This window comes from Sorex fumeus, unplaced genomic scaffold (genome assembly GCF_029834395.1).
Source record: "Sorex fumeus unplaced genomic scaffold, SorFum_2.1 ptg000037l, whole genome shotgun sequence".
Lineage (NCBI taxonomy): Eukaryota > Metazoa > Chordata > Mammalia > Eulipotyphla > Soricidae > Sorex > Sorex fumeus.
In genome coordinates this window covers 39,729,384-39,873,562 of record NW_026606094.1, presented here as the reverse complement: position 1 = coordinate 39,873,562, position 144,179 = coordinate 39,729,384, and the positions used below count along the sequence as shown (strand labels likewise).

At 38.3% G+C, this 144,179-nt stretch overlaps 1 protein-coding gene and 1 pseudogene across 1 annotated transcript; both read right to left on the bottom strand.

The window, feature by feature from the left end:
• Positions 1 to 36,681: 36,681 nt before the first annotated feature.
• On the bottom strand, positions 36,682 to 105,245 carry LOC130027673 (26S proteasome regulatory subunit 7-like; annotated as a pseudogene).
• Positions 105,246 to 114,049: 8,804 nt separating this feature from the next.
• LOC130027670 (tropomyosin alpha-3 chain-like) lies at positions 114,050 to 123,627 on the bottom strand. Its single transcript, XM_056118518.1, has 3 exons — positions 123,573 to 123,627; positions 117,290 to 118,043; positions 114,050 to 114,226 (listed from the first exon to the last, which is right to left on the bottom strand). The coding sequence occupies exons 1-3, from the start codon at positions 123,625 to 123,627 to the stop codon at positions 114,223 to 114,225; spliced, it is 813 nt and encodes a 270-aa protein (XP_055974493.1). The 3' UTR covers positions 114,050 to 114,222.
• Positions 123,628 to 144,179: the final 20,552 nt, after the last annotated feature.

Below are 144,179 nucleotides of genomic sequence, written 5' to 3'. Positions count from 1 at the left end.
AACAATAAGCCCCCAAGAATAGCTAAAGCAATTCTTGGGAAAAAGAAAATGGGAGGAATCAACCTCCCTAACTCAAATCTACTACAAAGCAGTAATCATTAAAACACCATGGTACTGGAACTAAGGCAGAGCTGCAGACCATTGGAATAGGATTGAAAATACCAACACCTCCCCACAAGCATATGATCATCTATTCTTTGATAAGGGGGCAAGAAATGTGAAGTGGAGCAAGGAAAGCCTCTTTAACAAATTGTGCTGACAAAAATGGATGGCTACATGTAGTGGGCTCAGATATCTGCCTAAAACCATGTACAAAAGTAAGATCAAAACGAATTAAAGACCTCAACATCAGACTGGAGTACAAAAGGTGCATTGAAGACAAAGTTGGCAAAGCCCTCCACGACGTTTAAGCTAATGGTATCTTCAAGGATGTCTCGCCACTGGCCACGCAAGTGAAAACAGAGATAGACAAATGTGACTACCTTAAACTACGAAGCTTCTGCACCTCAAAAGGAACAGTGAAAAAAATTCAAAGACAGTCTACAGAATGGTAAAGGATATTTGCCAAATACACATCCAACAAGGGGTTGATATCAAGGATATACAAAGTACTGCTTGAACTCCACAAAAAGAAAACATCCAGCCCCATCAAAAACTGGGGCAACAAAATGAACAGAAACTTTCTCAAAGAAGAAATCAAATGGCTAAAAGGCACATGACAAAATGCTCTACAACATTAATCATCAGGGAGATGCAGATCAAAACAACAATGAGATATCATTTCACACCACAGAGACTGGCCCACATCCAAAAGTACAAAAGGTACCAGTGTTCACATGGATGTGGCGAGAAAGGGACCCTCCTACACTGCTGTTGGAATGCCGACTTTTTCAGCCCTTTTGGAAAACAGTATGGATGATTCTCAAAAAATTAGAAATTGAGCTCCCATTTGACCCAGCAGTACCACTCCTGGGAATATATCCCAGAGAGGCAAAAAAGTATAGTCGAAGTGACTTCTGCACTTGTTTGTTCATTGCAGCACTGCTTACAACAGCTAGAATCTGGAAAAAACCTGAGTGTCTGAGAACAGATGACTGGTTAAAAAAAACTTTGGTAAATCTACACAATGGAGTACTATATAGCTGTTAGATAGAATGAAGTCATGAAATTTACATACAAGTGGTACTATATGGAAAGTATCATGCTAAGCGAAATGAGTCAGAAAAAGAGGGACAGGCATAGAAAGATTGCATTCATCTGGGGAACATAAAGTAACAAAATTGGAGACTAACACCCAAGAATGACCGAGTTAAGGACCAGGAGGTTTACTTCATGGTTTGGATGCCAGTCGCACACTCTAGGGGTAAAGGCAGCTCAGATACAGAAAAGTAAAGTAAAAGTAAAGGCCCTCCCGTTGATCATCGATTTGCTCGAGCGGGCCCAGTAACGTTTCCATTGGAGACTTTGTTGTTACTGTGTCTGGCATATCGAATACGTCACGGGGAGCTTGCCAGGCTCTGCCGTGCGGGCGAGATACTCTCGGTAGCTTGCCGGGCTCTCCGAGAGGGGCGGAGGAATTGAACTCGGGTTGGCCATGTTGGCTGCGTGCAAGGCAAACGGAGCAAATAAAGGGTGTTGCGAAGATGTACCCAGAATGGGAGATGCATGCTGAAAGTAGATAGACTGAACATGAGTGCCACTCAATGCCTCTTTTGCAAACTACAGCACCCAAAAGGAGATAGAGAACAAAAGTGAATGCCCTGCCACAGAGGCAGGGTGGGATGGGGTGATGGGGGGTGGGAGGGATACTGGGATTAGTGGTGGTGGAGAATGGGCACTGGTGGAGGAATGAGTACTCTATCATTGTATAACTGAAACCCAAGCACAAAAGTCTGTAAGTCTACAACTGTACCTCATGGTGTTTCACTAATAAAAATTTAAAAAAATAAAGAAATATATTTTTTTCTAATTAATAATCCCCATCTCCACAATAGCCAAAATTTTTCAGAAAATATTATTATAGAGTCCATATTTTTCTATGTATTCTTTTTATCCAATCTCTACCCCCTTGCACTAGTACTCCTGTTTCTAATATCTTACCAGTATCATACATTTGTTACAATTTGTAATACATTACCATTAACTATTTGCCATAGCTTATATCAGCTTTAAAATAGACTTTTATATAACTCTGGGTTTTGACAAATGCATAATGTCAGTTTCTGCTATTGGAGTATCATATAAAACTGTATGACTGCCTGAAAATCACTTATGCTCCATGTGTTCATTGTCCTTCTTTCCTACCACATTCCTGGCAATCACTGATGATTTCTGCCTTTTTCATAAAGTCAGATATTTAGCTAGAATTTTTCATAAAGTCAGATATTTAGCTAGAATTCTGCAGTATTTTTCTGCAGTAGAATTTTCAGGTTGCTAACTGTACTTGATAATGTGCATTTAATGCCCCTCCTGTATTATATTTACTTTTGTTTCTTTTCTTTTCTTTTCTCTCTCTCTTTTTTTTTTGTTTTTTGGGCTATACTTGGCTGTGTTCAGGGGGCACTGTGCTCAGGGATTACTCCTGGCAGTGCTCAGAGAACCAAATATAATGCCAGCGATCAAACTTAGGTTGGGCATATGCAAGGCAAAAAGTCTTGACCACTGTACTACCTCTGACCCTCTGTTCTTGACTTGATACCAATTCATTTTATCATTGGTTTATAAAGACTTGCTTTGATATGTCAGTTAATATTTCTGTTTATCTAAGAATATATCTTAATTGTTTCCAAGTTTGAGTAATTACAGTTTCAATACTGCTTCTTTAACTGTGGAAAAACATACAGAGTCATTGCCCTATTTTCACTGTTATCTGATAAAATAAAATTTTGTCACGTATATAATCTAAACTTGATGCCCTATTGCTGTCTGGCTCTGTTGTACAATGGATAGCACATTGGACTTCTATACCCTTTTGCCAGGATAAAGTTTCTAACTGACTTTATGAATTACATCCCATTGTCAGTTTTATTATAGTATTTAATGTCTTCAATCCACACATATGAACCAAATTTCTAGCCAGTATCTTAGCGTTCCATCACCACATATTCCAATCAAGTGAAATTATATTATACACTGTTCTCACGGTTCTCATTTTAAAAATAGACACCATGTATTTACTCATGCTATTTACTTTACACAGCACACTTTAGTTAACTCCTGATTCCAAAATAGCTCATTCATCCATAAAATTCAGAGACACTTCTCTCCTGAAGATTTTGTAGACATTACTTAAAATAGTTATTTACTCCATATTTCCATGTATTTCCTATATTGTATAAAGGTTAATATTTGACTGTCAGTGTGCCTTCTACATGCATAATTTTCCCTTTTTATTTTTTATCATTTTTTAAAAATTTTATTCAATCACTGTGAGATAGTTACAAGCTTTCATGTTTGGGTTACAATCACATAATGATCAAACACCCATCTCTCCACCAGTGCACATTCCCCACCACCAATATCCCCAGTATACCCCCACATCCCACCCTCCCCCGCCTTCATGGCAGACAAAATTCTCCATAATCTCTCTCTACTTTGGGGCATTATGGTTTACAACGCAAATACTGAGAGGTTATCATGTTTGGTCCATTATCTACTTTCAGCACACATCTCCCATCCTGACTGATTCCTCCAGCCATCATTTTCTTAGTGATTTTCATCATTTTCCCTTCTCTATTGCAGCTGCCTTCTCCCCTTTGTTCACAAGACAGGCTTCCAACTATGGAGCAATCTTCCTGTCCCATGTATCTACTCTCCTTATGTGTCAGCGTCATGTTATGATGTTTTATACTCCACAAATGAGTGCAGTCCTTTTATGTCTTTCCCTCTATTTCTGACTCATTTAACTTAGCATGATACTTTCCATGTCTACCCATTTATAAGCAAAGTTTGTGACTTCATCTCTCCTATCAGCTGCATAGTATTCTGTTGTGTAGATATACCAAAGTTTCTTTAACCAGTCATCTGTTCTAGGACACTTGGGTTGTTTCCAGATTTTGGCTGTTGTGAACAGTGCTGCAATGAACATATAGGTACAGATGTCACTTCTACTGATGAAATTTCTTGATATCAGGTATTGAATAATTGATTTCTACCCCAATGCTTATCATACTGTTCGGCACATAGCTGAAATTTGACATGTCTTACTTAACACATGGGACCAGAGAAATAGTACAGTAGTTAAGGTGCTTTCCTGGTATGTATCTGTCTTTGGTTCTATCCTCAACATGCCGTATGGTTCCCCAACACCGCCAGAAATGATCCCTGAGCACAGAGTTAGGAGTAAGCCTGAGCACTACTAGAGATGGGGGGTGGGGAAAGAGAGGAAGGGGACAAAAAGGAGGAAAGGAGGAGAAAGAGGAGAAGAAAGGGGTAAAGGAAGAGGAAAAGGAATAGGAGAAAGAGAGGGAGGAGGAATAGGAAGAGGAAAAAAATCCAGCAATGCCCATAGAATGCAGATTTAAGATATTTTAAAAGCTGTCAAAAACATTTCAGCAAGTTAGGGGTGAATTATTCTTAGTTTAATAATAAAAAAGAACTTAAAAAGTGTCTAATATTATGTGATGGTATTTCATCCAAACATTTCATTCTAACAAGTTAGGAAAAAACTATTTAGTTTAACAATAAAGAACAATAAAAAACTTAAAATATATGGACTATAAGTTATGAAACATATTCACTTGGGAACAGTGGATCTTCTCCCAACAAGTTCATATATGATACAAAAATTAGGAACAGCAAAGGGTTTGAATACTTCTTGCCATTGATAGTCACCTCAATTCTGAGGCAGTTTTATTCTATATAAGGTTAACACCTCCAAAATCAAACACATCCCACCCAAACAATTTAGTTCAGTTAAATAAAATTTACTGCTTATAGTTAGTACTTGTACTTCTTTTTTATATTAAAAATTTTCTTAAAAAATCGTTTTCGCTATCTGCATAATCTAGAACAAGAATCTTTGTATACCTGCATTATTCCTTGGAATTTCAAATTACAGACTGCTTATTTCCAAATCAATTAATTCAGGGAGTAAAATATTAATTTTATGTCAATGTAACTTCTGCTAGAAGTTATTTTGAAATCTTCATTGAAGTCTATCTTTAGTTCATTTATTGTTAGACAAAATACAAAATAGCAATAGATAAATATTGAGAACATCATTCAATCATTTTTTAAGCAGCTGTCAAATGTTCTCTTTAGAAAGTTTCTCCAGGGAAATGAGTATGTCTAGAGTAAATGGCACAACGTATTATAAAAAATATGCCAAATGATTTTTGCTGTCAAAAATGTCTCCTCAAGAAAATGCACAATTTCTACTCTAAAATGAGAGGAAAGGAGCAAAGGACAGAAGAAATTAAGAAAAAAATGGAAATAAAGGTAAGGAACAAAAGACAATTATTTCTTTACAATCTTTGAATGAGAATTTCTCATGCAACACCATACTATAGAGAAACAAAGTATACGCTTACCACATATTTTGCAGTTCATATATTTTACTAGAAAGGCAATGTATCTATAGAGTTGACAGAATGTCACAGTTTTACAACATTTAAACAATATTCAACAAAACTTTAAAAAGCATTAAGAGAAATATATTAGAAACTTAACTGTTTTCTGACATAATTTTTTAAAACAATAATTATTATAAATTATTGAATGGCAATTTTGTGCTCAGTACCATCACTGTATCACTCTATCACTGTCATCCCATTCTTCATTGATTTGCTCAAGTGGACGCCAGTAACGTTTCCATTCGTCCTAGCCCTAAGATTTTAGGAGCCTCTCCTTTCTCGTCCTTCCCAATGGTGCAGTATTAGAGGCTCTTTCAGGGTCAGGGGAATGAGACCCGTTATTGTTACTGTTTTGGGCACATCATACATGCCACGGGGAGCTTGCCAGGCTCTGCCATGATTTAGTACCATAAAAATGATAATTTTCAAAGTTCTAGAATTTTATATTGCATATAATAGATGATAATTTGACTGTATATGAATTTGGGAAAATAGAGAATTACAAAAATCCTTTTGCTTCTTAGAACAAAGAAATGCAAGGCATAATTATTCTTTTACAAAATTAGGAATTCAAATGAAGTCTAAAATGGTGTGTTATATGAGTTTATTATATGGTACAAAAATCTACCAATGAAAATGATTGTCTTGAAAGACTTAGGATATAATTATGGTCCATTTTTTTCTCAGATTGATACAATAAATATTATGACAACACTTGCAGAGGAAAAATACATCTGACTCTATGATTTAAAATATTGAATGAGTCTCATATCAGTAAGTTGCAGTAACTTGAAGTTATTTTCCTTTTTCAATCAATATTGTCATAAGAAATTGAGAAAAAAGTACCATTTTAAAAGTATGTACTAACTGCTATTTATAATTTATGTTATGTAAGTTATAAATCTAGTAGCATTGATAAAATTGCTTCTAAGGGGAATTTTCTTAAGAAGAAACAATAGGTTATTCAGCATGTGGAAATGGGAGAATAAAAAACCAAGACAGAATTTTTTAAACATACTGTACACAAGAATTTGATACTGTTTTTTATGTAAATATTCTGTGCAAACCATCCATAATTGTATTCACTAATTTGCATTCAGTAATTTACTCCCAGATGAAACACTTATGGCCATACTTATAGAATAATGGGCTTAATTCCTAAATAACAATTCAAACGTAAAGTATGGAAATGTTAACAATTAAAACATTTGAATTAAACAAATAATTTGAAAAAAACATAGAAAACTGTCTTAATGGTAAGAATGAGTTTATGTTTGGATGCACAAAAATATAGAGAACTCTAAGTAATAAAATGCAGTTTCAAATATCTTAATATATTATGCCGGTTGAAAAATCAAGAACACAATCTACTAGGAGGGGCATTCAAGGGAGGAAATGTCATCAGTCTAATACTGGTTTATTTATTTGAATAGCATCTTTTTAATAAAGTGCATATTTACTCAAAATCCTTCAGAATCAATCTTATAACTAAAAAAATGAAAAAATTAAAAAGAAATAAAACCCACACTTTGGATTAGTTAGAAATAGAAACTTAAAGTAATAACATTTGGCAAAAATTTACATAAGTACTGTGGACCATAATTATATGGAGGTACCTCCCCTACCCAGCCGCTACCATGCTCCAGGACGCTTTCCGGACCCTCGGGCTGAGACTCACAAGCAAGTGGAGCCCTGCAGAACCAGGCAAGCGGTACTCGGACACCTTGGACTCCAGACTCAATGAACCCGGGAACAGAGATCCTCTGCCTGCTCCCACCAACCTTAGGTGACCAAGGGATTAAATTCAGGAGCCCCACCCTACCGTGTCCTGTCTGCTTCCACCAACCATCAGAGAGACCCAGGGATTCCACACAGAAGACCCACCCTACCAGTACCAGATAAATACCTCAACTGAAGACCTCCACTATCTCCACTGCCCAGATGCCACCACGCTCCAGGACACTTTCTGGACCATGCAGCTTTGCTGTGCAACACATCATAAGACAATACCCATCTTGCAGGTTTGCAGCACCGTATTTGATAGGGAAATATGATCCACTGGTTCAGCACCTCCACAATTGTGTGAAGAATGCCAAGAGAGAGATAACCACAAAAAGACGCCCGTCTTTGAAAACTCTTGAGCTTATTTGTCAACATGGCTTGGCGCAAGCCTCCGGCAACCTCAAGCGAATGTCCAAGCTCGAAAAACAGTGCAGAGAAGCAATAAAGGAAGACCTCAAAGAGAGAAGAGTGGCAGCAGGGGCCAATGCAGCAGAAGCCTGGAAAAGCATTTGCAATGCCCACCTATCCTTCGCCAACTACAAGACCAAGATGACTGCCCTCTGATGTTCTGAAGGATCTATCACATCTTTCCAGAAGGGCAATGGAGAAGATTATTCATGACTTCTACTCAGATCTCTTCAATAGCCACATCCACCTGCCCACATACCAAATTCCGCAGGATGAATATGTCATTCCCAACGTTCTCCCTTCCAAAATCCGACATTCCATTTTGTCAGTACAGATGTGAACAGCACCAGGCCCAGAAAAGGTCAGACCCAAAAACCTAAAGAATCTGCCATTGGTAATCATCAATACACTGGCTCGGTTCTTCACACGCTACCTGTCTGAATGCAAGGTTCCATCCCAGTGGAAAACCAGCAGGACTGCACTATTGTACAAGAAGGAAGACATCTACGACATTGGTAACTATCACCTGATCTGCCTGTTATGTGTTGTCTACAAGCTGTTCACTCGAGTCATCCTGAATAGGATTGGCAGAACACTAGATGAAGGACAACCACGTGAGCAAGCTGGGTTCCGTAAAGGATTCAGCATGATCGACCATATCCACATGATAACCAAGGTCATTGAGGTTTCTCGGGAGTTCAAGATGCCATTCTGTCTAAAATTCATTGATTTAAAGAAGGCTTTTGATTCTGTTGAGATGGAAGCAGTCATCAAAACCCTAGCCAAACAGGGCATTCAAACTCAATACATCAGGATCCTCCATAAGCTGTATTACAGATTCACTACCAGTATCTCACCATTCTACAGGGAAGTGATAATTGACATCAAGAGAGGGGTTTGGCAGGGCAATACCATTTCACGGAAACTCTTCAGTGCCACCCTCAAGAACGTCATGCGATGACTAGAATGGGAAGTAATGGTAGTGAAGATAGATGGTCGGCAACTACACCACCTCAGCTTTGCTGATGACATCATACTAATAAGACCAAATATTAGCCAAGTGGCACAAATGCTGATCGGCTTCAACTGTGAGTGTGAAAAGGTCGGACTACAGCTGAATCTCATGAAGACAATGTTTATGAAAAAGTCTCCTTCCTGATGTTCCATGCACTCTCAACAGAATGAATATCTCTGAATGCAACAGTTATGTGTACGTATGTCGAGAAGTCAACATGAGAAATGACCAGGCACCTGAGCTGCGCAGGAGAAAGAGAGCGGCTTGGAACACCGTCAAGAGAGTCGAAGAAATAGCTTACAGGATGAAGAACCTCAGGCTCTGGGCACATATCTTCGATTCCACTGTTCTTCCTGCATTAACATAAGCCTCAGATACTTGGGTCCTACAAAAACAGGATGAGAATGCTATTCAGATCTCCCAAGAGGAATCTAAATAGCTATGCTTAGAGTAACCGGCTTCACTCAAATGAGAGAAAAAATCTGGAGTTCCAACCTCCGTCAACGATCAAGAATCAGGGACTTTGTCTCATTTACCAAAGTGTCGAAAATCAGATGGGCTGGACACGTAATGAAATTTGGAGATGATCGTTGGACTAGAGCCATTACTGACTGGATTCCAAGGGATGTCAAAAAATCGCATGGCCGCCCACATATGAGATGGTCAGACTTCTTCATCAAAAGCCTGAATAATCAGTTTGAGGCTCTTCATGTTCCTAGACCAAACAGACACCATTGGGCTACACTAGCATGTGACAGGGACAAATGGAGATGTTACTGGCACCAACTCAAGCAAATCGATGAGTAACAGAATGTCAAGTGATCAAGTGATCAGGTTACATAAGTACTACATAAGATTCAGACAAGTAGTGTGTGAAGAGCCGAGCCAGTCTATTGATGAGTACTGGTGGCAGATTTTTTTCAGGTGTTGGGGACTGGACTGGGTGCTGTTCACTTCTTTACTGACAAAATGGCATGTTGGACTTTGGAAGGGAGAACACTGGGAATGACATATACATGTCCATCCTGCTGAATTTGATATGTGGGCAGGTGGACATGGCTATCAGAGAGATCCGATTAGAAGTTGTGCATAATCTTCTCCATTGCCCTTCTGGAAGATGTGATAGTTCTTTCAGGATATTGGAGGGCAGTCATCTTGGTTGGTGAAGAACAGGCAGGAATTGCGAATACTTTTCCCGGCTTCTGCCGTATCTGCCAACACTGCTACTCTTCTCTCTTTAAGGTCTTCCTTTATCACTTCTCTACACAACTTTGCGAGCTCAAACATTAGCTTATGATTACCTGAGGCTTTTGCAAAACCCCGTTGGCAAATGAGCTCGAGAGTTTCTGAAGACATGTGTAGTTCTGTGACTTTCCCACTCTCGGCATGCCTTGCACAGACATGGAGATACTGAGCCAGTGGATCATATTCCTTGTCAATGTTGTCAATGATGGCATCTTCCCATGTTGCCGCAATATTGCCAAAGAGGTCCCCAGTTAGTGTTCATTCTGGGAGTTCTCTTCTTAAACTTTGTAACCCTTTCTCCCCGCTTCATGAAGTACAATTTTGCACAAAGGAGATGGAGATCTGATCCTGTTTGGCATTTTGGGACTACAGCGACATTGGTTAGACAAAACCATCAATTGAATATGATGTGTTCATTTCATTGTGGAACTTGTCAAACCAGGGACTCCCATGTCCAACTTTTAGATTTGGCCTTCTAGAACTGTGAGTTACTATGGATGGTCTTGGTCGACATGATGAACTCAGACAGTCTCTCACCCTGTTTGTTCCATTCTACGTGATGAGTCCTGATGTGGAGTTCTTTGGCAGACCTTTTCAGTCCCATCTTGGCATTAAAATCACCAACAATGATCTTATAGAAGGTGTGGTCTTCTTTTTAGAACTTCTCCAGCTCCATGTAGAACTTCTCAATTTCTTCTTCATCGTAGTTGGATGTTGGTGGGTAGACAACTAAGATAGAAACTGCCATCAATGAGCCACACCTACCGAAGAGTAAATGTCTGATTCAGGTTGTTAGGCATTCAAAAGAATCAATGCTCATGGCCATGTTTGTGTTCACAAGGACACCGACACTACCGATGCCTCTATTGTCACATATTCTGAGGAATAGTTCTTCTCCAATGTCAAAAACAGCGTGATGTGATCGATGCCTTCTCGTCTCAGTCAGACCAATGATGTCGTACTTTATCTTCTGTGCTTTCTCCATCAGATCCTCAATGGATGCTTCTGAAGCCAGCATACGTGCATGGAAATTACAGACAGTCATTTTACTCCTTCATTGTGGCAGCCTAATTCGAACCTGATATTTAATCAGCCTCTCCTTGCTCCTTCTTCTTAATGCTGCCACATTGGAGGCTATTTCAGGGTCAGCAGAATGAGGCCCGTTATTGTTACTGGCTTTGGCATATCAAATACACCACAGGTAGACTGCCAGGATCTGCCATGCAGGCAGAATACTCTCAGTCCCAGTGGAAAACCAGAAGGACCGTTCTGTTGTACAAGAAGGGAGATATCCATGACATCAGCAACTATAACCTGATCTGCCTATTGTCCATCATTTACAAGTTGTTCACTTTAGTCATCCTGAATAGAACAGGCAGAACACTAGATGAAGGACAACCATGCAAGCAAGCTGGGTTCTAAAACGGATTCAACACAATGTACTATATCCACATGGTGACCTGTAAAATCTTATCACGCCGAAGGTTGTGTGTTCACGGGCTCACTGGATGGCACTGTCTCACCGCCTGCGTTCGGTGCTCTTGAGCCGCTGTGTGTGGCCTGGATCGGAACGGCTGTTGGCCAAGGGCAGACGGAAGAAGAAACGAGGGCCAGGCTGGTCTATATCAATAGTAGTTTATTCCAATCCTCTTCACTCCTGTCTTTCTCTGCCTCCTTCTCTCCTGGGCCCCAATCTTGGAACCTTTCTCCTGGTTCTGTCTCTGGATCTCTGGAGCCCGAGCTCTCTGCTTCTGACTCTTCCCCTCCAAGCTTACTGTCTTAGTTTGTATAGCAGTCACATAAGGCGGTGACATAAAGGTGGGTTGAATACTAACGAATCAACAAAGAGAGGTAAGACCACTCCTCCAGGAGATTAACTCAAGTATAAAATCTCATCTACAGAGATTACTTCAGATTACTAGGAGATCCACCCAAGGGTGGGATCCCAACAAGGGTGTGTTCTTCCCTCAGTTAGTAATCTACTTAAATAGTTGTAATAAATCTACTTCTAATATTTCTAGCAATGTCATTCTGTATGAGCACAGTAAGAGATATAAATTTAGTTTGGTTCTTCCTGAGAACATCTCACTATACATTTCGCAGTCCTCAGGCCAGGTTAATCATCCTAGCTCCAGCAGGGTCCTAGTCTCATCGTTACTTACTTTTGGATCATGACGGCATTTGTCCATGATCATGCCCTCAACTTATAGTTGAGTATCGTGGCTCTTTGGCCTGGCCCATTTCGATGCCAGGGTAGCTCACTGCTTGCCCTGGGTCCATTCAGTCCCTTGTCGGGACCCTGCTTTTGGGGTGCTAGGAACTAAGGGAAACTGAGTCAAGAAATCAGATCCCCAGGAGTAAATATTATTCGGAGTCAATCAACTCCCAAGTTACAAAGCATAATATTAACTGTCTTCCTGTGTCCACACAGAAAGGACATTGCTTAAAATACAAGTTCAGTGTTCTTAGATGGGTGTGACCTGACAAACCTAAGCTACCTGAGGAAGGACAAAAGAGTGTTATCCTACAGTGACCAAGCTCATTTAGGTTTTGCGAGAACTCAAGATGCTGCTCTGTCTAACGTTCATCGGTATAAAGAAAGCCTTTGATTCTGTTAAGACTGAAGCAGTCATCAAAGCCCTAGCCAAACAGGGCGTTCAAACTCAGTACATCAGGATCCTCCATGAGCTGTATTACGGATACATCACCAGGATCTCCCCATTCTACAAGGAAGTGATCATCGCCGTCAAGAGAGGGGAGGGGTTCGACAGGGTGATACCATTTCACCAAAACTATTCACTGCTACCCTCGAGAATGTCATGCAAAACCTGGAATGGGAAGAAATGGGAATGAAGATAGGCAAGTACACCACCTCTGTGTCACTGATGACATCATTCTAATAACACCAAACATCAGTCAAGTGGCACAAATGCTGGCCAACTTTGACGTGAGTGTGGAAAAATTCGACTGCAGCTGAATCTCATGAAGATAATGTTTATGAAACAGACTAGTTCCTGATGTTCCATTTGCTCTAAACAGTATAAACATCTCCGAATGCAGCAGTTATGTGTACCTAGGTTGACAACTCAACATGATGAATGACCTGGCATCTGAGCTGTACAGGAGGAAGAGAGTGGCATGGAAAGCCTCCAATATCATCAAAGAAGTTGTTAAGAGGATGAAGAAACTTAGGCTCTGGACACATTTTTTCATCTCCACTATTCTTCCTGAACTAACATACCCCTCAGAGGCCTGGCCCTACAAAACCAGGATGAGAACACTATTCAGGTCTCCCAAAGAGGAATCTAAAGACCTATGCTTGTAGTATCACTCTTCACTTAAGTGAGAGAAGGAGTTTGGAGTTCCGACCTCCATCGATGATCGAAGATCAGGGATGCTGCCTCATTTGCCATGGTGTCGAAAATCAGATGGACCTGTCACATAATGCGAATCAGAGATTATCACTGGACTAGAGCCATTACCGACTGTATTACACAGGATGTCAAAAGAACACCTGGACGCCACCCATGAGATGGTCGGACTTCTTCATTAAGACCCTGAATGAATGGTTTTATGCTCTTTGTGTTCTTGAAGCGAGCAGATGCCATTGGGCTATAGTAGCATGCAACAAGGATGAATGGAGACATTACTGATACCCGCTTGAGCAAATCGATGAACAATGGGATGACAAGAGATTACAAGTCATTACTAGATAAGATAGTAGAAGTTAGCACTCTTACTTTCTTTGTGACTTTAGGCAAGTTGCCTAACTTTTAGGAAACTCTTATTAGCTCCTGTAAGAAGGGATTATTTATTTCCTCTGTTTCCCAATTTTACTACATGAAATAAATTAGAAATTAATGAGAAAATATTTTTGAAGCTATCATGATCACGATCATCCTGTTCGTCGATTTCCTTGAGTCGGCACCAGTAACGTCTCCTTCTTCTTAGCCCTGAGATTTTAAAAGAGCCATTTCAATGCTCTTTCAGGATTAGGAGAATGAGACCCATCATTGTTACTGGTATTTGACATATTGAGTACGACACGGGAAGTTTACCAGACCCTGCCGTGCAGACAGGATACTTTTAGTAGCCTGCCAGGTTCTCCAAAGTAAAAACAAGATAATAAGATGTCTTCCGGGAGCTGGGTTTTATAGTCTCTGCTTCTTGGCCATTGATGGGACCAACCTGGAACTGGCGGCAGCTGGTGGGTGTGACACCTACCTACTGGAAGATGGGGGTTCTGGTTGGACAAGGCCCAGTCCCAATCCGAGTAGGCTTGAAGACCTCAACCCTGAGACCTGCATGCCTGGGTTCCTCTGCCAGTTCTTTTATGCATGAGGCCCATCCGAACATGTGGAGAGTGGTCCCAGCATGGCCGTGGTTGGCTCTGGAGGTCCTCAGCTGCTGGGGCTCTGCTCGGGGCGGTGGGGGGAGAGAAACTCGACTCTCCGCCCCCTTCAAGGGGCCCTGGTGAGGACAGCCAGGCGCGGGGGCAGGAGACTCTTTTGAAGCTATAATAAACATTATATCATGGCACATGGTATAAATCAGAGTTTTAAAGTTACTCTTCAAATTCTAAGTCCTTCAAAACCATAAAAATCAATAGCTTCAAGGAGAAATAGGGACACAATCTGCAAACACCTTTCTTATTCATAAACTTCTGCAGAGGAAATAAACTTATCAATAGAAACACACACACACACACCAAAAAAATCCATCTTCTGAAGTGCTTATTTTTATTTACTTAGCATTTATTTGAGGAAAGAAACCATGCTGAGTGGTGCTTATTCACTACACATGGTTCATACAATTCAGAGGTTGATACAAGTGTAGTGCCAGGAATCATAGGCTTCCCACATGCCAAGCATTCATTAGGAAAGTTGCACTATCCCTAAATCCCCTGAAGTAGTTTCACAGTGATTTCTAAAGTACATTTCATGCATATAGTATCATAGCCATTAGTGACTCTGAGAAGAGTAAACATTGAGTTGTGGTGTCTATTCATTTCAAAAATGATCCTAACTGTTTGTCATTATTATGAGGCTATCATCATACTCATTATTTCTTATAACTGAGTCTTCATAATACTTATCGTCTAAATGGTCTTAAAGTTCACAGCCTAGTTAAATATTTAATAAGTTTTATAGTCAATTCTAGGCCCCCAGTCGCCTATTTCTGGAACCATATCCTTTTTTCCTTTTATTAATTTTATTGAATCACCATGAGATAGTTACAAGGTTTCATGTTTGGGTTACAATCACACAATGATCAAACACCCATCCCTCCACCAGTGCACATTCCCCACCACCAATATCCCCTGTATAACCCCCCTTTCCACCCTCCCTCTGCCTCTGCCTCCATGACAGATAAGATTCCCCATAATCTCTCTCTATTTTGGGGCATTATGGTTTGCAATACAGACCCTGAAAGGTTTATCATGTTTGCTCCTTTATCTACTTTCTGCATACATCTCCCATTCCGACTGGTTTCTCCAGTCATCTTTTTCTTAGTGATCCCTTCTCTATTCCAGCTGCCTTCTCCCCTTTGCTCATGAGGCAGGCTTCCAGCTATTGAGCAATCTATCTGTCCTGTGTATCTACTGTCCTTAGGAGTCAGCCTCATGTTATGTTGTTTTATTTTCCACAAATGAGTGTAGTCCTATCGTCTCTTTCTGACTCATTTCACTTAGCATGATACTCTCCATGTTAATCCACTTATAAGCAAAGTTCATGACTTCATCTCTCCTAACCGCTGCATAGTATTCCATTGTGTAGATGTACCAAGGTTTCTTTAACCAGTCATCTGTTCTAGGGCACTTGGGTTGTTTCCAGATTTTGGCTATTGTGAACAGTGCTGCAATGAACATATAGGTACAGATGTCATTTCTACTGTGCTTTTTTGCATCCTTGGGATATATTCCTAGAAGTATTGTTGCGGGGTCATATGGAAGCTCAATTTCTAGTTTTTGAAGGAGTGTCCATATTGTTTTCCAGAAAGGTTGGACTAGTGGGCATTCCCACCAACAGTGAAAAAGTATCCCTTTTCCCCCACATCCAAACCAGCACTGGTTGCTTTTGTTGTGGTGTGAGATGATATATCATTGTTGTTTTGATTTTCATCTCCCTGATGGCTAGTGATGTGGAGAATTTTTTATGTGCCTTTTGGCCATTTGTATTTTTTTTGAGGAAATTTCTGTTCAAGGGATTAATATCCAGGATATACAAGACACTAGTAGAATTGTACAAGAAAAAAACCTCCAACCCCATCAAAAATGGGGAGAAGAAAAGAAACATATACTTTTAAAGCTTGGTATCATAAACATTTGTTCTGGTCCTTTGAAACATAAACATTTTCAAGGCTACACGTCCATTTACAATCCATGACAATCTTTACCCGGGAGCCCTCCATTTCCATATTAAAACATCAGGGCACACAGAACCCCTAAATTCCAGTCTCCATTAGAGGATAGGAGATGAACTTCAGGGATGCTTTACTGCAAGTTGCAAAACCACCTTCTATCACATAGATACTTTTCTCTTGGATAAAGCCAAGGAGCAAATGAAGATGACCTGTGCTCCCACTCTCAGATCAATACTTAAGAATCTTGCACCCTTTTATCAGAAGAATTCACATCAGACTATTCTGGCCTTAGTATCTATTATAAATAAAAATTTAAATAATATTTTATTTTATTGCCATTTTATTTATCTCACTTGCAATATTTACCTGACACACATTAAAGTGTGCTGGACAGAAGAACAGATGTTGCTTTCAATTTGCTAGTACTGTAAAGGCAAACAAGTATTTGAAGAAGTATAATGTAAACACAAATTATCCTTATTAAAGACTAGTTAGTGATAAGTTAGCAAAAAAACCCTGAGAAGCATAAATTTTTTTAAGTTCCAAATATAGGGGCTAGAGTAATAGTACAGTGGATAGGGAGCTTGATTTGTGTGCAGCCAACCTGGGTTCAATCCCCAGCACTCTACATGGTCCCCCAAGTTCTGCAAGGAATGATCCTTGAGTTCCTAGTCAGAAGTAAGCTCTGAGCACCGCTGGGCAAAAAAGCGAAATGTGAAGAAACAAACAAATTCTAAATATAATTGTCTTACATAAGGAAAATTATTGTGTAATACTATAATATGATCCAGTAGAACCAGTGTTTCCTTTTCCCTTATTCAGCACCATTCAACACTCTGCTGAGGTCCAGAATGTTGAGAAATATGAAAGAATGCTAAAGAAAATATTGCCATCTGATAAGCAATAAAGGTATTGGGCTGCAGCCTTTTTCTGATTTCTGAGCCTCTACATAATAAATTGAAGCAAAACGAATGTATCCATATAGAAATTACACATTCACACATTTTACAATAAAATGAAGTTATCTATGAGATTATTATACTCTAAGCTACCACTCTACCATTATTATTTCTAATGCACTATATTTCCATGCAATATATTTAGGAAAAAGTGATGTTGCATATGTAGTAATAGTTTGTGCAAGCAAAGTGAAGTAACTATTTATATATCATTCTGTCTTTTATGCTACTTTCATTTTATACAGTCCTTCAATACTTACTCATTGTATTATACATCTTATGAGTTTTAACTGACCTTATATAAATTTTAAACAATTTAAAAATTTTAGAATAAGCATTTTTTAAAAGATTTTACAATCTCAACTGTATAAAATACAATTGAAAATCTTGATAGTGTGTCACTTGAAATCATTTATTTTTCCTCCTTCTGTCATATTTAGTTGATAGGAAAATATTTTTTCAATTAATTCATAATTGAACTAAGACCAATAATTCTTTTATTTTCAGTAGATATCCCTTAAACCTTCATTTTCAATCTACTAGGTAATTGAGAATATGTTTGTAAATCCCAAGGAATGCTGAATGTTTAAGAGATTCTTCCCACTAGAAACCATTTTTACAATAGCATATTACTGGTCCAGGGACAAAGGAACTTACGGATTCAATGATTCCTTTCAATCACACAGTCAAATATGACATACATATAGGAGATTATTAAGAATTATTTATCTAAATGACAATTATATCACTGGCACCATTACAAAGTAATAAGTTTCAAAAGTGTAACTATTCCCTAGTACATATTTTAGGAATAAGTGGACATTTTGTTAGAGGCCTATGCTCAGTTCATTATTTGTAAATGTATCTGTGTTTTTTTCATTCCTTGCTCTTATACCAATTAGTAGTCATTTGGCTGCTAGAATAAAATAAAATGTTCCTGGAAAGGAAACTGTTAATGGTTCTGGATTCATAAATTCTCCAGGAATAAATAAAATATTTTATCTCATCTTTGTTAGACTTCTTTTGCTAATTTAAAAATGATCACTCTTCAAAACCTTAGCAGAAGATTGTCTTATTTTAAATGTGGTTTACTTAAGAAAGAAATATGGTCACCTTCATGGGAGAATTTTACTTTGTACAGAAAGAGAATTTTACTTTGTACAGAAAAAAAGGCTGGAGTAATATCACAGTGGGTAGGGCGTCTGTCTTGCATGCGGCCAACTTGGATTTGATTCCTCCATCCCTCTCAGAGATCCTGGTAAGCTATCAGAGTATCCTGCCTGCACAGTAGAGCCTAGCAAGGTCCCTGTGGCGTATTCGATATGCCAAAAACAGTAACAAGTCTCACAATGGGACATTACTGGTGGCTGCTCTAGCAAATTGATGAACAACAGGAGGACAGTGCTACAGTGCTACAGAAAGAAAGGAGAAAAACATTCACTGAAGTGCTGAAAGTACACAGATTATTCTAGGTATCTCAAATATAACATTAATTTTAATTCTTATTATCAACATGATAAACGCTTAACTTTTTTTTCTATACTGGTTATTTGGTGATCATAATAATTCTTTTCCAAGAGAAATAAAAGGAGATACAAGGTAATAGAAATATATCCAATGTTTATAATTTTAAAAAATTAACACTGTACAAATTACTCAAAGTGATTTACTGCAAGACAATTCCAACAAAATCTTCAGGAAAATTTTCAAGTATATGGAATAAACATTTCTAAGATTTGTATAGAATCATAAAATAAATACCCAGAATAGTCAAAGAAATCCTTAAAATAATGATGGGAGGCATTTCATTACAAAATTTTAAAATTTACTACAAAGCTCTAGTAACTTAAACTGCATAGTACTTACAAAGAGAGCCCAGAAATAGTCCCTTGTCTATATGATCAGTTTATTTATAACAAAGGGGCTAGCAGCAGAAAGTTGTAGCAAGAAGAGTTTCTTTGACAGTTGGTACTGTGAAAACTAGACAGCATCATGTAGAAAACCGAAATTAGATTCCTACCTACTGTACTTACTCACAGAGGTTAATTCAAAATTGAATTAAGACCTGTATTTTGTAGGAATATAAATGTATTGAAAATAGCAGGTAGTACTCTACAGGATCTTGACTTCAGAGAAGATTTCAATTATATAATCCAGCTGACCAAAAAAAAAAAAGTGGAAATAAACTAATGATTAGCTCAAGATCAAAAATTCCTACAGTCTGAAAGAAATGAGACCTGAAATTAAAAACATGCTACCTGAAATTAAAAACATGCTCCCCGAAGTTGGGAGCAGGATTTGCACATCACAGATCAAAAGACTAATATTCAAAATAGATTAAGACTTCTCAAAGCCCAACAACAAAAACAAAAACACAATGAACAAACCCACAAAAGATATGGAAGAGAGATGGACAGACAAGACTTCAAAGATGACTAAAAGGTGGTTAACAGACTTATGAAAAAATGTTCAATACCACTGAGAATAAGGAAAATGCAAATCAAAATGAGGATGAATCAATCAACACCATGAGAATGGTATATATCAAAAAGTTAAAAAACAGTAAATCAGTGCTGGAGCAATAGCACAGCGGGTGGGGCATTTGCCTTGCATGCAGCTGACCCAGGTACAATTCCCAGCATCCCATATGGTCCCCTGATCACCACCAGGAGTAATTCCTGAGTGCAGAGTCAGGATATCCCTTGTGCATTGCCAGGTGTGACCCAAAAATTAAAAAAAAATTAGTAAATGATGGTGGAGTTCTGGTGAGAAAAAGAACTCTCATTTATTGCTGGTGAGACTATTGCTTGGTTTAGACTGTGAAAGGGTTTGGAGACTTCTTTAAAAATTAAGAATAAGGAACACCTATGACCCTGCAATCTGAATAATTATTATTTGGACATCAAAAACCAAAAACATTAATCTGAAATTATATTTATACCCAAATTATTGTAGCATTATTTGCAATAGCCAATATCTGAAACAACCTAAGTGCACAAAGATAAGTGGATAGTGGATAAGGAACTATAGTATAAATACACAATGGAATACTACTCAGCTACAAGAAAAGATAAAATCATGTGGTTTGCAACTACTTGGATTGCATTGGAGGGACTTTAGCTCAGTTAAGCATCAGGAAGAAAGAGATAAAAGCCATATGTTGCATTCATTTGTGGAGTATACAGAAATAACCCTTAGTTCAATGCAGTAATAGAAATGTTATCTGAGAGTGTTAGGCCCAGGATGAGGTAGTTGGGGGATCAAGAGTATCTTGGAATAAAAGTGGAGGGATCCTGATTCTCTAGTAGTGGAAGTGCAACACCATTACACACTTAAAGCAGTGATATTATTCTATTGTCAAAATAAGGAACTCATTAAAAATTAAAAAATAAATTATAACTTACAAGAAAAATAAACAAGAAGAACCTAAAGCTCACAGACATTAGATACTCTACTTAGAGACACTGTTATTTAACACATAACTTTAAATGCACATTTCACTTGTTTCCAATAACAGAGTGAACCTATAAGAAATTTACATTTGGAGCTGAAATGTCAGAGTTAAAAAGCATCTTTGGCTTTAATATTCTCAAATTCAAATTTCATATTCAAATTGCAATGAGTTCAGATAATATCTAATACATGCCAAACAATAATGTATGCCTATGCTTCCCAAGTTCTACAACTGTGCTCAGAGTGAGGAAGCGGTCACAGTAAAATCACAAACACTATCGAATTTTTTAAAATTTTAAAACAATGATAAGTTAACAAATGTTTTTGTCACCCTTAAATTAATACCTTGATGTTACTTAGTGTCAGGAGTATTTTATGATAAATTCATTTCAACGACACACACTTACAAAGCCATACTTTCAACAAAAGCAAAAAATAATTCATGAAATTAATATCATGAGGATGCCCCAGCGTGTTCTTTTATGTTTGAGAAGCAGTGCAGTGTTCAATAGATGCAAATACCAAGTATATAAAACCAAAACTTTAAATAAAACATTATTTCTTAGTCTTTAAATGCATTTTTGTTGAAATATATGACATTAGAACATAAATATTTATTGAATAATTGGTACCTTACTGCTTAACAAATGAAACTCAGGTATTTCTTTTGATCTGGGGAGCATAGTGACACCATGACTAGACACAAGGGACCTCATGAAATAATAAAGATTTGAATTCTCAGGAAACAGTATTTTCTTTTTCTATAATAAAGCAGCTTTGGGGATTGTGCATATAAATTAGTCAAGCAAGTAAGCCACAGAAAGATTAAAATTTCCCTAAGAAGGCTTTAGTCTATTGCATGTTAGATCAAAAGTCTGGGCAATTTCAGACACAACTGAATTTTAAAAGAATATTTATCTCAAAACATTTGAAATGATCATATGGCCAAGTCTGTGTTAATGCTAATATTACCTTCAGGCCAGAACACTGTCATCAGTGCCATCTAGTATAAAGGAAAGAGAGGGATTGAACCCAACTTTTATTTCTCCCATTTTCCAATAAACTATCAAAAATTAGTCATGCTATCATACCTGTAAAATGTGTAGGAGTCAGTGAGAAATCCTGACTTCATAGTTGTCTATCATGAGTATTAAAGCACCTATAAATCAGGGTTTGAAAAGTGGTTCAAAGATTATACCACATGCCTTACATGTGTGAGGTACTGGGTTTAATACACAGCATAACCTGACCTTTCCACACAGTATTGAAAATATAACCAAAATTATTGTATGTGTATGTATCTATATATGTATATAGATATACATATATGTAAGTATATAGATACATACTTTTGTATATATATAACAAAGTTTATTCCAAGAATAAATGAGTTTTTATTTCAAGAATAAAAACAAATATCTTAACTCTTAGGACTACCTTCTCATTACAAAGAATATTAATAATCAATATTTTATAATCAAAGAATTTCCAATACTATCCTCTATTTTTACTATATTCTGTATTTGAACTACAAATAAGAGAACTAGAGTACCAGGGAACTCTCCAAGGTTTTGTTCATTATACAGACAGTCAAGGTGCATAATGCATGAGATGGAAGAGATAGTACAGTGGGTAGGAGACTATCTTGAATGTGGACAACCCAGGTTTAATCCTTGGCACCAAACATGGTTCGTAAAACCCCAACATGAGTGATAACTGAGCACAGAGACAGGAGTAAGCTATATGTACTGCCAGGAGTGACCCAAAATAAAAAAAATAAAAGGAAGGAAGGAAGGAAGGAAGGAAGGAAGGAAAAATTCACTTTTGTCATATCTATCATCTCCCACTCAATGACCTATTTAGTCAATTAAATTCAGGCATCCTCAGATATGAAAATAAAATATCTAAAATCCAAATCCAAATATATCTTTTATCTCCACTCTAAAACCTTTAATGTCTTCCAACTTACTACAGAACCGAGTAAAATCTTTAAGTTCCATATTCCCTCAATCATACAATTAGGCACTATTTTAAAGCTATGTAGTCAGATTTAAGGGCAAATTCCATTTAGAATTACTCAAATCTGAACTCTGTAAATTTAAACAAATAAATAGTCCTCTCCATATATTAATTTACTCATCCAGTATCACTGTAGCACTGTTCTTCCGTTGTTCATCAATTTGCTCGAGTGGGCACCAGTAACATCTCCATTGTGAGATTTCTTGTTACTTTTTTTGTCATATCGAATACATCATGGGTAGCTTGCCAGACTCTGCCGTGCAGGCAGGATACTCTCAGTAGCTTCCTGGGCTTTCCAAGAGCGATGAAGGAATCGAACCTGGGTAGGCCATGTGCAAGGCAAACACCCTACCTGCTGTGATATTGCTCCAGCCCTTACTCATATAAAATGGTAAAAATAATAGAACCTATTTTTTTTTATTTATTTATTGAATCACTGTGGGAAAAGTTACAAAGCTTTAGGTCTCAGTTTAGGTCTCAGTCATGCAAATATCAAACACCTTTCCCTTTACCAATACTTATTTTTTACCACGAAGAACCCCAATAAAACCCCACCCCCCACCCCTCCCAATGCCTGCGAGGCAGATGAATTCTAGTTGACACTCTATCTGCTTTGATTAGATTCATTGTTTCAATAAAAGATGCACCACTATTATTTAGAGTTTACCCCCTCCCCCCAAATCAGACATGCTGAGAAAGCATTGTGGAGTGATTTGCTTTCTACAGCTGGGTTCAAGAATCAAATGTTGGTTTTGGATTTCCGCTATTTTGCTAATTAACCCTGGAAGTATTTCTACTGAGAGTCAGATAATTAAGAGATTGGTTTCTGTGCTCTGGAGTCGTGGCCGGGCTGGAGAGCCCGCTCGTGGGGGGCAACTGGTGGCCTCGGTAGGGCGTGAAGGATGGACTGGAACGCCCCCCTTCCCATGAGGTTTTAGTCACCCCCACACCCCTGGCTCACACCTGCTCTCCACAAGGCACCCATGTGGCCGCTATCTTCTTTCCAGAGAGGAGAGGGCGAATGGGGCAACACCCTTTCCCCTCCGGGCAGACATGATGGCCTGGATTAACGCTTAGTCCGTTCACTTTTCTGCTCCAAGCTGCTGGGTTCTGCATTAAGTCCTTGTGCTTCTGGGGCTGTGGCCGTGCTGGAGAGCCGCTCGTGGGGGGCAACTGGTGGCCTCGGTAGGGCGTGAAGGACAGACCGGAACACCCCCCTTCCCATGAGGCTTTAGTCGCCCCCACACGCCCGGCTCACACCTGCTCTCCACAAGGCTCCCATGCGTCTGCCATCTTTCTTTCCAGAGAGAAGAGGGCGAATGGGGCAACACCCTTTCCCCTCCGGGCAGACATGATGGCCTGGATTAACGCATAGTCAGTTCACTTTTCTGCTCCAAGCTGCTGGGTTCTGCATTAAGTCCTTGTGCTTCTGGGGCTGTGGCCATACTGGAGAGCCGCTCATGGGGGGCAACTGGTGACCTTGGTAGGGCGTGAAGGACGGACCGGAACACCCCCTTCCCATGAGGTTTTTGTCGCCCCCGCACCCCTGGCTCATACCTGCTGTCCACAAGGCTCCCGTGCGGCCGCCATCTTTCTTTCCAGAGAGGAGAGGGCGAATGGGGCAACACCCTTTCCCCTCCGGGCAGACATGATGGCCTGGATTAACGCATAGTCCGTTCACTTTTCTGCTCCAAGCTGCTGGGTTCTGCATTAAGTCCTTGTGCTTCTGGGACTGTGGCCGTGCTCCAAACTTAACTCTGATTTTCAGGGAGAAATGTTGGGTGGTTTACTTCCCATTGATCACTTTGTATATACAGAGATGTTGCGCAGCCAAGCGGCCGCGTGGTTTGGAGGAAAAGTCCTAGTTCCCGCATACTCGAGCTATGCTTGTGGAGGCTTCTGGTCACTGGGGTTCCATCTGGGGGAGGCGGGATGCGGCACCTACCCCATCTAGGACTTCCCGGTGATCTCGGCTCTTTTTGGAACCTGGTTTCTTCTCCGGGAGCTGTGGCGCCAGCCCTCCATGTGGTCCTTCTTCTCTCTGTACGGCTGTGTGCTGTAAAGATGGCGCTGGGGGGCGGGCCGTGGGCGTGACTTCCGGAATCAGAGGTTATTTGGAGCCGGGAAGGTCCCGGCGGTTTGGAGGAAAAGTCCTAGTTCCCGCATACTCGAGCTATGCTTGTGGAGGCTTCTGGTCACCGGGGTTCCATCTGGGGGAGGCGGGATGCGGCACCTACCCCATCTGGGACTTCCCGGTGATCTCGGTTCTTTTTGGAATCTGGTTTCTTCTCTGGGAACTGTGGTGCCAGCCCTCCATGTGGTCCTTCTTCCTAGAACCTATCTTTTTTAAAAAATTTTTTATTAGTGAATCACCGTGGGGTATAGTTACAGCCAAATGTAGAACCTATATTAAATGGAGGTTGTGGATTGCAAATGATTTAAAATAATTATCTACAGAGAACCACAACAAAATAAAAAGTTTAAGTATAAAACATACCATTTAAATATTAATTATTCCTTTGTGTTCACATTTGTAATTTCAGCAGAACTACACAATACTCATGATCAAGTACAATACTTTCAAAAATCTGTGATTTTTCTAATGTTTTCCCTATAATAATATTCTAAACTTATCTCTAACTCACATATTTGCAAAATCTATTTGCCCCTTTGCAAGCTTTTCTGTGAAGTTTTTCAAAAATTACTTTCTTTTGCCTCATAAAAATTAATTTTGACCACTGACATTACTGATAACTTTCTACTTTTTTCACAACTTAATTACATGTTATAAAGTAAATGTTTAATTGTTGGCTAACATATTTAGAGGCTATTATTAAAATTCCAGAAATTCATGGTTTTTACCTTGTATATAGTGTCCTACATAACACTGTGTATGATTATATAATCAGTATATAAATTATACGTATATACTACTCAAAAGAGTTTTTCTAGAGTTTACTAGGTTTTTCCTAATATGTCTTCAACTTGTTACTATGTGAAAAAAGGTAACAGTGAAATAAAAAGACATATATTTATTTGAAAGACAAAGGTTTTTTGTTATTGTATTCATTTCTAATGGAAAAGCCAACTTTTTCTACTAACAAATGGAAAGATAAAAGAATCATCTGATTCTATTCTACAAGGTCATTCACTAAAATACCAATAATCTAAAATGTCACTAACATAATATTTCATGATAAAATTAACTAAATTCATTCTTTTATTTGGTTATAAATCAAAGTCTACATTACTCAATGTATGAGTTGATCTCTAAGAATTTGATTTATAAAATGAAAAAGAATTTTGATTTATAATATAAAAGTATTAAGTTAAAAAAATCAAAATCTCAGTAAAACAAGTGATTGAAGGAACTTAAGATAATAAAGCTAAAACCATTTACCACATCCCACAGCAAACTTCATTTTCAAATGGTGAAGAATTGTTTTTCTCTATGAGATCAGGCACAAGGCAAGGTTGCCCATTCACCACTAATATTCATTATAGTGTTGGAAATCCCTAGTCAGGCAGGAAAGAGATATTAAGGACATCCAGGGGGGAAAAGACATCAAAATCTTACCATTTGAAGATGATAAGTCTAAAATCCTTACCCAAAAAATCTCCTAAAACCAATAAACTTGTACAACAAAGTATCAAGTGACAAAGTTAATATGCAAAAATTTGTTACTTGTCGATATAAAAATATAAAATAATTTTTTTAGATCCCATTCACAATTGTGCCTCATAAATTTGAGGATCTTGGAATCAGCTTAACAAAAGAGGTGAAAGACTTATTACAAAGAAAACATGAATCATTACTATAAGAAACAAAAGGCAACACTACGAAATGAAAATAAATACCCTGCTCATGGATAGTAAAGATAAATATTATCAAAATGACGATCTTGCCAATAGCATTATAGAGCTTTAATGCAATTCCTATAAAAATGCCCATGACAATTTAAAAATGCATAGATAAAATGTTGTTGAAATTTATATGAGTAATTAACTCCCCCTTCCCCAATAGTAATACAAATCCAGGAAAAAGGAAGCTGAGAGGCTCATTTCCCCAGCTTCAAGCTATAATATGAAGCTGTAAGTGATAACAATATGGTATAGAAATAAGGAAAGACTCACAAATCAATGGAGTAGAATCGAGAGTCCAGTGATAGATCCTTAAGTATATGGACAGTTAAAATTCAATGAAGGAGTAAAAGTGTGAAAGCAAAAAAGCAAGAAAATGCCCTTCAACAATAATGTTAGGAAAACTGGTCAATCACATGCCCAAAAAACCAATCCAGATCCTTTTTAAAACCATGAGTAAAGTTAAATAAAACTGAATTAAAGACCTCAATATTATACGTGAGACCTGAATCTTAAAATTTTATTGAGGAAAACATAGGTAGAATACTTTTTAACAATGAATCTTCATATATCTTCAATGATTCAATGCTCTTGGCCAAGCAAACAGAAGCAAAGATAAACAAATGGGACTGCATCAACCTGAGAAAATTCTGTACTGCAAAAGAAATGATGATCCAGATAAAAAGATACCCCCACAGACTTAGACAAAATATTTTCTCATGCTCATCAGATAATGAATTAGTCAAGGTACATAGCACACTGGTTAAACTTAACAAGAACATATACAAATGACCCATTAAAAATTAACATGCTTGCTTGTATTCTCTTGGGCTTAAATGGCCCCAGAATGAAATACAACAACCTTAACACACTTCCCTCTTATTGTGGGGGGAAGATTCTGGCTGGGTGGGTGGGTGTTTGAATATTATTTGTAATGAACTATTGTAAACTATTTTATGAAAATAAAATGTATAAGAATCACAAAATTAATTAAAATAAAAAAGTGGGTGAAGAGATAAACAGAAACTTCCTCAAAGACAATGTACAAATGACCAAAGGTTATATAGAAAAAATGTTTTCAAGACCAGAGAGGTAGTACAGTGGATAGAATACTTGCCTTGTTTGTGACCAATCTGGGTTTGATACCTAGCACCTATATGGGTCTCCTGGGTCCCATCAGAAGTGATCCCGGAGCATAGAGCTAGGATTAAGCCCTGAGCATGTCAGGGTGTGGCCAAATAAACAAAACAAAAAATGTTTTACATCATTTATGAGGGAAATGAAAATTTAAAAATATGATGAGATATCATCTCACACTAGTGGTGGGCATCATAAAGAATAAAAAGCAAACATGGATGACATGCATGGCACAGTTAACTGGATGTGGTGGAAACAAGATTCTCATTAAATGCTGGTGGGAAGGTCAATCGGTTGAACCTTTTTTAAAAAAATCAATATAGACACTTCCCAAAAAACTAAGCATTGAGCTTCCATGTGACCCAACAATTACACTTCTTGGCATTAGCCACAAGAACCCAAGAACTCTATTCAGAAAAGATTTTTGCACTTCTATGCTCATTGTAGCATTATTTGTCATAGTCAAAATTGGAAATAACCCCTTGTAAAAGAACCAATGACCATATATACACACACACACACACACACACACACACATGTTTGTGTGCATGTGTGTACACATATGTGTGTATATATTTAAATGCACATATAAGTAAAAGTAAAAGTAAAGGCCCTCCCGTTGATCATCGATTTGCTCGAGCGGGCACAGTAATGTCTCCATTGGAGACTTTGTTGTTACTGTGTTTGGCATATCAAATACGTCACGGGGAGCTTGCCAGGCTCTGCCATGTGGGCGAGATACTCTCGGTAGCTTGCCGGGCTCTCCGAGAGGGGAAGAGGAATCAAACTCGGGTCGGCCATGTTGGCTGTGTGCAAGGCAAACGCCCTACCCGCTGTGCTAAATGTACATATATCATAGTATAATGAAATATTACTTGGCTATAAAAGGAATAAAGGGTAAAAACTCTGACCATGGAAAATGCCAATCTGGAAAAGGAAGAGAAGGATGAAAAGGGGCAAGATGCTATAAAGGAGAGCATCTGACCCTCCCTTTGAAATCTGCTGACTTTGAGTACTCAGAGGAAATTGGAGATAGTTTCGTGTTAGACAGCCCAGCATGCAATATAGATGGTACATGATTCAGAGGATTGGAGAGCCATAGGTAAAGATGAAATAAGAGAATGTGGGAAATATTGGGATGAAGAGAGGGGAGCTGGGGGAGAAGCTGAAGGAATAGTCCAATTAAGCATTATGGCAAATGAATACTGATGCCCGCTCTCACCATGATAATCATGATGAATCTTGTTTTATGATTTAAATATTATTTTTCCTAATGTTAATAGGGAAATACCTGATTCCTAAATGGGCAATTTTGTGATGTACTTTTGCTGTAAAAAAACTTTTGCTGTTGTTTATTTTGGGTCGCCTTTTATCAGCTTCTAGCTGAATGTTGTATTTTTTACCTGGTCTGTGAACTTCTGTCAGCAGGGGAGTTTTACCTATTATTGTGTGAAAAGATGCTCATATATTTTAAATAAACTGTTTTGAAAAGAAGAAAAATAAGATAAAGTCATGAATTTGGTGCTACATGGATTGATTTGGAGATTATGCTGAGTGAAGTTACTCAGGAGAGGGACAGATGCAGAATGATCTCCTTAATATGTGGGAAATAAAGACATGAAGGGGAAAAATAACAAATGCCCCAAAACAACAGACTACAAAACTTAAGTTGAAAGTTTACCACAGTAGAGGGATAGGAATGAGGAACTGAGAGGAGGATATTGGGCCAATGGTGAAGGAATGTAGAGGGTGGAAGGTTGTAGTGCAGGAATGTTTTATGTTTGAAATCCTACCCATAATAGTATTGTAAATCACTGTATCACTGTAACACTGTCATCCCATTGTTCATTGATTTCCTTGAGCAGGCACCAGTAACATCTCCATTTGTCCTAGCCTTGAGGTTTTAGCAAGTGCCACATTGGAGGCTCCTTCAGGTTCAGGGGAATGAGACCCACTATTGTTACTGGGTTTTGGCATATCGAATACGCCACGGGGAGCTTGCCTGACTCTGACGGGTGGGCAGGATATACTCAGTAGCCTGTTGGATTCTCCAAGCATGAGAACTAGACAATAAGATGTCAATAATACGAATGCGGCCGCATGCTTCTGGGAGCTGGGTTTTATAGTTCCTGGGTCTTGGACGTTGATGGGATAACAGCACCAGGCCAGTTCATGGGTGTTACTTCCAGTTACTGGAAGATGGGGGATCTAGGTGGAGGAGGCCCAGTCCCAATCCGAGTAGGCTTGGAGATCTATACCCCAGGTCCCGCACACCTGGGTTCCTCTGCCGGTTCCTTCATGCATGAGGCTCGTATGAACGTGTGGAGAGTGGTCTTAAGCATGGCTGTGGCTGCGTGGAATTACGGTTCCAAAATAAAATTTTAAATAAAAATAATAAATAAAACCATCACATTGTGGAAAGAAAGATGGCGGCCACATGGGAGCCTTGTGGAGAGCAGGTCTGAGCCGGGGGTGGGGGCGTGATGGATACCTCATGGGATGGGGGGTGTTCCGGCCAGTCCTTCATGCCCTATCGAGGTCACCAGTTGCCCCCCCACGAGTGGCTCTCCGGCACGGCCACGGCCCCAGAAGCACAGAAACCAATCTCTTAATTATCTGACTCTCAGTAGAAATACTTCCAGGGTTAATAAATAAAATAGCAGAAATCCAAAACTGCATGGCCGCTATTGCAGCTGTGTGACATCATTTAATTCTTGAACCCAGCTGTAGAAAGCAAATCATTTCACAATGCTTTTTCAGCATGGCTGATTTGGGGGGGGGGGGGGTGGTAAAGTCTAAATAATGATGGTGCAACTTTTATCGAAACAATGAAGCTAGTCAAAGTAGACAGAGTGTTAACTAGAATTCATCTGCCCCACAGACATGGGGGGGGTTATTGGGGTTCTTCTGGTGAAAAATAAGTATTGGTAAAGGAAATGTGATTGATATTTGCATGATTGAGACCTAAACCTGAAAGCTTTGTAACTTTTCCCACAGCGATTCAATAAAAAAAAAATCACATTAAATGAAAGAAATGACTTACTTCATTTGATCATGAAGTGAACATATTATAATCACAGGGCAGAACATCTAATTAAGATTTCTCAGAAATTTAGGAAGCCTCTGTTCTAAGAAATAGTCTTATAATGATTGTAGATGAAGCTATTATTTTCAATAGTTAGAGCTGTTTTTTCTTCTTTGAGAAGAAAATTGTGCCTATAAAACTTGAATTTTTCAAAGACAAGAAGGTGATTTATGAAAACACTAATGCATATTATTAATCCTTAAATTTTATGCTATTTCAGTAATTTTCATATAACTTTAGTTGTGGTGATACAAAAAGATTATGAAAGTAATGGTTTAAAGAGTGATTGGCTTAGCTCAAGGAATGAGGGGTAACCTCTGGCTAACAAAGGTAACACATTTCAAGGAGATAATTAGGATAATAATTTACTCAGTGTCTCTTTGATGCAAGTAATTCAGTTTATCAGTTATGAAATGGTGATGTAAATAAAGAGAAAGAATTATTAAGCAAATGCTTTGCAAAGAATTGGGTAAATGACAAAACTTGAAAATATAATCTTATTATTTATTTAAAGGATGCTAACAAATTATGATCCACGAGATAAGGTATTTAAACCAATATTAACAGAAGACACAGAATTTAACTAATCCTTGAATATTCAATGTTTAAATCCCCAAAAAGAAAAGTAGTATAAATATTATATATTAAATAGAAATAAAATCAAATCATAAAATCTGTTTAAATTTGTCCTTTAATGATTTGAAAATATGAAGATTCAAGTTAGTTTTCCCTGATATTTTAAGACTAAGGAGTCTTGTTACTTAATCTAAATGTAAATAACAATAGCTAATAGAAAGTTACTTAAATGATTTTTCATGCATGAATTAATGTAAATTTTACAAAACCTATGCAACAGTATATCTCTTTTACAAGACACACATATCAATGAAATGCACACATAGTCTATGATAGAGCATTGAAAACAATAGAGAAAGAAAAATTTCTTCAAAAAATGATAGTGGGAAAACTCAACAGACACATGCAAAAGAATGAAACTGGATCACTCGTTTATTTCATACACAAACTCAAAATGGATTAAGGACTACCAGTGCATAAGATCTTTCTGATACAATCTTTCTTATGTTCTCACAGACATAAAATGATATCTCTTTATGGTTTTGATATGTATTTCTATAAGTGACAATGACTATTTTCTCATGTGCATGTTTGCTAACTATTTGGCCTCATTGTAGAATATTTAATTCAGAACTGACACAGTTTGGTACTTGAATTACATGTTTCTTTATATAACTTATATATTAATTTATTGTCAGATAAATAACATGTAAATATCTTGTTCCATTCGGTTAGCATATAGACGATGTGATATTGGAAAAATCTGTGGTGCTGAGGATTGAACCTAAAGGTACTACCTGCAAAGCATATGTTCAGTTCCTTTTGAGCCACTTCTACAGCACCCCCTCTACACATTTTAATTAGTGGATTTGGGCCATTAACATTTATAACAGTTATTAAAATACAAATATTTAATACATTTTACTGTTTTTGAATTTTTTCCCGCATTTCTCTTATTCTCTTCACTTTATTTTGATATCTTCCTTTTATGTCATTTTTAATTCCCTTTACAACTTATGTTTCTTCTGTGGATTTTTGTTTTGAGGTTACCATGAGTTCCAAATATAAGCTCCTATATTTGTGATCTATTGGGAAGATTGTCTTGAGCTCATTCTAATGATCCCCATTTTTACTCTTTTCCTCACCCACCTTGATAATTTTGATATGGTTATTTATTTTGGTCATGAAATTTCTTTTCATTTAATAGGAGTTATTTTTAATAATTCTTGTAAGGCTAGTTTACAAATAATTTGCTTTATATTTTTTCTATAGAACTCCTCATCTCTCCTTTAATTCTGAATGTTGACCCCGTTAGAGTATTTTTAATGGAATTTTTTTTCTTTCATTCTATAAATATATAAAGCCATTTCCTTTTATCCTGAAAGATTTCCACCATAAATCTACATATAACATATACAGGCTTTCTTATATTATTTTCTGTTTAGATGCTATATTCTATCTATATCTTTAGTTTTTATTGCTTTACATATATCTTGGCATATGACAGTGCTTGTTTTAAAATCTTTGTAACTTTTACCTAAATGTCCAGTTACCTCTGCATGCTAAGAATTCTTTGTCATTTATTCTTCAAGTATGCTTTCTTACTCTTTCTCTCCCCTTTCTCCTTCAATGAACAATATGATGTGAATGTTGTACTTCTTGATGTTGATTATTCCATAGAGTTTTTTACACTAGCTTCAAATTTTCCAATTTTTTCTATGTGTGCGTGTAGGTCTGTCAAATGTTTTTCTCTGCCAGCCTTATATTACTGTTTATATTTATATTCCAGCCTTATATTACTGCTCCCTACTTCTCGAGCACTGTTGAGATCCCCCCTTTAATTTAGCTCACTATGTCTTATAGTTATGTTTAAACTTTCTTATATCTTACCAATCCTTGTTGTATTTCTCATTTTGTTCATTCTCTAGTTCAGTAAATACAGTTGGACTATTGCTTTGAAATCCTTGACAAGTTTTAGTATATTTAGATTTTTCCCCTAGGGTTTTCTTTTATTCCATTATTTGTGGAAAATTTTTCTGTTTCTTCATTCAATAAAAGATGTTAATTTCTATGGGTTTAGCCAAACAGCTTTCTTTCCTTAATATTTGCCAACATTATAATAAGATTAGAGTTTGTAAGTGCTTTTGTAATACTTTAATAATAACTCTGTACCTGCTTGGATCACTACTGCTCTAGTGTCAACAAAGGATAATAATTTGGAGAGTAAACACAGAAAAGATACTGTTGAAAAGTAAAAAATTCAACTCTACCTGGACTGTGGGTGCTTGAGTTTAGGGTAAGTTCAACTACCACGGACATTTCCTTTATCAGAACGTTCCCAGTTACCTCAAGCTAACACTGACCTGTGAGTTCTAGCCAGCCTTATTCTATAAATTTGCATGCAATCCACAATTTTTCCTGAGTGATACTGCAAAGCCTATTTGGACTACAGTTCCAATAATAGTCACAGGAAGGTAAGGGGTGCACTTTTTTGCGGTCTGTACTTGTCGCTACCCATAAAAGTCCCACCCTTACAGATTTCCCTCAACCCCTCTCTCATATTATGGCCCTGGAAGGGAGCTATGGTAGGAACAAATTGGCTATCTGTGGCTCTTTCCAGGAACTTCCATGAACAACTTCTCATAAAGTTCACAGCTTCTGGTGCCTGGATGGAATGCTTTGAATTCTGAGTAGAGGCAGTAGATCAGGTGAAAGTAATCCTATAAGGTAGTTTAAGCAGGGGTGGAATAGGCATTTGGCATAAGATAGAATCCAGTGGAAAGTAGCGGCTCTGATAAAATGAATTTCCTTCAGTTCCCAACATGTTTCAGTAATAGAACATTATCCAGAGAGGCTGGAACTTCCTCTGCCTGTATCCAGGGTTTGTAGGCTCAAACTGTGACCTCACGCCTATGCCAATAGTTAAAATAGCTGAGAAGTCCCCCATTTTGTCCATTAAGATTTATGTATTACATATTTCTTAGAAAAGATAATAGCTATTCAAAAAAAAGCAGCGAAGATTAACATAGAAATGGAAATCAGCCTGAAATATTTGTTAGCCAGGAGTCATTGTTCTACTCAAAATTCCTGAATACAGTAAATTAACCTAGAGCAATAGAGAACTGCTGTATTGAAATGATAAAAAGTGTGAATAATTTTATGAGTCATTTATCAAATACAGTTGAAAAATTACTGAAAGTTCAACTATGGACAGCACATGCTAGGAAAAAATTAACAAATGCTTAAGAAAAAAATTCAATATTATGTACATATATCTGTAGGATGTATATGCCTATGTATGTGAATTTTTTGAAACTTGTGTAGACATAATGGATTGTTGTAAATGCAGTTCTTGTATCATACTTTGTGCATTTGATTTTGATGTGTTATTTTGTTATATTCAACCAAATAAACTAAAAAGATCAATAAAAAGCAACTTGCTTAAATAAGTAAAAATATTCATGGAAATATTCTTCTATATTAATGAACTGTAAATAAAGGTTCCAAATATAGCAGTCAACTCTGTATTTTAACTTCCAGTTATATTCACAACAAAGATAAAAATCCATCTTCATTTAAAATATTTTATATTCAAAGCAACTTATAAAGTAATTGCATAAATGTTAACTATTTTATAAAAGAATATAGGTTATTTAGTTGTTGAGGATTAAAGTTATTTTAGTGTCCCCTATAATTTACAGTATAAAACATTTACTATCAAATAACGAAGTTTCTCCCTAATCTATCTTTTGCAGCTCTCAGTACTATTCATGTGATTTAGAGTACCTCCTATGATACAGTATTGCAATTTCAGCACGTGCTTTATATTCGTGAAAATTCTGTCCTTCATCTTATAAAATTATCTAAATAATATACATTATTTCATATCATAGCACTTGTATTGTATAGTACCATACCAGTGAATTTTTTCAGCTCCTTTGAAGAAATGCCATTCATGGACAAACAGTTCATCTTATTTGACTTGGACTATAGCAGATCACTAGATTGCTACAAAATGATCAGTATTATTCATTTCAATAATAATCCAATAATTCACCCCTGCTTTAGTGCTGCTTCATAGTCAATTTACAGGCTTTAAGTTATTTAAGCATGTTTTAAAAATTAATCTTTACATGTTTATTGACTGGGTATTGACATGATAATAGAAGCAATAATGAAAACCACATCAATCCCTCCTTTTCACTGTTTTTTATCTTTAGTGGAAGTTGAAAAGACAGGAGGGTTGGGCTCAAGTGATAAAGCATATGCTTTGCATGGGTGAGGTCCTGCTACATGAGGAGTTACCCCAGAGCACAGAGCTGAGAGTAGCCCCCTCATATACTATAGGCTTGCCCCCCCAAGCAATTAGAATTTGCCTCATCAAACATAGCAGTGTTGAGTGTTGGAATTCTTCACCAAAGTTATCAAGAATGAAAAAGATAATTTAATCTTCCTCCCGCCCTCTTTCTTTCTTCTCTTCCCTCCGTCCCTCCTTCCCTCTCTCCCTCCCTTCCTTCTTCCTTCCCTCCTTCCTTCCTTTCACACCTGGCAATATTCAGGGGATACCTGGCCCTGTGCTCTGGAATTACTCCAGGCAGTGTTTAGTTTAGGAGACCAAATGGAATCTCAGGAATCAAAAATGGGTCAGCTATGTGCAAGGCAAATGCTCTACACGCTGTACCACTGCTTCAAAACATTCAATTTTTTAAAGAAGAAGGTCAGGGTCTCGGTCCTCCTGTTGTTCATTGATTTGCTCAAGTGGGCCCCATAACGTCTCCATCATGAGACTTATTGTTAACTGTGTTTGACATATTGAATACATCACGGGTTAGCTTTCCAGGCTTTTCCATGCAGGCGAAATACTCTCAGTAGCTTGCCGGGCTCTCTGAGAGGGGCGGAGGAATCAAAGCTGGCTTGGCCGGGCCAGTTGCGCACAAGTCAAACGCACTACCGCTGTGCTATTGCTCCGACCCAAGAAGAAGGTAAACTAATATTATTTCTAAATGACATAGTATACATACAAAACCCTAAAGACTCCACAGGAAAACTCAGGAATAATAAACTAATACAGCAAAACATAATATTACAAAATGAATACACTATTTCATTTTGATTTTGAAATTCTATGTGCAAAAGGTTTATTGAAATGTCTACATCAGATTAAAATTCCAATTCGAAGAGGTATTTCCATGATGATTTGGTGACTCAGTTGTGTGTTATGTAGCCGGACGTAGCTTAGAGTTTTGCATAAGATTTATTGTCCTTATTTACAGCTTCCAAGAAATCCTTCTCAATAGCAAATTTTCATTGAGCTCAGATGGCAAATATGCCAGCTTCTGTGTAGACACTTCTAATTTCAGCACCAGAGCTATTTGGACACTGTTGTGCTAACAATTCAAACATGATATCTCTTTTGACACTCATTGTATGAGCATGAATCTTAAAAATATGAATTCAACCTTCTTGATCGTGTAAGCTAAATTTAATCTTTCTATCCAATCTCCCTATTCTTATCAGTGCTGCATTTAATGTGCATCAGGCCTATTAGTGGCCATCAGCACCTGAATGTTGTCTAGAGGATCAAAACCATCCAGCTGAACAATCATTTCCAACATATTTCTTTGTATTTCTTTGTCAACTTCAGTACCACCATCAAAATGAGCCCTTCCAATAGCATTGATTTCATTTAATAAAAAAAAAAAAGACGGGCTTTTTACATTCGGGCCATTTCAAAGAGCTCACGAACGATTGTAACCCCCTCATCAGTATACTTCTGTATGAGTTCAGATCCTATAATACAAATGAAGCAATTTTTAGTGCTATTAGCAAAGGCCCAAGCACAGAGGGTTTTACCTGTGCCTGGTGGACCGAAAAGCAGCACACCCACAGGAGGCTCAGTACCAAGGTTTGCAAAGCTCTCTGGATGCAGTAGCGGGATTTCAACTACTCCTTGAAGCTTCTCAAATTGATCCTTATAGCCACCCACATTACTGTATGTGACATCAGGATTTTCCTCCACCTGCATCAGAATAACTGTTGGGTCAATCTTAGGAGGCAGTGGAACATGAATTTGATACTTACTGATCTTTACACCAAATCTCATTCCTTCTTTAATGTCAGTATGTGCCACCTAATCACTTAGACCCACCACAAGCAAGCTGATTCACACTGATAACATATTTGGAGTCTTCCGAATTAGCATTCATTATATTTGTAGACCTTGAAACCACCAAATGTATTCCACTCTGGAGTGTTCACATATTTGCAGCAAGATTCCAAAAGGTAGGTGGGGCCAGGCTAGTGTCAGACTCTTTAATATGAGTAAAATCATTCATTTTCTTGAGGAGTTGTTGAATGTCATCTTTGATCTGCTTGATCTTTCTGCAGAAAATGCTCTGACCATAAGTTTTCAGTAAGGCAATATCCTCCTCATTCAGAGCTCTGATGGGTTTGTCATTCTTCTCTTCCTTGGTTTTCCACTGATCAGCACCAGTGTAATCTGGTATTTTGGGGGTTGCAAGTGCTTCAGCTCATTAGTGATTACACCTTCCTAATGCATTTCCATGTGCAAATAATGAAAAATAAAAGTAATAAAAAAGAGAACCGCAACTAAATAGTGTTCAAAAATATCAAATATCTAGACATCGATGTAACAAATGATGTGAAAAACTCACACATTAAAAACTATAACTCATTGGTGAAGCAAATAGAAAAGGATACAAACAAAAGGAAAATCATAGCCTGTTCATGAACTAGGAAGAATTTACATAGTCAACATAACTGTCCTATCCAAAACATTATACAGATTCAGTGAAAACAAAAGGTCAGATTACATTCTAAAAGAACTTAGAAAACATTCTAACAAATTTATATGAAATAATAAAAGCAATTTTGAGAAAACATAATATTGAATATATTGCATTTTCGGCCTAAATTATACTATATAGCTGTAGTAATCAAAAGTGTGTGATACTGGAACATAAACTCTCAGGCAAATGGAACAAAATTGAGAGTTGAAAGATAAACCTTCACAGGTAAAGACAACCTATGACAAAGAAGTAGAGTTCATAGAATAACTATTGCCTCTTCAATGAATGGTACAGGAAAATTGAATAGCCAAATGCAAAAATATTAAATTAAACTCCTACTTAACATCAGGTAGAGCGATAGCACAGCAGGTAGGGCTTTTGCATGCATATGGCTGACCTGTGTTCAATTCCTCTGTCCCTCTCAGAGAGTCAGGCAAGCTACCAAGAGTATCCCGCCCACACAGCAGAGCCTGGCATGGCGTATTAGATATGCCAAAAACAATAACAAGTCTCACAATGGAGACAGTACTGGTGCCTGCTAGAGCAACTCGATAAACAATGGGAGGACAGTGCTACAGTGCTACTTAACATCATTCAAAAAGGTTAGTTCTGAGTGGAATAGTAACCCTTATATTAGACCATAAACCACATAATATACTGGAGAAGAAAAAGGTACAACACACAAGACTGACTTCATTGGATAGACAAAACCACAACAACAAAAACAACAACAACAAAACCTAAAACAAATGTAAATGAGACAACATCAAATTTAAATGGCTTTGTATGACCAAAGAAAGGCTAAAATCATTACACCTGACTGAGTCGGAGGAAATATTTTCACATAGTGCTTCAAGTGGAGTTAATATCAAAGTTATATGAAGCACTCACAAAGCCCACCACCACTAGCAAAAAAATAATTATATTAAAGAATGGGGAGAAGATATTTTTAGAATATAAAATAACATAGAATGAGACTATTGCCCAAGGACAGTAGAGACAAAGTCCAGGAAGATTGATCCATGGTTGGAAGCCTGCCTCATGAGCTGAGGAAGAAGGCAGCTGGGATATAGAAGGGATCACTAAGTCAATGATGGTTGGAAGGATCACGTGGGATGGGAGATGTGTGCTGAAAAGAGCAAACATGATGGCCTCTTAGCACCTGTATTACATACCAAAATGCCTAAAAGTAGAGATAAAGAGGGAAATTGTCTGCTATAGAGGCAGGGGTAGGGGTTGGGATGGGGGGAAGGATACTAGGGACATTGGTGGTAGAAAAGGTACACTGGTGGAGGGATGGCTGTTCGATCATTGTGTGACTGAAACTCAAACATGAAAGCTTTATCTGTATCTCATGGTAATTCAATTAAAACACAGTGCTTCAAGTAGAGTTAATATCAAAGTTATATGGGGAGAAGAAATGAATAGACGCTTCTCCAAAGAAGACACATGGGTGTCCAATAGTCATATAAAGAAGTGCTCAACAATTATTAGGGAAATGCAAATAAAATTTATAATGAGGTATCATATCACACCAGTGAGAATGGCATATATCGAAAAGGTGGGAAACACCAGCATTGTTGAGGATGTAGTGAAACGAAACTTCATTCACTATCAGTGGGAATATCAACTGGTCCAGTTTCTGTAGAAAATAATGTGGAAATTCCTCAGAAAATTAAGCACTCTCACATGACCCAGTGATTTTATGCCTTAGGATCAATCCCCCAATACTTTATTTTGTGAAAAACAGCAAAAAACTTTCAAAATTTTTTCTGAATGAGAAATGAGAAATTTTGTGAACCAAATAACTCCTCTGTAATTTATGTTTACATTTCTCTTACTCTGTACTCTTACATTTATGATTATTCACTTTATCTGATCTTTAGTAAATCTATAAGTAAAATAAATTATTTGTCCTTTGTCTTTATGTCAATGATAGTAAAGTCATTTAGTTGTGCCAGATGAAAGGGAAAAATATATTAACATAAGCATTGGTTTTCTTTAGTGCTTGAAGAGATGAATAAAGAACTTATATTTGGTCTATGAATCAGAGTATTTTTTTCTAAATATGCCAAAAAGCATCTCTGAAATAGTAATAAAATGTTTAGATTTTATTACTCAAGTGGTTCCTAAGCGACAGTTAATTTTCGTTTGCATCAAGTTCTATGAATTCTTTTTTCTCTAACATAAGTTTTACTTTTAATTATATTTGCACAATGCTTATTATTCTCATAATCCCCTTCTATAAGTTTTATAAGATAATTTTATAATAATATCAATCATTTAAATTCTTTAGTGTTATTTAGTCTGTTTCTTATATGACTCTTAACCTGTGTTTATTTCTTTTCTAAAATTTCTTATTAAGAATAAATTACTGAAAAGGGTATATTTATCTAATAATGAAAAACAGTGATATAATTATCTTCAAAATAAGCTATTCTAACCCAACTTAAGTCAACTGGCACATATAAATGTGAATTCTTTTAGCTTCCTTTGATTTTGGAATAAAGAGAGCAGTAAAAATAGTACAGGAACAACTTATAGTGTGTTTCCTGATAGGTATACCAAAACTAATTATCACTTCCACACACACACACACACACAAATCCTGCAAATTTATAAGATCCTTCATGTGATAACCATAATAGAGATTTTATTTCTTCAGGCAAACACTTGGCATTATGTAGGCTTAATTTAACATAACTCACTAAGATCCTTGAATGTTTAATTCATTCTGTCAGAAATTAGAAAATAAATGAAGGATTACAATGGTTTAAAAAATTAACTTGACAGATATCAAAGAAAAAATATATAATTGCTTAATTAGCGAACACTCAAAATTATGGTATCATGATTTAGAGCTTAAACAGATTTTAGAAATTACTGAATCCAAATTCTCCATTTTCCCACTGAGATAACTAAGGACCAAACAGGTGAATTTAACTTTATTCAGTACACACAGCATCATGATGCATATCATTGCACTGTAGAGGTTAGTGACAATCAAAAATAAGTCAATTTCAGATTAAAAAGAGACCCATCATTCATATAGTACTTGTTAAGTATTGTTGAACTTGAATTTTACATGTGTTGGCTCATTTAATATTCAATGAAGCATTACAAATTATGCATTATTGTATGCATTTATGAGATGAGGAAAAACTTCAAAGTGCAAATTGCTGATTTTACAGTTCAGTAGGTGGTTGAGGTAATATTTAACCCTACATGGCAAGCTTCAAATCACATATTTTTTCATTATACCTTCCTGATTTCCTGATTCTTATAGACCACTTTTTAAAGTTAAAGTCACATTATGAGCATCTACTTGATGATGAAGCAACTGAACACTACACAGAAAATGATTGGAAAAAAATAATATACTAAACAAACCTTAGGTGAAATGATTTCTTATAGGAAATCAATGTGACCTAGGAATGAGATACTTCTCATCTGAATGCATTCTTCCCCATGTTATCTTTCTCCTTTTTACTAAAAAAGACTGAAGGGAAGAATTGTGGGATGTGATATCCATTGTAAAGATTGCTTTTTTGTGTGAGGTCAACAACCTCTGAGGAATGAAAACATACAATCTGTTAAGAGGGAAATGAATTCTTAAGGAGATTTATGCATAGATTTTAATACCAGAAAATACCAGAAAAAGCCCTCTTGATTTCATTAAGAGGATGTCTCAATCATTATCCACTGCTCAAGCTACTGGGTTGGATAAAGCCTCAGGAAGAGAAAACATTTTGTATCTTACTCTGATACAGTGAGACCTGCAGAAAGGCAGTGTTTTTGCATCTCAGGGGCCTCTTGGGAATTTCAAAACACAGTACCCTGACAGGGTAACATTCAACTAATACAGAAATGTAAGGGAGCTGAGTATCCATGACAGAGGTTCAGTAATAAGCACAATATATGCAATACATCCCCAGGAATATCCAGAAATTAATGGATGAACTTTTCAAAGGTCTGAATTATATTGCAAAAATGTAGAAATATATTCACACAATCTGTGTAGAAATGCTATAAATCTTTTATTTGGTGCAGCTCATAAGAAAGTTAAATATAAATAATAAATATTATAAAACTGTCACTGTCACTGTCCTCCTGTTGTTCAACAATTTGTTCGAGCAGGCCCAGTAACATCGTGAGACTTGTTACTGTGTTTGGCATATCTAATACGTCATGGGTAGCATAAGGCAAATACCCTACCCACTGTGCTATCGCTCCAGCCCATTATAAAACACAGTTTTATAATTATAGATTGTTACAATTTAAGGGGAATGTACATCATATTTAACCAAATCTGATTTCAAATGAAGAAAGTAAGAGCTAGGGACATTATTCTTTTGCAAGTTCAGATTAGACAAGATAGAGTTCAAGTTTGTTACCACTACTTTCCACTGAATAATGTCACAGCTTTTCTTAGTGAAAATTCATTCTATTTATTTAAAATAGATTTGCATTTAGCATTCTATGGGTTTCTTTAAATTTCAGAGAGAACGTTTTTTAATAGTATGTGGGATATTCAGTTTTAGAAATACTAGTTATTGTAAATACCAAATGTTTCCCTGACTATCTCTTTGAGAAAGCTATGATATAAAAAGTTCTTTCTAAAATAACTTCTTTGTAATGCTAGAAAGGTCACCTGAGGACAATTTATCTTCTTATGCATTCATCTAATATCATTACAGTTAAAGTGTTAGTACATAGTTTTGATTATAAGACAAAATGTTAAAATCAAATGCATCAGTGACTTGAAAATGTGTCCAGTTAAATATTATTGATGCTGCCTCTAGTCAATTTTTTTAACTTTAAGAATGAAATAGTTTAAAGTTAGAAAGCATAATGCCACACGCTGAGAAGTTAATGATAATTTTAAAAGGAGTATAATATGCTAATGTGCAATTAAATATTGAATTGAGATAAATGTGGCTAGTGTCTACTATAAAAAATGCCCAAATTTTCTTTATAAAATATAATTTTCAAAGAATAACTTCCTCTTCATTTCTTCCTTACATAAAAAATTGATAATTTTAGGTTCTAAATTTAGCTTTAGCTAATTGCTTTGTGGTCTTGTGTGAGTTTATTTTTATCATCAGTCCTTGGTTTGTTTCTAGAAAAATATGAATATTGTCTCCCTAATCTCAAAACTATTATGCAATATGTATCAGTAATAAGATACAAAGGTAATATATACACTATTATTTAATAAAACATGGACTAATTTATTTAGTACATAATATGAATTGCTGTAGGCAACTATGCAATATCAATCGGGTATACTTTTGCTGCCACATATGATCATTTCACAGTGTAAGTTTGTATTGTTAATCAAATAGCCTGTGGAAATTTATAGATTTTTTTAGATCCATTGGGATATTCCCTTTATCAATGTTGTGATGGCCTACAGTTAGACATCAGTGCTTTTCAGAGTGAATTAGAAGATAATGTTAGTCCAATTTCATACTCAAATAATCTAGTGATTACTGATAATTTGATTATCAGTACTAACTGATTCACCTCAGCAGATCCACCCTCTGATCACTTCTTTCTTTATGAATTCTAACTTGAGAATTCAGTGTCAGGTTTGAATTTAGAAAGTTTTATTTCGAACAAATAACTAATCAATATATCCCAATATAAGAACTGAAAATAAAGATAACGTTAGCTCTTCAAAGAGGAGTAAAATCACATGCAACTGACTTGAAGAGTAAAATCATCCCAAACAAAAAATAGTGGAGCCCATCACACACACACACACACACACACACACACACACACACACATCATTTTCATCATCATCATCATCATCATCATCATTATCATCATCATCATCATCAAAATTTAATCTTTAAACAGATGAGGAGGAGTTTAAAGAAATACCCAGAAATTAAGAATGATTATCCTTACCAAAATTCCAAACAACTGTAGTCTATATTCTATTTCACTTTCGGGCTGCTAGTCTATCAAAACATCAACAAAAAAAAGAGCAACAATTATGAATCAAAAATCCTCTAACATCAATGTCGTTCTCTGGGAAAATATTATGCTTGAACAACTTACTATGGGAATACCCTAACCTTAATTATTCACTGTTTTAACTGATGAATTTTTATGTGCTGTAAGAAATTTTGTGTCTCCCAATATATATAAGCACCATCTTCATGCTTAACATTTTTATCCAACATCTATTATTCCCTGTGCAGTTTCAATGGTAGCATATACATAGCGCTTCTAATTTTGTGCTGTATGTTATCTCTGTGTTTTCTACAAGCATCCATTTGTTATCTTTGCTTTAGTCCCAATAGTCCCAATAAGCCAGCCTGATTATGTTGATTGAATTTTCTTTACCTATTGTTGAAACCTCACTTATTACAACCTTCAAAATGCACAAATATGGGGCTGGAGCGATAGCACAGCGGTAGGGCGTTTGCCTTGCACGCAGACAATATGGCTGATCCGAGTTCGATTCTTCCGCCCCTCTTGGAGAGCCCGGAAAGCTACCGAGAGTATCTCACCCACACGGCAGAGCCTAACAAGCTACCCGTGTTGTATTCGATATGCCAAACACAATAACAACAAAGTCTCCAATGGAGACGTTACTGGGCCCGCTCGAGCAAATCAATGAACAACGGGAGGACCATGACCGTGACGACACAAAAAACACTTCTAACATCAGGGTAAACTGACAGAACATAGGTAGAAGAACACACAATAGTAATCTTTTGATAATTATTAACTCAATCCTGTGAATTTATGAGTTTATGACTTGACTAAGAGATTAGACATAAAACTACATAATATTCTCTATTAGATAAATAACTCAATTTAATCATTCAATTTCCATTTGAAATGAAGGTTTTATGAATTGCCACCTTTGAAGTTTGGTAAATGATACCTCAGTGCCTGAGTAATAATTTCTATTCAATAAGTGAGCAATTTTACCCCTTCTCATTCATTCAATCAGTAGGAATATCCAGGGGTGGGGGGAAGTGTAAAAAATATGTTTGGATATTGTAATGAATTTGATTACTATAATTCCAAATTAAGCCTATTTTCATTTTGATATTATAAGAAAGCAGCAGGAGGTTTGACTAGATAACTGGCTTTTTCTTTATTAAATTCCTAGTGTTATAGTCAGCTGGATTGAATGCTCCCTAGTAGTAAATTAAGAACATTTGGGCCTTGTCTTTACGTCTAAATAGCATGGCTCCAAGTTGGGTTTCTACAATTTACTTTACTTGTGCTGCCAGAGGGAGATTAAAGAAAGCTCCCCAGTTCCTAGGCTGTTTATTGCCTTTTTATATAGAAGGGTTTTACTCTGAGCTATAGGCCATGAAATATCATCTAGGGTATTAAGCAAGGAAAGACTGACTTGTCCCAGTAGGGCCTATCAGATGTCCAGTACAAATGTTATATAAATTTCAGATTGTCCATATTCCTGGCAACCTTAGGGCCAACTAAAACCCTATTGTCTTACTGCTTTCTTGTCAACATATTTTCATGGCTAATTTGTTCTATCACAGCACTGCAAATTAGATTTTGTTTAGTGGCCTTAAATTGTTAATACTCCTCTCAAACCTTCAGGCACATGCTAAGAGAATCTATAGTTTGATTTTAAAAGAAAAAGTCACTTCTCAAACATTAGAATACTCATCCAGAAAGATAATTTAGTACTTGTAGGAAAAAAGGAACCAAAATAAAACAGCATCTACTTCAATAGTTCTGACATTGTTCATACTACTAAGCTCGAATCTACCCTCCACCAGGCAAATGAAGCTTTCAACATGTAGTTTTCTAATGTCCCTTTACTACTTTCCCTTCTCAGCTGCTGGCTCCTCTATATACTGTGGTGTTCAAAATTGATTTTGTGGCTGGCTTATTACCTTGCACTTCATAACACGTTTACAATTCTTCTGACTGTAGCCATGTTATGAAGTCAGTCACACATTATCCTATCATCAATTGCTGACCCTTTGAATCTTCATGTCTATTGTTAAGTATGATTTCCTCTAGTGAAATGTACTTTCCTGTGGCAGTACATAAAAGCATTATTTTCAGCTGAAATGGAAAAACTGATAGGCAGAACCACCTACTATTCCTAATGTAAAAGAAACAGTGTTGGGTGCATTGGGGTACCAGTCTTCCAGCTCTAGAAAAGAATAGAAAATTTTAATGTGTTCCCTCAGTGCAGACCTTCCAGAGTTTTCTCCAAACCCAACTATAGACCCTCTTGAGGAAAATTGTACTTTTCCACTGAAAAACAGTGTTTTTTATAATACACTGGCCAATGTATCAAGAAGAAAAAGCTACTACTAGTTAAGATGGTGAATAACCATTAACTGAAATAATCATAAAAAGGGCAATCTTCTTTTTCAGCCAGCACATCTTATGCTTGCCAGGGTGGAACATTCTACTAGGACAAGAGGACACCATTGATTTTGATACATTTAAAAACATAATTATGAGAGAATCTAGAAAAATGGTGGAAAAGGAGAAACTCTGGACTGTCATCCTCCCCATGCTTTCAACTAATTGATAGTCATGGTCCGGTCACTGTCCTCCCATTGTTCATCGATTTGCTCAAGCGGGCCCAGTAGCGTCTCCATTGTGAGACTTGTTGTTACTGTGTTTGGCATATCAAATACGTCACGGATGCCTTGCCAGGATTTGCCCTGCTGGCGAGATACTCTCCACTCTCTGAGAGGGGCGGAGGAATTGAACCCGGATCGGCCGGGATGGCTGCGCACAAGGCAACCACCCTACTGCTATGCTAACGCTCCAGCCCAACTAATTGATAAATGAAGTGAAATATAATCTCCAAAGGACCAGCAGGCAAAATAGTACCAGATAAGGCAGTGGTACCAGAAAGTGGAGAAACAGACATAAGATCACCCTGTATACCCCAAACATCATGTTTTGCAACAGGAAGGGAGACAGTAACTGTCAGTGGAGTCAGTGAGATTCATTTGCCTTAAATTTGGCTGATCTGGGTTTGGTCCTAGCATCCCATATGATCCCTTTGCATCACCAGGAAAAATTCCTAACTGTGGAGTCAAAATATCCTCTGAGTATCTCTGCATATGGACCCAAAATCAGTAGGGAAAAGGGGAGAGGAATAGGGATAGCAGGAGGGGGAGGGGAAAAGAGAGGAAGAGAAGTGTGGGTCAGGGAGGAGGCTCAGTGATAGTGTACATGCTTGTATGCATGAGGCCCTTGATTCCATACCTGGTACCAATGAATGTGATCATCAGCAATGCAACAGCAACAGCAAATCAGAAGCATTCCTCCTGAGAGCAGCAAACAATGGCAAGCATTGTTTCATGAGAGCAAACAAAATCTAATAACAAGCAAACACTAGTCAGCAAGCATCCAGAGAGAGAGTCACTACTAAAGTGACAGAACTCAACAAAACTGTGATGCCTGAGGTCTTTAGTTCTCTGGTTGTCAGCAGTATCCCTGTCCAAGGTAGGAAATCACTGTTATGGCCTACGACTTTCCTTCTCCACCGCCCTATTTGCTTCTAAGCAGTCAGAATTCCATAAATAAGAGGTATGGGGAGCAGGGAATGGCTACCATGGAGCATGCTGGGAACTGAATGAATACCACCTGTGGCCTCATTCAGCATAGATTCTTTCTGTATCTTCCCTTGGGTTATGCAGAGCACCTGCTCCATACACATCTAGATGGCTTTGTTGTGCTCATCTAATGATGCTTACCTCCAGTCAAACCTAATTTGATGATCACCCCTGTAAACTGAAGAATCACTTCATTCTATGTGCTTGTGACTACTGTGTTGGGACTACAGCCTTACTGATATCCAAACACGCAGAGCTGGGTGTGTCACAGAACCTACATATCAGGGCGAAAATAAAGCAGAAAAATAAATGATTGCCTCAAGTGACTGAGAAAGCACACATTGATGAATCAGTCAAGAGCAGTGCTACTCACTGTACATTAAGTTAATGTACATTAATATCACCCGAACAGGTTAAGGCTCCTGAAGCCTTGGCCATGCATACAGAGGCATGATTCAATCCCTGGCACTCTCTGACTCTCCAAGCACTGAGCACTAGGAAATAGTGGGCATGGCCTAATATAATACAACATTAATAACAATGCCTGAGTCCCATCCTCAGAGACTCTTCTAATGTCATAGTCATGGCTATAGTTTGACTTTCAACCTTTTAATTAGGACTATGCATAAAAGAGGAACAACAGAAGAATAATCAAAGCTTCTGAAGAAAAGGAAAGTGAATTTGATGAAGAACCATGAAGTCAATTATAGAAAATCATTTCCCAGAGCTGTTTAATGTAGACATAAATCCAAGAGGCTTGAAGAGTCTCAGAGAAAATAGACAAATGTAGAAAAACTCTGAAACACATTGTGCTCAAAATAACAAAAACCAAAAGGAGATACAGAATATTGAAAGCAGCAAGATTTTTAAAAAAGGAAATGAAAGTCCATGAGATTCACAGCAGATCTAGTAAATGAGATTATATGAGCCAGGGGAGAATGAGGGATGTAGTACAAAAACTCAATGAAATAAGCATGCACCAATAATACTTTATCCAACTAGAATATCATTCATATATGAAGGAATAATAAAGAGCTTCACGGACAAACTGAAGGGAATTCATAGTCTTGAGACCAGTTCTGTAAGAAACTATAAAAGGGCTTCTTTAAAAAGACAAAACAGGGCCAGAAATAGTACAGCAGGTAGGGCACATGCCTTGCACACAGCTAACCCAAGTTTGATTCCTAGCACCCCATATGGTCCCCAGAAACTGCCAGGAGTGATTCCTGAGTTCAGAATAAGTAGTAAGCTCTGAGAACCATCTTGTGTGCCCACCAAACCCCTTAAAAAAGATAAAACAAACTTCTCAGCATTTGGCATTAAGTAGGTCATTAATTTGTAGCACTTATGTTTGCGCTTGAATAGATTAAGGAAGGTTTATTCCTAGCTTACTACTAAATGTAATAAATTTTCAATAACAAAACTAACAATAACAAATTATATTAAATGTCCTATATCTGATTAGTTCTTTTATGTCTATAGAGATTATTTATTTTATTTTTTGGCTTTTGGGGTAACACCCAGCATTGCTCACTGGATACTCCTGACTCTGCATTTAGGGATTACTTCTGAGTATAGAGAAGGGGGACCATATGGAATGCTGGGGATCGAGCCCGGGTCAGCCATGTGCAAAGCAAGTACCCTAACCAAAGCAAGTACTATTGGCTCCTCTCCCTCTATAGAGATTCTTATAAGAATTTTTTTACTTATTACTGTAAATACTTTAAAGCATTTATAAAACTTTCTATAATGGGATTACTATTCATTCTTAAGAAATAAAAATATTCTATTTACTAGAAAATGGAAAAATCAGACCAAGGGGATTATGTGATACACAAAGAAGAAAAAAATAAGCATAAGATAATTTCACCTATGTGTGTGACATAAGAATAAAGACCTTATAATTGGAGAAAGAGCACTAGAGCACTGTCCTCCCATTGTTCATCGATTTGCTCGAGTGGGCCCAGTAACATCTCCATTGTGACACTTGTTGTTACTGTGTTTGGCATATCAAATACGTCACGGAGAGCTTGCCAGGCTTTGCCGTGCAGGCGAGATACTCTCGGTAGCTTGCCGGGCTCTCTGAGAGGGCTGGAGGAATCGAACTTGGGTCGGCCATGTTGGCTGCGTGTAAGGCAAACGCCCTACCACTGTGCTATCACTCCCAAACTAAAAATATAAACTAGTAGACACTGAAAATAGAACCAAGTTTACTGAAAAAGAATGGAGTAAGGAGGAGAGGACATAAGGGTATTAGGGGCTGGAGAGACAGTACAGAGCTAAGGTGTTTACCTGGCACATAGCTGACCCCGGTTTGATTCTTGGCATCACAAAAGTTCCCTGAAGCACTACTGGGGCTGATCCCATGCACAGAACCAGGAGTAAGCGGTTTAGTATGGCCCCCAAACAACAAATAAAAAGGAAAGTGACCTAAATAATTGTGTATTGATGAGATACTTGGGACATATTGTAAATTGAATTTTAATTAAGTTGAGAAATTATATATAATCCACGGAAATGAATGAAACATTTTTAATAAATTTGAATTTATTATAACTCTTAGTTACTCTCCTCATAAATGTTTTCTTCTATATCTTTCTTTCTACTAATTTTACATAAAGTTATTGCTGGTTAAACCCAACAGTCTGCCTAATCATACCTGCACCTGGTCAAGCATGGGCTTCTGCTCCTCATTCAGTGCCACACTCTCTCAATGGATGCACCACTTCCAGGATCAAAGTCTACAGTGAATATATGTAGACCACTCAATCAAAACAGCAAGAGACTCCAAACTTGAGAGATGTGTTTTATAGTTCTTCTAATTTAACCTCCAGAGTAAGCAAAGGGAAATGCCTAGTGGAAGTTGTCTTTTAACAAAACACTCAGATCAGAGCTCCTAGGGAATTTCTTGGTTGATGCTAAAAGTATTTTTAAAGTTTTTTGGCCATTCATAAATATTAAGAAATGGAAAATTTAAACCAGAGCATGCAAACTTCAAACAAAATCAAAAGTTCTGTGAGTATGTAGTTTAACCAGGGAGCGACTGCACAGCCTGGAGTTATAAAGAGAAGCACCAGGGAACTGATTAACTAGAACTATAGTGACAGTAAGCTAGAAAATACATTTTCTCTTCAAAGACAGAGCATCTGATGCCCTGCATGATACAGTGCAATGCCATGCTCCTCAATGACACCAATTTAAATCCAGGCAGGGTCAGTTGTCAGAGCAGAAGTCATTTGTGCCCCATAGCATTTTATTAGCCCAAGTGAAATGTTTCAAAGTTCTGATCCTAGTTCTGAGGGGATGTGACTATATCATCACTATATCATCAAGAATACTACTCCATTTGCTCCCACTTGGCACCTCAATCATAAACTATGTCCACATCAAAAAAGAAATAGACAAGACAATAATATATAATAGAGGTATTCAGCTTTATAGTAATTACAATAATAGCAAAAGTAACAAAAAACTGTATTTATGCAGCACTTAAAATTCTGCAAAGCACTTTCACCCATGTGATTTTTATAACAACATTTTATTAATTTTATCTTTATGGAGGTGAAAAACTGAAGTTCATATTTACTACCTTGTGTCCTGCATTTGTCATCTCAAAACAAATCTCACCATAAATAGAACTAAACTACTACCCTAATTCATGACTCTAGGCCTGATTTCACCTTTCCTGTTCTTTCACAGACAGGAAAGTTGACTTTTTTAAGGGTTTCTGTAACAACAAATTTCATGTGAGATAAGTAATCTCACCAAGTGGACAACATAGGCTTAAAAAGTTGTTCAGATACTTTTTTACTGCAGAAATGTTCTTTTATAATAATCATGTGGTACTTTTAGAATAAACAGTCAAGTATGCTAATATTATTCACACTATACAATTTCCATTTGCTGTTTCCTTCCATTAATAGCACAATTTAATAATAGTAAACTTTATTAACTGTTCGACACATGGAGTTTTTTATTATTATATTTTATAATTATAATAGTGCTAAAGTTATGGTACATATGTACAAAATCACTGCACCACCATTGATATGACTTGTGAGACTATTGGTATACTGACTTCTAACATTGCATACTCATAAAATATTTTTTGCACAGAAACTAAGGCATTAAAGGTTAAGTAACCTGAAGAAGCTCAAAGAGAACTGATGAAGCAAAATTTAATACCTAAGTCTTGTTTCAAAGCTTACACTCAATCATTACACTTTCACCAAGAGTATAAGCAGCACCTAGATTAATCACTACAGAAAATTCTGAGAATAGTATGAGCAAAATTAGACAATAAAACTAAACACTTTTAAGGGTTCATCTGATAGACTTTTTCATCAAGCTAAAATATTTTCCAGGAAAATTGGTATGTATTTATATTTGCTATATAGTATATATGTAATATGTAATTAAACATATGCGATTTTAAATAGCATATATTTTAACATACACAATATAATAACAGAGAGCAATCCAAGGCATATTACTTTGGCTTTGAGTGCAACATGCTATGAACAAAATAGTAGAATAATGTTAGGAAATCAGAATTGACAGAACAACTAGTGGGATGAGCAAGTGCTTTGTACTCTGGAAACCCATGTTCGATTCCAGCACCTTGGGGTGACTTGAGCACTGTTGGTAACAACATGAAGCACAGTCAGAAATAGGCCCAGGCACTTACTGTTGAGGCCCCAAACTGAAAAAGAAATATACAATATTTGAGATTTAAAAATAAAGACATGCACCAGAGAGATGGTATGGTGGGTAAAGCACTTGGCTTTCACTCAGATTCTATCCCCAGCATCCCATTTGGTCCACAGAGCGCCAGGAGTTCTTTCTGAGTGCAGAGCCAGAAGTAACCCCTGAGCCACTGGTATGGGCCCCGAGCAAAACCAAAACCAAACAAACAAAAAACAGTGGCCTTACCAAGTGTTTACAAGCTGTAACTAAACACAAATTATGATTCTACAGCATCTATGGCATTACAATCACCTATAGGACTTGTCAACAAGATTATAGGACCCCGTGCCCCGCCCACGGAGTTTGACTCAGAAAACCTGTGGTAGGGTCTGAGAATTTATATTTGTAACAAGTTTCTAGGTAAAGCTATGTTTCTGGTCCACTGACTAACCTCTAAGAATGATGACAATAAGGGTTTAACAGAATGAGAGGAAAAGCAGGAGCATTAGAGAAAGGTTTAATTAGCCTTTTAAAACAGTAGAAAACAGTATGCAGAATTCAACCTTTAAACCACGCCTTAGTACTGAAGAGGAATTTCAGTTGTTGGGGAGAGTGGGGGTTTTTTGTTTGTTTCTTTGTTTGTCTGTTTGCTTTTTGGGTCACACCCGGAAAAATGCCCTATGGCTGTGCTATAGCTCCAGCCCAAGGGGGAGAGTGTTTTAATCTCAAAAGAAGCCATAATCCTCCAGATTCTTCCTAATGTTTATTTTGTTGGCCTCTTTCGACTCTTATAGAATGGAACAAAAATTATGAAACTGTCTCCTTGCCTGACCACTCAATACACAATAATTCTGGGGTGGTGCTGGGAAGGTTTTGGGCCACAGCCAGGAGAGCTCAGGAGGCTACTCCAGATCTGTGGACAAGGCTCAAAGTCACTCCTGGCAATGCTCAGGTGTTAGCCTCTCTCTTCAAATCTACAATGGTCATTTCTTAACTTCAATCAGATTCTGACATTTCAGGAAGGAAAGAAAAGGCAGTTTTAGCACCATTTAAGCGTAATAAATGTCTGTTTTGTTTCTGGCCTTCATCCAATTCTCATATTCTGTGGATAACCAGGAATTCAAATAAAATATCGGTTTTTTCTTTTGTAAATTAGTTTCATTGATAAAACAGTCAGTATTTCACAAGTATTCTTTTTCTATGCATATTCCAAGAGGGAAAAAATTGGGAGTAACTCTAAAAGCATTTTAACTGTGTGTTGTCACAGGCAAATAATCAAAGGGATATTGCACTGACTCCTGAGACTAGTTTTATTCCCAGTCCCTCCATCATTTTACCACAGTTTCTTAAAGTAGTAATTCAAATCCCCACTGCTCTAATTTTTCTATATGTGAAATAGGGGCATATTTGCCATGAGGCTTAGTTAATACTTGAAAATGCTTTAGAAATCATTGGGGAAAGAAAAAAATAAATAGAACTACTCTACATTGAATTATGGAATTCAAAAATAAAACAAAGTGGAATCTGCACTCAGAGTGGAATCTACACTACAATGAAACCACTTGAAAAGGCATTTTTCTACTATTATCACAACAAATATATATTTGACTTCATTATTGTCAAGTACTTTACAGCTGCTTTTTTAATTGTTTTTATTCCAATTTCCTTACAGACGGGACAACTAATTCAAATTCTATCTATTCATCCAACAATTAAAAATATTTTTTCATTTGGCATTAAATAATAAATTTTATACTTTGCATGACATATTTGAACATATATTCATTTATGATCATGACCATGGATCATGTTTAAAACTGGGACAAGACATCATCACTACAGGCCAGAGTGATAGTACAGTGGGTAGGGTGTTTGCCTTGCTCATGGTCAACCTAGGTTCAATCCCCGGCATCCCAAATGTCCACCAAAGCACCGGAAGGAGTAGTTTCTAAGTGCAGAGCCAGGAGTAATCTCTGAGCATCACTGGGTGTGCCTCCAAAAGCAAAAAAATAAACAAGTAAAAAATAATCACTATCAATGTTTTAAATTTTCTCACAAAATAATCAGCAGGCAATCCCCTTTTATCTTACTTTTATATTTTCAATATTATTTATAGGAGTGATAGCACAGCGAGTAGGGCCTTGCATGCAGCTGACCGGGTTCAATTTCTCTGTCCCTCTTGGAGAGACTGGCAAGCTACTGAGAATATCCCACCCGCACAACAGAGCCTGGCAAGCTCCCTGTGGCATATTCAATATGCCAGAAACAGTAATACCAAGTTTCACAATGGAGACGTTACTGGCGCCGACTCAAGTAAATCAATGAACTACGGGATGATAGTGATACAGTAATACAGTGATAAATTTATTATTAGATCAGTAAGACATCTGTAACTAAACATTAGCTTTCTTAGTAACATAAAAATCAACTATTCCCTGATCTGCGTGGGACGGGCACAGAGGCCCAGCTCTGGGCAACAAAGCTGAACGGCTCCAATTCCAACAGGTACAGCCCGCCCCCAAGGGCCTGGGTCCCTCTCTGGGCATGCGCAGCTAGACCAGCCCCTAGAAAGCCGGTTTTCAACCCCTGATCTGCGTGGGACGGGCACAGAGGCCCAGCTCTGGGCAATAAAGCTGAACGGCTCCAATTCCAACAGGTACAGCCCGCCCCCAAGGGCCTGGGTCCCTCTCTGGGCACGCGCAGCTAGAACCAGCCCCTAGAAAGCCGGTTTTCAACCCCTGATCTGCGTGGGACGGGCACAGAGGCCCAGCTCTGGGCAACAAAGATGAACGGCTCCAATTCCAAACAGGAGACGTTCCCAACTCCTCGCCCAGTGCCAGGGACTCTTTCCGGCGCCGCGTCCGCTAACGCGGCCGCGAAATGTTTTCTCACTCATATGCCATAGGAACCATAAGCTACCTTCTTAGATGGAAACTTCTCTATTTTAGCTCAGCCACTAGAAACACAGTAGCATAACTCATAAGCCTATCTTAACTCACACAGCATATCAAGCAGAATAGTAACAGTGAACGTGAAGGACTAAACCACACCTCTCACAATGGTAAAGCAACGCAAAAGCCCACCAAACTTTCATATTGAAGAGTCTAGCCCAGATGACACCAACAGTACTGTAGTGTTAGACAACCTCTCTGACAAGGAATTCAGAAGGGAGCTACTTAGGATGCTTAGGGAATTAAAGGAAACAATGGAAAGCAATGCCAATAGAAGACAAGAGGATCTGAAGGCAGAAATGAGGAAAATGCAATCAGAAATGTCAGACCTGAAAAATCTCGTAGGCGAATTGAAAAGCTCAGTGGAAGGACTCAGCAGCAGAGTAACAGCGGCTGAGAACAGAATCAGTGAGCTCGAAGATGAAGTTCAGAGAATCTCCAGAAAAGAGCAGAAAATGGAAAAGAGACTCACAATTCGGGAACAGATAGCAAGAGAAGATCGTGATGAAGTCAAGAGGGGTAACATAAGAATTATTGGAGTCCCAGAGGTACAGGAAGAAAACCTCGATGAAGAAGAAACTGTCAAAGAAATCATTGCTACAACATTTCCAGAGCTGAAGAAAACTTGTGACCACATTCAGGAGGCCCGAAGGGTACCAGCTAGAAGAAATCCGAATAAAAATACCCCAAGACACATTCTGATCAAAATGACCAAAACCTTAGACAGAGACAAAATTCTGAAAGCAGCAAGATCGAAGAAAGAAATCTCTTACAAAGGAGCATCCTTAAAATTCACAGCTGATTTTTCTGATGAAACCCTCATGGCCCGAAAACAGTGGTGGGTCATAGTAAAAAAACTCAATGAAATAAATGCCTCCCCAAAAATACTTTTCCCAGCAAGACTCTCATTCATAATAGAAGGAACAACACACAGTTTCACAGAGAAACAACAGCTCAGGAACTTCATAGACTCAAAACCATGGTTACAAGAACAACTAAATGGGCTACTTTAAGGCAAGAAAGGCCCCTCAAATACACCAAATTTTAACAGAACAATGGGACAAAATCCCATAACAATAATCTCTCTCAATGTCAATGGGCTAAATGCACCAATTAAAAGACATAGAGTGGCAGGATGGATTAGAAAATTGAACCCAACATTCTGCTGCCTGCAAGAAACGCATCTCAATAGTCAAAGCAAACACAGACTCAGAGTCAAAGGCTGGAAAACAATCCTACAGGCAAACAGCTCCCATAAAAAAGCTGGGGTAGCCATCCTTATATCAGACCACATCAATTTCAGAGTGAGGAAGGTCATAAGAGACAGTGAAGGCCATTTCTTATTGATCAAAGGATCTGTACAACAGGAAGAACTTACAATAATAAATGTATATGCACCTAATGAGAGACCAGCAAAGTACTTAAAACAACTACTCATAGATTTGGAAAAAGACATCAATAGCAACACAATACTAGTGGGAGACTTCAACACTGCTTTGTCACCTCTTGATAGATCAACCAGACTCAAGCTTAGCAAGGACATACTTCATTTGAGGGAAACAATGGAAGAAAGGGACTTAGTAGATATATACAGGACACTTCATCCACAAAAAGCTGAATACACATTCTTCTCAAGCGTACATGGAACATTCTCCAAGATAGACCACATGCTGAGCCACAAAACATGCCTCCATAAAATTAAGAAGGTAGAGATTGTATCAACAATCTTCTCAGACCATAATGCGCTGAAATTAGAAGTAAATCACATACAAAAACAGAAAACTAAATCAAACACCTGGAAATTAAATAGTGCACTATTGAACAACGAGTGGATTAGACAGGAAATCAAAGAGGAAATCAAGAGATTCCTAGAAACGAATGAAAATGAGAACACGAGTTACCAAAACTTATGGGACACAGCAAAGGCTGTGTTAAGAGGAAAGTTTATAGCTCTACAAGCATTCCTCAGGAAGGAGGAGCGAGCACACATAAGTAACCTAACCTCACAGCTTAAGAGCTTGGAGAAGGACCAACAAAAGGAGCACAACCCGAACAGGAGAAAGGAAATAATAAAACTCAGAGCAGAGATTAATGAGATGGAAACCCAAAAAACAATCCGAAAGATCAATGAAACCAAAAGCTGGTTCTTTGAGAAAATTAACAAGATCGATAAACCTCTAGCAAAACTCACAAAGAAAGGGAGAGAGAAAACCCTAATAAACCGAATAAGAAATGAAAAGGGGGTCATTACAACAGAAACCACAGAAATTCAGAAGATCCTCAGGGAGTACTTTGAGAAGCTTTATGCCACGGAACATCAAAACCTCGAGGAAATGGATAAATTCCTAGACTCCTACAGACTCCCAAGGCTGAACCAAGAAGACCTGGAATACCTGAACAGACCTATCACCATCAAGGAAATTGAAATGGTAATAAAAAGTCTCCCCAAGCACAAAAGTCCTGGCCCGGATGGATTCACTAGTGAATTCTTCCAAATCTTTAAAGAGGACTTACTCCCGATGCTCTTTAAGCTTTTCCACGAAATTGAAATATCAAAAACACTTCTGAACAGTTTCTACGAAGCAAATATCACACTGATACCAAAAGCAGACAGAGATACCACAAAGAAAGAGAATTTCAGGCCGATATCCCTGATGAACACAGATGCAAAGATCCTCAACAAACTACTAGCAAATAGAATCCAACTACTCATCAAAAAGATCATACACCAGACCAAGTAGGATTCATCCCAGGGATGCAAGGATGGTTTAACATTCGGAAATCAATCAACATTATCCACCATATCAACAAAAGAAAAGATAAAAAGCATATGATCATATCAATAGATGCAGAGAAAGCATTTGATAAGATCCAGCAGTCCTTTATGATGAAAACCCTAGCCAAAATGGTATAGAGGTATAGAGGGGACCTTCCTCAACATAATTAAAGCCATCTACCACAAGCCTACAGCAAGCATCATCCTCAATGGGGAAAAACTGAGAGCCTTCCCTCTAAGATCAGGGACGAGACAGGGATGCCCACTCTCTCCACTGCTGTTCAATATAGTACTGGAAGTACTTGCAATAGCGATTAGGCAGGAAAAAGATATTAAGGGCATTCAGGTAGGAAAGGAAGAAATCAAGCTCTCACTATTCGCAGATGATATGATACTCTACTTAGAGAACCCAATAACTTCCACCAAAAAACTCCTAGGAACAATAGACTCGTATAGTCAAGTTGCAGGTTATAAAATCAATACCCAAAAGTCCATGGCTTTCCTATACGCAAACAGTGAGAGAGAAGAAAGCAACATGAAAAAAACAATCCCGTTCACAATTGTGCCCCAGAAAATCAAGTACCTAGGAATCAGCTTAACTAAGGAAGTAAAGGACCTGTACAAAGAAAACTACAAAACGCTACTTCAGGAAATAAAAGAGGACATGAGGAAATGGAAAGATATCCCCTGCTCATGGGTCGGGAGACTTAACATTGTCAAAATGGCAATACTACCGAAAACATTGTATAAATTCAATGCAATCCCTATAAGGATACCCATGACATTCTTCAAAGAAATGGAGCAAACACTCCTGAAATTTATATGGAACAATAAGCCCCCACGAATAGCTAAAGCAATTCTTGGGAAAAAGAAAATGGGAGGAATCAACCTCCCTAACTTCAAACTGTACTACAAAGCAGTAATAATTAAAACAGCATGGTACTGGAACAAAGGCAGAACTGCAGACCAATGGAACAGGGTTGAATACACTGACATCTCCCCACAATCATATGCTCATCTAATCTTTGATAAAGGTGCAAGCAATGTGAAGTGGAGTAATGAAAGCCTCTTTAATAAATTGTGTTGGCATCACTGGACGGCTACATGCAAAAAAATAGGCTCAGAACTCTGCCTAACACCATGTACAAAAGTAAGATCAAAATGGATTAAAGACCTCAACATCAGACCAGAAACCATAAGGTACATTGAAGATAAAGTTGGCAAAACCCTCCGTGACATTGAAGCTAATGGTATCTTCAAAGATGCCACGCCACTGGCCGAGCAAGTGAAAACAGAGATAGATAAATGGGACTATCTTAAAGTAAGAAGCTTCTGCACCTCCAAAGAAACAGTGACCAAAATACAAAGACAGTCTACAGAATGGGAAAGGATATTCACCAAATACACATCTGACAAGGGGTTGATATCCAGGATATACAAAATACTGGTTAAACTCCACAAGAAGAAAACATCCAACCCCATATTCAAAAGAACTGGCCCATATTCAAAAGAACTGGCCCATATTCAAAAGACTGGCCCATATTCAAAAGAACAAAAGCAACCGATGCTGGCGTGGATGTGGCGAGAAAGGGAAACTCCTTTACTGTTGGTGGGAATGTCGACTGGTTCAGCCCTTCTGGAAAACAGTATGGACGATTCTCAAAAAATTAGAAATTGAGCTCCCATTTGACCCAGCAATACCACTCCTGGGAATATATCCCAGAGAGGCAAAAATGTATAGTTGAAGTGACATCTGCACTTGTTTGTTCATTGCAGCACTCTTTACAATAGCCAGAAACTGGAAGAAACCTGAATGCCCAAGAACAGATGACTGGTTAAAGAAACTTTGGTACATCTACACAATGGGGTATTATGTAGCTCGTAGAAAAGATGAAGTCATGAAATTTACATACAAGTGGTACAATATGGAAAGTATCATGCTAAGCGAAATGAGTCAGAAAGAGAGGGATAGACATAGAAAAATTGCATTCATCTGGGGGATATAAAGTAACAAAGTATGAGATTAATACTCAAGAATAGCTGAGATCAGCACCAGGATGATTACTCCATAACTTAGAGGCCAGCCGGGTATCCTAGAGGAAAGGGCAGTTCAGATAGAGAAGGGAGCACCAAATAAAGGATGTTTGGAGGATCCTCCCAGGAGGGGAGATGCACGTCGAAAGTAGACTATGGACTGAACATGTTTGCCACTCAATGGCTCTTTTGCAGACCACAACACCCAAAAGGAGAGAGAGAACACAGGGGATTGCCCTGCCACAGAGACAGGGGTCGTGGGGGGATGGGGGTGGGAGGGATATTATCCATGGTGGTGGAAAATGGGCACTGGTGGAGGAATGGGTATCTGATCATTGTATAATTGAAACCAAAGCACAAAGAATTGTAAATCTACAACTTTAAAAAAAAATAAAATAAAATAAAATAAAGGGAAAAAAAATCAACTATTTTTTTTGTAGGAGTACTGCTATTTATTCAGCCACTGATTAGCTGATTGAATTGGGCATGAACTCCACCTTAATTTTTTTTTAATTTTTTTAAATTTTTATATTTATTTGTTGAATCACTGTGGGAAAAATTACTAAGTTTTCAGGTTTAAGTCTCAGTCATACAATGATCAAACACTTTTCCCTTCACCAGTACTCATTTTTCACCACCAAGAACCCCAGTATATACCCTTCCTACCCCTCCAAATGCCTGTGAGGCAGGTGATTTCTACTTAACTCTTCTCTACATTGATTACATTCATTATTTCGACAAAAGATGCACCATTATTCTTTAGAATTTCCCCCCAAACAATCAGAATTGCTGAAAAGGCATTGTGAAACATTTTGTTTTCTATTGCTGGTTATGAGAATCATATAATGTCACGCAGCCACGATTTTGGATTTCTGCAAAGAGCCAGATAATTACAAGATTGGTTTCTGTGTGCCTGGTGTTATGGCCATGCAGGAGAGCCACTTGTGGGGGGTAACTCGTGACCTCGGTAGGGTGTGAAGGATGTGCCGGTACCGCCCCCCTTCCCATGAGACTGAAGTTGCCCTGTCAGCGCCAGCTCATACCTGACTTTCCTATAAGCTCTGAGGTGGTGGTCATCTTGCTACCAGGGGTGAAAAAGGCGGAAGGGAGCAACACCCTTTCCCTCCTGGGGAGTCATGGTGCTGTAGTTTAACGCATAGTCCATTCACTTTTCTGCCACAAGCTTCCGAGCTCTGGATTAAGTCCTTTTGCCTCTGGAGCCATGGCCGTGCCAGAGAGCTGCTTGTGGGGGGCAACTCGTGACCTCAGTAGGGCATGAAGGACGAGCCAGTACCACCCCCCTTCCCATGAGACTGCAGTTGCCTCTTCACTGTCAGCTCATACCTGGCTTTCCAATAAGCTCTGAGCTGGCGACCACCTTGTATGCAGTCCAGGTGCATTTCTACCAAAAGTCGCTGGGTTTCAAGATTTGTTTCTGAGTCTCTGGTATCATGACTGTTAATCAGCTTGATCAGGAGCCAGAGAGGCCGTTTGTAGGCGGCGACTCGGGGTCCTGTTGGGATAGGGAGAAAGAGTCGGCTCCACCCCCATGTGGTGAGGCCCCATGTGTCTCGTCACTGCAGGCCCAAACCTGACTGTCCAGTGGCCTCTGGAGGATGGTGGTCACCAGGCCACCAGGGGGAACAGGCCAAGGCACGAAACCTATTCCCACCTGGAGTGGCCAAGCACCAATAACCTACTGCAGGAACAGGACGCATTTCTGCCAAAAGCCTTTGGGTTCCGAGATTCGTTTCTGAGACTCTGGGATCATGGCCATTAAGCAATTCGATCAGGAACCAGAGAGGCCATACCTCCAATTATATAGCTGAGCCGGAGGTGGTTTGTGGGTGTGTCTCCCACATACCTAACTTTTGGCCATTTATTTTCTTGGTAAACTTTGCCCCAAGTTTTTGGGGTCTGGCCAAAGGTACAGCAGCAATTTTGGGGTATCTGAAAGTCTGACGTTGCCATCAGGCTGCTGATGCGCTCACCTCACAGGTACAGATTGACCTGCTGGCGGCACCATACCCCCTCAAGTATTTTTTTTTAAATAACACTTTTTCTATCAAGTTCTGTTTGGCTCCCCAAAATAATTTGTTAGGACAGGCTACTTGATTTTAATACCCCAAACACTGTCTTTTAGTTTCTTTCACTGTTTCTATTTAGTTTTGTCTGCAGCTTCATTACTTGTGTTTCCTCATGAGTATTTAGAGAAAGCAATGTTATTTCTTCAACTGTACAAACTGAAAATCCTATTTTTAAGGAACAATGCCCCAATCATTTAAATTATTCCATATTCTAGTCCTTTATTCATTTATTTAAATATATCATCATCATCATCATCATCATCCTTCTCCTTATCGTCATCTCAATCCTGAGTATAGTTGTAGAAGCTGATATGTTCTTATTAACACCTTTATACACATATTATTTTATTGTCTTATTATAGTAGTAGTTTACCTTTCTGTTTGCTGGTCTCTTTATACCTCATTTAACTTTATTTAAAATGCCTTATTTGAAGATTTCCAATCAGATATCCTGTTAAAACCAAATAAAGTGAAATAGTGCTATAAGAGCAAAAAAAATAGTTTAAAGATTCTTTCTGTGGCTATATTTAAGGGATCACTCCTTTCATTGAAAATGACATCTACAAAATATTCTTTATAAATGTATATTACAAACATTTCTTATTTTAAACTAATATAGAAGTTGAATTTAGTATTACTTCATAGAAAATGTGAAATACAATATTTGACTACAATTTTACAACTTAATATTTGAGGGGTTTTGTTTGATTTTTTTTTTCTTTGCAGTGTGCAGTTCAGAAATACCAACACATGGAAGTCAAACTTCAAGTGTCGCTTAGATTCTCTATAATAGGAAATCAATTGCAAAATGTATCCTTCACAGAATTATGATATTGCATTATGTCTTCAGTGAGGGCCAATATAATAAAAAGCTTCACATAGAACTTCTGTAGTTTTTATAAAATTGCTTCTGAAGGCACTCTCTAAAGTATTACTCCCTAAAATTGTTAATTTAAAAAAAATTATCTCAACACAAATTCTCACATTTTATACTTCTCAGAATTCCAAGTACAAAATATTTTCCTTCTTGATACTTCACATTATTTTTCTTATAACTTTTAAAGTTTTAAACTAATAAAATTAATTCAGTAAAGTTGCAGGATACAAAATCAATATGCAAGAATCAGTAGTATTGCTATGTATTAATGATGAACACTCCTAAAAGGAAATTAAGAAAAAAAATTTCATTTACAATAACATCAATAACATAAAATACTCAGAAATAAAGTTAACCAAAATGCTAAAAGAATTATACACCTATAACTACATTGCTGAATGAAATTTAAAAAACAGATCTAAGTATAAAAGCGATAGCACAGCGGTAGGGCGTTCGCCTTACAAGCAGCCAACAGCCAACATGGCCGACCCGAGTTCGATTCCTCCGCCCCTCTCGGAGAGCCCGGCAAGCTACCGAGAGTATTCCATATGCCAGACACAGTAACAATAAAGTCTCCAATGGAGACATTACTGGGCCCGCTCGAGCAAATCAACGATCAACGGGAGGGCCTTTACCTTTACCTTTACCACATTTATGATTGGTTAGGGAGACAAATTATTGTTCAATGTCCATTCATATTACCTAAAATGATGTAAAAATTCAATGCAATCTTTATCAAAGTTCTAATAGCATTTTTTCAGAATCAAAATATAACCCTATAATTAACCACAAAACATTTGGAAGAGTTCAAATAATATAAAGTAAGAAGAAAAAAACTATTTTGTTACTTCAAAACAATTACAAATTTTCAGAATATGAACAGTATGACTCTGGCATAAAACAATAGACATAGATATCAATGTATTATATATACATAGGCTAGAGAAACCAGAAAGTAGAAGACACATATAATATCCTTAACAAGTAGTCTGACATATGATAATGGGGAAAGGATAGTCTCTTCAGTTGATGGGAAAAATGATATTGACCTGCAAAAGGGAAAAATCGAATCTTTATCTTAACCCTCATAAAAATTATTTCATAATGGATTAAAGATTTAAATATAAGTACTGAAATTATAAAACTCACATAAGAAACCATTGGGGAAACTTCATAACAATGAATCTGGCAACAGTTTTATAGATCTGACACCTGAAGCACAAGCAACAAAAGCAAAAATATGTTAGTGAAATTTTCAAACTAAAAGAATCTGCATACAAAAGAAAGTAGCACTAACTTATGAATCATGAATCCAACTTATGAAACAGGAAAAAAGTAAGCCGTTCATATGATAAAAATTAATATATAATATGTATGAGAGAGATCAATAACTCAATAACAAAATAAGGGATCAAATTGTTTCTATAATGAATAATGAAATTTAATAGACCAGCATTTCTCAACTGGGTTCCTAATTATCTCCTTGAGCCCCAAGGATATTTTAAGGTGAAAAATCACATTAAGGGGAAGGGTGTTGGCAGCAAAACAAACAAAATATAGGGACCAATCTGTAGGAGTGAAGTGCAATAGAAAAGAAACAATTTTGGAAGGAATTACTGCTTGGAAATAAGATTTTAAAACAATGGAATGGACATTTCTCCACAGATAAGTGTTCACAATCACTATCATGAAAATGTGAAAAAAAATAAATGAGATATCATCTCACATCTGTTGTGATTAATATATATTTAAAAAAAAAACAGAAAATAACAAATGCTGATGGAGGAAGTTGAGAAGTGAAATGTCTGCACTGTTTGATAGGAATACAATGGTACAGCTATTCTATGGGAATAGCCTGGAGGTTCTACAAAGAGCAAAAACAGAGCCACCAGAGATCCAAGTGCCAGTTCTGGATATAAGTCAAAATAACCAAAATATATATTTGCATATAGTTACAATATTCATTGAAGTATTATTCCTAACAGTAGGAGGCAAAATCCTACACATCCTTCAATAGGTAGGTAGATAGTTTAAAAATATCATATAGTGCATACAATGAAGTGTCCTATGCTGAACATATAACTATTCTGAAAACATAGAAAAATGAAAGGGTTAAATGGAAAGCTGACTAAAGATATTCAAAATTCATCAAATTGCACAAGTTTAAATACTTAATGTATTGGCTCTCAATTGTACATCAAGAAAGCTGTTAAAATTTTCCTCACATAGTTCTGAAATGATGAGCAGTATTTTCAAAATATCAATGAGACAACATTCTCTAAAGTAAAGGAAAAACCTGCAGCTTCATCTAGGACATCAATGAAGAGTCAATTTGCAATTGTTAAACCTAGTAGGAGACTAAACAGACTGTTTCTGAGAAAGTGGAGAATGATCTAACATGCTTCGTCTTTTTGTCTCACCTACCGAGATATATATATATATATATATATATATATATATATGTATATATATATATATATATAGTTTTTTTAAGAAGCTCATTTGACCCCTAAAACTCCTCTACTATGTGTAGTTTTTGAAGTATAACAAAGTTTTTAAGTTTGGTCTAAGATATAAAATAATTTTTGGAGGGATAGAAGCATATTTCAGGGGTTAAGGCACTGGCTTTGCATGTGGCTGACCCCAATTCATCCCCTGCATCACACACGACTTCTGGGAGATCCACCAGGAGTGAACTTTGAGCACAAAAGCAGGTAGTAGTCCTGGGTGTGAAGTCAAGGAAGCATGAAACTGCTCCAGAAACTTCAGTATATTAATTAAATGTACTTCACCATCATGTGCTGAACCAGCAAGTATCTTATGATTTCCTACTTGCTCTGAGCAAAGTTCTAGACTAATCACTAAATTATACAGTGTTCTATAAAGAAGCATTAGCAAATAGGGATTGCCATAGATATTTAGCAAGATAAGATAATTAAACAATTGCCTTTTATAGACAGTAATGAATTATAGGGCAGGTCATGATGCCCAAGATTTCTAGATTTAGTTTTTATGGTATTATGTAATTGTAACATATGATTATTAGGGGATTATGAATGAACCAATTACTGTGTTGACAGGTATAGTCTAAAAGTTCAATGTATATATTGAGCAAAAGCACTGTGCCCTACAAAATTTCTCTCTAGTCAGTCTGGCCTCAGGATAAATAAAATTACATATAAATGCAACCCTGAGTTTTATTTCCCCCACTGGTTCTAAATAATTTGGCACTAACTCTTTAGGGATGACATTCATGAAAAGCCCTATAATCTTCATTATTGTATTTCTCAGCTGTAGTAGTTCCAAAGCTGTGATTTATCTAAATTGTATTTTTGTCAAAGGGTTATAAAAGGGATAATGTGAAGAGTCTATTGGGATACTGTTAGTAAATTTATAAAATTGCTTTCTGTATCCAGTTAGAACAAATAATTTTTTCACTCGTTGCTTTTAGGGCAGGCATATGTATCATTGAAGACACCAAGGTAATAAAAGTTAAACACCCAAACTAAAGATTCTTTGTCCAAAAAAGCATGTATGATAAGATAAAATCATTATTAAAAGAACTCAAGGACAGTTTCTGATGAGTAAACAACAATCTAAACCTTAAGCTATAGAATTATACAGGGATATTTCTAGAATTTTTCTTTTCTTATTTTATTATTTAACCTCAGATACAATAGTGAATTATTGCTCACAGAACCGTATTCACACCACTAGGATACATGTCCAAATATTTCTTGGTCCAAACAGATCACAGTTCAGACATCAGGGCTCATTCTAAAAAGAGATTCATCTTTCAAAATGGAGGCTCCTTAGCACTGCCATTTCTTTGTATGGCCAGCAAGCAGGTCATGATACAAATGCTGAGGAGGGCCTGACATTCTCTGGATTTCTGCAAATAAATTTCATAGTGCTTACCTCGTCAAGTTTTCACAGTATTTTCAAATCTTACCCTATTCCTTGGTGTTAGTTATATTGAAAACTAAATGAATTTAACAAATTATAGACTGAGTTCTGGAACTCAAACCTGTATCTGGAATTTTGTAATCTTGGCCATCAGCAAACCTGTATGAAATCTCCCTTTTTAGAGGAGTAAAGACTGTTGTGATTAGCATAAAGGAGGGTTCCTTTTTTCAAACAACCCTGCTAGCCCAGACTATTTCTAATAGTTTTTATATGAGTGAATCTCTTGGTGTGAGGTAATATTTCACTGTTTTGGCTTTTTTTTTACATGCAATTCCCTGATGGTAAGTGATAAGGGACACATTTTTCATATGCCACTGACTGACAATCTATATGTCATCGTTGAGGAAGTTTCTGTTCAGTTCTCCCCATTTCAATTAATCTTTTAATCCTCAATTTTCTTATTCAATCTAATTAGTGATCATTATCCTCAAGAAAAAAAACCCACTTCTATCTTTTCTTTGTGTTGCAAAATCTAGCTTTAGTCTCAAAAACTCATTCTTAGCTACTGTTAAGTTTCTTAATTTTCTTCATACATTTCCTTATATTAAACTATTCACAATTCATACAACATGTGCATACTTTACTGAACCAGATAGAGTCAATAGGATACAAGCAGAATTCAACTGTATTTCTTTCATACTATATTCATGAACTGCCACAAACCTAGAACCCCAAAATTTTCTAGACACTTTTGTATATAGTATCAATTTTGTACAAGTGAAAATTCTTTCCTTTCCCTCCTTATTCCATTGCCCAAGCTGCAAAAGATTAAAGTCAGCAATGAATAAATTTTTAATTTCTTCTAACAGTCCTCTTTCACCATCTTCTCTGATTCTGCTTATTCTAATATCTCAAGAATCAGGACTAGGAAAAAACATAGTAATTTGAGAATAACAGCAGTCATAACTCTTAGAAGAATTCTTCCTGAAATTATACTTGCCCAAGTACTAATTCAGTTATCATTAGGGGAACACTTCTATCAGTTTTTTTAACTTCTACTAAGGGCAATGGCTTCAGTTCCCAGGACAAAGTCCACAGCTGTACAGCATCTTTGGGGATGGGAGGTCATATAAGGTACGGTTATCACAGTCATCTTTATGCGATGAATTTATCTCCTTCTAATTTCTTAATCATTTACTCAAATAAGGAAGTAGGCACCCATGACATTGGAATCAATAGTTTCAAACCTATTCACATGACTTCATATATAGTTCTGCAGGAGCCAAAGCAGCTGCTTAGCCTATATTCAATGATTCTCAATTTTCATTGAAATCAAAGTAATTTTTTTATTTTAATATCTTAAAACTAACGTTTTTAACTCATATTTTTAAGAAAAATTACCATCTGCTCATAAATCCCATAGGTTATTAATCTAAAATTCTTTGTCTAAAGCCCTCTCTAATCTCTAGAAAGCCTTTCTAATGTATTCTCTAAGCTACTGAACTAATCCAAACATCCTTTGCTGGCCTAAATTGATCATTCTTTTTCTAAATGCTGGCCTTACTATGTTGTCAAATCAATTTTCACAAGACTTCTTGTCAGAACCAGCAGGATTTAAAACTGGCCCATTCATAAGGGAATATATGGGAGAATTGAAGAAATCAACTGGAAAGATAAAGAACCCTATGAAGACAGAAATTAAGAAGGGAAAAAGCCTAGTTCCCTTTACAAGATCTATAGTTTGGGGAGGCCTCAGAGTCATCAAACGCTCACCAGTCTACCACTGGACTATCATGTCCATCAGCTACAGAAAATAATTTCTTTTTCTGGTCTTTCCAAAGGATTTAAGTCACAGAAATATTCTTGTTTCATGCTCAGTACTCAAAAACCTTGGGGCAAGAGAAAATGATTTAGCATCAGCATCAAAAACTAGATTCATTTATTTTTAATTAAAACTCCTGTTGGGCAATGAGATATCATCTCACACCACAGAGACTGGCCAACATCCAAAAGTACAAAAGCAACCGGTGTTGGTGTGGATGTGGCAAGAAAGGGACTCTCCTTCACTGCTTGTGGGAATTCCGACTGGTTCAGCCCTTTTGGAAAACAATATGGACAATTTTCAAAAAATTAGAAATTGAGCTACCATTTGACCCAGCAATACTACTCCTGGGAATATACCCCAGAGAGGCAAAAAAGTACAGTCGAAATGACATTTGCACGTCTATGTTCATTGCTGCACTATTCACAATAACCAAAATCTGGAAAAAAAATCGAGTGCTCGAGAACAGATGAGTGATTAAAGAAACTTTGGTACATATACACAATGGAGTACTATGAAACTGTTAAAAAAGATGAAGTCATAAAATTTACATACAAGTGGTACTACATGGAACGTATCATGCTAAGCGAAATGAGTCAGAAAGAGAGGGACAGACATAGAAAGAATACATTCAACTAGGGACTATAAAGTAACAAATTGGGAGACAAACACCCAAGAATAGCTGAGATAGGTACCAGGAGGTTCACTCTATGGCTTGGAGGCCAGCCACATATGCTGGGGGAGAAGGCAGCTCATATAGAGAGGGCAACACCAAGTAAAGGTTGTTGGGAGGATCCTCCCAAGGTGAGAGATGAGGGCTGAAAATAGACTATAGACTGAATATGTTTGCCACTCAATGTCTCTTTTGCAAACCACAGCACCCAAAACAGCAAAAGGGAATGCCCTGCCAAAGGGGTGGGGTGGGACGGGGGAGTGGGAGGTTGGGAAGGAGGCTGGGAGCATTGGACGTGGGGAATGGGCACTGGTGGAGGGATGGGTACTCAGTCATCGTATAACTGAAACCCAAGCACAAAAATCTGTAAGTCTACAACTGTACCGCATGGTGTTTCACTAATAAATATTAATAAAATAAAATAAAATAAAATGAAATGAAAAGAAAGAAAAACTCTTGTTGGGGCATATATATCAATGTTTATATTAAAACCCCTGAACAACAGTTAGATTTCTTGAGAGAAATAATATGATTAGGCATGAGACACTAGTGCCCAATATTTTCAATATTTTGCTTAAAGAAAAATAATTTAAGAGAAAATATAATGAAAAAATACCAATCACTTCAAAGAAACATAGACCTTTAAAGAATTAAATACGAATTCAGATTTGAAATAGAGTTAATCAATAAAAACACTCATTATTTTTAATCAAACTGTCACTGTCACTGTCCTCCCATTGTTCATCGATTTGCTCGAGCAGGCCCAGTAACATCTCCATTGGAGACTTTGTTGTTAATGTGTTTGGCATATCGAATACATCATGAGTAGCTTACCAAGCTCTGCCATGCGGGCGAGATGATTTAATTTTAAAGTAGCCTTTTTGGGGCTGGAGAGATTCTTTAATGGGCTGAGCATATGCCCCACACGCAGAAGGCCAGGTTCTGTTCGTGACACCACAGTGTACTCTGAGCACTGCCAGGAATGGCCTCCATGCCAGGAACAGCTATCAGGTAAAACTGATATGACCCTAAAAACAAACAAATTTTTAATAAATAAATTTTCCTTAATCCATAATTCAGGAAAAGATATCGTGCTCAAGGCCTGGAGAGTTAGAACAGCAGGTTCTATCTGCAAGGTGTCAACCTGGATTCAATTCCTGGCACCTCATATGTCCCACCTGAAGCAATACCTGAGCACAGATCCAGGGGTGATTTCTGATCATTGCCAGAAATGGCCCTGAAACAAAAGGAAAAATAGATAACAGGATGTCTAGGGATGAGAAATAGCAGGAAATGAAAATAAGTCCCTAAGTGGGCAATTTATTTCTGTTCCCCAGAACCAGACAGAAGTCATCCCACTTGCACACAGGTGGCCATAGTCAAAGATTAAGAAAAACTTGGGGAACAGGGAGTTGCTGGGATACAGTCCTAGAGAGGCCAAGCAACAGATTACAGAGCAAGACCCAGCAAGGGGACACAGGTGTCAGGATTCCAGTTGCAGAATTAAGACTATAAATATGTATGTTGGAATGACATGCATAGGACAAGAACAAGTGTTCCTATATACTAGAGGCAAGCACAAGGCAAGGGACAAGACTGGGATTTTGTACTCTGGGCTGGACATCCACGGATGTGATGAGTGTCACTGTTCATAGGTGAAAGGAAAGCCTGGACACTGTGGAGAAACCCGGGTCCATCTACTTGAACTGCACAATAACTTTATCTGCCTAAGCATCTGGATTTTGTATGCAATTCTTTTATACAATTCATAAGATCCCATGAGCTTAGGAATAAATCCACTTTCACTCTAACTTTGGCCACTTATTAATACAAAGATTCTACTATGTCTTTGGTATCATTCTGAAAGAAAATTAGACTATCCTAGGTTTGTTTAATGACACTTTGTCTTTCTGTTAGAAGTTTGGACAAATGGCAGTAGAATTGTAGCACTGTTGTCCCATTGTTCATCGATTTGCTCGGGCAGGTCCAGCAACGTCTCTCTTGTGAGACTTGTTGTTACTGTGTTTGACGTATTGAATATGCCACAGGGAGTTTGCCAGGCTCTGCCGAGCAAGCGAAATACTCTGGGTATCTCCAAGAGGGACGGAGGAATTGAACCTGGGTTGTCCTCATGCACGGCAAACGTCCTACCCGCTGTGCTGCTGCTCCAGCCACCGACAAGTGGCAGTAGGACCTAAGATTGTTAAAACTCAACTTGAAGACCTCAAATCTATTTATAAGCTCATACTCCAGACACAATGCTACTAATGACAAAAATTTGATGAGTGAAGAATAAAAGTAAAAAATAAAAGGTGAGAATATCTAGGGAAATATTTTTAAATTGCTGCCAAATACAAGGTATACACATAACATTCAGAATAGTGGCTCTTGGATAAACACAGTATCAAAGAATATTAGAATGTTAAAAGTCTTTTGGCCATTCAAAATTTGGAAGTTCTACTTGACCTCACTGTTACTGTCCTGAAGTACCTTTGCTCTATCTGAAAATCCTGACATATTGTTTCTAGATTCCTTGGGTCAAGCTATCATACTCTGTGCTCCATGCGACCAGTGTGCCCTTTTCTCAGGTCCCTCAAGAACAAGTCAATGTATTTGCACTATCCACTTTATCTTAAGGAACTGAGGGACAGATTTATTCGAAAAACCAAACAAAAAGAAATAAACAAACAAAATTCTTGAACACAATTGACACAGAAATTCCCCCTCACATGCTGAACCAAAGAAATCCATTGCTTATATAAGTACTTCTTGGTAACCTCTCTTGAATAAAGACATTGTAATGTTTACTTGAATGTTTTTGCTTCTATTGTTCAGGAAATTTAATGTTAAATGCTACGAAAGCATGATCACTTCATGTCCGGTATGTCTTAGTCTCCTACTAATTCCTGATGTTAAAAGGGTATTCCTTGCACTCACTCATATTGATAAGAGGATATTTATAAAAAAAATATTTATTTATCAAGGGGCATGCAGTATAGAGGGCAAGTGCTTGCCTTGCATGTAGCTGACCTGGATTTGATCCCTGGCAACATATATGTTCCCCTGAATCTGTCAGGAGTGATTCCTAAGCACAGAGTTAGGAATAAACCCTTAGCATCACTGCTGTGGCCTAACCACCCACCAACCCACCACGCACAAAAGGGTATTGATCAAGTACTGTGTATCAGGTGCTAAGGAGCCAGTGGTGAATAAAATAGGAGAAAAGTTCATATCCATGAGGTCACTTTCTCTTAGGAGAGATAAAATAAATACTCAAGTTTCTTTCTAACCCTGTATGAGGGTACTTCAGCCTCATTGCTTGACTCCACAAAGATTTATAACTTGCTGGGATCTTGTTTCGAGATAATTTTCTCTGCTACTTTTCCTTCTTGCTGAATCTCTCTGCTCTAGGGTTGTTCCTTTACTACTACATTCAATTCCAGAAATATCTGCAAGTTAATGAGTTAGGGTAAAAATAGTACTACACTGAGCAAGGCCCATTAAACACAGAGAGGTGCAGTGATTGGAACAGAAACATTCTTTATTAAATTTCACAAAGAAATGAAGTAGCAATATGCATTATTTATGGAATGTTTATGAGGCTGTTGTCCAAAACTGTATAGATACAAGTAAAAGAAAATAGGGATGCTTTATTGGCATGAAAGTTTCAGCTGGGGAGCTTGTCTACTACCATAAGCTATAAGGCAAGCCTTCTAAGAGAGGAAGTGGGGTCTTGTTTAATGTCTGGTAGAATTAGAAGACTCATGAATAGTTTTGAGGAGAAGCAGTAGACATGGGAAATTGAGGAATGAATAATAGATTCATGTTGCATATACAGAATGGCAAAGAAACATCAATGGATGTTTTTTAGTGTGGTCAGGAAAGAAAACGGTGGCTGGCTGTTAAGGAGGACTTCACTATGCCGTCACCACTGAGCAGTACTGTATAGCTAAAACGTTGTGTCTTAATCTATATGAAAGTACTCTAGAACTGTCCTGGTCCCCTCAGAGTACAAAGAACAAAAAGAGGAGGCTGCTCCCAGGGAGAGATTGCTACAGTCTTCAAATTGCAGGCCTTACATCAATCTGGTTAGCTTTCCTAACCCAGGAAGGCTTAATTTCCTGGGAGAGGATTATAAAGAAGGAGAAAATTTCAAAAGACTTTAATTATTCCACTAGAGTGTCATCCAATACTAATATAAAAAAGTAGCTGTTTCCTGAATCATTCTATTGCATAATTCTTTCCATTAGTAAGCCATATTTTAATATTTTCATTATTTAACTTTTCATGGTACTGATTGCCCCAGTAATATAGTAATTAACCACTAGGTAAAATCTCACCATATAACTAGTTAAATACAATAAATTATACATTCAAGATGCAAGAACACAATACACTTTTGAAACAACAGTATTCTATGTCAAAGTTATGAAACTTTATGGGAACCATATATTTGGTGGATATGAATGTTCAAAAGCTAAATTTCTAACTTGGCTCTTTTTGAAGTGGCAGTTTCTGTCTGTTTTCACACTTCTGGTGTGAAGAAAAGTCTTTGCAGACTTAGAGATAAGTTAACATTGCTTTGGAAGTTTTTGCACTTTATCTTTCTGATGTTTCTTTTAAGAACAATAAAGGGGTTTATTTCTGTCAAGTGGTAATGAAATTATCAGGAGTGTCTTAAAACTGCTTTGGTATTTCATCAAAGTTTCCGTGTACATACAACTGCTGAACTCTGAAAGAAAGAGAATTGGAAATTTTTATGTAGCAATAGAATAGAGGAGGGAACAAGTGAAGGGGAGATGACACAGACTTCACTAGTCTCTTCCTAATGGACTATGATCAGGAAAATCAAACCATAGCTATAACAAAATGTCTATACAAGTTTATCGATTATGGTACTTTTAGAATTTTTTTATGAAGGGTAATCATGTTTCAGATAATAACTTCATACTCTGAATTCTGCTTTATTGAAATTATTGGTCTATTAAAATGTTTTAATGTAAATTTATATCTCGACTACAAAGTCATTTTGTTGAGTTATGATCAAGAGTTTACTAATAAACATTAAACTCCTTAAGAATTTGCAGTCAGTGCTTTCTTAGCTGTATGTGGTTTTTTGTTTTACAGGTTTTTAAGATTTTTTTTAGTTACACCTGGTGGTGCTCATAGGCTCTCCTCGCTCTGCACAAGGATAGTTCCCAGTGACTCTCAGAGGACTGTGCAGTGCGAAGCATTAAACTCTGGCCTCCTATGTGCAAAGCATGTTTACTACCCCTTTGAGCTATCTCCCTGGTCCTAAAGTATTTAGGAATTGAAATTAAATTTCAAGTCTTTAGAAATGAAAAGGTCAATATTATCCTAATAAATGATTTTTTTCATATTTGACTCTCTTGTTCTGGATTTTTAACTAATCACACTCTTGCCCAAGACTATTGGGCAAAAGAAGGTCAGATGATAATGTGTGCCTAACTCTTTGAAACAATTTTGATGCAGTGATTTAATATAGGCTTAATCTAATTTTTTAAAAACCTCTGGACTTTTATTTTTATTGCTTATATTTCATTTTATAGTAACTTTTTATTTTATTTTAAAATAGTATCTCTGAAACACCCTGTACTGTATAAAATATAAAAATAACACTCCTTCAACAAAGATAGAAAAAAGATGGGTGGGAGCTAAGAGACAGTAGCACTGTCCTCCCTTTGTTCCTCGATTTTCCCGAGCGGGTACCAGTAACATCTCCATTGTGAGACTTGTTACTGTTTTTGGCATTTCGAATACACCACGGGGAGCTTACCAGGCTTTGCCATGTGGGTAGGATACTCTCAATATGTTGCCGGGCTCTCTGACAGGGACAGAGAAATCAAATCTGGGTTGGCTGCGTTCACGGCAAACACTCTATCTGTGCTATCACTCCAGCCTGAGAAACAGTAGAGGAATTAAAGTTCTTGCAGTGCATCTCATCAAAACTAGTTTGAGCCCTTGGCACTATAGATGGTCACTTAGGCACTGCCAGAAGTCAATCCTGATCACAGACACAAGAATGGTCCCTGAGCCCTGCTGGGAGAGCTCAAACAAAAAGACTAGATATAAGGAAATAGAGTAGCATTATTTTATTTGTAAAGGAGATATCTTCTTTTTAATATTTTTTTTATTTTATAAAGTAGTTCACAATATTTCATTACATTTAATTTTCAAACACCAATCCCACCACCACTACACCTTCTCACCACCATAAAGGAGATGACTTAGTGAAACTTCTACAATGGAGACTAAGACATGAACTTAAAGGATTTATTTTTAATTAGATACTCCCCAAGCTTTCTACTCTGCTTTAATATGAATGTTAATTTGCTTTAACATTGATTTGATTGGGCCAAATCAAATTGTTTCCAGGAGTTCCTATGAATTTTATATATATTTTCACTTCACAATTTTGCCTTTAATTTTTATATATGCATACATTATTAATAATGATTTTTAGGCCTTAACTAGAACAAATTTTATATCCTTGGTGTTACGGTAGATAAGGGATTGTCTCTTTTTTTCACTCCTGCCATAGATTTATCTATATTCAGTGTCTTTGTCAAGCTTTCTTTTCAAAGGCTTTCATCATGTAGAAATGGAACTAAAACAATATTTGCTATAAAAAAACTATTTTCACTATCACACTATCATATTCACTTAATAACAGAAACATGTTATTCATGTTTAGATTTCTATTCTTTCTATCCTGTGTACCACCACTGCTCTTGGTAAGCAAGAAGTATATATAGAGAACAAAGGAAAAGAGTGTGTAAGTAAGACTGTCCATATACCAAAAATTAATAATAATAATAACCAAGTTCTCTATCTTATAATTTAATTTCTGTTGTACTAAGACTAGAAAAATCTTCCATTTGTTATAACCACTTAGTCTTTATACTCCCTAGATAGGATGTATACTACTTAGGAATCTTTTAATAAAGTCAACCAGATATTTACATTTAATTTTTAAATTTTGTTTTTAATGAAATGCCCAATAAGAGACTGGAAAGAAGCAACAATACAAACTGACCTTTATAACTGTCTCTGTCCCAAGTTATGATTTATAGAGTGTAAGTTGTCTTATTCTATCAGTTTCAGATGTATAACTGAAAATAAACACTGAAACAATGGCAGCACTCATCTAAAAACAAAACAATGTTAGTTTTGGATGAGTACAAAAGATGGTAGAATTGGATGGATGGAATGTTGAGAAAACTTGAAGCATATTGAAAAAGTGTCAAAGAGATGAAAAATTTAAGAAAGGAATACATGTAAAAGAAACTCTCATTTTTCATTTTGTCAGTCCTACTTATTATTTTCAGTATAATTATTATATTTGGGGACAACACCCAGTGGTACTCAGGGCTTACAACTGTCTCTGCTCAGTGATGATTCTACACAGTGTGACTCAGGGGGACCACATGTGGTACCAGGATGGAACTGGGGCTTTAACCTCTGTACTATTGTTCTGGCCTTTTATTTATTTTAACTGGTGATTGTTATAATAGAAAGGATTACCATACATTGTGATTTATGCAGAAGAGTGATTTATGCCTATTTGTCCCTATGTCTATATATTTTTCTAATAGGGAAAGGTCTCTTAAGCTGGGACTCTCCCTGCTATTCTCAGCCAGCCAGGCTGAGTATCAATGAATGGGTGCAATGTATAGTGTTGCTCAGGTCTAATTGTACTGCAAATTATCTAAGCTACCACAGTGATAGTCACGGGCCTCCTGGACTGCACATGAAGATTCTCAGGAGGACTATGTGATACCAGAGACAGAACCAGGGCCAGCTGTATCATTCCATTTCTGAATTATAATCTAATGTTTACCCTACTTAGAAAGGAAAGGTATGTTCACAATTTTTTTAATGTATCATGCTAGGAAAATAGTGCAGGTGTTAGATGTTTGCTTAGCATGAGACAAACCAGTTTGATACTACGCACTGCATATAGTCCCCTGAGCTCAATTCAGAGTAATCCCTGAGCATAGAGCTAGATGTAAGCTCTGTGCACCCCTGGGTGTACCCTTCCCACAATGTCACCAAAAGCAAACAAACAAAAGTCATGTGAGAATGAGCCTTTTAAAAAAAGTTAAAATTAAATGTTAACCAAATTGTTTTGCATAACTCTCATTTTAGTAGCCTTGATGCTAACTCATTGGTTTTTTACATCTTAGAGCATCAATTCAATTAAGATCAATTCCATATCAATTAAGATACTTTTTATAAAAAACTTTTAAACTTGCAGAAATTTTATTATCCTCCTTTCAAATGATGATCTCTCTAGACTATGCATATTGTCTACATTTTCAAGTAATTAGTCATCTATAATATTCACATTATATATAAATGGCTATTTGATGTTCAGCATAAATTTTTTACTTATTCTTTCCAATAAGAACCAATATTAGTGTAAATAATGTGAAAGTATCAAGTCTGGCTCTTAAATTTTCCAAGTTTACTTTGTACTTGTCTTATTTTATATATGATGTGAAGCAGTGACAATATTTTAAAGACAAATGGATTGAAAAAAATCTTATTTAACAACCTGACAAAGCTAGCTAATCTTTCAACATTTGTTGAGATATTACATAGTGACAGTTTACAATAAACCATATATACTTTGTCAAACTGCTGCAAGAAGTATATTACCTGTGTCATGTAAAAGGATTCTTTTGCAACATTCAAATGCAGATTGTTTGCTGCACTAATTGAACTGATAGAAGGGAGAGAATGTTGTAGATGTGTATCTCCATAAGGAATCTCTGTAAGAACTGGAGCTTACATTATCTCAATAATTTATTATTTAACACATCACATTATTCTCTAGATCTCAGCTTCCTCATTTAAAGAATTAAAGACGTTAATTTTAACATCTCACCAACTGTGAAAGTGTAAGAAACGATGTAATACTTTGATCACATTTTAAAAATGCATTCCAATATCTTAAGCGTTTAGAATATGAACAAGGGAAACAAGTATGACACTCTGTAGGACACACTGAATATTTAATGTACATTAAACACTGTGCCAGGTATTTTTCTTAATTTGCAGTATTTGATAAAAATTCTGTGAAGAGGGATAAGATGCTCAAGAGAAGGTTTTATAGATAGACCAGTGGGTAGGTCACTTGCCTTCCAAACAGCTAACACTATTTCTATCCAGCACTACACATAGAACCCTGAGGCTCATACAGAATAATTCCTGAGCACCGAGTCAGAATTGAGCCGAGAGTAATCCCAGGTTGTTGGTCATACACCTCCCTCCTTGATCAGCACGTGATGGTGAAGAAGGAAAAGTACAGAAAGATCTGAAACTTTTCAGTATCATTACACATTGTTTAAGGCAAGTCCTACAAAATCCAAACTCATGTTACTAGCCAATATGATATTTTTCCCTCTGATACCTCCAATTCCCACTCCTATTTTTGACTCCCAAACACCCACATTAGAATATGAATTTGGGAATTTGAAGAACAACTGTAGTACGGTAGCACTGTCCTCCCGTTGTTCATCGATTTGCTCGAGTGGGTCCAGTAACATCTCCATCATGAGACTTGTTGTTACTGTGTTTGGCATAACGAATACATCACGGGGAGCTTGCCAGGTTTTGCCATGTGGGCGAGATACTCTTGGTAGCTTGCCAGGCTCTCTGAGAGGGGCGGAGGAATAGAACTCGGGTCAGTCAGGTTGGCCATGCGCAAGGCAAGTGCCCTACCCTCTGTGCTATTGCTCCACCCCTTGACTTTTCATTTAAAAAAAGAGAGAGAGATATTAACTATCAGTTTTATATTGTTTGGGACCACATCCAAGGATACTCAGGGCTTATTCCTAATTCCGAACTCAGAGATCACTCCTTGTGAGTTTCAGGGGACCATAAGTGTACTGGGAATCAAAACAAATGCAAGAAAAGTGCCTTATCCAATGCACAATCTTTCTGCACCAAATCATTTGGATGTCTATTATGGTTAATTACAAGTCCTTTTCTGATACTCTCAAGACTCATGCCTTGAGATGTCACATAATTCGTGTTCTTATCACAATTATTGAAGCAAAAAATTTACTTTAAAATTTATTTACAGTAAATATAGAGGAGTGAAGAGATTTTAAAATATTTTTGGGAAAAGTCAAAATAAATATATAGATGGGATGTAAAGCATGAGAGAAATGGAAGGGAGATTCTTTTGCTTTTGAATTTTGACTTTTATAATAGGGTGATAGTAATGTAAATCATAGCTGATAAATATAGCACTGTAGAACTGTAGCACTGTTGTCCCGTTGTTCATCAATTTGCTCGAGAGAGCACTAGTAATGTCTTCATTAGTGCCTGTCACGTGCCCAATGGCGTTTGCTCACTCCAGGAACCCAAAGTGAGACTTGTTTTTACTGTTTTTGGCATATCAAATTCGCCATGAGGAGCTTGCCAGGCTCTGCCATGCAGGCAGGATACTCTCAGTAGTTTGCCAGGCTCTCCGAGAGGAATGGAAGAATCAACCTGGGTCAGCCACATGCAAGGCAAACGTCCTACCCATTGTGTTATCGCTCTACCCAGCTGATCAATGCATTTGGTATTATTTTACAAAGGCACAAGGGTATTAAGAAGATACCTTATTTTCAATTTTCTAGTTAAAAATTTTCAACGAGCATATTTGTTGCTAATCTTTCACAGTGAAATAAAAGTAAATCTTTGTTGAAACCATACATGTGAGATTATCAGGATGAAGGAAATACAGGAACCTATGAAATAAAAAAAAATAGGCATTTTTCTTTTGCAGACCACAACACCCAAAAGGAGAGAGAGAACACAGGGGATTGCCCTGCCACAGAGGCAGGGGGGGATGGTGGGATGGGGGTGGGGGGATATTATCCATGGTGGTGGAAAATGGGCACTGGTGGAGGGATGGGTATCTGATCATTGTATAATCGAAACCCAAGCACAAAAAATTGTAAATCTACAACTGTAGAGAAAAAAAAAGAAAGAAAGAAACAAAAAAGAATTTAGTAGCACTCGGATGGGGGAGATGGGGGGTGGGAGGGATACTGGGATCCGTGGTGGTGGGAAATGGGTACTGGTGGAGGGATGGGTACTTGATCATTGTATAATTGAAACCCAAGCACAAAAATGTGTCAGAAAAAAAAATAGGCATTTTACTCCTTTCTCTTCATTCTATCATCTATAGTTATGTAAGAAGGTGAAAGATCCAGGATCACAAACATATATATACATATATATACATATATATGTATGTGTATATATGTATATGTATATGTGTGTATAAATATATATATATGGTTCTTGGCTCTTAATCTAGATTAGAGGTAGCCAAATTTATTTGGCCTATCATCCTCTTCAGAAACAAAATTACTCAGTAGCATCCCCCCACATATACCAAATAATTCTTCTCTAAGCAAAACAGAAAGCATGGCCTTTCTCCCTCACCAACAGTAACTGAGATGAGATCAGATTGTTTGAGGTCTTCCAAGGAACAGTATCACTCATTGGGGATATGCTGATTTAGACTCTCAGACATCCTCATATCAAAGTATGTTCTCTGGGTTCATAAGAACCTCACTCCCAGGCTACAGTAAGAAAAAAAATATACCAATGTAACTGTTTTTTCTGCTTTTCATTTATTCACACATCTCAGCCTAAATGGTTCAGACTTCAGTTCATAATCTTAAATCTATTTCCATCAGAGGATGCTCTGTTGAAGAGTATACAGTAAGAAATAAGACAGTTTCAATGACATTCAAAAACGAGGGGATACTAGAAAAGGCCCTAAGTATCCATCAAAAATTTTCTCCATAAAATTCCCCGTGAGCATTTTTCTTTAACTTCATTCTTTATTTGGAACAGATATAATATGATAATTAATATTCAAACTTTGCAGCTGCCTGGGAAGGAAGGAGAATTCACTCTGTGTAATTCTACAGCTGCCATAATTGCTGTTACAGCAGTTCACTATTCCTGAATTTCGAAATAAAGATTTCAATGCATAGATCGTTGTCTCTAAGATTTCAAATGTCACTCTTTTATGGTACCTACAGAATAGTTTTGAATTATACTTTATAGATGTCATTAACATAGTTATTAACAGGAAGAGCCTAATGAGTCACTAATACAACCAAGGAAGCATTAATATCAATAGAAGGAAAGAACATGCAGTACTAACACACAACGTCATCTACTTAGATAATTTCCCAGGTGTATATAATCTACACCACCATCTTGATTTTTGAAGTATTCATGTTTACTATAATCATTAATTTTCTTGTATTTATACATTTATTAAGAAAGTTTCATTGTATATATACATTTATTAAGAAAGTTATACTATAATTTGTGGGGAAAATGTGCACATCTAAATAAGCACTAAGATAAACCTGCTTGTGTTGAATAGCTTTTAAAGATTATTTAAAACTTATAACAAACCTGTGACCTTCACTTTATAATGTTCACCACCCCTGTATAAATATACTCCCTTAAATGTGTACTGACCTAGTGACTTTCTTCTATTGAACAGAACACAGCAAAAGTCAAAGGATGTCACTTCTGTGACGCCCATTCTAGACTCTGACACAAAATGTGAAATTTACAGATATCACAGAGGTATGCGGGGAGGAGGGAGGTTGTTTGTTTGTTATTTTTTTAAGGTTTACAGTTAATTCACATTTATGGCTAAAGTTAAAAAAAAACACTACTTGAAATTTAGGTCCTAGTATCTTTCCTCTCCTAGGACGTGGTCCTAGATCCTTCTCTTTTCTCTGAGACCAGCATTCCTTTAAAAAATGTCGACAGGGGCTGGAGAAATAGCACAGCTGGTTGGCATTTGTCGACAGGGAATTCCACTACTTTAGTATCCTAGGTGCCTAGGACACCTCTATGTATTCACAACATAAATTTCTCCCTTGAAATCCAAACTCCAATTATCAACTACTTACTCAACTGAATATGATTCTAAATTAACATTTTGAGACCTCTTAGCTTCCGAAATTTGCTCACCATTATTTTTTCCTCCATAACTTGTAATCCCTCCTTTCTATTACTACCACCCTAGTCTTACCCATCATCATATGTCACCCGAATTATAGTGAAAACCTTCTGTCTCCACCTGCTTCCTTTCTAGCTCCTTACAGCACTAAGAAAACTCTTTATAATGTTAGATGGCTTCATATATGTGATCACTGGTTCCCATGCCACATTAAGTGAAAAAATTAAAATTGTCTCGGACACCTATGGAGGCCTATAAGATATTCTTTTTTAACTCTAACTTACCTGACTTTAACTTATATTATACACTCCAGTTGCACTTGCCAACTGACATTCACCAAATATGCAGGTTTACTGTCACTTCACAATCCGTAGATCATACTCTATGATCATCCTGCCATAAATCCTCACCCTTCAAGAATTCCTGTGTGCCTTTCTTCACAATTTTCTAATCTTTGCTCAAATTCCAGCTTCTAAGTAAATCCTTCTCCATCTATAATTGCAAATCTCCCACACTTCACATTCTCCTTCTTTAATTTCTCTTACTATTTTGCATCACCAAACATGGACACATGACAATGTTCTTGTGTACATACACACAATACATAAAAGTCAACAATTTTGTATTTCTCTGTCCACAAGAACATAATCATCTCAAGGGAAGGTATGTCTGCTTATTTCGTTTACATCAATTTTGTCCTAATATTTGTGTATGATACACAGTAGCATTCTGTTGATATCTCCTGAAATTCTATAAACATTTTGTGGTACATCTTGTTTCAGAATAAAAAACAAATATCTGATATACATATCCAAACCATTCCCCTAAAGAATGCCAATTACATAAACCTTAGGGGTAAGGGAAGGTGTTTTAGAATTTAGAGATAGTATATCTCTATAATGAATCTCAAAACTATAATATATTTTACCTAGAATAACTCATAAATTTTTATTAAACCTCTCATCTGAGACTTATATTCTGTGGAAAACTTTTCTCTCATAAAAATACTGTATTATATTCCTCTTCAACAGATTACAATGCTAAGGTCATACAAAGACTTGAGCATTCAAATAAATCTAAATAAATACTTAGTTATGGCTAGCTTGCCATTTTTCTGAAATATATACCTTTGTATGAAAAATGGAAAAAGCAGCTCTATTTTATCACTAATCATTATAATTCTCTTGAGTTCCTTACTTGTCAGTAATAATTTGTTTTCAACCTGATGTGGTTGTATTTCACAAGATTAAGTCATCACCTGAAAAAACACTGTTACTTTTCTAGGTTACAATCTTTAAAAATTAACTGTTTCATTTCTACCAAGCTATCTGATAAGTTAAGAAAATCTGTTCCTTGATCATTTAAATTGAATTTCTAATTATGCTAGATTAATGTTAATGGGACTACAAGTTCATCATTTTGTGCAGTTAGTGATTGAATGTTGTTGCTGAAGATATATTTTAACACATAGTTAAATGCTGCTTTGCCTCAATATATTAAATAAGTTTATTCAAAAATGAATAATTCTAAATGAACAAGTTTGAGACATCTTTGTGTCTTTGCCTCAACAAAAGAATCATTTCTAATACAACTAGATAATGTGTAGTATATTCCAGGAGCATCAAACATATTTCTCAGATCCCTCATGACATTCTGTGATATAGGACAACTTAGTCTTCCCTATAGTAACAAATAAAATTAGGCTTGTCATTTTTATAATAGCTTTTACAATATTTAAGTTCCAAAAAGTTTTCTTTACAAAATTAATTTCCCTTAAATACTCCACTAAGCTGATGCCATTATCAAAATAAAACAAATACAGCTTAAGAACAACTTGTTTACTCGAAAGCGTTTGGACCAAAAATTTCCCTACTAATTAACATATTTTCTGGGTCTCTGAATAATTGAGGCTGCCCCACAATTCAAGAAAATGAGACTTTAACTTGGGCACCATTTCAAATAACTTAGATATTTTGCAAAAAACAGAAACTCTCTATGACATTGAAAGTGACATCAATGTGGAAGCATTCAGATCTTGGACACAATTTTTCACAGACAGAATTTTATCTGGCTTTCCCACTGAATCTACTTCCTACTGGGATCTTCTTTTGTAATCCCATTGACTGGTGTTTCTAATTTCAGGATCTATGAACTATATAAGCAGTCACAGTAATAATATGTGATTGGAATTTTAAAAACATTTTAAGTGGGACGACTTGTTTGTCCCCCATTTTTTGGTTATAAATTAAGTGTAATAGAATGAGGCAATTTGTTTGGCATTACAAATATCATTCATAAGTAGACACATTAAAAAGCGTATTTCTTACTAATAGGTCAAGATTAAGGATAAGCAGTTAGTCCTGCAAAGAAAAGTTCCGTCTAACAAATCCTAAGAGTGATATGTGACTTTCACTGAATTTTAGCAGATTTTGCAGGAAGATTAGTGAGCCTCATAGGGGAATCCATGTTCAAAACAAAAAGATTTTAGTGTTATATAGGGGTAGTTTATGGCACAAACCACAAAGCTGTAACAGTCTAAGCAGGAGACCCAAACTCCAACACTAAACTTAAAAATGTTCCCATCAGGAGGCAGGTTTGTCAGAGGTGGATAGAACTTGACATCAGTGGTGGAATTGGCCTGGGAACATTGTATGCTTGAAGCTCTATCATAAATAACTTTAAAAATCAAAGTACCTTAAATATTTTTAATTAAAATTCATTTAAAACCACAACATAGAAAAGAACTGGCCAAAGTAATGAACCCCATGGCAGCAGGCAGTTCCAGTGATCTGATTGTGTTCAAAGAATCACAGAGTCCCCTTAAATTTATGAACAAAAGTTGAAGCACCCAAAGAATTTTTGTCTGGTATTTCCTTGTGTTTGATTATAGAAGGACCTTATTCCTCCATCTTTGAATTTATTATACCTAATAATATAAAAAATAATAGCAACAACAGAAGCATTAAGAACTTACCATGTCTTACCCGTTACAGCGGGTAGGGCGTTCACCTTACACGCGGCCAACATGGCCGACCCGAGTTGGATTCCTCCGCCCCTCTCGGAGAGCCCAGCAAGCTACCGAGAGTATTCGATATGCCAAACACAGTAACAACAAAGTCTCCAATGGAGACGTTACTGGGCCCGCTCGAGCAAATTAATAACTTATTTCACAGATAAAGTGGACAAAATATTTAAATAGCAATAAATAACAGCAGTACAACTGAAAGCAACACATTTTGCCTCCTGAGCAGAGCAGTAATATGATAAAATAATAGAATAAATGTAGTCACTGTGACCAGGATTATGTTCACAGTGTCTGCAAAGAGCCAAGTAATAAAGATCAATGGAAAATGTGACAGAGTCTGGAATGATAGTACAGTGGGTAGGGCGCTTGCTTTGCACATGACCTGCCCAGTTTCGATATCCGGCATTCTACACAGTTCCCCAAGCACTATCAGGAGAGGTCCTTCAATGCAGAGCAGGTTGTAAACCATGACCACGGTGCATAAATTAAGTTTCCTCTTGTTTCTCTCATTACTATGCTTGTAATAAAAAATCAAATTATAATTAAAAAGTTAAATAAAATTTAGTTTTTAAATTAATTTTCAAACATTTAACAATGCAAAGTTCAGCCTTCACTCCAGGGCCACAGAAACAAAGGCCCAGCAGTAATTTGGAATTGGCACACAGCAGTAGATACTAGCCCCTCTGAACTGTAGACACCATGCAAATTCTGAGGTTTTGAAAAAGATTGGAGAAGCATGCAGATGTCATTCCAAACTAAACAAGGGTCACCCAAATTTCCTCTAGTTTTTTTTTTTTTTTTTTGGTTTGGCTGGCTGGTTGTTTTTCAGTATGAAATAACATACAGAAAATAAAATCATTTTGTTGGGATCAGAGTTCCCTAGCCCTGGGAGGCGCGGAGAGACCAGATAGACACAATTCCTGCAGGAGTAAAAACGGGGTTTATTTAGACCAGCATGCTGGGACTCCGCAGCATACCCCAAAAACGGGCAGTGGCTGAGAGCCCCGAACTTCTTCAAAGGGAATCTTATATAGGCCTTCACTGGCCATTACAGCAAAGCCCGCGCATTTCATAGCCAATAGATTTGTAACAACATATACTTTCTTAACCAATCCATTTAAAAGTACCTCACTCCTTAGCCTATAGATTCAAAGATCAGCATTTACGTACATCGTACATGGATTGTCAGCACAAGCAAGGTTATAGCTGGAATCATTAAGCCTTAGGTAATCTCCCTTGACCATCCTCATTTTGAGTTACCCAAGTCTGCAGGGTGCTTTAGTGAGACAATACATTCCAGGAAAGGGCAATTTCCCCCAACCACCAGCATCCTGAGTTATCCTTTACCCAAATCTGCAGGGTGCTTTACTGAGACAATACATTTCAGGGACAGTAAATCACTTTCCAAGTCCCCTCTCCCCCAGGTGCAAAGCAGCCAAGCAGTTTTACAGAAAGCAATGTTGCAAGTTAGCTAAAGTACACAAAAATTTGATGCCCTAATATGGATTCTTTCATTCCCCACTTCTTTTCATGAGCATCTCTAATCCTAGAGATCGTGGGGGGGGGGGGGGTCGGGGCCTAATTCGAGGACCCATGGTTAAGAGTAGCTTTCCTCAGTGGCTAGAGTCCGGTATTGTTGCCCAGAATTAGGAGGATCTTCAAGACTCAAACCAATTCTCCCAGGCTTCTCCGACGTCATTCAAGGCCTTCCCGTAGTTTGGCTATAGAGTCTCTGACAACCTCAGTGTGGTCTGCGTAGAAACAGCATCCCTCCACCAGATCAGAGCAAAGCCCTCTGTTCTTGAGGAACAACAGGTCGAAGGTCGAGTCCTCTCAGGTTTTGGGAGACTCTCTCGAACAGGGATGTGAGAGATTTCTTGATGAGGTCTTAAAAAGAGTTAAAGCAACAGAAACCAAAGCAACATAATGCCATACCCATCTCTATCATTAAAACAATGAAAAGGATTAACTCTACAAACAGGTTTGGTTGATAATATAACTTCCTGTGTTCAGATTTTTCTAATGGTCACAGAAACACCAAGCCATTCTCTGGCTTTCTCAGTACAGATTGGAAAAGCTTCTGCCCATATACTGAAGCTATCAATGAGAACCAACAGATATTTATACCTTGAACATATGAACATTTGATCATTTGTATAAGGTCAAGCTGCCGATTCACCTCTAAGTTCCTTGATGCTGAACAGGTGTTAGGAAAGGTGGCTCAGGATTTCCACTAGGTTCATTAATGGCACAGAAAGCACAGTTCTGAATTACTTCTGTCTTACTTGCTGTTCAGTTCCTCCCCATGGAAGATGGTTCTCACTAGTGTTAAAACATAACCCTTTAATAATATTCCATTGCATTGGTCCAGGAGTTGTTAATCCCATGATGCAACAGAAATTAAGAGCTGATAATATTCTTGTTCTCTCCAAATGACTGTTCACAGAAAATGAGATGCAATAAAGTATAGAAAGAAAATTCACAGTATTTTAGAACTAGATATTAATCTACTCTAATTTAACCAGTTTAGATGCCTTTCTCGACACTTTGGCCAATTCAGACCGGGGGAAAGCAATTCTGCACTTTGAGATGAGCTTCACCCTAGTAAAGCTCTGGCTTTCAATGCTCGTATCAGACTAGTGACAGCATGTATAATATTGAGTTCCCTTTACAGATTAGGCTGTTTTACCTACAGACAGTAAACTAAGTTTTATCTAAATTTCCCCAAAGGGGGTACCTTTTAGATCAAGATTAGAATACATTTATTCAATCACCTCTGTAGAATTAGAATCTGATTCTTACAAAAAGCAAGTTACAGAAACATGGTTTTCTCTCCACCTTCATTTTAAAACGTTGCAAGATAGTTTAACAAACCTGGCTTGTTCTTTTGCATAAACACAGTAAGATTAGAGAACTCTCCATTTGGGATACCCAATTATTTACTGAGAAGTCCTGGGGATCAGCTAAAGACAGGAGACACAACAATAGTGGCATTAATCTTCATTAATCTTATCTGGCACGTCAGAGCTACCCAGGCCTGGCCAAAAGATGTCTCGCGATGTCTCGAGCCTTCGGGTTGTGGCTTTGGTCCTCGTTTTCCACAGAGATGTCCTGGCAGAAAGGAATCCATCCCATCCCTTCTTCAGGGCTGGGAGAAATCCTGGTTTCTAGGTTTCTCCTTGACGCTGAGAGTAGGCCCAGACTGAGTTAGTCATTGCAGAGTCCTAGATTCCTCATTCTCCATAGCAGTGATGGTTTCCAGTCTTTTCTCGAGCCAGCCTGCCTCTAGGGTCGCCCTGAGGTTTGTAGGGTTCTTGAAACAGTACCTGTTAAATCCCTGCTCCTGTCATTTAGACAGATCCCCTGACTGTTTCCCTGGAAGAGGGCTTTGGGGTCCCATGGCTGGTTTTTCCTGTCTGCATGAGGGGTAGACCCTATTACAGAGAGGAAAGACTTATCTGGATTTATGCAAACCAACATAGTGCCATGAAACATCAAAAAACATACTGAAGGTACAAAAGAAGAGAAAAGCAAGTATTTCACTTTACTCACAGAGATGTAATACACCTGTTTGCTGTGGGTCCTAGTCAGAGAAGCTAAAATCTGTAGAGATAAAGCATACCGTTTAACATGTTTTTAATCCCATGTCAAAACCCTTGATTTCCTGCAACTTTTGAAAAATTCAATGATCTTAAGAGCACTGTAACAGGAGTCCAGATAATCCATCAATCATCTTTTCCATAGATCTTACCACAAAGATGCTAGAAGAATTCTGCATGTGATTTAAAGCATTTCTTATAACAGTTTGACCAGTTCCTTTTCTTTAGAACAACCTCAAACCTTCTACACATTCCTTTACATACATTCTGTAACTTTCATTCATTTAAAAATCAACTTCACTTTAACAGAACTCCTTTCCTTTTTTTTTCCCTCTGATATTTCCATCCATTATCTTTCTGACTTATGACATACATCCATATTAGTGCAACATGATCTCCCAAGTTTAGACACAGCTTCCAATAATCTCACTTAACATGACAAAACTGTACTCTGCAGTACCATTCCAAAAGCATCAGTTCTATACTTAAAAGGCTTTAGAGATGCTCACAACTAAAGTTCTTACAACATATATTTAATGGGCAAAAGTTTACTTTACATTAGAAATTAACCAAGAGACATCTTAGAATTCTGATTTCTAGGAAAACACAGATATAAAGATTAAAACACTCATAGATTACCATGAAACAAAGGATTTCACACTTGAGGACAAAGCTCTCTGAAGGTCAGGACTAGGTTGATACCTGGAGACAAAGCTTGGCATAAAATAAAATTATCAAAATAATAGCATATACTTTCAAGCACTAGACAAGCAATGCTATGGCTTCTAATTGTCAGGCTGACATCTGAGACTAATTCAATACAACTTATTGCTAAGTAGCCCTAGAAATTTTAGTTACCAAGAGTCTCAGAGATCAAATAAAACCACTGGTAGGATAAGTTTTGCAACCAACTTTATAACTCTAGAAACTCATATTTTAAAATAAACATGAACCTGTTTTTATGTACCACATTATTTCAACTCACAAGATATTCTAGGTCAAATATTCTAATCCAATGCAGATACAAATATGTACATTAACATAACAGCATAAGACTTATAAACAATCAATTTTTATAAAACATGATAAAACCTTCTTTGGCTTAATTTCAATAGTTCTTGTACCTTAATTATTTAAAATCATGAGCTTTCTACACCAGATACTTTTTAACAATTCCACAAAAATACAAACATGCTTTCAGACACAGAAAAAGCCCTTTGGATTTTTTTTTAACCAAACTTTGATATCAGCATAAGAAAATATTTGAATTGTTGTGTGAGCACAAAAAGGATGGCAACAATCTATCTTTCCCACCGCCCGCGTTCTGTAGTTTCCCCCACTCCAGGGAGGTAGATGGAGATGGGCAGGAAAAGGAAGGAAACCTTATGGCCAGGCAGCTTGATCTTAGTTGCTGTTTATTCCAATCCTCTCTCCACTCTCGTACCAAAGACTAGCCTGCCTAGAGCTGGGAATCTGCAACCCAAAGATCAGGCCTGGCTAGCACCTGAGATCTCCGTATCTGAGACCTGCTAGGTTCTGTGAGAAAAGGGAAACTGCCTCTTACAAATTTTTCATAAAAGTTAGCTGAGGCTTGTAAGACAAGTTCTTGCTTTCTCTGAACTCTTATTTCACTTTAGTTTCAGGCTCTAGTTCCATAGCTCTTCTAGACAGTATAAGATTCTTAAGTTCAAAAAGGATTTCAACTGTTAATAATATAATCATCAATGTTCTTCTAACAAGAAATTTAGATTGAGAATTCTGCTTTCTCTGTAGGCTCAACCTTCTGATAAGGATTAACCCTTGTCTAACAGGTTCCTAAAACAACTGCATTTCTTAAATCACTGGGTTACATGTCACTAACTTCTCTAAAATTTCTACTTCTGATTTCAGCCTGGTTCCAACACTCAAGTGTTCCACACAGACACACAGACAGACAGACAGTCAGACACAGACAGACGGACACAGACAGACAGACAGTGAACTGACGAAAACACCACACGTACATGTGCACATATCTGTAGTTGATCGATCAATCTGACCCTTCAAAAAAAATGGCAGGGAGAAACTGATGGACTGAGAAAGGAAGGGACAGTTCCCAGGGCGGCTGATTGGGAACTCTGCTCCTCATTTCCCAGCCTAACTAGTCAGTCTCCCACTTGTTAAAAATGGGTCAAGAAAGCGCTTTTGTTGATATAAGCCGGCAAAATAAACTATGACGAAGATGTTACCATATTTTCGCCAAGGCTAATTCTGAGGCAGGGAGCTAGTACCTTCCTATCAGACATGGGGATAGGCTTCTTTGTTTCTGATGTCAAACAGTTAATCATAAGATCTTGCATTTTCCTGCCTCCTCTGCTTTGATACTCTCCTATTTCTTTTGTTACCTGAAAGATCTGACTGCAAAATGATCTGGTAATGCAAACTGCCATTCACTGGCTATCTTTCCCCACTATACTCAGGCCACATGGTGTTACAGAGGTCAATAAGATCTCCTTATCTAAAACTACCTAGTTGGAAGCTCCTCAGATGCTTTCCTAATTGCAAGCAATAATCTATGAAAAAGATGGTTCCTTGGCAAAACTTTTCTCCAGGTCTATCACTTTTGCCTCTCCTAAGGGGACTCTAACCTCCTTAAATTGGCCTTTATTCAGAGGCTCATCTCCACCTGGGTGGGCCTGGCTTTGGGCAGACCCACAGCTGTGTGCCTGAGCCAAACTTAGTGCTGTGGTCTTAAAAACTCTGCTCCTTAAAAAAACAGTTCTGCCTTCTCTCAGCTTGCTACATCTTCCCTGCTTTTTGCTGGCTTGCTGCTTTTCTTAGGCTTCTTACCTGCCTTTTACCCCCCCTTTTTTTTTCTTTCTGCCTTACATCTGGACTGCCTTCATTCGCATTTGAATTGACCTTTAGCTGAGACTGGGTGGGGAAAAGGATTTTCTGCCTGTAAATTGATCTGCCTTAGTTTCCCAGAATCTTCTCACTAATGGGCTTTCCTCCCATCCCCCCCATAGTGGATGGTGTCCCCCCCATAGTGTATGGTGACGCAAGACAGACAAAGGAGGGGTGCCTCTTTGCAGAGACCATTCAGATGCTTGCCTGGCGGAGAACTTAGCCTTAGTGGTTCAGCATTGTGACGCCCGATAGGAGGACCTATCAAGGTGCTCATACACACAAGCATTCACACAGAGGTTATCACATCCCTCCCCCAGTCCCCCTAGAGATTTCCAAGGGAGCATACCTTCACAGCAGATCTTCCACAGATTACCTCCTTTATCTGAGCCACAAGGTTTGGAGAGAAGGAACCTCGTGGGGGCCAATCCACACCGAAGGAAGGTCATTCTGATGAACAATAAGTGTCAAATTTACCTTTCTTGATCATCAAGCCCAGATCCTGAGCTTTCCTGTGGATCTCAAAGAAGTGATCAATTCTGACTCGTATTAAACAATCTTAATAAACAGAATTAGGAGAAAGATAATAAATACAAACACTATGGATACACGCACAGATCACACTTAGGCACTCGCTCGGACCAGTCCACTCTTTCACACGAGTGTGCACCACACTCACCAGTCACCCTGGGACTCCCAAATATGCCCAAAGGGCATGCACATGATTTTTCACCTCCTGAGGGTTTAGTTCTTCCAAGTGAAGAGATCAGAAGTAGGGAAAGGCCAGTGCTGGCCCGGGAGTGGCAATAGAGAGTTCGGGGTTCAGGGGCACAGGAGGAGCAGAGTAAGTGGGGGCCCCTTCTCCCCCCGGCCTGGCACTCCTGCCTAAGGCTCCTGGTCCGGGTACCCCCGGGGAGCAGGCTGGTAGATGACTCCCTTGACCTGGAAGATAAGCGGCGAGTGGAACGATCCCTCAGGGGGCCAACCAATCTGGAATGTCGGCCATCCTGCAGAGCAAAAGGTCTGCCATTTAGGCTTTTTAACAATCAGAAAAAGATTCTGAGCATGAGAGCAGACCTCTGACCAGTGGGAGAGAGTGAGTGAGAGGAGTGGACGGAGATTGTCCCATGGTTCCAAAGACGGTGTCTCGGTAGAGAAAAAGGATGAGCGTGATCCAACCTACAAAAAAGAATGACGCAAGCGCAAGGCCTTTTGGAGAGGAAAGAAGAATAGAGAAGTAATAGAGCGGCCGATGATTCCTGACACACCAGATGTAGCCTCTCCGAGGCTACCACAAAAGAGGCCTCCAGGCGTCCCTGGCCCTCATCCACCTCCGGGGCGCCCCCCAGGGCTGCGGCCCGTGTCTATTCCCGACACGTCTGTCAGACACAAGGCTCACACACACACCAGTGTGCTGCACACCACTGTCACTGTGCTGCACACCACTGTGCTTGTGTCACCGATCGGTAACTACAGTAAAACGGTACCAAAGAAACAAAGAGAGAGAAAGAGGCGCCTTAACTTACCCCGCGGCTCAATCCGGCGTCCCTGGGGCAGGGTCCTCGGTGATCTCGGTGGAACCTCCAAATGTTGGGATCGGAGTTCCCTAGCCCTGGGAGGCGCGGAGAGACCAGATAGACACAATTCCTGCAGGAGTAAAAACGGGGTTTATTTAGACCAGCATGCTGGGGCTCCGCAGCATACCCCAAAAACGGGCAGTGGCTGAGAGCCCCGAACTTCTTCAAAGGGAATCTTATATAGGCCTTCACTGGCCATTACAGCAAAGCCCGCGCATTTCATAGCCAATAGATTTGTAACAACATATACTTTCTTAACCAATCCATTTAAAAGTACCTCACTCCTTAGCCTATAGATTCAAAGATCAGCATTTACGTACATCGTACATGGATTGTCAGCACAAGCAAGGTTATAGCTGGAATCATTAAGCCTTAGGTAATCTCCCTTGACCATCCTCATTTTGAGTTACCCAAGTCTGCAGGGTGCTTTAGTGAGACAATACATTCCAGGAAAGGGCAATTTCCCCCAACCACCAGCATCCTGAGTTATCCTTTACCCAAATCTGCAGGGTGCTTTACTGAGACAATACATTTCAGGGACAGTAAATCACTTTCCAAGTCCCCTCTCCCCCAGGTGCAAAGCAGCCAAGCAGTTTTACAGAAAGCAATGTTGCAAGTTAGCTAAAGTACACAAAAATTTGATGCCCTAATATGGATTCTTTCAATTTAAACAACAAAGTTGTCACAACTGAATAAGAAAAAAAAACAGTAAAAAAAATGAAGAAGTAAAAAAAATGAGAATTATATTGCCCAGTAAACCAGAATGAATTATTTAATTAACTGTAATGAGAGAGAAAGGCTGAAACTTTATTTAAGTACCAGACAGACCTATTTAGAATCAGGTAAGAAAGACAACATAAGGAACCTAAGCTCTCTTCCATTTGGCCTCAGTTAACAGGAGAATAAGATGGCTCTATTGGAATAGGTTGATTCAAACACTTCACATTTAATAGTTAAAATGTATCCTGTAATGGGAGATGAACACCCAAAAATAGTTGAGATAAGTTCTAGGAGGTCTGTACCACAGCTTGGAAGCCAGCAGCATATGCTGGGGGAAAATGCAGCTCAGATAGACAAGGGAATACCAAGTAAAGGGTGTTTGGAGGACTCACTCCGGATGAGAGACGCGTGCTGAAAGTAGACTATAGACTGGCCACCAATACATCTATTGCAAACCACAACACCCTAAAGGAAAGAGAGAGCAAAAGGGAATGCCCTGCCATAGAGGTGGGGCGGGCTGGAGGTATTGGGGAGGGGGGCGGGCTACTGGGTACATTGGTGGTGCAGAATGGGCACTGGTGGAGGTATGGGTACTTTATCACTGTATAAATGAAACCCAAACACAAAAATATGTAAGTCTACAACTGTACCTCATGCTATTTCACTAATATAAAAAATTAATTAAAAATAAATAAAGAATAAAACGTATCCTGTAGCACTGTAGCACTGTCCTGTTGTTCATCGATTTGCTCGAGCAGGCACCAGTAACATCTCCATTGTGAGACTTGTTGTTACTGTTTTTGGCATATCGAATACACCATGGGGAGCTTGCCAGGCTCTGCCCGTGAGGACGGAATACTCTCTGAAGCTTACGGGGCTCTCTGAGAGAGACAGAGGAATCAAACCGGGGTTGGCCGAGTGCAAGGCAAACGCCCTACCCTCTGTGCTATCTCTCCAGCTCTAAAAATATATCCTAATGCTTAAAAATTACTTAAGAAGAAAGAACATATATCTGGATGCTCTATTTTCCATCAGCACTAAAGGAAACTCCATTTCTGTCAAACTGGATACTTTTTTGTTCCTTCAAAAAGATCTGTGCCCAGCCCAGATGACTAAAAGATGTCAGAGAAAACCTACACAATCCTGCAGGTGGGACACCAATGCATAGCCTTTATTTCTTTCCTATCCAAATATCTTTTCCCTGATCACAACAAAAACTAAGAAAGAATCCTTCCACCTCCACAGGAGGTAACCAGCCTCCCCCCTCACATCCCTTTTATCCATCTCCCTTCTGCTGATGATCTTGTCTTTGTTTTGCAAAGAAACTAAAGGTGTCAGAAAGCATTGCCCTCAACTTCCTGCCCTCTGAGTGACAAATTCCAACAACTCCTGTTCCTCATTTCAAGTCCCAGAGATTAAACTATTCTTTTGTCCTGTTTCAGACCAGCCATGCTATCTGCATCCTCACCCCCAGCCGCCCTTGCATCTGCTTCAGAACATGAGGTTTCCATTGGTTGTACTTCATCTTCTCTCTTTTCAAATATCTTTTTATCTTGCTCTTCCTTACAGCATGAACACACACACACACACACACACACACACACACACACACACACGGCAATCCTTTATTTAAAGTTATGTCAGAATAACCAACTCTTCCTCCACATTCGTCAGGGTTTCCCAAGATCTACCACAATACTGAAATGTCTCAGGCAAACATCATTAATAACCTTTTCTTCCTTGCTCAAATGTGTTGTTCTAGTGTTATAGTTATGAAAGGAGTAAGAAATGTAAGTACAATTCCCAATCTTTTAACTCAAAATAATTTCATACTTAAAAGTAAGTTTTTATGTGGTCCTTAGAAAAATCTCTGATAAATGCCATATAATAAGAATGCAGTAATTTTCAATATATTTTGTTAAATTAAGTCCAAATTGATTCAAATTTGTACTATACTAATTTTAAAGTAGAATATCATTAATAACTCACAATTCTAATGCTTTAACAACAAAGCTAAAAAAATACATGCATTCACTTTCTTCTCTTAAAAGTTCTTTTCTCCTAGCTATAGTAATAATTTAATTCATTACAAATGAAGGGGCTGGAGCAATAGCACAGCAGTAGGGCTTTGCCTTGCGTGCAGTAAGCCCAGCCGAGCTGGGTTCGATTCCTCCGCCCCTCTTGGAGAGCCTGGCAAGCTACAGAGAGTATCTTGCCCGCATGGCAGAACCTGGCAAGCTACCTTCGATTTATTCAATATGCCAAACACAGTAACAACAAGTCTCAAAAAAATGGAGACATTACTGGGCCCGCTTGAGCAAATCAATGAACAATGGGAGGACATTGACAGTGACAAATGTAAAAAGAAATATCATTTATATATTTAATGTATGTATTAAATATATAATGTATATAATATATAATGTACATATTTGTATCTATATAAACCTAGTCACGATCACGATCATCCTATTGTTCATTGATTGCCTCGAGCAGGCACCAGTAACGTCTCCTTCGCCCTAGCCCTGAGATTTTAAAAAGTGCCATATTCAGGGCTCTTTCAGGATTAGGAGAATGAGACCCATCATTGTTACTGGTATTTGGCATATTGTGTACACCACGGGGAGTTTGCCAGACCCAGGTTTTATGGAACAAAGGCATGCGGGTCCCGGGGCAGAGATCTCCAAGCCTGCTCTGATCGGGGCTGAGCATCCTCCACCCAGATCCTCCATCTTCCAGTAGGCAGCGGTCACACCCACCAACTGCCCCCTCCCCTCCTTCCCCCGCCCCCCCCCCCCCCCGGCAACGTGTAATCCCATCAATGGCCAAGACCCAGAGACTAAATTCTGATTTATTCTCTGTGGGGAGTTTGAGTTTTGAACCATACCTGCTGTACCTAGGGATTACTTCTATCTCTGTACTCAGGGATAACTCAAGATAATTCCACCCAATCCCTGTGCTATGGGCAAGGTGGAGGGAGGAGAGGATATGCAGTGTCAGGAACAGAGGCTTAGCCAGTCACATGCAAGGTAAGTGCAGAAATACTGGCACTATCTCTCTGGCCTCCCAAATTCTAATTGATTCTTTAAAGTTCTCATTTTAACTAAAATCTTAACATTGACGCAATGATTCTTCTTTCTCCCTGAAACTCTCATGTGTTTTATTCAGTGACACTTCTTTTACTATTTATCTTAAACTCCTTCTTTCCTTCAGGATCAATGATCAAAATACACCAATGCTACCACCTCACTATCAATCTTATACTATACTCTGAAAGAAGAGTTTAGGGAGTCATTCTATCACAGTTGAATGGTTACATTAAACTTCTCATTAGTTTCCCTGCATTTATTCTTGCTCCTCACTAATCTAACTCTATACTACCACTAACAATATTTTTCCAGAGAAATAAGATGTTTCACTTCTTCAGCTGAAGTTTTGAATGACCTTTTTCCCTACAGGATAAGGTTCACAATCCTTAGTACAAAAAAAACTAAAACCCTTTGTGTCCTGGCCTTGCTAACTTGTATCTCTATCCTCCACCAATCTACCTTTTCATATCTAGTGATTCCACAAAATAACAGTACTTTAACTTACTCTTTCTTCCAGAACTGCTAATATCACATTCTGTCCTCTTTAGATCTAGAGCCAGTTTATACATTACCACATTGATGGAAGCTTTTCTTCTTTATTAAATGCTCAGGTATACTTTATCATTTCTGTTGCACAATTTTTGTATACAATTTTTAATGCAAGTTTATCTGCTCCTAACAAACTATAAATTATTTGTAAAATAAAGCTAAGTGGTTGCTATATCACCAATAAAAAAGTTTTAAGAAATACTTTGTCTATATTTGTCTAAACTTCTTTATCATAATGAAAGCTATTAATTGATCATCTAATATGACTTAGGCTGATAGCATTTAGATATTATTCTTGACACATTATATGCATTATCTCATCTTATAATCACAATAATCCTGTTTCTATTTTTTAAAATTGGTAACTGATGGTCTTAGTGAAAGTAACTTGTCCAAAATTACACAACTAGGGAACAGTGAGATAATATAGTGATTAAGGCATTTGGCATTTGCCTTGCATGTGACCAAGCTCAGTTTGACCCTCAACCCTACATGGACCCTGAGCATAGAACCAGGAGTAGCAACTAATAATCTTTGGCCCACTCCACCAAAATAAAATTTCCACCAAAGTTACACAGCTAGTAAAGGTATAGCTAGAATTCAAATTTATGTATGATGGGATCAATGATAATATTTGTTCTCCTACAATGAAGTTCTGACTTAGCATTTGATATTGCTCGATTTATTATATTCTATGATTTCTACCATTAATTTGTGTCACATTCTCAGCATGAGAAAATAAACTCCACTCTTTTAATGCAGGATAACAAATTACCCAGTATATAAAGGGAAATGCTGCCATCAGACACAATTGGATCTGTTCAAATGAACAGATCTCATGAAATTGTTTATATATAACTATACCTACAATTGATTGTATATAACTTCAACTCTGTCCTCTTTACCTAAGTAATTTTTTTCAATAGAGACTATATACTTTTCGAGAAATGTTTGCTTCCATTATTAGTAGGATTATTTCTAAATGATTGATGTGTTTAAAATACTTTTTACATTCACTGAATACTATATTTACATGACTTAGTACCTAACATATTACATAGACAATAATGAGTGTTTGTTGAACACCTACTATATGTGTTGGCATTTCAAAATCAATTCTTCCAAGTATTTTATATTTTCTTTGCTAGTGACTGAATAGGAGAACTCACAGTCGAAATGCCCTCTAGGCCAAAACATTAGGATTGAAACAATGAAAGCAGTCAATCAACATTTGAACTTCCCCCCCTTATAAGGACTTCTTGGAATAAGCCCTAAGCAATTGCACTAGTTGGGAGAAGGAAGTTGTAAGGGTTACAGAAGGAAAAAAACTCCCAAACAGGGAAACTTTCATCTAGAAAACTTTCATCATAGGATGCTGAGTGAGGGTCTCCTGGAAATTCAAGAACCTCAAAGACACAACAAAAATTACAAGGATCAGCTTTGATTATCTGTCAGGTTCCAGGAGAGAGACTCATAACAGTAATAAAGAGTCAACTTTTTTCATTTTCTTCTTCTGTCCTCCACTCTTACAAGTCAAATAAATTAAAAGAGATAAAGAAATTCTAGGAATTAAGCTTCCAGCAGCCATCACAAAGCTGACCTCAGCTAAACATAAAGTTAGAGTTATATAACTGATTAAGTCTAAAAATTTAGGGTTTTCCATAAACTGAGTACAGTAGGCAAGCATTTATTTTTGCCTTGCACAAAGCAAAAACAGATTTGATAATGGCACCACATATGGTCCCCCCAGTCCTGTCAAAAGCACAGAGCCAATAATAATCCCTAAGGACCATCTCCCCAAAATGAAAGCTCTAGAGCTATAATATCATCACTATAGTTAACCATACAGTATTGTATGCTAAGTGTTTTGTTTGGCTTTGTTTGGGGAGCCACAACCAGCAGAGTTCAGGGGCTATTCCTGGCTCTGTCCTTGGATGCCATTCTTGGCAATGTTCATGAAATCATATAGTGCTGGGGATTGAATCCATGCCTCTCACATGAAAATCATGCACTCAGTCCATTGAGCTATATCTCCATCCTTGCATGCCAGAAAAATTTCTTACCTCCTCTACTATCTATCTTTCCATTTAAGAGCTATATTTTAAAGTAGTGGTTTGATCTTGCTCAACTCCAAATAGACAATCTTTTATGGCAGTAATTTCAGAAAATTATATCTAAATATTTAGCATGGTATTCAAGACTCTCCATTGTCTATTGCAATCTCTTCTGCTATACTTACTTCTTTACCTCTCCTGTTACACACACACACACACACACACACACACACACACACACATACACACACAATTCCTTATCATCTTAGATTGCTCATCATGGCCTCGGTGATTTTTTTTTTCTTGTTGTGGACTCTTTCTTGCACTTTGACTTCAATTTCAAATACTCTTTCACACCTCCCCACTTCAAACCTCTTTTTTTGCCTCCTAATTTGGAAACTGTATTTGTGTTCTAGATCCTGCTTACCGAAGCTCTGGCCTCTCAGACAGATTTAGCACTTCTTCCTCTGGATTCTAGCTACTTTCCCCCCGCCCCCCCAAACTTTATGTTATTAAAGCACTGTGAATTACAAAGCTTTTCCTAGTTGGATTTTTGACATACACTGTTCCATCACTCATCCCGCCACTAGTATCAACTTCCCTCCACCAGTGTTCCCAGTTTTCCTCTCCCCCCACTCCCAGAAACCACTGCCTGAACCCCAACCCGCCATGTTGAAAGGCACCTTTTAAGTTTGGTTATTAAAGTTTAGGTCTTGTGGTTTCAGTGTTGTTGAGTCTGTAGTTTGGATATTTAGTTCTATAATCCCTTAACACCAATAATGTATCTGAGTCCCCTTGACTACTGTCCCTCTTGCTTCTCATCTTACTTTTCTCTTCTTCTTCACTCTATTTTTTCTTCTCCTCCTCATACCTTGGGGCCAAGTGTGACCTAGGCATCCCTTTCATAAACCACTGCATTTCCTCATTCAGTTACTCTAAATAACTTCATCACTTAACTTCACTTCACTTAACTCCCCGTTAGTCGTCGATTTGCTCGAGCAGGCGCCAGTAACGTCTCCATTTGTCCCTGTCGCGTGCTAGTGTAGCCCAATGGAATCTGTTCACTCTGGGAACATGAAGAGCCTCAAACTGATCGTTCATGATCTTGATGAAGAAGTCTGACCATCCGGTAGGTGGGCGGCTACACGGTCTTTTGACATCCCGTGGAATCCAGTCAGTAACAGCTCTAGTCCAGCGGTCGTCTTTAAATCTCATTACGTGACCAGCCCATTTGATTTTTGACACCTTGGCAAACGAGACAGCGTCCCTGATTCTTGATCGTCGATGGATGTCAGAACTCTGGATTCTTTCTCTCACTTGAGTAAAACGTGATATTCCAAGCATAGCTCTTTCTATTCTTCTCTGGGAGACCTGAATAGCATTCTCATCTTGTTTGCGTAGGGCCCAGGTCTCTGAGGCATATGTTAATGCAGGAAGAACAGTAGATTCAAAGAGATGTGCCCGGAGCCAGAGGTTCTTCGTCCTCTTAGCTATTTCTTCGATGTTCTTGAAGGCGTTCCAAGCCACTCTCTTCCTCCTGCGCAGCTCGGGTGCCAGGTCATTTGTCATGTTGACCTCTCGACCTAGGTACACATAGCTGTTGCATTCAGAGATGGTCGTTCCGTTGAGAGCGAATGGGACATCAGGAACGAGGCTGTTTCTCATGAACATTGTCTTCGTAAGATTCAGCTGTAGTCCTACCTTTCCACACTCACGGTCAAAGTCAGCCAGCATTTGTGCCGCTTGGCTGATGTATGGTGTTATTAAAACAATGTCATCAGCAAAGCGGAGGTGGTGTAGTTGCCTACCATCTATCTTCACTCCCATTCCTTCCCATTCCAGTCGTCGCATGATGTTCTCGAGGGTGGCACTGAAGAGTTTCGGTGAAATGGTATCACCCGGCCGAACCCCTCTCTTGACATCAACGATCACTTCTTTGTAGAATGGTGAGATCCTGGTAGTGAATCCGCAATACAGCTCACGGAGGATCCTGATGTATTGGGATTGAATGCCCTGATTGGCTAGGGCTTCAGTGACCGCTTCTGTCTCAACAGAATCAAAGGCCTTCTTTAAATCAATGAACGTTAAACAGAGCGGCATCTTGAACTCCCGAGAAACCTCAATGAGCTTGGTTATCATGTGGATATGGTCGATGGTGCTGAATCCTTTGCGGAACCCAGCTTGCTCGCATTGTTTTCCTTCATCTAGTGTTCTGCCAATCCTATTTAGGATGACGATGACTCGAGTGAACAACTTGTAGATGACAGACAATAGGCAGATCGGGCGATAGTTGCCAATGTCATGGATGTCTCCCTTCTTGAACAGTAGTACGGTCCTGCTGGTTTTCCATTGGGACGGAACCTTGCATTCAGACAGGTAGCGAGTGAAGAGCCGAGCCAGTGTATTGATGAGTACTGACGGCAAGGTGCTGTTTGTTTCTTTACCAATGAAATGGCGTGTCGGATTTCAGGAGGGTGAACATTGGGAACGACATATCCATCCTGTGGAATTTGGTATGTCGGCAAGTGGACATGGCTATCGAAGAGATTTGAGTAGAAGTCATAGATAATCTTCTTCATTGCCGTTCTGGAGAATATGATAGATCCATCAGGACGTCGGAGGGCAGTCATCTTGGTCTTGTAGTTGGCGAAGGACAGGCGGGCGTTTCGAATACTTTTCCAGGCTTCTGCTGCATCTACCAGTACTTCTGCTCTTCTCTCTTTGAGGTCTTCCTTGATCGCATCTCTGCACTGCTTTGCGAGCTCGGACTTTAGCTTGCGGTTGCCTGAGGCATGCGCCAAACCACGCTGGCGAATTAGCTCAAGAGTTTTTGAAGATAGGCGATTTTTTGTGGCTATCTCTCTCTTGGCGTTCCTCGCACATTCATGGAGGTGCTCAACCAGTCGATCGTATTCCTCGTCAATGTTGTCAACAATGGCATCTTCCCAAGTTACTCTAAATATCACATATAAATGATATCATCCTGTTTTTGTCTTTCTTCTGGCTTACTTTACTTAACGTATCTTCCTGTTACATCTATATTGCAGCAAATTGCATGATTTTATCATTCCCTACAGTTGTATAGTATTCCATTATATATATGTATATATATATATATTATATGTATCACATCTTCATGATCCACCAATCTGTTACTGACATCTAGGTTGATATCAAATATTAGTTATGCATGCAATCTATTTTTAATGCACTTATTTGTACCATTTGTTTCCATTCCAATTTAAGAAAAATAGTCTATTTTTGTTTTATTTTCCCACACCAGATAGTAAATTTCTTGATGCTGCCTAAAATAGTCAATCAATGGATGTTTACTGAACTCAGTTAAATACTGAGTAATTTAATTACCGATCAAAGTAATTTACCCATTCTTAAACTTAATGAAAATAAAACCATCAGATTTTAGTACCAACGGGTCTATCCTGTTTTAGCTTAAGAAGAAAATGTAATGTTTCTTTTGTAAATAATTAAAAAATAATTTTTAAAAATACATAAAGCTATAACAATAAGTGCTTTCTTAAATCAAGTGCTACAAATGATAAATAGTTGTATTTCTAAAAACTGATTTGTTTCTCTATTTGAAGCAAATTTCTGTTTTTAGAGAAAAACAGCTTAAAATAAATTACTTACACTTGGTTTTAAAGGCACTGAATAAATTCGACCACATAACAAAACATTTTTTTAATCTCATAGAATCAGAGTATTTTTGTTTTATTTTTTTAAAGACTAGTTTGAAAATTGTCTTTTTAAGTGAGTTTAGAAAAAGATAATGTGATGTAAAACCTCTGATTTTAGAACACCAAATCTCAGGATCTGAAGCCCATCTCATAAATATTATTCACCATCTATTTCATAAGGAATCATTATCTTCTCCAAACCAAGTATAGAATTATTTTCATCATATTAGAACTCTGTGTTCTTTCTTTACTGTATTTTAGATGCCGTGAGCAACAAGACTATCGTGTTCACATTTTACCCCTAGCACAATGATTAGCATTTTATGAGTATTCAATAAATATGAACTAGTTAAGTGAAAAATGAAAGAATGGCAATGACATTTTATAGCAATCTGCTATAATAGAAAAGACCCTTTGGAGTAAAATGATTTGAACTAAAATTTTATATCCTGTTTTACAAAGCACTTACATATATTCAAAACTCAAGAAACTAGTATAGCAATCTGGTAGTCATTAGTACTGCAGGCAAAATATTTCTGTCCTCGGGTGTTATGCTGACAATAGATGCTTTAGGTCTTGTCTTCTAGTAGTTTGGTGGAACAATGTGACCAGTCAGAGTTGAATATGCAAGAGTCATTTATCATCTCCCAACTGCAGCCCTTAGTTAACAGGATGATGCATTTGAACCCTCTGTTTTCCTTCTGACATAGAGATACAAATCCTGCCATTCGTTGTCAGCTGGAATCCCCGAGTGACAATAAAAAGAGCAACCCTGCCTTCTCCTGATGGTCATCTTTGATGGACATGTTGCATAGGAGAGAAAAATAAAGGTTCTCAAACCACTGAGATTTGTAGGTTACTTGTTAGTACTGTACAGCCTGCTTTATCTTGCTTACCTATGTAGGCAAAATAGCCATTTAGTCTCCACATTTACAAGATAACAAAAAGCTGAGCTGTAGAGAGAAACCAAAGGACATTTTAGCAAGCTCATCCATCAGCCAGCCTTACAGCTTCATGGTTAAATCTTGGAAAAGATCAACTAGCTACAAAAATTCACAGGTACACTACTCTCCCAGCTGAAAACTCTAGGGCACACTCAAGAGTGGGGCAGGACAAGTTCCCACCCGACTGCAGCCATGACAGCTGCTCTCACAACCCATGGCAACAGCCCAACATCACTGACTCAAGACTAAACTCTGCAGAGATGCCAAATTGCAGGAAATTCCAGGTATTCCTGTCTGTAAACTGAGAAATCGGGGGTCTTGTTGGAGTGGGAGCAGGTAGACTCTCCTCAGATCTTCATACACCTGGAAGCCCCAGCAGTTACACCTATATCCCACAAGGACCATCACGTGAGCTCATAGTCCAGTTAATATTCTGGAGTTTGTATAGTGCACAGCAGCAAATGCAGCTATGCAACACCTCCAAATTCTACAACATTGATATCCCAGAAATCAAAACAGAAGGGTAAGTAACAGAAAAGTCAACTAAGCTCATTAAATAAAAACAAAGCACAGAAGGCTCAACCAATAACAACAGCTTAGAAAACCCTCAGACAAGTACATAATGATCCCATGGTGAAATAAAACAATTTTCAAAAAAAATTTTTAATTAGGTATTTTTTTTTATTATTCGATTAGCCATTTAGTTGTAACAAACAATATGCAACAAATAATTTTGTGCCTGCTAAGGAGGCAAGTTTAAGGGGTGGTTGGGAAAATAGGGACAATGGTAGAAGGAAGGTCACACTGGTAGTGGAATTAGTGGTGACACATTGAAAGCCTGCAATAAATTTATGGAAAAACTTTGTAAACTATGGTGTTTAAATAAAGGAGAAAAATTAAACCCTATAGGCTGGGAAAAAAAAGAAAACAAAGGATATTTTCAAGATAGAATAATCCAATAGTTAAAATAATGTAACACTGTAGCAAGGTCTTCCCCTTGTTCATCAATTTGCTCGGGGTGCCTAGTAATGTCTCAATTGTGAGACTTCTCGTTACTGTGCTTGGCATATAGAATACGTCATGGGTAGCGTGCCAGTCTTTGCCATGCTGCCAAGATACTCTCAGTAGCTTGCCAGGCTCTCTGAGAGGGGCGGAGGAATCTTAAATAGCAATATAGAATTCTTTAATAAGTTTTTAAAATCCAACTGAAAATGTAGTACATTTATATATCAATTAGAAATATATATTTTTAATTTTTAAAAATTGGGGGTATATTAATGTGTGGACTGAAGCAATAGCACAGCGGTAGGGCGTTTGCCTTGCATGCAGCCAACATGGCCGACCAGAGTTCGATTCCTCCGTCCCTCTCAGAGAGACCGGCAAGCTACCGAGAGTATCTCGACCACACGGCAAAGCCTGGCAAGCTACCCGTGATGTATTCGATATGCCAAACACAGTAACAACAAAGTCTCCAATGGAGACGTTAGTGGGCCCGCTCGAGCAAATCGATGAACAACGGGAGGACAGTGACAGTGACAATCATATTAATGTGTATAAGTGATAAAAGGACTCAAATTGTAGTTTTGACTAACAAAATGTCTGTAATTTTATTATTTTTACATATAACTGCTGTAGCACTGTAGCACTGTGCATGTTTATCAATTTGCTCAAGCGGGCATCAGTAACGTCTCACAACAAATTGTGAGACTTGTTGTTACTGTTTTTGGCATATCAAATACATCATGGGTAGCTTGCCAGGCTTTGCCATGTGGGTGAGATAATATTGGTAGCTTGCTGGGCTCTCCAAGAGGGGCAGAGGAATTGGACCCAGGCTGGCCGCATGCAAGGCAAACACCCTACCTGCTGTGCCATCGCTCCATCCCTGGTTCCACATGGCAAAAATGCTTTTCAGGGGCCTGAATAATAATACTTCAGGAAGGGCACCTTTCTTGCACATGGCTGCCCCGGGTTCAGTACCCGGCATCCCAAAGGGCCCCCCAAGCCCACCAGAAATGACCCCCGAGCACAGAGCCAGAAGCAAGACCAGAGCACTGCCAGGTGTGGACCAAGAACCAAACAACAGCAGAAAAGAAAGACAGGCAGACAGACAAACCCCAGCAGAATGAGGATTGGAGATCTTTTGGGCCAAGTAAGTGGAGGTGCCTACTGGCCAGCATGCCCTATCCCGCCAGGCCCTGCCCCACACTGCACTTTCATCGAAGTATCCGGGAGCCTCTGCCACATCCTCTACAGCCAATGGCAACTTTCAGGGGAGTGTTCTTCCAAGCCCCGAACAACTGTCGTGAGTCTAAGGCAGGTGTGTGTGTGTGTGTGTGTGTGTGTGTGTGTGTGTGTGTAACTATTAATTTCAAAATTATTTCTTTTATCTGAGAGATATTTTTTTAATTTTTATTGGTGAGACACCATGAGGTACAGTTGTAGACTTTCAAATTTTGTGCTTGGGTTTCAATTATACAATGATCAAATACCCATCCCTCCACCAGTGCCCATTTCCCACAACCATGGATTCCAGTATCCCTCCCCCCCATCCCCCCCCATCCCAACCTGCCTCTGTGACAGGGCATTCCCCTCTGTTCGCTCTCTCCTTTTGGGTGTTGTGGTTTGAAAATGAGGCATTGAGTGGCAATCATGTCTGCTGAGAGATTTATTTTTGAGTCTCTGAATCATGGCCATTAATGAGCTTCTATGGCAACAGAGGCAGTTCCTAGGCATGACTGCCAGGCTACTGGATGCACAGGGAGATGGAGGGAAGATGCCCACTCCTGACTCCACACAAGCCTAGAGATTTCAGTCACAAGTCTTGCATACCTAATTTTTCAGAAGATTTACTCATGAATGGGGCTCATCTGAGCTTGTAGGGATCAGCCAGGAGCTAGGATGCCTCTGGCACTGCATAAGCTTATTAACGGCCTTGATCTAGAGACTCACAAATAAATCTTTTGGAAGAGAGTAACATAGAACGATAAGCCATATAGATACTTCCAGACCCCAAAGTCACCATCCAATTTTAAAAAAATTAAATTAACCTCAGCTGTATAACAGTATTTAAAATTTTAGAATTCCTGGAGTGACATTTTATACTCTACCACTGATGTACCAAGAGTAGCATGCCACAATTGCTCATATATATATATATATATATATATATATATATATATAATATTCACCAACATGGCTTAGCACAAGCCTCAGGCAACCGAAAGTGAATGTCCGACCTTACAAAGCAGTGCAGAGGAAGCGAGAAAGGAAGACCTCAAAGAGAGAAGAGCAGCAGTGCTGGCAGATGCTGCAGAAGCCAGGAAAAGTATTGGCAACACCCGCCTGTCCTTTGCCAACTACAAGACCAAGATGACTGCCCTCCAGTGTCCTGATGAATCTATCAAATCTTCCATAAGGGCAATGGGGAAGATTACCCATGACTTCTACTTGTATCTTTTCGATAGCCACATCCACCTGCCCACATACCAAATTCTGAAGGATGGATATGTCGCTCCAAAACATTCTTTCCTCTGAAATCCAACAGTCCATTTTGTCGGTAAAGAAGCAAACAGCACCCGACCCAAACAAGGTCAGACCCGAACACCTGAAGAACCTGCCAGCAGTACTCACCAATACACTGGCTCTGCTCTTCACATGCTACCTGTCTGAATGCAAGATTTCATCCCAAGGGAAAACCATCAGGACTGTACAACTACAAGAAGGGAGACATCCACGACATTGGCAACTATCGCCTGATCTGCCTGTTGTGTGTTGTCTACAAGCTGTTCACTTGAGTCATCCTGAATAGGATTAGCAGAACACTAGATGAACGACAACCATGCAAGCAAGCCGGGTTCCACAAAGGATACAGCATGATTGACCATATCCACACAATAACCAAGCTCATTGAGGTTTCTTGGATGTTCAAGATGCTGCTCTGTCAACATTCACTGATTTAAAGAAGGCCTTTGATTCTGTTGAGACTGAAGCAGTCATCGAAGCCCTAGTCAAACAGGGTATTCAAAGTCAATAACATCAGGATCCTCCATGAGTTGTATTATGGATTCATTACCAGGATCTCACCGTTCTACAAGGAAGTGATCATTGACGTCAAGAGAGGGGTTCGGCAGGGTGATACCATTTCACTGAAACTCTTAATTGCCACACTTGAGAACGTTATGAGACAATTGGAATGGGAAGGAATGGGAGTGAAGTTAGACAGTTGGCAACTACACCACCACCACTTCACTGATGACATCATTCTAATAACACCAAACATCAGCCAAGCAGCACAAATGCTGGCCAACTTTGACCGTGAGTGTGGAAAGGTTGAACTATAGCTAAATCTCACGAAGACAATGTTTATAAGAAATGGTCTCATTCCTGACATTCCATTCACTCTCAATGAAATGAACATCTCCGAATGCAATAGTTATGTGTACACAGGTCTAGAAGTTAACATGACAAATAACCTGGCACCTGAGTTGTGCAGGAGGAAGAGAGCAGCTTGGAATGCCTTCAAGAGCATCAAAGAAATAGCTAAGAGGATGAATAACCTCCGGCTCTGAGCACATCTCTTCAATTCCACCATTCTTCCTGCATTAACATAGGGCCTGAGACCTGGGCCCTATGAAAACAGGATAAGAATGCTATTCGTGTTTCCCAAAGAGGAATCGAAAGAGCTATGCCTGGAATATCACACTTCATTCAAATGAGAGAAAGAATCTGGTTCCAACCTCCGTCAATGGTCGAGAATCAGGAACACTGTCTCGTTTGCCAAGGCATCGAAAATCAGATGGGCTGGACACGTAATGCGATTTGGACATGACCCCTGGACTACAGCCATTACCGACAGGATTCCATGGGACGTCAAAACATCGCGTGGCCGCCCACCTACAAGATAGTCAGACTTCTTTGTCAAGACCCTGAGTGATTGGTTTGTCAAGTGATCAAGTGACTATATATATATATATATATATATATATATATATATATATATCACTGTCACTGTCCTCCCGTTGTTCATTGATTTGCTCAAGTGGGCCCAGTAACGTCTCCATTGTGAGACTTGTTGTTACTGTGTTTGGCATATTGAGTACAACACAGGGAGCTTGCCAGGCTCTCCTCTGAGAGGGGCAGAGGAATCGAACTCGGGTTGGCCAGGTTTGCTGCATGCAAGGCAAACACCCTAACCACTGTGCTATCGCTCCGAAAATTTTTCTTTGAGTAAAGTGCATAAAAATTGTTGTATTTCACCCTGGAGCAATTAAGCCTTGTACAAGAGATTATACTCTAACATGTTAAAGTAACTACAGTTACAGAAACATTTTCAGATCATTTTTAGTGGATTTTCATAACAAGCAATACAAAATAAATTATTTAGGTCCTGCTTTTGTGGCAGCGTTTGGAGGTAGTGATGGAAACATTCTAAATATGGTGGTGGGCAGATGTAACAGTGGTGGGATTTGTGTTGGAATGTTTTGTTGTTGTTTTTGTTTCTTTTGTTTTTTTGTTTTTGTTTTTGTTTTGTTTTTTGGAAAATTACGTTCCAATAATTAGACATCTTATATATTTCTGTCAAAGCTGAATGCATTTTTACAAGCATAACTAGAATAACAAAAAATCGTATATTCAGCAATTATTTAATTGAATGTTATGTGGAGTCTGAACTAAAAGAAAGGTTTTGGTTTTATGGTCTCAATATTTACATGCTTTTATTTTTTTTATTTTTTTTATTTTTTTATTGTTTTATTTTTTTTATTTATTGAATCACTGTGGGAAAGGTTACAAAGCTTTCAGGTTTAGGTCTCAGTCATACAAATATCAAACACATTTCCCTTTACCAATACTTATTTTTTACCATGAAGAACCCCAATAAAACCCCACCCCCACCCCTCCCAGTCCCTGTGAGGCAGATGAATTCTAGTTAACACTCTATCTGCTTTGATTAGATTCACTGTTTCAATAAAAGATTCACCACTATTATTTAGAGTTTACCCCCCCCCCCAAATCAGACATGCTGAAAAAGCATTGTGAAGTGATTTGCTTTCTACAGCTGGGTTCAAGAATTAAATGTTGGTTTTGGATTTCTGCTATTTTACCTATTGACCCTGGAAGTATTTCTACTGAAAGTCATATAGTTAAGAAATTGGTTTCTGTGTTCTGGAGTCGTGGCCGTGCTGGAGTGCCGCTCGTGGGGGGCAACTGGTGGCCTCGGTAGGGCGTAAAGGGCGGACCGAAACGCCCCCCCTTCCCATAAGGTTTTAGTCGCCCCCCACCCCCGGCTCATACCTGCTGTCCACAAGGCTCCCATGTGGCCGCCATCTTTCTTTCCAGAGAGGAGAGGACGAATGGGGCAACACCCTTTCCCCTCCGGCAGACTTGATGGCCTGGATTAACGCATAGTCCTTTCACTTTTCTGCTCCAAGCTGCTGGGTTCTGCATTAAGTCCTTGTGCTTCTGGGGCCGTGGCTGTGCTGGAGAGCCGCTCGCGGGGGGCAACTGGTGACCTCGGTAGGGCATGAAGGACGGACCGGAACACCCCCCTTCCCATGAGGTTTTAGTCACCCCCACACCCCCGGCTCATACCTGCTGTCCACAAGGCTCCCATATGGCCGCCATCTTTCTTTCCAGAGGGAGGAGGGCGGAAGGGAGCAACACCCTTTCCCCTCCGGGCAGACATGATCGCCTGGATTAGCGCATAGTCCTTTCACTTTTCTGCTCCAAGCTGCTGGGTTCTGCATTAAGTCCTTGTGTTTCTGGGGCTGTGGCCGTGCTCCAAACTTAACTCTGATTTTCAGGGAGAAACGTTGGGTGGTTTACTTCCCATTGATCACTTTGTATATAGAGAGATTTTTTTTTTCTTCTCCGGGATCTGTGGTTCCCGCCCTCCATGTGGTCCTTCTCTTTGACTGTATGTTGTAAAGATGGCGCTGGGGGGCGGGCTGTGGGCGTGACTTCCGGAATCAGAGGTTACCTGGGAGCTGTAGTCCCAGCAGATTTGAGAAAAAAGTCCTAGTTCCCGCATACTCGAGCTGTGCTTGTAGAGGCTTCTGGTCACCAGGGTTCCATCTGGGGGAGGCGGGATGCGGTACCTACCCCATCTGGGACTTCCCGGTGATCTCGGCTCTTTTTGGAACCTGTTTTTTTTTTCCTTCTCCGGGATCTGTGGTTCCCGCCCTCCATGTGGTCCTTCTCTTTGGCTGTATGTTGTAAAGATCTACATGCTTTTATTTAAATCCAAGATACTTTTTCTTATTTTCATTAACTGTGAAAAATAAAATATAAATAAACATAAAATCTGTCTTAACAATAGAGTCTCAAATCTGTCTTAACAATAGAGTGATACCCAGAGATACACAGGTGCAACTCCTGGCTCATGCACTCAGGAATTACTCTTGGCGGTGCTTGGGGGACCATATGAGATGCTAAGAATCAAACCTGGGTCGGCCGCGTGCAAGGCAAACACCCTACCCGCTGTGCTATTGCTCCAGCCCTGTGTTGGAATGTTAAACGTAAAATATTATTTTGAACAACTTTAAAAAATAAAATTAAATTAAAAATAAATAAATAAAAATAAAATTATCTTTTTTATTCTTAATTTTTTGGTGCTATGAGTAGAATCAAGGACCTCATACATGCAAGGTATGCATTCTACCAATGAACCATATCTTAGGACCTCTTAAATGATCTCTGTCTTTAGAAAAATATATAGATTTTTCTCCTTGTTTGGAAAATAATCTTGATTTCTAATTAAGCTATCATCAGGTATGTTCCAGTAATTAGACATCTTATATATTTCTGTCAAAACTGAATGCATTTTTACAAGTATAGCTAGAATAACAAAAAAAAGTATATTTAGCAATTATTTAATTGAATGTTATGTGGATTATGAACTAAAATAGAGGTTTTGGTTTAATAGTCTCAATATTTACATGTTTTTATTTAAATTCAAGATGCTTTTTCTTATTTTCATTAATTGTGAAAAATAAAATATAAATAAACATAAAATCTGTCTTAACAATAGAGTCTCAAAAGCGTTAATTAAATATCATTTATATTGTGCTGTGTAGGCTACCATGAATGTCTTTTCATTTTCGCCAGCAATTTCTGTTTTCAATGAACTGAAAATATTCCCTCTGGTTTGAATCTTGTTCATCAAGGACAGCATAAACAGGACTTGGGGAATAATGCACATTGTTGAGAACTCATTTAAAAGTAAAAAGATATCCCCTTGCATAAAAGTTGAAACTATAAATGCTTTCTGTGGTTATTGTATTCTAGTGCAAAATTCAACCACTTAATTATCCAGGATCAATTGCTAAAGTACCTATTCAGATGATTCAGAGGAAAAAATTCATTATCTTTCTCAGAAATATTGGTGTCAAAATGCTAGAAACATGTAACACTAAAAAAGGAACAGAGGCTAAATCAATCAGTTAAAGATCTTTGATTGAAAGTAACAACTCTTATTAACTTAAGGAAATTGAATCAATCAGACATATACCGAGTATCACAGATTTCCAAGAAAAGTCAAGGTCTTGCACAGAAAAAAAAAGGTTGTATTAGTATGGAGGTTCCTCTAGGCCACCATAAAAGTCTCTTGCAGCCACTAGCACCAGAATAATTGATTGCAAAAGTTTTGTCCTTGTGACAAGGTTCAGCTTTCCACCAGAGGGAAAAAAAATGTTTTAGATGTTTCTTTTAGTCTCAGTAGCATGTATAAACTCTACCCTTTAAAGGAGGTGTAATTATTTCTTTAGGTTCTCACCAAGACAAAGGAATGTATTTTAGAGGACAATGGCAAGATGTTAGCAAAATAAAGGTGTATAGATACTGAACATACAAAAATCAAATGCTCAGTTATTTCAGGGGCCTACATTTGTAAGAAGAGCTCCTGGGGGCTTTGTTATGTTTCCACCTTTATCCTTCTGAGGTAACATATACTACAATGAAATAAGACAGAAAAACAAAGTCTGATACAAAAGTTTATTTTCACACAATTCAGCTCCCTACACTGCCATCTTTACAGTTCTGTAAAAGTTAGTAAAAGGTATTTGGTTGTAGTTGTTGTTGAGTTTTCCAGTACTTTATATAACTTGGATATTAACCCTTTAAGAGACGAGTGGTTGGCAAATAAATTCTCTAGTCTCTGGAGTGTCTATCTATTTATTTATTTATTTATTTAGCTTACACAGTATTTATTTTACACTGAATTACGAGCTTCTGTACAATAGAGAGCACAGTGTGTGCCTGGCCCTGAGCAGGTAGGATTCCAGAAGAAAAGATCAGGGCCAGCTGGAGAACAGACAAACTGCAGAGTGCAGAGAGGCAGGTATCCAGCTCAATGGAGGGGGTCTTGGGAGAAGTGAAGCAAAGAAACTTATCTGCATGGAGAGAAAAGGTAGGAGAAGGGCGGCCGGGGAACTGGAGCAATGAAAAGACAGAAATGCAGAGGGACAGATGAAAGCAGCTTGGGGCATAGGGGAGAAGCAGACACAAATGTCTGAGGGTAGCCCCTGTGGTCAGTCTGCCCACCAGAGTCCAGAGCGACCCATGGACAGAAGCTAGAATTTCACAGCATAAGCCAAACCTATCTCTTAGAATATTTCATCACAGTCTATGCCTGACGTTAAATCTTCCCAGAGTCATTTTAGCACTGTTAGAGTGTTAACATGTGAAGTCCTTAGAGACAAGTGCCCTGCTCCCACCCCCGCACTGACACGGAAGACATGTGGAGACTTCTCTGGTTGCAGGATGGTATCATGTCTCTAAGGTAATGTGGGGATTCTGCAACCCATGTTGTTGCGCACCGGCTGCTTCTGCCACTTTGGGGGGGGGGGTAGGTGGGGTAGGGGCGGGGGTGCCAGGGATGGAGTTTCACACCCATAAGGTGTCTGAGTTACATCCCGGAGGACTCACACCACACTTCTGCAGCTGTGACTTTTCTGCCTGGTCAAGGTTTATTTTCCAGGTGGAACTGGAAAAGAAACTTTCCATCTTCTATGGAATGCGTGTTATATTGTTAGAATGAAGAGAGCCCCACCACCCACCCCATGGAACAATCCAGATTAGAAATTAGGGGCAGAATCAGCTTCATGTTTAGGCCTGGTTAGTAGCAGCAGGTAGACTGTTGTGTCTGTTCAAGATTCTCCTAAGAACAAGACATTATAACTCCTGCACTCACAACAGTACAAGCTGGGCCAAGAACGCCCAGACTCTGATTGTACAGTCTATTTCAGTTCCCATTTCTTCGACAGCTTCCAGTGTTTATCCAGTGGGAGCTGTCCTTTTATCTTCTTTTATTCAAATGCAGGTAAGCAAAGCTTGGTTACTCATCAACAAACCCCAGTGGGTCTGAAGAATTCCTCAAAGTGAGGGGAAGATTACCTGACACAGCACTATTCTTTTAGTTCTCTTTAGTTTTAGGACCACACCAGGTGATGCTCAGGAGTTACTCCTGGCTTTGCACTCAGGAATCATTCCTGGTGGTGCTCAGGGGACTACATAGGATGCCAGAGATAGAAACCTAGCTAACCATCTGCAAGGCAGTAGCCTTACCAGCTGTACTATCACTCTGCACCCCTCAAAACCATTTTTTCAGTCTGTATTGGATCAAGGTTCTTTCCCTCATTTCCTTACAAATTTTAGGGTTCCATAAATTTAACCTTTTTTTTAAAGGACTACATTGTATATAATATAGTTGCAAAAACTAGATTGTTGGGCATTTTCTTTTTTTTTTGGGGGGGGGGGTGAGACATCCATGACATTGGCAACTATCGCCCGATCTGCCTATTGTCTGTCATCTACAAGTTGTTCGCTCGAGTCATCCTAAATAGGATTGGCAGAACACTAGATGAAGGACAACCATGCAAGCAAGCCGGGTTCCGCAAAGGATTCAGCACCTTCGACCATATCCACACGATTACCAAGCTCATTGAGGTTTCTCGGGAGTTCAAGATGCCGCTCTGTTTAACGTTCATTGATTTAAAGAAGGCCTTTGATTCTGTTGAGACAGAAGTGGTCATTGAAGCCCTAGCCAATCAGGGCATTCAAGCCCAATACATCAGGATCCTCCGTGAGCTGTATTGCGGATTCACTACCAGGATCTCACCATTCTACAAAGAAGTGATGTTGATGTCAGGAGAGGGGTTCGGCCGGGTGATACCATTTCACCAAAACTCTTCAGTGCCACCCTCGAGAACATCATGCGATGACTGGAATGGGAAGGAATGGGAGTGAAGATAGATGGTCGGCAATTACACCACCTCCGCTTTGCTGATGACATTGTTTTAATAACACCAAACATCAGCCAAGTGGCACAAATGCTGGCCGACTTTGACCGTGAGTGTGGGAAGGTAGGACTACAGCTGAATCTTACGAAGACAATGTTCATGAAAAACAGCCTTGTTCCTGATGCCCCATTTGCTCTCAATGGAACGACCATCTCCGAATGCAACAGCTATGAGTACCTAGGTCGAGAAGTCAACATGACAAATGACCTGGCACCCGAGCTGCGCAGGAGGAAGAGAGCGGCTTGGAACGCCTTCAAGAACGTCGAAGAAATAGCTAAGAGGAGGAAGAACCTCCGGCTCCGGGCACATCTCTTTGATTCCACTGTTCTTCCTGCATTAACATATGCCTCAGAGACCTGGGCCCTATGCAAACAAGATGAGAATGTATTCAGGTCTCCCAAAGAAGAATAGAAAAAGCTATGCTTGGAATATCACGTTTCATTCAAATGAGAGAAAAAATCCGGAGTTCTGACATCCATCGACGATCAAGAATCAGGGACGCTGTCTCATTTGCCAAGGTGTCAAAAATCAGATGGGCTGGTCACGTAATGAGATTTAAAGACGACCGCTGGACTAGAGCTGTTACTGACTGGATTCCACGGGATGTCAAAAGACCACATGGCCGCCCACCTACCAGATGGTCAGACTTCTTCGTGAAGATCACGAACGATCGGTTTGAGGCTCTTCATGATCCCAGAGCGAACAGATGCCATTGGGCTGCACTAGCACGCGACAGGGACAAATGGAGACGTTACTGGTGCCTGCTCGAGCAAATCGATGACTAACGGGAAGTTAAGTGATTTAAGTGATTAAGTGATGTTTCTAGACAACTGCATTGGCCTCCTAAGTTTTACTTGATCAGGTTTATTAAAGAACAGTGCTCAAAAAGGCATTCAGATTCTGGCGCATGGCTTGCTGGGAACAAGCACATAGAGACGGTGGAATTAATGCACTCTGAAAGGACCACGTAGAAACAGACTTCACCTAGTGGCCATCATAATGGGAGGATGTGAAGAAACGTGGACTACCCTAGAGGATACAGAAGACGCAGCAGAAAGGCAGAAAGACGGACTCTGGAGGGAGCAGCGGCAAGGCTAGAAGTTACTGCGTAAGCATGAGGCAGGCGCATGAACAGGCGGGCAGGTGGACATTTACGTGGAAGTCATGTCGTTGAGAGTGTGGTCCAGCTCCTTGCTGATGGCTTTGTACTTCAGTTTCTGAGCATACAGCTCGTCTTCTAAGTCATCAATGCTTTTCTCCAACTGAGTTACTGACCGCTCTGCGAACTCCGGCCGAGTCTCAGCCTCCTTCAGCTTGTCGGAAATGGCCTTGATCTCTTCCTTCTGTGAGTACTTGTCCTGGGCAGCCATTAATGCTTTCAAGGTCTGATCCATTATTCTTAGCTGCTCTTCCAGCTGTCGAACTTGACCTTCTGAGAGCTCGGCCCGCTCCTCCGCACGCTCCAGGTCACTCTCAATAATGACCAGCTTCCGGGCCACCTCTTTATACTTGCGGTCAGCATCCTCAGCAATGTGCTTGGCCTCTTTCAGCTGGATCTCCTGAATTTCCATTTTCTCTTCATCTTTTTGGGCTCGGCTTTCAATGACTTTCACGCCTCTCTCGCTCTCCTCTGTGGCCTTCTCAGCCTCCTCCAGCTTCTGCAGGGCTGTGGCCAGGCCCTCCTGGGCACGATCCAGCTCTTCCTCAACCAGCTGGATGCGTCTGTTCAAGGAGGCCACATCAGCTTCCGCGGTCTTCCGCAGCTTCCTCTCCAGGTTCAGCTCAAGCTGCAAGCCGCACACGAGCTCCTCCGCTGAGTCCACCTGCTCCTGCAGGATGCGAATCTTCCTCAGCACCGCCTCCAGCGAGCATTGCACGGGTAGCCGCAGCTGCAGCAGCCCGAGCGTATCTTTTTATTTTGATTGATTTTTTTTTTAAGTTACAGAAGCTTCTGTGGCTGGAGCAATAGCACAGGGGTTAGGGCGTTTGCCTTGCATGTGGTTGATGCTGCCAACCCAGGTGACCCGGGTTGGATTCCTCCATCCCTCTCGGAGAGCCTGGCAAGCTACCCGTGAGGTATTCGATATGCTAAACAGAGTAACAAGAAGTCTCACAATGGAAACTTTACTGGGCCCACTCGAGCAAATCAATGAACAAAGGGAGGACAGGGACAGGGACAGTGACAGTGACAGAAGCTTCTAAATTAGCTGTAGTTCCATCAATCTTTGCTGCCATTTGCTTGGCCACTAGCATTGAATCATTAAAGGTGATTCTAAATCAATGTCATGAAGGGTCTATGTTGTCCTCAATATAATTTATAGCTTTGGGTTAGATATCAAGATATTTAACCCATTTTTATTTGGCTTTTGTGTGTAGTGTGAGATTGGGGTATGAGTTTTTTCACGTGTAACTGACCAGTTTTCCCAACACCATCTGTTGAGGTCCACTTTGTACACAAAGCTCCTTTGGCAAAGATTAGCTACCATATACCTAAGGAACTGTCCTTGAGCTCCCAATTTTACTGCATTGCTCTAAAGTCTGTCTTTATTCCAGTACCATACTGTCTTGATTACTATAGTTTTATGTGTAAGTTAAAGTTGGAGAAAGGGAAACCTCCCGTCTTCTTTTTTCCTAGAATTTCTTTGGCTATTTGGGGCCTTTATTATTCTATATAAATTTCAATAGCATTTGGTCTGAGCACTGCCAGCTGTGATCCAAACACATACATACACATACAAATGTAAAATGATAGTATGTAATTTGCCAATAGGTGGAGAGATTTAGAGAGTATCTTGCTAAGTGAAGTTAGAATGAGAGGGACAGGTGAAGAATGGTCTTTCTCATATATTTAAAGAAATATAGTAAGGGTAACAATAAATTGTCAAAGAAAATGAGAACTAGTTCATAGGATTAAGCCAACTATTGTTTGGGAGGTAGGAGGGGACACTGAAATGAAGAAAAGCAAAGGGTATGTATGGTGTTGGTATGTTGCAAAGACACACATACACACAAATAACCACTTATAATTAACATTGCAAATCATAATACTTCAAATTAAAAAATTAAGTTAATATAATATGTGAAGAGTACTGAAATCTCCCTTTCACTAGATCAGGTTATCTAGAAAGTCTGAGATTCTGAGGAAATACCTTAGCAAATTGGCAATTATCTTATTTCAAAATGAGCTCATATGCAGAGCAAATGAGATGTAGGACTTCAGTACAAGAATATAAGTGGAGAGGGGCACAGCCAAGCCCATAATAATGAGATAATGTTTATATAATGAAACACATGGTACTCTGGCTTTTGCTGCTCAACTTGTAACAGCTATATCTGTTCTGCCAGTGGATAATCTATGGCTCCTGTATTTTCAACTGGGCATAAGACATTTATTAGTGTTTCCACTCTAAATTTTATCTACCCTCACACACTCTTTGCAGGAGTACATTCATTGATATCCCTTAGTTGCACCAGTTGAAAACAAAGTGAAGGACAAAGATGATTCAGGGTAAAGTATTCAAAGACCTGGATGAAGTTGTTGGGGACCTGACATTTAGCATACAAAAAGTGCCTAACTTGCCACAGTCACCCTACTATACAGTCTTTAGTCATTCAATTGCTCACTACATACAAAAACTGCAGGCTAACACTACCATCATAGGGGATATCAGGTCCACCTCATAATGGTTGACTCTTTTATAGATTTTTTTAATCTTCAGGGATATTCAGATCTATAGAATTAACTAGTCCTTCATGCCAGGACTGAAACTTAGAATTACTATTTTAGAAGACAGAAGAATATTTAAGAACATTATGGACACAGCCATTTGCTGAAACTGACTCAGTCTACAGAAAATTTCTCAAAAGGCCATAGTTTCTGCATGATTCCCTGCTATAAATCTTCATATAATTTCCAACTTTATAACATACAAGTCTTTACAAATTGATTAGGATTGTATCTCCACTTAGGTTGGTTAGTTTATTGTGGGTGCACTTAATGCATCTAATACTTCTAAGAGAACTTATGATTTTTTTTCAACTTAATCTTAGAAAACCAGTTTTGATCTCCCTGTGTAAAGTTAATATGCACTCAAATTTTGTGTGGACACTTCTAGGATTATAATATAAAGAAACACAATTGGGAAAGATTCTACATATAGCTCTATTCTTGTGAAACACTTCTACCAAAACTCAGATACTTCAAAAGATCCTTTATTGGCCTTGTACCTGAATTTGAAATAACTTGAAATATTTTGTATATTTTTAAAATAAAAATTAAGGATTAATTGCTATATTCATTGGATTTTTCAAGTGGAAAAAGTTCTACCAAATGATTCCGAAGAGCAAATATATGTGAAACAGTATTTATTCTATAGGTACCATTTATGGTCAGTAATTGCAAATCATATTTGTCAAACACAAAAATAAAAGATATTAGGGTCAGATCAAATTGGAGTAATTCATCTGGAAGCAATGAGAAAATAAGACTTGTTAATTAAATTTGTTACTTTCAGGAGGTCACAAAGAAGTAAAATGTATAATTAAACCTCATGCTTACTTCATTTTAATGATTTTCAAAGTTTCTTGAATAATTTCCCTTAGTTATTGATCATCATCTTATCTTGCAGTTTAAATCAAACACCTTCAACTTTACCCTTTTTAGGAATAAATAATCACTGTAAATTCATGTCATTTCCCTCTGCAGATCAATTCTCAACTCTTTTTCACTATGCTATATACATTAGAGGCATGGAAGAGGAGTTTTTGTCCTGGATAAGCTGCAATAATATTTCCTTATGGACTTGGCCAACACTAAGCACAGTCAAGGGATGATAAGAGGGAATATAATAAGTTGCAGTACTTATTCCGAACACCCCACTGCAAGCTTCCTTAGGCTGATGGACTTCTATAAAGGAGTTGCCTCCGCATGCAGCTAATTCTTCCTACAGGTACTGGCCATCATGCCCTCTCTCTATGGCTTCAGTTCTAGAATTACCAACAATTATTTTTGTTACTAGATCCAGTATCCCACCCCATTCCTTGTACCTTATCTACATTTCTTCTAATAGCTTGAAATTGTGTTTTTATTAAGCTCTATTCAAAATTCCCACGCAGCCGCCCGACATCCTATTATGACATCTTATTATCTCATTCCTACTTTGTACAAACTGGCAGGCTACTGAATGTAGCCTGCCCACACAGCAGAGTCTGGCAAACTCCCTGTGGTGTACCAAATATGCCAAATACCAGTAACAATGATGGGTCTCATTCTCCTAAAGAGCCTTGAATATAATCTCAGGGCTAGGATGAAGGAGATGTTACTGGGGCCTGCTCGAGGCAATTGACGATTAACAGGACGATTTGTGTGATTTGTGATTCAAAATCCCCACACTTGAATATCTCATCTTATTTCTGTTGGAAGTAGGACTGGTACTATGATCAATCTAGTAAGATTATATCTGTTCTGAAAAGATGGGTAGAAATTTATTACCTTTTTAGCAAATCTGTAAGTACTCATTCCTAATTTCACAATAGAGTAAACTAGGAACAAAATAATTTGCACAGCAGAATTTTAAAACATATCAAATATCAAAATGAAGATAACCAAAATAGGAAGGCTGAAAAATTTGTTCAAGAATCTTTGAATTTCTTCAATTCCAGGTGACCAGGGAGCTACATTACTAGTTCTCGCAGGCCACTGGGACTGATTTGTATAAATCAGGGTCTCACTGAAAAGGCTGCTGGGTTCTAGAGAGATAGTACAGTGGGTAGAGCACTAGTAATGCAAATAGCCAATTTGGCTTCAATTCCCAGAACCCCATATGGTTCCTCAAACCCTACCAGTAGTGATCTTTGAGGACAGAATGGAGAGTAAGCCCTTTTTACCACTAGTTTTTGTGGTCCAAAACCCAAACAAACTATAAAGCTGAAGGGCTTTTACAGTAGATGTGGGAATTAAGAAAAAATTTCATACCCTTAATAATCAAGTAGTCACTTTCTTTTCCAATTTTATCCCAAAATTATTCAGGCAAGTGTTTAGAAAGGACCTGAAAATTCCAACAATGGATAGGAAATTTACACAAAAATTATTTCAACTTTCTTTAAAAAATGGTTGATTCATAATAAACTTAAAGAAATACCAAACTCTGGTCATAGGAACAGAGATATCAATATATTTTTAAAGCCAAGCTTTTAAATATTAGTGCTTAGTAAGGTATCATCAGATTTTGGAAGAAGTCACTACTATGAAAAACATTCTTCAGATAATCAGCAATAGAAATTAACTTCATGGATATAACAAAGATTGTACACAGAAGTAGTTTTCAAAGAGAAAAAATCCCTCTATAATGGTATCCGATGGGTAAGAAAAAAAATCTTGAGAAAGAAAGAAAGAAAGAAAGAAAGATGAAAGGGAGGGGAGGGAAGGAGGGAAGGAGGAAGGAGGGAAGGAAGGAAGGAAGGAAGGAAGGAAGGAAGGAAGGAAGGGAGGGAGGGAGGGAGGGAGGGAGGGAAAGGTTTGTTCTAAAAATAAAATGGAAAAACCTTGGGTATTTTAGAACATGACCGTAAAGTACAGAGAGAAAATACAGAGTTAAGGCACATGACTTCATGCAGCCTATCCTAGTTCAATTTCTGCACCACAAGGTTCCCATGCATTACTGGGAGAAACCCCAGAGGCCTCAAGCAAAACAAAATGACTCAGATAATTAATTGCACCATAGGTTCAAAAACAGCATTTTGCCGCTGTGTATCAAACTGCCAATCAAAGTGGCTGAGTGTTGCTAGAAGGAGGCCCTGAACCTTCTCAACACTGCTTTGGAAGCACAAAAAAAAGTTAAAATATGAGAGCAAAAAATAAAAACTCAGCTAGAGAATACTGGAATAAAGCGCTCATAAAATTTTCCAAGAAGATATAGTAAAACTCTAAGAAAGAGAGAGAGAGAGAGAGAGAGAGAGAGAGAAAGAGATCAAACAATACAAATGTCTAATATCTGAAATAAGAGTTGAATAGTTTTAGGGCCTAAGAAATAGTTTCAGAGATGAAGCATTTGTTTTCCTTGTAGGTGACTGCAGCTCAATCCCTGGGCTGATCCTAAATACTAATCAGTAAATTATTTAAATTTTAATAACCATTTATTACCATTATTTAAATTTTAATAACCATTATTTAAATTTTAATAACCATTTATTACAGTTTGAAATCTTGAAATCTTGAACTAATCTTGTTTGTTACTCCATTCAGCCTCTTCAACTAAACTTTTTTTCCTTGGAAAGAAGAAATGGTTCATTCAACCCAGGTTTTCCTTCTCAAATTTTTGTGCATAAATCCTCGACAATAGTAATTAAGTAACAACAGAATTAATCCATTCACAAATATATTTTATTTATAAATATTTTTTCCTTGTCCTAATTACTCCAATTACCATGCCAATATTACCATGACAAATTACCCGCCTCCCACTTCCACTTTGGAGGCGCTGAGGGCTGGTCATCTTTGGGTGCACTTCTTGGACTACTCTGCTGAGTGCTTTTCTCATGGCTGCCTTGGCCAGCCTTGCCAAGCCATATACGTGGCTGATCATGCAGAAAGATGCCTAGTCTCAGAAGTATGTGGGGCAGGTTTGCCAGAGTGCAGACAAGCAAAAGCAGCAACACAAAAAAGTTTGCTTCAAGAATGATCCATACAATTTTGCATTCCAACATTTTGGGAAAAGCAGAAATATGAAGCAGCATACATGAGCGATGGTGATGATAAAGATGACAAAACAGATTTCAAACAACCAATATCTGAAGTGAAAGGAGAAAAGAAAGAGTCTCAAATACCTACACACATGTTCAAGGAAAAAAAGAAAGAAAAAGTGACTCAATATTTCTGAATATATTATGTATACATTGTGCAATATATTATTACATCCTGAAAAACATGATTTTATTATAAGAACTGTTTTTTTATTTAGATACAATAGAATGCAATCACTTGCAAAATTTTGGATTTAAGTCAAATAATACAAACAGTAATTTTGCCTCCAAATTAATCAAAATGGACAGGAATTCTTGCATGTGACTGACAGGATTTGATCCCTGACACCGTGTATGGTCCTCTGAGCACAGAATCAGAAGCAGGTCTAAGCACTTCAGAATGTAACCCAAAAAATACAAAGTAAATAAATATAAACAAGTCAAAGTCAGAACAGAAATTCAGACTTGAATATAAGCTTCAGGTAACTGGGTCCTTACTGCCCTTTTCTCCTGGTCTCTGATTCTCTTTATATTTTTCATGTTTATCTTCAGTTACTCTGCCTCTGTAGAAGGACCACTGTTAAATAGGAATGTAAGTTCTAAAGCATAATATTTATTGTTGCTACCTAATAAAGAAAATAAATAAATGACTGGAGAGATGGTACAGCAGGTAGGGTGCTTGGCTTTCACACAGCCAACCAGGGTTTGATTAAATAAAAAATAAATTAAAAACTGAGCTGCAGCCATGTTGACTCACTCACACAGCCCCGCTCTACAGATTTCCAACTAAATCTCCGAGGAGATGCAAGCCAAGGAGCTAAAATTCATGGGCACATCAGTAACCCCAACTGAGTACTACCAGGCACTCTCAGGAGGGGGGTTCAATATGTCGCTCCCTGCAGAAGCCTCAAATCACACCCCACTGATGCAGCCATGACAATGGCTCAATTCCACCACTTCACTACTTCTCTCTGCAGAGACACCAAATCATGGAAAATTTCAGTTACTCTTGGTCTCCAAGCTAAGAACACTGGGGTCTTTTCAACTCATTGGCCCAGGCTACAGATCCTAAAGTGTCTGGATCTTGTGGCCACATAGGCCACATTCAGATTTGTCAATACCGAAATTTCAGTAGGAGCACACCAAATTACAGGGGAAAGTACCATAGAAGCCAACTAAACTCAGTAAACAATAGCACTGAAGGCTCAACTAGTACCAAACAGCTTAGTAAATCCCTAGAAAAGAATTTAATAACCCCTTAGTGAGATATAACAATCTTGACATATTTTCTTTTATGAAAGTATTTTGATAATTACTTTAGCAATTTAGTTACAGCAAACAATATAAAGTTTTAAACAATATAAAGTTTTATTGTGTGCCTGGTAAGGGGGAAGCTTGGAGGGTGGTTTGGTAAATGGGGACAATGGTGGAGGAAAGGTCACTTTGTAGGGGAATTAGTGTTCGAACATTGAAAATCCATGACAACTGTATTGTGAACAACTTTGTAAACCTCAGTGAATAAATAAAGTATCTTCTTTACCAAAAAATAACAATTAGAAAAGGAAGAAAACAAGATCTCACTTGATCATCTATATGGTCCTGTCAGGCCATTCACATTTACTATGGAAGACTCTAAGACTTTGATATCAGATGACTGAAATTAAGTTCAACTATTTGGAGGCTAAGAAGGCAGTTCAGGTATTAGTACAGCTTAATTTATATATGTGATCATTTTTAATCTTGTTAAATTAGTTTTGTTTGGATTAATAATTACCACTATTTACAAGGAATTGTCTTTCAAGATTCAGTGACCAGCCAAAAATATTTTTCTGCCAAATATAAACTTTTCAGCCAAAAATTAAATAAGAGAAGGAAAGAAAAACAACTTTTTAATTATATTTTCAGAGTTATTATGCTGTTTTGAATCTGGCTTTTTCAAAGATATTTTTTCAAAACTTCCTAAGCCATTAAAAAAACTATGTTTTTCTTTAAGAACTAAAATCTGAGTTTGGATATAATTTTTAAGTGTTTGGCATTGAAAGAAAGATCTATCACCCTTCACATGAGGGAAATTTTTAGTATCAGAACAGGAAAGTTTTTTTCTTCATTCATATACTAAATGAGATTTTATGTCAACCATGAGGGTTGTAACAATAGTGAAAAACAGAGATTTTTTGAGAGGACAAATACTTCAGTCCTACATAAGGTCCTGTCACAAGTATAAATATGTCACAAGTATGAATATGTGCCAGATGTCACAAAATGAACTCCCTGGAATAAACAATGCATGAGAACTTACCCAAATATATAGTCAATGCATTTTATGTCTGACCCAATTTTACATATCTTTCTCTAACTCTGACACCCAAATGTGAAATGCAGCAGTCAGGGATATCACATGGATTTATGAGTTTCTCTGGAGTACTGGGGGGACTCAATGCCCCGAGCAAAGATTATAATCATTCGTATATGTAGGTTTCTTTCCTCCTCTGTGGCAGATGTAAAATTGATATCTCTTCTAGGAAATCACTGAAACATGACTCAAATCAAAGATAAAAGTAAGAAATATACTTAGTTATTTCTTAGCCCAAGTAAAAATATTAAACTGAATGAAACAAATAGTTTTTTTGTAGCAGATGACCATCTTTAATGAAATAGCCACACTGAGTTTCCCTGGGAGCAATTACTGATGAATATTTTTTAGATGGAATTGTGTACCCTATACCCTATAGTAATTCAGAAGCTAGTGAAGGCAGAGGTGGTAACTTTAGTACTTGTTAGCTTCAAGTTCAAATCAAATCCAAATATTTCATATTTTATAATACTTTTCTAAAAATCTCTGGAATCATATTTCTAGCACTGTATGTGCATGATATGCTGCTGCTGTAGTGGAAATATCACAGAATCATTTAGTCCACCAAGATCCATTCCGCAATTGACATTCAGATACGAGGCGCTCACCTGGACATTGCATATACACTTTATCAAATAATATTTTCAGCAATCCTTGAGGTAAGTACTTTTTCCTTACAAAAGATCTCTAAGGTATTAGACGGAGAGAGAGAACAAAAGGGAATGCCTTGCCACAGAGGCAGGGTGGGATTGGGGGGATTGGGGGTTGGAGGAATACTGGGATCTGTGGTGGTGGGAAATGGGCACTGGTGGAGGGATGGGTATTTGGTCATTGTATAATTGAAACCCAAGCACAAAAATTTGTAAGTCTACAACTGTACCTCATGGTGTCTCACTAATAAAAATTTTTAAAAATATGATAGGAATTTGCCAAAGTTCACATATGTTCATAACAAGTGGTAGGGTTAGATTCAAATCTGAATTTGAATGAGTCCAAGCAGATATGTTCCCCCAATAGTTCTGAAATTATCTATGTGGAGAGAGATTATCATGTTTTTAATAGATCATATTTTTAAAAAGACATGGAATAATTCAAGCATGCTAACCTTATACCATGGTTGAAAGAACTTCATTATGACTTCAAATACCCCTTTGTTTGGTTTAAATTGAGCCTTCACAAGACTTAGTCATAATTTTGAGATTTTTCTTTTTGCAAAGGGAGTACTTACAAAGAATTTAACATTTGGCCAGGTATTTGATTTTGTAACAAGAAAATCAGGGAAAAGCATTTGTTTCCTTTTTTTTTTTAACATACTTAAATAAAAAATGTCTCATCCAAAGAAATATGTTTGCAGGAAACTTCTGATTTCCTGCTTCAGTGCTGGCTCTATGGTGACCAACTGCAGAAAATTAAGAACAGGGTTACATAATGAAAACCAAGCTCTCTGAATCAGAACTAATGAATGAACCCTGATCATCAGCAGGTATCTCTAAATCTTACTATCCACTTTAACATGAACTAAATACTGCAATCTTCAGCACAGATAGCAGGTAAGAAATATGATTTAGAAACAGTAAGGTTGTTGATAAATCCTCTTTTACAGACAAATTTAAACTATGAGTTCAATAATACTTTATTTAGACACTCTATGAATGTCTGAATGTAAGCACACAATAAAAATTGTAAGTTACAATTTTAGCAATCAGCCAATTGCAATGAATCACCAGCAGCTTATACAATATACAAACATAACAAAGGAAGAAAAACAAAAAATAACATAAGTTTCATTCTCTATTCTAGAAATTTGCCTGCAGATCAACCTGAGATACATATATCAGCTTTATCCCCTCTAAGAAGCCCCATACTCTCTTGAGTTTCTGAGTCTCTCTCTCCCTCCCTCTCTCTCTCTCTTTTTTCCTCCCTCTCTCTCCCCTCCCCCTCTACTGCCCTCTCTTCTTTCACAGTTATCTAAATAACGTATTTCATTCCCCTCAAGAAAAACCCATAAAAATCAATAGCATAGTCACCATCCTCTTATTATCAATTAATAGCAATATACATTGAGATTCAAGGCTTCATGAAGACTGAAAGAGATAATAGGGGTCTATAGATGCGGTTCAACTGATAGAGCACATGCATTACATGCATGAGGTCCTGGGTTTGATCCCAACACCATATACTTTCCCACCCCCAGCACCACTGCATGTGTCCTTGGTCCAAAGTACCACAACATGTGGTCTTGGCATCCCCACCTCAAAGTTCACTACAACAATGCCAACAACAACTCAACAAGAGAAGTAGTATAATGAGTTAAATTTCAAATATTTACTGAGTCCACTTACTGCCCAAGATATGAGATAATGTTGACCTATTTCAAGCTCTTCATATTAACAACACCAAACAGTAAAATTTTTTTTAAAATGTCATATTAGAGTCCACTGAATTTTTCCAATTAAAATATGCTTCATTCCTTTAATATGGTACTTTATTCTCTTACATATCCTAAAGTAATGTCACTATATTTCTCAAAAAAATAAACAATAAGCAACATGTACTGAACAAATTTCACATGTAGATGAAGAAAATAATAACTTGGTCATTGATTTGGAAGGATAGAAATTTTCAGGAAACTCAAGCTGTATTGCATTGTTACTAATAAACTTGTTTTCTGTCATTCTAGGAGAGCCTCATCAGATAGTAGCCCACAAAATATTTAAAGGACATGAACTGAATCTGGCAGAAGACTAGACTATTGAACTGCTGCCAGAATAATGTTAGTAAAATACACAAATCTTTCCAGCAGGCAAAAGAAATATGCAAATGTCAAGTTACTCTTTTCTCTCATCTGGTGTAGAAGTGATAAACAGACTGAAGAGCAACTGTGTGTTGATTCCTCACTTTAATGCACTGACTTGTTAATCTAATAGCTTAGTTTTATGGGCCAGCTATTTCAAATCAAGAGTTGCACTCCACAAACCCATATTTTACAATACCAACTGTGCAGCAGATATAAACGAGTACTGTAAGCACATGAATCAATGAGACACATGAATAAACATGTCCATGAGGCAGTTGAGTACTGTTAAAAGAAAAGCAAACAGTAGTTGAAGAAAAAGAAAAAAAGCTGTTCTTGGGAAATTTATATTTAATCATCTGACTCCTAATGACTTTGAAAATTGAAAGTAGAAAGCTACATCACTAAAATAGTAAATATTCCTGTGTGATACTGATTTTTTTGCATAAAATGTGTATTCTGATTTTGATTACTTTAAATCTCTCACTCCTATAAACACTGACTACCTCAAAGAAAAAGAAATACTGACACACTTGAAGTGTTTTTGCAGACCTCATTTTAATATTTTAGTTTTGCATTAAGTACTGTGTGTAAAAACTTAGGGTTCATTTGAAGTCAGTTCAGTGAACTATTATGCACACACACATACACACACATATATATATATGTATCCATAATATATGTTTCAAATGTTTTTAAAGGGGCTTTAACTTCCTATTACCTTAGAAAGACATAGAATTTGAATATGGATTGAAATGTAGAAACTAAATAGAACTTCAGTTTCAGGACATAGCTCATGTTTACCATCAAGGAATATTTTGTGGAATAGATGATAAACACTAATTTCCAGAATTAACTGATTTGAAGCAGAAGTCTACTGGTACTGCCAAGAGAGTCTGAGAAACCATTAACACATTAAGAAATATGAGTGGTTTTGCCTGTCACCTCTCTGGTTTTATCTCAAATCGTCCCTACGCATGGATGAAAGAAAAAATCAGACTCATTGATCTTATTACCATATTTCATTAATTCTAAGACATTCTCATAACTTTAATCCCCTGAAACTATGTTGTGTCTTTAATCTATAGCATCTTTCAATTAGAAGAATTTTTCTTTTTTTAATGAATATAAAATGAATGTGCATGCTACTATTGTTGGCATTTTGAATAGATGAAATATATATTTTAATATCACTAATTCTTAATTTAATATAACTTCAAATTAGTAAAAACCAAATACATTAATTATAGAATTATGTTTTTTACAATAACATTTTATTAATTTTAACTAGCCTAATAGCAGTTTATAGCTTAAAGGCATTCAACGAAATATATGAACTTGATAGGATTATATTGTTTAAGTAGTAACAGTAAATGAAATACAGCTTAATACTTACCCATCTGTGTTATTATTTTATATATGCACTTCTCTTATTTAACTTCAAAGCAATCGTATGTACCAGGAAGCTGTAAAACAATAAAAACATTTTTATGCTTAAATTATTGACACACAGGGAAATAAAAATCAATAATATACATGAAAAATCAAATACTTCCTATTTATTGATAAGGCAGATGCATGGAAATGTGGTCTAGCTGAAGAAAAATGGTTCCTTAATACAAAAAAGTTGAAAATATTACCTCCCCACCAATACAGATGAGACAAAAATAACATTATTCTCATCATACAAAGGAAACCTGGCTTCTGCCGCATTAGGTTTCCTTTGTATAATGAGAATAATGGCTGGCCTATGCGACAGAAAACTGGAAAAGCATTCGCAATGCCCGCCTGTCCTTTGCCAACTACAATACCAAGATGACTGCCTTCCAACATCCTGATGGATCTATCACATCTTTCAATAGCCAAATCCACCTGCCCACATACCAAATTCCGCAGGATGGATATGTCCTTCCCAACGTTCTCCTTTCCAAAATCCAACACTCCATTTCATCGGTAAAGAAGTGAATAGCACCCGGCCCAGACAAGGTGAGACCCAAACACCTGAAGAATCTGCCGTCAATATTCATCAATACACTGGCTCGGCTCTCCACATGCTATTTGTCTGAATGCAGGTTCCATCCCAAATGGAAAACCAGCAGGACTGTACTACTGTATAAGAAGGGAGACATCCACAACATTGGCAAATATCACCCGATCTGCCTGTTGTCTGTCATCTACAAACTGTTCACTCGAGTCATCCTGAATAGGATTGGCAGAACACTAGGTGAAGGACAACCATGCGAGCAAGCTGGTTTTTGAAACAATCAGTATAATCAACCATATCCACATGGTAACCAAGTTCATTGAGGTTTCTCAGAAGTTCAAGATGCTGCTCTGTCTATCGTTCATTGATTTAAAGAAGGCTTTTGATTCTCTTGAGATGGAAGTGGTCATCAAAGCCCTAGCCAAACAGGCCATTCAAACTCAATAGCATCAGGATCCTCCATAAGCTGTATTAGAGATTCACTACCAGGATCTCACCATTCTACAAGGAAGTGATCATCGACGTTCAGCAGAGTGATACCATTTCACTGAAACTCTTCAGTGCCATCCTCGAGAACATCATGCAACAACTGGAATGGGAAGGAATGGGAGTGAAGATAGATAGTCGAGAATTACACCATGTCCGCTTCACTGATGACATCGTTCTAATAACACTAATAATAATAATAAACATTAGCCAAGTGGCACAATTGCTGGCCAACTTCGTCCGTGAGTGTCGAAAGGTCGTACTGCAGCTGAATCTCACAAAGACAATGTTCATGAGACACAGAAGCGTTCCAGACGTTCCATTCACTCTCATGGAACAAACATCTCCGAAAGCAGCTTTATAGGTACTTAGGTCGAGAAATCAACATGATGAACAAACTGGCACCAGAGCTGCGCAGGAGGAAGAGAGTGGCCTTCAAGAGCATGTAGAAATAGCTAAGAGGACAAAGAACCTCCAGGTCCGGGCACATCTCTTCAACTCCACCTTTCTTCCTGCATTAACATATGCCTCAGAGACCTGGGCCCTACAAAAACAGGATGAGCATGCTATTCAGGTCTCTCAAAGAGGAATTGAAAGAGCTATGCTTGGAATATTACACTTCACTCAAGTGAGAGAAGGAATCTGGAGTTCTGACTGCCACTGATGATCGAATATCAGGAACCCTGTCTCATTTGCCAAGACTTCAAAAATCAGATGGGCTGGACACATAATGAGATTTGGAGACTACCACTGAACTAAAGCCATAACCAACTAGATTCCATGGGATGTCAAAAGATCGTGTGGCTGCTCACCTATGAGATGGTCAGACTTCTTCATCAAGACCCTGAACGAATGGTTTGAGGCTCTTCGTGTTCCTGGAGGAAGCAGATGCCTTTGGGCTACACTAGCACATGACAGGGACAAGTGGAGGCATTACACGCGCCCACTTGAGCAAATTGATGAGTAACAGGATGTCAAGTGATCAAGTGATACAAAGGAAAACAAAGATATAAACAAGTCCACTGTAAAATGGAAAACAAGAGTGACTTTTCAAAAATTATTATCAACAGTCTCTTTGCAATAACCAATTTGTTCAACTTTTTTCTTCACAGATATGGAACATATGAATTTCATGACTACCCTCCTAATTCAGCAAATTGCTGAATCTCTATGTACTTGTGTTTGCTGAGCGAATAAAAAAGCAGTATCTGCCTTAAAGAGAGCATACTAAAAGAAACAACCAGTACATGTTACACTAAATGCTTATGTAAGAGTCTGGTCATAGTAATAAATTAGTCAATGTACACGTAACCATATGGACTTACCATTTCAAACTTAAAAATAAAAAGTTTAACAGCAATTTATGTTCAACCTATTACTATGTGACAGAATCATATTTGACTTCATTTCAAGATGAAGCATGAAATCACAAAGATTTTTGTTTGGTTGGGGGCCACACCCAGAGGTGTCCAGGGCTAACTACTGACTGCTCAGTGATCATGACTGGCAAGGGCTTAGGGGATCATAAGGGGTGCCAGAGATCAAGCTCGGGTCATCCTCATGCAAGTCAAATGTCCTATCCTTAAGTACTATCTCTACTGCACCATCACTTAATCACTTAATCACTTAACTTCCCGTTAGTCGTCGATTTGCTCGAGCGGGCGCCAGTAACGTCTCCATTTGTCCCTGTCGCGTGCTAGTGTAGCCCAATGGCATCTGTTCGCTCCGGGAATATGAAGAGCCTCAAACCGATCGTTCATGATCTTGACGAAGAAGTCTGACCATCTGGTAGGTGGGCGGCCACACGGTCTCTTGACATCCCGTGGAATCCAATCAGTAGCAGCTCTAGTCCAACGGTCGTCTTTAAATCTCATTACGTGACCAGCCCATCTGATTTTCGACACCTTGGCAAATGAGACAGCGTCCCTGATCCTTGATCGTCGACGGATGTCAGAACTCCGGATTCGTTCTCTCATTTGAGTGAAACGTAATATTCCAAGCATGGCTCTTTCTATTCTTCTTTGGGAGACCTGAATGGCGTTCTCATCAGGTTTGCGTAGGGCCCAGGTCTCTGAGGCATATGTTAATGCAGGAAGAACAGTGGAATCAAAGAGATGTGCCCAGAGCCAGAGGTTCTTCGTCCTCTTAGCTATTTCTTCAACGTTCTTGAAAGCATTCCAAGCCGCTCTCTTCCTCCTGCGCAGCTCGGGTGCCAGGTCATTTGTCATGTTGACCTCTCGACCTAGGTACACATAGCTGTTGCATTCAGAGATGGTCGTTCCATTGAGAGCAAATGGGGCATCAGGAACAAGGCTGTTTCTCATAAACATTGTCTTCGTAAGATTCAGCTGTAGTCCTACCTTTCCACACTCACGGTCAAAGTCAGCCAGCATTTGTGCCGCTTGGCTGATGTTTGGTGTTATTAAAACAATGTCATCAGCAAAGCGGAGGTGGTGTAGTTGCCGACCATCTATCTTCACTCCCATTCCTTCCCATTCCAGTCGTCGCATGATGTTCTCGAGGGTGGCACTGAAGAGTTTCGGTGAAATGGTATCACCCTGCCGCACCCCTCTCTTGACATCAACGATCACTTCTTTGTAGAATGGTGAGATCCTGGTAGTGAATCCGCAATACAGCTCACGGAGGATCCTGATGTATTGGGCTTGAATGCCCTGATTGGCTAGGGCTTCAATGACCGCTTCCGTCTCAACAGAATCAAAGGCCTTCTTTAAATCAATGAACGTTAAGCAGAGCGGCATCTTGAACTCCCGAGAAACCTCAATGAGCTTGGTTATCGTGTGGATATGGTCGATGGTGCTGAATCCTTTGCAGAACCCTGCTTGCTCGCATGGTTGTCCTTCATCTAGTGTTCTGCCAATCCTATTTAGGATGACTCGAGTGAACAACTTGTAGATGACAGACAATAGGCAGATCGGGCGATAGTTGCCAATGTCATGGATGTCTCCCTTCTTGAACAGTAGTACGGTCCTGCTGGTTTTCCATTGGGACGGAACCTTGCATTCAGACAGGTAGCGAGTGAAGAGCTGAGCCAGTGTATTGATGAGTACTGACGGCAGGTTCTTCCGGTGTTCAGGTCTGACCTTGTCTGGGCCGGGTGCTGTTTGTTTCTTTACCGACGAAATGGCATGTCAGATTTCGGAAGGGAGAACGTTGGGAACGACATACCCATCCTGTGGAATTTGGTATGTCGGCAAGTGGACATGGCTCTCGAAGAGATTTGAATAGAAGTCATGGATAATCTTCTCCATTGCCGTTCTGGAGGATGTGATGGATCCATCAGGACGTCGGAGGGCAATAATCTTGGTCTTGTAGTTGGCGAAGGACAGGCGGGCCTTACGAATACTTTTCTCGGCTTCTGCCGCATCTACCAGTACTTCTGCTCTTCTCTCTTTGAGGTCTTCCTTGATCGCATCTCTGCACTGCTTTGCAAGCTCGGACATTAGCTTGCGGTTGCCTGAGGCATGCGCCAAACCACGCTGGTGAATTAGCTCAAGAGTTTTTGAAGATAGGCGACTTTTTGTGGCTATCTCTCTCTTGGCGTTCCTCACACATTCATGGAGGTGCTGAACCAGTCGATCGTATTCCTCATCAATGTTGTCAACAATGGCATCTTCCCATGTTGCCGCAATAGTACCAAAGAGTTCCCAGTTGGTGGTCATTCTGGGAGTTCTCTTTTTGAACTTTGCAGCCCTTTCTCCCCGCTCTGTGAAGTAGAATTTTGCACGAAGGAGACGGTGGTCCGATCCCGTTCGAAATTTTGGGACAACAGCGACATCAGCCAGGCAAAACCATCGATTGAATATGATGTGGTCTATTTCGTTGTGGAATCGTCCACCAGGAGACTCCCATGTCCATCGTTTAGATTCTGCCTTCTGGAACTGTGAGTTACCATGAATGGTCTTGGTCGACATGATGAACTCAGACAGTCTCTCACCCTGTTCGTTCCATTCTAGGCCATGGGTCCCGATGTGAAGTTCTTCAGCTGATCTTCTCGGTCCTATCTTGGCATTAAAATCACCCACAATGATCTTGTAGAAGGTGTGGTCTTCTTTATTGAACTTCTCCAGCTCCATGTAGAACTTCTCGATTTCTCTTTCATCATAATGAGATGTTGGTGCGTAGACAAGGAAGATAGAAACTGCAGGCAGTGAGCCACATCTATTCAAATGTAAACGTCTGATTCGGGTTGTTAGGCATTCGAATGAATCAATGCTCTTGGCCAAGTTTGTGTTGACAAGGACACCGACGCCTCCAACACCTCTTTTATCGCATGTTCCGAGGAACAATTCTTCTCCAGTGTCGAAAATGGCATGGTGAGATTCGTGCCTTCTTGTCTCGGTCAGACCAATGATGTCGTACTTGATCATTCGCTCTTGTACCATCAGGTCCTCGATGGATGCATCTGATGCTAGCGTACGTGCATTGAAAGTACAGACGATCATTTTTGTCTTCCTTCGTTGTGGCAGCCTAGGTCGGCCTTGAGATTTTGTCGGCCTCTCCTTTCTCATCCTTCTCAGTGCTGCCATGTCGGTGAAGCCTTCAGGGTCAGGTGAATGAGACCAGTTGTAGTTACTGGTTTTGGCACTACTTCCACTACCCAGCCGTCGCCACACTCCAGGACGCTTTCCGGACCCGCGCGGCAGCTCCGGCCGAGACCCACGCACAACTGAAGACCCACAGAACAAGATAAGTGGAACTCTCTGAGACCTTGGACTCCAGGCTCGGCGGACCCAGGGAGAGAGCTTCTCTGCTTGCTCCCACCACCACTGGTGACAAAGGGATTCTAATCAGGAGCCCCACCCTACCCTGCCCTGTCTGCTTCCATCAACCACCCAGGGATCGAATTGTGCACAGGAGACCCACCCTACCCAGATAAATAACCCACTGGCAGACTTCCACTCTCGACACTACTTCCACTACCCAGCCGTCGCCACACTCCAGGATGCTTTCCGGACACATCATAAGACACTAAATACCCATCTTCTGGAATTGTCGTACCATATTTGATAGGGTTCAAGTATGGTAACACCTACAAGGGTTATTAGAGGTCACCCCAAAAGCCTCTATCCCTCTTGGAAAGTCTGGCAAGCTACCGAGAGTATTCCGCCCGCACGGAAGAGCCTGGCAAGCTATCCGCTGTGTATTCGATATGCCAAAACCAGTAACTGCACCATATCACAAAGATTTTTATTAAAGATAGAAATCAAAGAAGGTGATTTCCATGAAAATGCTTCAGTACTTGCTTGGCATAAAAATCGTCAGAATCCCTGTCAAAGAAAGTGGAAGCTTCTCTGATTTGATACTAAAAGATAAAAGATAAAGGCCCTCCCGTTGTTCATCAATTTGCTCGAGCGGGCCCAGTAACGTCTCCATTGGAGACTTTGTTGTTACTGTGTTTGGCATATCGAATACGTCACGGGGAGCTTGCCAGGCTCTGCCGTGCGGGCGAGATACTCTCGGTAGCTTGCTGGGCTCTCCGAGAGGGGCGGAGGAATCGAACTCGGGTCAGCCATGTTGGCTGCATGCAAGGCAAACGCCCTACCTCTGTGCTATCGCTCCAGCCCCATTTGATACTATCCCATTCAAACATCTAACCAGAAGATAGGATTTTTCTGATCATCAAATTTTCTGCTCTATTACTACAGTTATGACAAGCAAGCATGAAAATTAAGTAGCACTGTACCATTGTTCTCCCGTTGTTCATTGATTTGCTCGAGCAGGCCCAGTAACATCTCCATTGTGAGACTTGTTGTTACCGTGTTTGGTAGTGTTTGGTATATTGAATACGTGTAGCTTGCCAGGCTATGCCGCGGGGGCGAGATACTCTCAGTAGCTTGCCGGGCTCTCCGAGAGGGGTGGAGGAATCGAACTCGGGTAGGCCATGTTGGCTGCATGCAAGGCAAATGCCCTACCGCTGTGCTATCGTTCCAGCCCCAAGAGGGATGGAAGAGCCCCAAGAGGGATGGAGAGCCCCAGCTCTCCAAGAGGGATGGAAGAATTGAAACGGGCTCAGCCTGGTCAGCTGGGCGCAAGGCAAATGCCCTACAGCTGTGCTTTTATGGAAATGTCAAAAATTGAATAACCTGTCTTCTTTCCTGTCCCTTTAATGTGCTTGTTACTGAACTTGCAACACAGCCACTACTCATAAAATAATAATAAAATAATCAAAATACTAACAGGCAAAAATAACTTTTTGATTGCAAGATTTCATTTCTCCAGGTTTAATAAATAAAATCAAACAAATTATTGTTCATCTTCCTTTCTCAAATTTTTAGAAAAAATAAAAATATTTTTAAATGCAAGGACTATAAAATACTTTGCTCAATTGTCCATTTTTTAAGTAATGCTCAATTTTAAATAACTAATAATGTCCAGTTTTAAGTTCCAGATGTTTGAATTTTTTATTATCTTCAGAATCCTAGAAGAGAATGATTTCATCTCTCAATATCATAGAATCATCAAAGACAATATCAGATGTATCCAGTATTTCCATATGAGGAAGAAGCTTCCTCATTTTTACAAAAGAGTACAAAAGGCTGTTTTCTCTACTTTCTTTGACATATTTCTTTATCTGATTTTGTCATTTTCATAATTCCTTTCACAATTAATTTGTCAGTATCCATTAAAGTGTTTTGTAAATATAAGTTCTTAAATACATAACAAAATATTGTAAGACTTCCTTATTCCCTGTGAAGAGTAAAATCAGTATTGACTTAATAGAGCTCTTATTTCTTTGCTTTGTTCTTTGTAATTTTGTCATTAAGTATGTTTATGCCTTTGATAATAAATGCCAAAGAAAACATAATACTAATATTTCCCCTTTTTAATCTTCTAGAAAAATACACATTTCTTCTTTCCTAATAATTAATCACAGTTCATTATGGCAATGTTTAAAAAACAGAGACCTTTGAATATTTATATTCACCATATAAATGAGTATATCTGTAGCATTTTTATATTTCAATGCATAGTTGATAAATGATTTCATCTCTCAAAAGATTCTGTACAGTTGAATCTGTTGGGTAATTTCATCCAATCTGAGCTGTAATTTTACAAGCTGACTTGCAGCTTGTTTTTCTGGGGAAAAAAATTGATCTTTCAGTGGCATTTTGAACATATGAAGAGGAAACTAAAAGCTAAACATATGGAAGATGAAAGAGGAAACAATTTAATTGAAGTAACAAGAATAACAATATAGACATAAAAAAACATTTATATAAATATTGAAATTAGGTGGCTGGACATAAGTGTAAAACCTAGGCCACTACTTAATGGAAGGAGTAAAGCGCCAGAGAAAATTGTATTATATGATCAAATAAACTTACCAGATATCCAATTATTTAAGAGTAATTGTGTATTCTTGGAGTGACAGCACTGATACACTGGAGACTAGGCTAAATGGAATTAGCACCCATTTATTTTCCTTGAGAAATATGGCACTAATGACACTGTAATCTATGAGTGTGGTAACGTTATCATTCTCTAGCTATATATTTCTACAAAGAGTAATTTTTTTTTCTGAATTCTCAGTTTTCTGGTATGAAAACTATTTACAGAAAAAATTTGGGAGAGGATTTTTGGTTCATATATTTAAAATGACACATTATTTTTGTGAATTAGTATTTTTTTCTAGGTGCAAAAGTGTAAATTAAATTTCCTAAAAAATGAAAATCTAAAGGCACTTATTAAAGTTTTAGTGTTGTTACATAAAAATCTTCCGAATTTAGCTTGAAGTCCAACCTTTATTATAGCATGTGATCATAAGTCAAAGAACTTTCTATATCTACTATCAAAAATACATAACAGTTGAGAAAAAATAAAAAGGTGTGTTTAACATTTATAAATCTCATATTTGTCATTCAACACTCACAGGAACAGATGAATAGAAAGAAGATCTTTATTGGCAAGGAGACAACCTAAAAGTTGAGAAGCTATTCTGGACAACAACATAAGCTATCAGGAAAACTTCAAAATGAAAAAGTAGGCAAGATTTGATTTGATGCTTCACAAACTTAGGATGACATAATAGCCTTATGATGTTTTTGAGAAATTTTCTGCGTGTATTTCAGAGGGAAACATGGGCATATGAAGTTGAAGAACATATAATGGACACATATAATCACATATGTGTCAAATATTAAAAAAAACAAACAGTGATGTCATCAGGGTCATGGTTTTTCAGGGAGTACTCAGGGGATAGATAACTGTAGAGCAAAGAAGGCTCTGCTGTCTGTCTTCACTCACCAACTTCATCTACTCTGGATCTGGGAGTCCTTATAAAAACAAACAATTTTAATTTTTGGTCCCTCAAAGCCAAAGGGATATCTTCCAGGGACGGGTTGTCACACTGTGAAACTCCAGTCTCCAGCCAATATAAGTAGTTATCCTGATCTGTTTTTTGGTTTTTTGCCTCTTTAATCCTAGAGTTCATCTCACTTTTGGTGAGAATAAAAGGCGATAGAATGGCATATAATTTTAGTTATATGATTACATAGACTAATAGGCATAAGACATTTTAGAGAGGTTATCAATACTTAAAGAATAGCATTTAAACCATTTCAAGAAAAATGGTTGCATATTGAGAGCATCAGGGGAGACGGGAAACGTTGTTTTATAACTCCAAAATAATACACACAAATAGAAGTCTTGCTTACAGATTAATAGAATCAAAGTTCTTCAGAATCTAGTTGAACTTTAAACAGTCCTGTTAATGTTTATGACTTTGAGGACAGCTCGTGTTTATACAATATTTTAAAATTTTCATTAGAAAATCCATGTCTCTAAATGCATATACTAAACATGACAGATGGGCCATTTCATTACTTTTTAGTAATTTGAATGGAGTAATCCAAGATGGTATAAAAAAGGGTAGAAATTTAAATATGACCAAAAAAAAAATCTTCAAAGGCCCAAACATTCATGGAATTTTTTAAAAATTTGTCAACTACAGGCATAATACTCATGACCTAAAACAAGTGTAGCAAAGGATACCCAAGTTTATAGGGAGGACATTATTATTAACATCTCTTCCCACCAGAGTTCTTAGTTTGCTGAGCAAATAACCAAATTATGTTCCCTATGGTACCTGCCAACCAAGTTGAGAATTAGTAACTGTCTTATGCGAGGATACTCTACAGTCAGTAAAGCAGAGAATTTGGATTAATAAATAGATATTTTAATCCCAGATAATCCAGTGACCTTGTATCTGAATATGGAGATCTTACATGATAATGGGACAGAGCAATTAACTTTCAAAGGACAAATGACTTTCGATTACAAATAACAACAAACACATAAACAACGAGTGGAGGTTAAATCATAGGACAGAGCTGCTTTAAACCCAATATCTTACACACAAAAAAAGAGAAAGACAAAAAAAGAACCTCTGAAAACTGAATGTCTGAAAAAGAAAAAAATATTTGTTTAAAATGCATATATTTTAGAAAACTTCTAAATAAAAGAGTTTAGAGATACTCAGCTTTTTTTTTATTGTTATTTATTGAGGGACAGATTACCCTTCTGACTAAGACTGATTCTAAATTTTCCTGTGCCAAGCCTTGGTGTGAATGAGTTCAATCCTGAGAGGTCAGCTTCGGATGGACTTGTCATGCACTTCTATGGGTGTATGCAACAATTTAGGGTTCAACAATGTTAGAGGATGTTCAAGATTCCCATTATTACAGGACCCTTTATCCATAAGTGGGCTGGAGCGATAGCACAGCAGTAGGGCATTTGCCTTGCGAGCAGCCAGCCTGGCCAAGCTGGGTTCGATTTCTCTGCCCCTCTCGGAGAGCCCAGCAAGCTACCAAGAGTATCTCGCCCGCACAGTAAAGCCTGGCAAGCTATCCATGATGTATTCAATATGCCAAACACAGTAACAAGTCTCAAAATGGAGACGTTACTGGGCCCGCTCAAGCAAATTGAAGAACAACGGGAGGGCAGTGTTTGTTTGTGTTTGTTTACCCATAAGTATTGTGCTCTCTATATTTTAAAGTTAGTTTCGGGCTTGCTCTTCAAAGCCCATGATCTCCGTTGAAATGTCTCTCTAACTTTTTCCTTGCCTATTTTCACTCTAGAGATATTTGTGTTCTCTCTTAAATACACATTTCTCCCTATCTTTCCCCCTCACATCTTCCAAAATAAATTTCAATTAAAAATACTATTTTGCTTCATCATTTCACTTTTTCCTGAAATTCTTTTCTGTGAGGAAAAGGCTAGGGACTCACAATGCCTCTGTTGAGGTTAGGAATGACCTGAGTCAGGCCAGGCATTTCCCTGAGTGCTAGTGGCCCAAGTATGTTGAGCGGAGACATGGAAACATTCATTTCTTAGTCTACCTCTTTTGCTCTGCTCTTTACCAAGCCACAGACAAAATTTGCTTTCATTTGGGGGGTGGGAGAGGTTGTTGAAGGCACTCCTAGCAAAATGGGGGTTTCTTAGAGCTCTGTTCTCAGGAATTCCCCATGTAGTACTTGGTGGACCATGTGGTGCTAGGGATGGAAACAGTCTATCATATATACTATGTCTTGGTCTCACATTTTTTAGTTTTATCTTATGGGACAGGAGTGGAAGTTGTTGAACTAGATGAGAAAATTAAATCAGTGAAAAAAGTAAAGTTAGTTTCATATGAGCCACATAAAGCGCTGTTAAAGCTAGAATAGGTGCCTCCCATCTTCATCTTTAGAGTCACTATTTGAAAGCCACAGTGCATATGCCAGGTTTGAGAACAGGGAATGTAATAATGAGTGAAAATGGGTCACTAATCACAAGAAAATTACATTTAATGGAGAAGAGATAGATAAACAATTTTGTGATATGAGCTACTCATTATGAAATTATGGAAAAGAAAGTAATTGAATTTTGCAAGTAAATAACAAGGAAGGGCATTCTATGTAGTTAGAATGTCATAATTATATGCATGAAGGTGGGACAGCACCAGATGTTTTCATAGAATAGAAAATACTATCTTTCATTCTGCCTGGTTAGTAGTAAAATTAAGAATGAGATAATGCTGGAAAAGAGTCCATCATGAACCTAACCTAATCTCATCATGTTATTATACCTCCGTAAACCACACCTACAGAAAGTCTACCAAGGACCAAGTGGCAGGGTGCCATCATGGATAAGGAGTTCATATTCCAATACTTACCCGTTTGTATTATTTAAGACATTATACTCTCTGCATAGAAATGAGAATAAGTGAAAATAACAGCCAATTTGGAGTTAGGAATGGACTTTCTTGAAACAGCCAAAGCAAAAGAGGGAATGGAACAAGAACAAAAAAAAAAAAAAGAAAGAAAAAAATGTTTCATGATGTGCTTAAGGATATGTATTGCATTGTATAGGCAATGAGTATTAAAGTTATAGGATCAAGGATTATGCTGATATGACTGAGACATAGCATTTCATGTAAAGAAGACAAATTATAGTCAAAGAAGTTTACTAATATGACTGATATCACAAAAACAATAAATAGTGAAATAAAGTGTTTTTTTTTTCAGTAGCAAGCCATAATCATCTGGTCATAAAATTAAATGTCAATTTTATTTATTTATTGGTTTTTGGACCACACATGACTGTGCTCATGGATTACTCCTGGCTCTGAATTCAGGATTCATTCCTGGTAGGCTCAAGTCCCTTGGAAAACCATATGGCTGATCAGATTTTCATCCCCAGCACTCTGATCAGCCATATCGTTTTCCAAAATGGCTGGACCATTTGGCATTCCCAATATGGACATTTCTCAAAAAAATAGAAATTGAGCTCCTATCTGGCCCAGCAATACCACTTCTGTGAAAAGTACAGTAGAAGTGACAACTGCACTTGTATGTATATTGCAGCACTCTTCACAAAAACCAGAATCTGGAAAAAACCTGAGTGCCCAAGAACAGATGACTGGTTAAAGAAACTTTGGCACATCTTCACTATGCAATACTATGCAGCAATCAGAAAAGATGAAACCATTATATTTGCAAATAAGTGGATCAACATGGAGAGTATCATGCTAAGCGAAATGAGTCAGAAAGAGTGGGACAGACACAGAATGACTGCACCCATTTGTGGAATATAAAGTAACATAATAGGAGAGTAACACCTAAGGATAGTAGAGATATGGGCCAGGAGGAGCGCCCCATTGCTTGGAAGCCAATCTCATGTGCTGGGCAAAAGGCAGGTGGAATGGAGAAGAGACCACTAAGTAAATGCAGGGATCGCTCGTGATGATAGATGAGTGCTGAAAGTAGACTATGGACCAAACATGATGGCTTCTTAGTGCCTATATTGCAAACCATAACACCCAAAAGGAGAGAGAGAGTAAGAGGGAATATGTTTGCCATAGAGGCAGGAGGTAGGAAGGGGTAGGGGAGGCAGGAGAGAAACTGGGAACATTGTTGTTGGAAAATGGGCACTGGTGGAGGCCTGGGTACTCAAACATTGTTTGGTTGAAACATAGCACTGTAGCACTGTCTTCCTGTTGTTTATCAATTTGTACAAGCAGGCACCAGTAAGGTCTCCATTGTGAGACTTGTTGTTACTGTTTTTGGCATATCGAATACGCCACGTGAAGCTTTCCAGGCTCTGCCATGTGGGCAAGATACTCTCGGTAGCCTGACAGGCTCTCCGAGAGGAACGGAGAAATCGAACCTGGGTTGGCTGCATGCAAGGCAAA

Excerpts from the sequence above, each read along its gene's own strand:
- LOC130027670 (XM_056118518.1), bottom strand. The coding sequence starts at position 123,627 with ATGACCAGCCCTCAGCGCCTCCAAAGTGGAAGTGGGAGGCGGGTAATT. Across the intron at positions 118,044-123,572 it reads GAGGCGGGTAATTTGTCATG|ATACGCTCGGGCTGCTGCAG; the intron begins GTAATATTGGCA and ends CAAAATAAAAAG.